Here is a 144,179-nt window from a genome sequence, read left to right as displayed (position 1 = left end):
TATTTTCTTTATTCTAGCAAAATGAAAATAAAGAGTAGATTATGATTAGACCCTGTATTCCGAGAATTTAAAGAAAGTTACTCGCCAGCTTTCTTTTCCCCCATCATATTTACAGGGTGTGGAAGGGTAGGGGATAGAGGGTGCTTTATGCTCTGAGATACAACTGTTTACTTAGGTTTATGTTACACCAGTAAATGAAACAGCAGCACTTCCTTTTCCCATCTTGCCAGAATTCCCAATGTCCAGATCGCTTAGCTCACTCTCAATCTGAAGATGTTGCCTCAAATTCATCCTCCTGATCTCTGCCCCTTTTCAGTGCCCTTTAATAAACCCTCAACCCTAGGGAAGGAAGCAAAGGCTAGCAACTAGTTTCCCCTTTTTTCCCTTGTCAAATGGCTTCAAAATTCTCACTTTGAAAAGAAAAGGCTTTGCAGAGGTGGTGGCTTCTTTCTCTTTGTGTTAATGACAGCTAAAGAAATTTGTCCCTCCTACCACCACACTCAGTATGACCACGGTGTGCGCCCACGGCAGTTTCACCAGCCAGTACTGTGCCCACTGTTTTCCAACCCAGCCTCTGATGATAGGCCAATAGCTCACATCTGGCTCAACTGGAACCACATTTCTGTTGGTTTCCTAAATCACAATCCTCAGTAAGAATTACACTTTTCTGATCAGTTACAGAATGACTGAATTTAATCGTCACTCCACAGATCCATCTGTAACAAGTATTTTTTTGTTCGGGCTGAAACAGAGGAAGCAGGCAATATCCATCTTTTTGAACCACTCACATGCACAGGGGCTGAGGAGTTGCTAAGAAAAAACACTAAACACTTTCTATAGTTTGAGTCCAGACATGTCTGATAGACGAAGGGCAATGGAAACCAAATTAATAGTTCTGAGGATGACAAGAGAATCTCTCTATAAGGGAGGAAGGAGACTTGCAAGATAAGCCACACCCATCAACAGCACCCAAGCAACATTTATTTCAATATTTAATTCAATAAATGTTTATTGGATACCTACCATGTGCCCGACCCTGCACCAAGTATCAAACTTAATTTTGCATGTTTTATCATCTGTGACCCATTTGGCGGTTCCTACATGTGCTTTTGGTAGTCAGGACAATTATACTATTGTGACTTTAATAACCTTGGCACTTTTAGAGAAATGATTAATTTTGGTAACTGCTGATATTCAAATTGAGTTACATTTTAAATATTAACTAATGTTGCCTAAGATACTGGAATAAGAACCCTAGAAATGTTAAAATATTTCAAAAAATTTATCAATGTAATCTAATAATTTTCATGTGAAATACTATTATTTCAACAAAAATTGGACAGTCCATTTTATACGATTTTATACGATTACCTGACAGTGGTAACTTCCCATCTTTTTTCGTCAGATGCTTGATTAGATATGTCTGAATCCCCAAATGCATTAAACAAATTAACATGCTCTATATAATTTCACGTTCATGTGCTGTGTATAACTGTGTTGGCACGTCTGTCTTGCCATCTCATCTCGAACAAAGGCACCAAACACTCAGAATGTGGAATGAAAACACTGGTGGGTTTGAAGTGAGGTGGAAACTCATGAATCTTGAGTTTTTGCCCTACCCAAAATTTGCTCATCTGACTTTGATTCTCAGGATAAACCCTGAAATGATGTGGCAGTTACTGTGTTGCTGGTGATAGTGTAAATGCAATGTCACTGGAATTTGTATCAACTTCTGCTCCTGGGCTTATTTTACCAGAGGAACGGTGTGTGGTGGAAAAGAGGTACAAGAGAGTTGAGATGTACCCAGTTTGCATTTCAAGACATACGTGATCCCAGACGGCAAAGTTGTAAGGGCACTGGTGAGCACAGACCACTCAAGCTATTCTGCTCATGTTAAATGAAGAAATATTATGGAAGCTATCAAGAATCTAGGTAACCTTTCCCAAACAGCTGGACATTCCACCTCCTCTGTGGCTTTTGGAGCGAATCCATCTGTTGCTGAAAGTTTTTCACTATAGGGAATAGGCAAAGAACCATATAAATAGGCACATAGATATAAAGAAGACCTGAACAAACTTCCAGCTATAAGAGGAATAAGGTCTGAGAATCTAAGGTAAAACATGGTGACCGTATTTGATAACACTGTATTGTATAACTGAAATTTGCTAAGAGAGTAGAACTTATTTTTTTTAATTGAAGTGTAGTTGATTTACAATGTTGTGTTAGTTTCAGGTGTACAGCACCTGAAAGTGTTTCAGTTATACATATATATGTGTATATATATATATTCTTTTTCAGATTCCTTTCCATTATAGTTTATTACAAGATATTGAATATAAGTTCCCTGTGCTCTACAGTAGGTCCTTGTTGTTTAATCTGTTTTATATATAGTAGTGTGTATATATTAATCCCAAACTCCTAATTTATCCCGCCCCCCACGTTCCCCCTTTGGTAACCATAAGTTTGTTTTCTATGTCTGTGGGTCTATTTCTGTTTTGTATATTAGTTCATTTGTATCGTTTTTTTAGATTCTACATATAAGTGATATCATATGATATTAGAACTTAAATGGGCTCACCAAATAAATAAATAAATAAATAAAGTAATGGATGTATTAATTAACTAGATGAGGGGGATTCTTTAATCATGTATATGTATATTAAATCACCACTATGTACCCTTTAAATATCTTAAAACTTAATAGGTCAATTATACCTCAACAGAGCTGAAATTTAGGGACTTCCCTGGCAGTCCAGTGGTTAAGTCTCCATGCTTCAACTGCAGGGGACACTGGTTCGATCCCTGGTTGGGGAAGTAAGATCCTGCATGCCACACAGCATGGCCAAATAAATAAATAAATAAATGCTTTAAGAGGAATAAATAAATAAAGCTGAAATTTAAAAAAATACCTACACATAGTGAACCTCATTTATTGCTGTAATGTGTAATGTTATAACTCCTGATGACACAAACTGTCAGAAGACAGGAATTTCCCTTCATAAGATTCTGGGTATAAAGATGAGACTATCTTCTCATCTTCATAGTTGAAGTTCAATGTATCAAAGTAACTTAGCAGATTATGGGGCAGCAGTGTAAGGATGGAAACTTCAAAACCACTCACCACTTCCCACTTCCCTGCATCTAAAAATATTTCTAAGCCCATGTCCTGAGACTGAGATACATGCCTCCAGCCTTGGAGTTTGTTACAGTTGCTTATGTGGTATCAACTTCTGCTGCTTTCCCAACTGTCACATCATGCTAGGGGAAGCCCGACTTTCCCTGAGGATAACATAAGTGGATTGGGCTTCCAGATTGCTGCCAATAAATTTCCACTATTGTTTGCCTAACACATGAGGGACCACTACCAACCATATTATATAGCAATAATAGATACTACTAATAATACCTAAGAAAAGTAGCATTGGCGATTCTGGTAGCTGGTGTCATCAAGTCATCCAAGGCTACAGGAATTGTCAGCCCTAAGAAGCAAGAAGCAGGTAACTGAAGCTCTAGGACAGTTGCCACTGTGAGAGAAATATCCACATTGGGACACAAATATCAATTCCAATGATTACTGAGTACAACGGCTGACGACACAGGATGCCAAAGAATGAAGTGTCCTGGAGATTCAGTTACACTCACTTTGTAGCAATGCACAGGAGAAACAACAACAACAAAACTGTATAGTTTACAACAGACTAAAACTCTTCAAAGTTTGGGGAAAATCAATAAAGTAACGAGGGATCTCATTTAATGCCATTTTACATTTTCCTAATCATGCAATATTTTAAAGATATTTTGCCAGTTTGTCAGGTAGCATATCAACCTTCAACTCTTAATGACTCATAGTCAACATCTGAGGTGATGCGGATTCTCCTGTCACATTCCAGCTCATTTATTTCTCTACCCACGTTAATCACATGGTCCAGTATAATACTCCCTCTGGACACCCTCCTGGCTTTTCTGATGCTCTGTAAAGTTTTCACATCAAGCCTTTCAGCAAATTGCCACAAAGTATACATATTCCAACTACCCCTTATTTGAAAGCAAGTTTGTAGCATTTTATAGGTACTGGAATTATTTTGACTATTTTTTGGGGCGACAATTTCAATTTCTTCAAACTTTAAGCATTTTTAGAGTTTTCTTTTTTTGGCCAGTTCTTCAAATGACATATCGGCATTAATTGTGTATGTTTTATCATCAGTAACTAAAACTGAGTATTCCTTTTCAAATATTAAAACCATTTTTGCTAAATCAGTAATTTTTGGCAAATTGGTCATTCAGTTAACTGAATTTTGTCTTTCAAAGTATTGATTTTGGGTGAGTTGATCTACAAGGGTTGGAGGTTCTAAACTAGCTCCTTGCTTACATTGAACAACTTCTAGAGAATATAAATATACATTAACATTTTTGAAGTATTTTGGCTAGATGGAAAGCATATACATTAGAACACATCGTGTATGATGTAAATGATTAATAAAAGGACAAGTCTTTGAGAGATTTAGGCTCCAGAAATTGAGAATTATCTTTACCACAATCCCAAACAGACTTTATAAATAACCTGGAAGGCCCAGGACTCTGTTTATAGATATTACATTTCATCCCTCATCAGGGAACATTGCTAAACACTGCTGGGCCTGTTGTGTGCTTATTTATTCATGATACCTTATAGGAACTTTTGTTTCACTGTTTCGGCCATGAAGTTCTCACTTGTTAAAAGTTGTAATAATAATTATTGTTTGCATGATAATATATTGCTTATAAAATGTTTTACATACCACTATCTCTGTTAATAGGGCCAGTTACCTCACAGTGCATTTTTTAATAAAGAGGGAGAATTTTGTAGAGTAGTATAGAAGAATATTTCAATTCTTCAGTTAAAATTTAATCTCATGACACATTCACATGTAGAAATTTCAGTTGAGTCAGGATTCTGTGAACAATCACCTTAACACTCAGAAAGCCAAGCTCCTTTTCCCTAAGCTGGTTTAGCATGGACTTATGCCTTCATCACTACTATGCTTCAACTCTAATGTAGCTTCTTGTAAGACTGAAGATAACACCTTCAAGAAGAATTTATTTAGCTGAGGCTAACACTAGGATGGAGATTATTAGAATGGCTTTTTGATAAAGTCAGGAATCAAACTGACAGCACCAATGAAAACTGGGATATCTTTGGCTTCATTGATAAGACAAAAAACCCAAGAAGCAATGTTTGGCTACAAAACTGAATAACAGCAAATGTGCCCATACCAAAATTTTTTCCTACTATTCATGAAGTAAAGCTACTGTCCCTACATTTCCCCCAGCCAGGCCTGCCCCCACCAGGCTCTATTCCAATCTATCCCTGAAAATAGTACAATCACTGACCAATCTTGAGCTGTATTCATATTGGTGACTGGCAGGGACTAATATCCTCTCTGAATTTCAGTAAATTCCTCTGAATAAAACCCATGCACAAAAACCCCACTCTGATTACAACATATAAGTACGGTATAAAATTAAGGAGCAAAATCTCTGGACACTGAAAACCAAAATAGCTTCTTAACTGTTTTTCCTAAAATAGGTTATATGAAACCTCCTTTTATAAAGAGATAATTAACTACCATAAATAGTATAATGAAAGCAGTCTCTTGTTTCTGCTGCAAAAATTGAAATATATTCATGACAAAAGAGAACACTCTTGAGTTTTAACCTTGATTTTTAATACAGGAGTCATTTTGCAAAAATATGTGATGTGTTATTTTATATAGTTGTTAAGCTAGCTAAGACTTTTCTATCAAATGGTTACCTGCTTGGGTACTGTTAAATGACTTAATTTCCAACATATTTCTTCACTTAATAATTAGGGCCATTAGTCACACTTTAGCCCATATAATTTATAAATGATTGATATGATTAAAACTTAACTCATGATCTAATTATGGGAATATGCCTATGTATAAAGCAGAGGTTGCAGTGTGAGAGCATATTTTTAAGGTTGTAAAATAACAGTTTGACCAGCTGAATCCTAAGTCTGAGAAGTTTTATAAATTAAGGACAATAATGCTATCAAAATAGCAAACACTATCAAAAGTGTCCTTCCTGCCCTGTGTTTTGAGATCGTCTCTACCGTGTCATTGGAAGGCCAGTTCAGAATCCAGTTCCATTTTATGCTGTTAGTGTAGAGCTCTCGCCAAACGAGGAGTGATCAAAGGCATGATGATGGCAACTGGAAAGATATGAAAAGCTGCTTCTGTGAGGGTGGGTGCTGTTACAATGTAAGGCAATAGAAGGCAAAAGAATTTTGTGATTAGCTTTCACCATGGCCCGTGCCCACCCCCCACCACCCGCCGTCGGGGATGGTGGTGGCAAGAACTACCCAGTGGTCTGCAATGGGCTTGGCTACAGGCTACGGGCCATAAGAAAAAGCCCGTGGTCATCTGCCCATAAATGAACCAATCAGCTCCAGAGGTCAAAACCAATCATCAATTGAGAAGCCCCATCTTAATCTTCAAACAGTCTGCTTCAAACAGTGTGGCCAATAGTCACATATAGCTTGGCATTGAATTGATGAAAAAGAGTGAAGGAAATCATGTCCTATAACTCTGTCTTACTATGATAAAAAAAAATAGAAAATCAATGGATGGTATGGTCCAAAGAGGGGGTCAGTACCATTTGACATATGCTAAGAAAGACAGGCAATCATGATAATTACAATAACAGTTACATTTGAATGCTCACTTCATGCCAGGCTAAGCATTTTATATACTTATCTCTCCAAGCTGCAAGATAAATGGTATTATTACCTCATTTAATAGATAAGGAAACTAAAGTTTAAAGAGATTAAGTAAATTGCCCAAAGACACAGGATAGTAAGTGTTATTAGAATTCGCACTCAAACCTGTACCATAGACACCAAAGCTCTATTGTCTTCCCAGGACAAATGGGAAGGGACAGCCCTTGGGTCTCCCCTCAAAAGCTGAAAACCTTGGGGGTGGGGAAAGAGGTGAGTTGCATTTTTAAAAAATGGAATTCTCCTCCAGATTTTGAACTCTGGCTATGAGGCCCCTATTTGGCAGATGAGGTTCTTGGAGGTTGAGTAATTTGCTCAGTCACAAAATTATTGAGTAGCACAACCCAAATCTTGCCATCCTGAGATGAATAATAATATGTTTGTAATGGGTTAAGGCTGAACCTCCATGTTTGAGAAGCTTGTGAGTATTAACCTTGGAAATTAAAGTTCTGATCAAAACAGAACATGTTTTCCCCAGAAAAGGACTCTGCTATTAACTGAATTAACAAACCAGATGGAGTGCCTCCGGAAGGTACTTTTTCTTTTCTTTCCTTTTTTTTGTTTTTTTAACTTTTTAAAAAAAATTTTATTTATCTTTGGCTGTGTTGGGTCGTCGTTGCTGCACGCGGGCTTTCTCTAGTTGTGGCGAGCCGGGGCTACTCTTCGTTGCCGTGCACGGGCTTCTCATTGCGGTGGCTTCTCTTGTTGCGGAGCACGAGCTCTAGGCACGTGGGCTTCAGTAGTTGCAGCACGCAGGCTCAGTAGTTGTGGCTCACGGGCTTAGTTGCTCTGCAGCATGTGGAATCTTCCCAGACCAGGGATCGAACCCGTGTCCCCTGCATTGGCAGGTGGATTCTTAACCATTGTGCCACCAGGGAAGTCCTCAGAAGGTACTTTTTCCTCAGGGTTCCTCAGGGTACAGAGACAAGCCTGTAAGATCAGGCTTGGTCTCTTACAAAATTGTGTGGAATAGCAATTGGCAATGTGGAGAAATATTTGGAAGAATAGATCATATTGACCCAGAATCACTCAAGAACTAAAAAACAAAAAGGGATTTACCATGTAGTAACAGCCCAAAGGGATGATTACTGAAAAATGACCAGTCTCAGTTCAGTGGAATTGAACTAGGGTTCGAACATTGTTTGGTAGTTACAAGATTTAGGTTTGTAAATTTTATACTATGTATTGATGCTAATTGATAGATTCAGGTTTAAAACACATTTAAAATACAGAAAAGGACATTCATAGTATATGTCTAAGGTAGTGATAAGAAAATTAAAAAGGTAATAGAGACTAACAATGTAGGTAACTGTTGTACTCTAGTTGTAACTGTGCCTTAATGGCCCTATATAAAGTTTCTTCTGTTCCCCTAACAGATATTCTTTGTGATTTCACTTCCACAGAGCTGTGCTGAGGAGTTCAGGAATGAAAAAATATTCTAATAGGACAATAATCTATTCTCTGTAGTTCTCAAACTTTAGAGCGCTTCGAACAAATTTCAGTGCCCCAACCCCAGGGTTTCTGACTCAGCAGGATGTGGGTGGGGCCTGAGACTTTGCATCTCTAACTTGCTCTCAGCTGATGCTGATGGTGTTGGTCCAGGGAAGTCACTTTGATAAACTCTGATCTAACTGTATGGGCAGATCTGTTGCCTTAGATGAGAGACACCCGGGAAAGTCATTTTTTCTCCCCATGTTTCTAGCAAGGACCAGTTTCACATGCATGACAAGGTTAGAGTAGAGGTTTAGAAATGAAAAAAATGTTGGCATCTCTATTCCAACCCAAACACAGAAGCCAACAAAATGCTGTAAGATGAACCTAAAATCAAAGCCCCAAAAGAGAAACTCCCCAAAGTCCCCAAAAGGCCAATCTAACTTTCTGTAAGATTTTGCTGTGTTATATGGACACATTGTATTATGATTTATTTGGTGAAGACAGAGCAGTAACTCTCAATAAAATCATGTGAGAAAAGCACTATTTCTTCATTTAGCAGTTAACAAGAATGCAGACTTGAATGGCAGTAAATAATTCACCCATTGCGGCAGACTAAAGGAATGGTAAAAGAAATGAAAACAGAAGAAAGTCACAGAAAGAGAAAAATTATCAACTTTTCTATTTTCCTTTGCATGTAAAGTACACATATCACACTTGTATTGATATGAGTAGGAAAGATTCCTGATGGTCCTGTTTGCCTATCATAGGATCATAGAATGTGAGAGCAAAAGGGGATTTCATTTTACAGAAAAGGAAACTGAGGCTCAGAGATCAAGCAATCATTGCAAGTTTCTCTGGCTGGCAAGGAGAGACTTACTGGAAGTCCTGGGGCTCTGATCCAGTACGCTCTCTACCACCCAAGTTACACCAGTTCTAAAGACAAAAGACTCTCTGGTTGAAACAGAAAGAGCACTCCGCTAGAGGCTGAGTTCTGGCTGTCCTCTGTGGACCTGTTATAAGAATCGATCTGATTTCAGTTTCTTCAATTCTCAAGTAGGAATAACAATTCCTGGTCCATAGGGTTGTTCTGGGGCTCCGTGATGTCACATTTCTTAAACTGAAAAGCACTGCATAGATCGCTAATACTCTGGTGATACATCTGGTGTGACTGATGGGCCTGTTGGCAATTTAGAGCTAAATGTAAGGTTATAGACAGAAAGGGGCAAGGTCTTAAACAAAAAAAATATCCAAAATAAAGAGCCAATAACAAGTAATTCCAAAAGACTTCTTGTTCACATTTCTGCTGCTGAATGGCATATGCTTTTGAAAAAAATAGAAAGTCAAAAAAAAGAAAAGAAAGAAAAGATTTAACCAAGTCACATCCTATAATACCCAGGTTATCCTCTAGGCTAGCACTGGCTGGGAGAACTGAGTAAATCACACTATAAGTCTTTTGTATTAGTGACATATTCCATAGAGCCCTTGGGCTAACTCTAGCTATTCATGCCAAGTTGTCTGTCTTCCTGCTTCAGCTGGGGAAGTTCTAGGTCAGTAATACCCAGACCTCAACTTTCAAATGGCTTATGGCTCTTGTAATTACCAAGAGACTCCCAAACTTCTGGTTTTTGTCTTAGAATATCCGTGAGACGATTTAACAACACTGTGGCTCATCCAATTAATGGTGATTGTAGCTGTGAGGCTCCAGAATCCCAGGGCTGCAGATACTACTGGCCTGGGTATTAACTTTGAAGCACTAGAAGTGATATGGTGACCTCTGTGGAAGGACCCAAAATAACCAAGGCCAAGCTGAGATGAAATAAGGAAAACTGAGCCTGAATTAGCACCCATGATATACAGCAAGAAAAACAGGGATTGCTTGTCTCCACAGTCTATGTTTAGCAGAATGTGCTCCTTCGAAAGCTGGAAATGTGTGGCTGTTATTTATAGAAAGCACCGTAAGCATGTCCAGGACCTTTCTGTGGTATAAAAAAGCAAACTATGGTGAGCCACAGAGAGGAATTTATTGTCAATGTTGATAAATCGAAACCGCAGTGATGGGGATGTGATTATGCGACTCACTGGGGCTACTTCCCCCATCGGCCATGTGTTCCACGAGGATCAGGGCAGCTATGAGGGTAGAGATGGAGGAGGGAAACATTGATAGTAAGAAAAAAAAATTTTTTAAGTTAAAATAAGTGTTTACTCTTCTGGTATCCCTATGTGACAAGAGAAGGGATACAATAGGATTGTCATCAATGCTCATGCTGTTGAGTAGAGTGGACCAAAAAAAAAACAAAAGACAAAAACAGCTATAAGGAAGAAATAAGCCATGAAAAGAAATGAGAACATGTCATTTGCTTTCACTTTCCTTTTGGCATATTATCAAGAAAACCATTACCTTTCTTCTTCGATAAGGTGTTCATTTAGTTTAATAAGCACTTATTGGGCATTTATGTGCTTAACTTTTATAGGGAAAATGTTACTTTTGTCATTATTTATCTGTTTTGTGTTTCAGAAGAATGCATCTTTCTTTCAAAAGAGTTTTAGGCCCCAGGCAGGTTTGCTTTGTTTTCAGTAGGGCCGCTGCTGGCCTACATGGTGCCATTGAAGGCATGCAGGCAGCCTCATGGGCACATGGCTTAGGGTGAGAAGTGAGGGCTAGATTTCAGCTCCCACTTGTGCTCCAAGCTAGGCGCCATTGCGCAGTGCACAAACTACATACCCGTACTCAGCAGCCTAGCTTCATGTAATAATATGTTTTTTAATGAGTTGTGTGTGAATTAAATGTATGTGGACTCACTATGATCTTTGGTTTCCACATAAGAGGAGATTTTGTAAATTGTCAGGGCAGTGTTTTATACTCTGAAACCAAATATTTGCAGCAATTCCATGATGCATTGTTTGTTAAGATGAAGCATTATCTCACAATTTACCCATGATACAAATCAATAAGTAATAGTAATATTATACCAATTATTTAATTATTGTAGAATAATTTAATGAGGAATTAAATTAAGCTCAGCTCACTTCCTCATGTCCAGGGTGGCAAAGAACCTCTATTTATGTGTCCCAGAGTTCTTCAGAATAAAAACTTTATTACCAGCTATTATGTAGAAATATGTGATACTATAAAAATTTATTTCTCACTGTCTGATGGTCAGGAAAGTCTCCTTGCAATATAAAATTCTTGACAGTCAGCAAGGAATATACAAAAACAGGAGTGCTACTGGTGGAATTCCAAAAATTTGTTTCTCTGCTCTGTCAACCCTTACCACTACCCTCCCATCTACAGCTGCAGAGTCTAAGTTTAGCGATAAGGAAGTGTATGCCATCTCCAGACACAAAAGACAAAAAATATTTTCCCCTTTCTCTCAGTATAAACATGAACTTAATGTGTTAGTGAGAATTTTTATAAACACGGCGTCTTGGTCAAAACTATTTTGGTTGGAAGTGACTAAACCCAACTAGTTGGCAAGGGGATGTAAGGAAAAGAGTGGAGATGGGACCTGAGAACAACATGATACCAGGTCTCAAACTCTGCCATTCTTACTATGTCTCCTTCTCTCCTCATGGTTTCTATCTCTCAATTTCTCAGTTTCTGACTACAGAAATATATATATATATATTTACATATACATTATATATATGTAAATATATATATATATATTTACATACAATATACATTAGGTCTGGGAATATAAAGGTCAGCTTTATATTCCCAGACCTAATGTAGAAACACCAGCTGCTCTCATGCCAGACTTCTCCTAGCTTCACCACCAGAGGGAGACTGAGACTAAGGTCCCAGCTGCGAGATCAGAGGGGAGGATTCTAATTGGCCGAGCTTGTGTTCACCCAGCTGGGCCCAAACCTGTTCCAGTCATCTCTAAGCAGGGCCACCTGAGCCAAACAGAGGAGGCACGAGAGAGTGGGATGGGAAAGTGAAGGGCAGCTCCTCTTTGCACACGGGTAAAGTAGGGGAAGGAGCATTTCCCAGAAGAAAGATGTGCGGTTGTAGGCAAACAATGGTTACTGTGCCCGTTCTTACACCAACAGGCGAGAGTTTAGCTAACAGGCTCTTTCATGTTTGTTCCACACGTATTTATTGAACTCCTCCTTAAGTTCCAGGTAGGAAGCTTGGAGTTGGAAGACGTAGTTAACGGGTGTATTCCAGAGCCCAGTGCAATGAATGGCCTTTAGGGGAAGGATGCTTAGTGATTAAGAACTTGGGCTCTGAGATGACAGACAGGAGCTCAAAGCTCAGCTTTACTATTTACTTGGGGTGTGATCTTGGGCAAGTTTTTTTTTAACTTCCTTCAAATCAATTCTCATTATACTCAAAGCACTTTACCAAAGAGCATGGCATAAACTAAGCACTCAATAAGTGACAGCTATTATTATTTAAAAATCATACGGAGAGGGTCTTATTGTCTCCATTGTGTTAGTAAAATGGTGGACTGTCTTCATGAAAACCAAACAGACTTTGGATAAATCTATTTTGTCTTCTTTCGATGGGTGGTGGGGGATGCTTAGGTACCTCACCAGAGCAGTCCCTGTTCTGGCGCAGAATATAGAGAACCCCTGTGCAAACTAGACCTTACCGCAGAATAACTTTCTTATTATGGTGGCACCTGGTCCTAAGTTCCTTGTGTGTCTGGATTTTGTGCGTTTTCCCTGCCCCTTCTCTAATACCTCCTGCCTCTCAGTCTGTGCTGTGATTCTCAGGTTCCTGACATCCTTGTGGTTTCTGACTTTCTCTACTTTTACCTTCGTGGCAGGTGTTCCTGACTCTCCAGACAATTGAGGCCTCCATACTTTCATACCATTGCTGCTGTAACTCATACTGTACAGAGAATCAGGAACACACTGGGATATCAGCACGGCACAGGAAGAGCAAATGGAAAACAGGGAAGGGTTGGCGAATATATTGGAGGAGAGAGGGATAGAGTGTAAGTGGACCACCAAATCCCTTATAAGAAGAGAAGGATACGTCCCAAGGATCAGCCAGTAGCTAAATTTGAGTGGAGCGTTGCCATAAGGCAGTCTATGGGCTGGTCCAAAAGAGACTGGGAAAGAGCAAGGCAAGGAAAATGAAACACTGCAAAAAAACACCCTCAGGTAGAAGGATTATCAGGGAGCCACAAAATTGCCAGAAGGTGGAACTATCTGAGTTGGAAATGGGCAGGCACCAGGGCAGCTCTGGAAGAACAAGAAGGAAGAACCCTAGCAAGGTCTCCTGACAGGTCAGGGTACCACCTATGAAATGCATCAAGCCCCTGTGTTCCTTCGTTATGTCCCTCACTCCAGATTCAGAGACCATGTGATTGAAGGAGCAAAGCCCTTGCTGTCCTGGGGCTTTGAGAGGAAAGATCAGGTCATTTCAGCTCCTGCGGAGGGAAGTCCCTGGATTCACCATCCACCAGCATTACAGTCAGTGGGAAAGAGGTAATTCCCCAAAAGGAAATCAGGCTGCTGCTAGGAAAAGGGAGTATATCCCAGGCAAATATCCTCGACACATTCCTGAAACATGATATTTTGGTTATTTCAATGCAGAAAAATGATTTGCTTCGATTGGAAAAAAAAATAAATGTCTCCACGATTCCATCATTCAGGGATTTAAAAATTTTTTCCCCTCAGAATTCATTTTTTTATTGTAAATTTTATGTAGAAATCCAAATGTAAAACATAAAAAGCAAAACTCCTGGGGTAGGAAGGGGAAAGAACCCTCCCCACACACACACTCAGCCCCAATTTTGGCAGCCCTGAGGTACCACCATGGAAAACCTGTGGCTTTGAGAAACACATTTTGAAAACCTCTGCAGAAAATCTCTAATGGTGGCTATATTTAAAAAAAAAAAAACTTCAACCACATATTAAAAGGCAATTCTCACATTAGAGTTTTTAGAGGAGGAAAATATATGAACCAGTGTATTTATATCCTAGTTCTTGTCCTTCCTTCCTGTCAACCAAAGGTTAAATCATGGTTGCTAAGAAATTCAGATGCAATGGTGATAGACTGCCCATAAAAATGTTTCTTTGCTTTTTTAGATATTTGTCCCATGTTGCTGTGTCCTTTCAAGCTGTTCCTTGAAAGGCTAGAAAATTTATTCTTCATCATTAACATATTGCACTTGGGAACTGAAAAGGATGAGACTGAATGCTGTGTGATTGTTAGAAACACTGGTACAGCCAGCAGACACTGATCTCTACACAAGTAGCTTCAATGGAGAAGAAACTAACGTCTGGAGGGCATGAACTGTACAATTGCAGAGTATTCTCTCCAGCTCAGAATGAAAGTGCATTGACTGGACAGAAAAGCAAATTGCTAGCACTAAGCCCCCTGGCATGAATAAGGGAGTCAGAGGTATCTGCATTACTGAACAGGCACGGTTCAACAGCAACAAAATTTATAGTCACCTTTTTTTTTTCCAGTTTAAAATGGTTTCCAGCATCTTCAAAGAGCAACTTGTATAAAATTTGTGAATATGTGCTTGGTTCAAGTTCTTAGTCTTTACACTTAAAACACTTACTCCCAAACTTCCCTTTGCTTAATTGCAAAATTAACCATGCCTACCTGAAATGATAAACTTTAGCAGCTTGTTCTTCTCACAATTAGAAAAAGAGAACAAAAAATGATGAATATCACTGTTTAACATTTAGGGTCAGAGAGAGGAAATTCAGGAATGGAAAGAAGTACTTATTATTGTTGTTGTTGTTGTTATTATTGAAAAGTAGACTCATAATATCCAGCACAAGTTGTACTAAACCTGCTGACTTTCATTTCAAATGAGAAGCTAAATATGGGTGAGAGAAAATCAGTAGTGTGGGGAATTTCAGAGAAATCTCACATTCTAATCCTTCCTTTCACAATTTGAGATATTGTTCAATATGCTTTTACGGGAGAGTTGGGGGAAATGCTAACATTAATTAGCCCTTGAGGGGAAAAGAAAATTAAATGTATTTCTGAACAACTCATTTATATATAGGAATTAATTTTATCCTCAGGGAATTCATTGTTGTGCCTGTGAGCCAGAATTACTGGGGCTGAATTCTTATATTTAGCCCAAGCTAGAATCATACAATGACATTTATAGGACATTTATAAGCCTTATGTGACTTCTGACTTTTCATTCCTGATGTACCACCTACATAGACTGTTGATAATTGCTTTAGGTACCTAATGATGATGATGATGATGATAATAATAATAATAAATAGCCTTCTACAGTTGGGAATTTATAATCTAGTTGGGCAAGTAGCACATGAAAAGCCATATAAGAAAGTAAGTCAGTACTTATTTAAGGTCCAAATAGGGTAACAGTGCTCTAGGAGTTAGGAGAAGAGAGAAGTCACCATGAGCTGTAATGGTCATCAAAAAGTTTGTGGATCGGGTAAGATTCCAGGTGGGTTTCTACACATTGGTAGGATTTTGATTAGAAAAAATGGAGGGAAGAGAGTATACACTTTAGGTAAGAGAATTCCCATGCACGAGACTGAGGGCTGCATTAGGGTAAATGGCACTCACTGTTATAACAATCTTCAAGTCTCAGTGGCTTAACAAAATAAACCTTAGTTATTCATTTACATCCCAATCTAATGTGATGGGGGTGGCAGTGTGGGGAGAATAAAGGATTCATCTCCACCCAACCATTCAGAGACCTAAGCTCATCTATCTTTTGATGTCATCATCTTCCATGTGTGATTCCCAAGGTTACCACAGAAGAAGAGGAGATGGAGGATTGGGGATGGAAGAGTTTTATGGGCCAAGGCTCACAGTGGTGTAAATCGCTCTGCTTACATCCCACTGTCCAGACACAGTCAGATGGCTCCAACCTGACTGCAAGGAGATTGGGAAATGTAGTTTGTCTGTGTACTCAAGAGTAAACTTCAGTTATTGAACCAGGCATTGTTTTTGCTGCAGGAGGTCATGTGAAAGACAGTAAGAAAAGCATATCATGGTGGCAAACTTTAATGGCAATCGCTGGTCACCTCCTTAGTCCCCTTTCCTCCTCTTAATATTACCCCAATTTTGGTACCCTATGTACTCCTTCACTTCAAGGGATATTGACACTGAGTTTAAGTACAGCTGGAGAAGAGAAGTTCAGACTAGACATCAAAGATAGTAAATTGGAAGCCACTGTTGGTTCCTTTTTAGAGAACTGACACGGCAATAAATGGTGCTAGTAGACAATGGTATCAAGATATTGAAAAGAGGGGAGAGACCTGAAAAAGCATAATATCTTTGTAATCTTTTAAACCATATTTTTCTTATTTTTCTTTTTTTCTCCCTACAATCTCTTACTATTACTAGACCAGGAGATTCTGGACTTTTGTCCTAGGGAAGAGGAAAGCAGATGCTGTCCTAGGGAAGGTAAAAGAAGCTAGGGTGATATTTAAGTATCTGAGAACTTAAATGGTCTCTGGGGGGAAGTGCAGGAGGAGAGGGGGGGGAAGAATCCAGAACTGGCCAAGCTTAAATGCTAAAGGACTGACCCTATAATAATCTAAAGAGACTTTTTTAACCGACAGATGCTGAGTTACCTCGGACCAAATAAGTACTCCCCCACCCCAATTACAAAGTAGAAGTGGAAACTTCATTATTGCAAATACAAAAAAAGTATATTTCTACCCGTTATATTTAGTAATGAAAACAGTGTATCTGTTATAGACCAGTTAGGAGGCTGGCTTAGCCTGGGTGCTCCCAGAAAGTGGAGCCCTGAGGCGTAGCTTGCGTGCAGGTAGTTCATTGTGAGAAGTGATCTTGAAGAACAAGAGTGGGGAACTGGGTAGTGGGAAACAGGGAGGGAGGAGAGCCAACACAAGGGCGTGTTGTCTGGTTGGTTGCCACCGTGGGCAGCTGGGGCTTCCTGCCAATGGCACCACCTGTGGGACCATGTAGAAATGCCTCAGATCTATCCACCCAAGGGATGAAAGAGAAGGGAATTTGGTTACCCCGCCTCCAAGCACAGACACTTTCGGGCCACCGGTGTGAGTCCCGTAGGTCCCACGGGCATCCCACGTTGAGGCGTGTGAGGAGCCCCACGGTATTAGGTGAGAGGAGCTCGGAGCACCTTGCGCCCGGCGCTGCAGGGTTCTCCTCTGCGGAGCTGGGTGGCTCAGTAAAGCCTGGACCAGTGGGTGGGCTGAGGTGATGGGAGGTGTCTGAAGCAGATGCAGCGTTCCAGCCCCAGGACGATGCGGGCACAGCTTAGAGTACTGAAAGCTGAGGAAAGGAAAAGATGCCACGTTGCCCTGCCCTTCAGCGGCAGGTCTCCTCTGTCCTTTTAAAAAGAGCAGCACTCCCAGCCTTCGTAAGAAAGCAAGATTTTACTCATGGGCTTCAGTAGAACATGCTACTTAAGGGAGTCTCTAAAAAATGGAGAAAGGGGAAAAGGCTACCAATTTCCCTTTCTAAAAAAATCCTACTGATAAAGAAAGCCAGACCAATTTGAGTGCCATGGCCCCTCAGTGTCATTACTTAGTCTGCTGTAAATTGTGGTTTCCCATAGGTCACTGGTTAATGCATTTCACTTACTTTTCCTATAGAATTCTGTGATACTTGCCATGACACAGAAAAAGCAGCTAAAATAGTTATGTCTGGCACTGGCCTCCTCTATGGTGCCCACTGTAAATGAAATGTTTTTGGCTTATACCCACAGTCCGACAAATGTTTTTACCAGATAATGGTCTCTGGGCACTGGATTCCTTCCTTTAGAGAGTTTCTCATACGGAAACATTCCATTTTCCATGCTCCTTCACCCCTGCTGGTTTTCACAGTTCAGCGTTTTTGACATTGTCCTTAAGTTGATAGCAGCAGGCGGTAATGTCATAATTAATAGAGTCAAAACTTTACTGCAGGTTCCAAAACAAGGAGATTTGACACGAAAATGATGATAAAGAAATGTCTCAGTGGGATTTTTCTGTTAATCACTGTACTCTCTTACATTTTTCTAAGCACAAGAATCCATTTAGCTTGTGTCACCTCTTTTAAATGATTACAACTTCAGTTATTCAGACTGAAAAAATTTCCATGCTGAGTATGTGAGACAGAAAATTACAAGCAAGCTGTGCTTCTATAATATATTGCTAATGTAGTCATTTTAAAAAACTGTGCAAATAGGGGGATCTTTTAAGTCAGTGTTAATACATTTATTCACTCAATGCTTATTAAGGAGCTGTTACATACTAGGTGCAGGGATTCAAATGTGAGGAAGCCCCTACCCTCAGGGAGTGCACAGTCTAGTGGGGGAGAAAAAAAAGTAATTAATGATACTCCCTGTGGGAAATGCTGTAAGAGGAGCATGCATAATGTGTCAGTGGGTCGGAGAGAACCCTAACTTTCTCTGGGTGTGTGGGGTGTGGTGATAGGATGGGAGAAGATGGGGAGGAAGGCTGTGAAGAGGACGCTGCTCTGGTACTGAATGTTGACGGTTGGGTGAAAAATCGTCAGAAGAACAGAGGGGAAGGGCACGTGCAAAGGTGTGGCTTTGACCGTGGCTTACTTGAAGAGCTGCGAGGCAGAGAGTCAAGTTGGACTGCGGGGTGCAACCGGAGAAGCTCCAAGAGGGAAAAACTGATTGTGAAGGGGTCTGCTGAGCTTCAACTCTACACTTTATCCAGGCATTGGGAAGGCAGTCTGGGGGTTTAAGCTGGAGAGTGACATGACCACATTTGCATCTTAGAAAGAAAACCGAGGTGTGGGAAATGGACGGATGGGTTGATGCAATACCTAGGCAAGAGGCAATGAGTGCCTGAAGGAAAGCAGTGGTGATGGAGTGGAAAAAAAGAGTGTACTTGAGAAACATCCAGAGTGTTAAGACTGGTTGGTTCCATAGCCAACAGAGGAGAGGATATTGCGAGGGAGAGGGTAGGGTCTGGGTTGACTGTGTTTGCTCTTCTGTCTTTCCTCACTGGCACCAGTGGCTCCTTGCTACAGTTGCTGCCTGCTGTCCTGCCACTAATTCTCCCCACATAAGTTACAGAGTAAAAGTGGTGTCTCATTTGAATGTACTGGTTATAGTCTTATCTTCTGGCATTTGACCTTTGACGCAGAAGATGAGCTGCTTTTAAATATCTGGGGGACAATCGTGTTTGCACTCGAATTTTAAAATAACTCTGCAGTTTACAAAGCAGTTTTCCATTCGTCATGTCACTTGAGACTCATGTCAGTGCTCTGGTGGGTAAAGCAAGGGCTATGACTATTCCCATGTTGCCAATGGGCAGCTGTGAGTGAGGGAGGTTAGGAGACTTGCCCAAACCCGCACAGCTTCTGAGGAGCTGACCCAGGAATCCCATAACACCCTTCTCCATAACTTTACGGTACCCCACATCAGCTGAGACTTTTGGTTTTTAGTTTGGAATGTCATATATTGCTTTTTATTTCCATTTTAATGCTTTTTTATCTAACTTGATTATGATTTTCATAAGGCTAGGAACTAGGTATTAGACTTCTTCTTCCTTCCACACATACTAACTACATAATCGGTAACCACTACTGATAAGAGTGATTTCTTTTAAAACTAAAAAGATCTAGGAATTTGGGGCAGCATTTAAAGGCATCACTTAATTATTTCTGCTAAGGGAAAGGAGTGTGGATCAAAGAGTGCGAATCAGTACTGTGGAGCTGATAGGGACCCTGGAAAGGTAGTATAAGTTGCTGGTTAAAAACATGGGCTTTTGTGTCATGCAGATCTATGTTCTCAGTTTAGCTTCAGCATTTAGGACCCAAGGCAAGTTATTTAACATTTCTATGCTTCGATTTCTTCATCTCAAACAGGGAAAGTGATTAAAACCATGTAGGATTGTTGCAAAGAATGTACAAGAGAGCACAAGTAAACTCTTAGTCCAAGGTCTGGTACATAGTAAATCTCTCAATACATGTTGGTAATCATTAGTATGTTAGTAACCCCAATGTCAACTCAAGCCACCATCCCATTCCCTCCTTGGAATTTCTGTGCCAACCTTGGGCTCTATTTGTGACTCTGTGAGTTCCTGCCCTATGGAGCTCTCAGTCTCATTTAAGTCTTGCCTCCACTTCTTCGAGTCACACTACCTTAGATGTGGAACTTAGGCTGTTCTTCCTTGAATTCTAACCACACCCTCCCCCTCAAAAAATTAATGTACAGCAAATTATTACTGATGATTCCAAGGAATGGCAAGAAGGTTACATCACAGATTTCTAAGACAGACGACTTTAAATATAATGCTAGGCTTCCTTCTTTGTTTCACTAACTCTAGCTTCCCACCAGGTTGCCCAGCTGTGGCTCTGCCTCCCTCTTTGGCTGCCACAAATGACTGAAACAACAACAATAACAATGGTTCTTCCTACAGTTGACAGGGTGGGAGCGAACTCTGCAGCTCTCTCCAACATCTATCCTCCAACTCAGTACCAAGCCCCTCATAAATGGCCAAAGACTATGAACGATGGGTCCCTGCTCCAGGTCTCACTCTCCTCTCCCCTCCTCCAAAGTCTCTGTGAGGAGGAAGGAGCCATATAGAGATTTATAGAAATTGAATTCTCCACTGAAATGAATTATGCCACCTCTTCCTTATAAGGAAGAACAGGCCACAGCCAGTTTTAGTTTCAGATACATGCTTTTCTCTTAGTAACATATTATTATTGTACATTCTGGTGATGGATGCAGCCTGCTTAACAAGATATTAAAAGATGATATTGAACGGCTTGGGATTTTTTTTAGATAGCTCTTCGTTTGATCAACACCTTCACTCCCATCCGAGGACTTGCCATCTGCACTGACTGTAACATTGCACAACTCCTCAGGTGATAGCTTAAAAAGGAGTTGGGTTTGCATGAGATGCAAGAAACTCCTTGCAAAGCAATGCCATAATTTTGACTCAGATAAACCACCACTTAAATAGCTAATTTTTCCTCAGTCTGTGGAATAACAATGTGTCTTACAATTACATAGTATCTATAAATTACGGCAATGTTTCCAAGTTACCTCTACCATTTGAAATAAAGGACGTCTTGTTATTCTGGGATAAGGAACTAATGTGTTTGTCTTTGTGCCAATGAAAATGAGGCAATCTCAAATTCATGCAGGTCTAGAGATCGGGTTCTTAAAAAGGTGAATCCCTGAACTCACAATAAATAAAAAGTTCAGTTAGAAATTTGAAGTATGCCTTTCATTTCATAGGAACTCTTTTTAGATTTTTTCCAGTAACTCAGCTCATTCACTATCTTGTGACTGGAAGATTTTAATACAAGCTGTTTAAGAGGAAAGGATGATACACGCTGTTACTTTCCAATACATGAAGTCAGCTCCCTAACTAAACTGTCTTTTCTGACAAGCAGTCAGAAATGTTGATATGAACCCAATCAAGTTATGTGACTTTACATCCGGGCTTTTTAACTGACACTTTGATGGAGCATAATAGACAGTTCCACTCAAGAATCTTGCTTTGTTATCTCTAATCTGTCATCATTTTGATTTGGAAATATATATAATGTCTCTGGTTTCAATTTCATTCCTCTTTCAATTTACATTTGAAGATTAGACATGTGTGAATTCACAAATCCCTTCAATTTAGAAAGAGAATGAGTCTTTAGAATGATTAGACAGAAGACTAAAATTTTCACTCAATTCTCCAAACTTAACGGTATATTCAGAAAAAAATCTTAACTTCTAAATAAATTAGTGCTGAATTCAGAATTCTTTATTTTGACTTCTGAATAACATTTGTTTTCCCCTGCAATACTTGCTAGTAATAGAATAACATTTCAGCACTAATTTGTTGTACAATAGTAACATAGGCAACTTGGTTTTGCCTGCCTAGAATCTTTTCCCTCATCTTCTTAGACAAAACCCACGTTCTCCTTCAGAAACCACCCCTCCCACACTCTCAGTCTAGGTGACTGGGGTAGGTGAACTCCTCTTGGTGCCAGTGCAGGGTATGTGAGGAGACCCTCCCAATCAGAGCACTGTATCTCTCAAGGATGGGCAGAGCCAAGAGATGCAGAAAGAAAGAGCATTAATTATGTGAGCCTAGATCCAGCTGGGCCAGAATTCAGTCTGATTATGTAAGCTAAGTCAGCTTCATTTAGGTTTCCTGTTACTTAAAATAGACAAAGTCCTGACTATAAGGAATAGCTTCCGATTATATTTGGTAACATCTCGAGAAAGATGTCCCTTTAGTTTATCTCTATTTTGCCAATAAGTAAGTTCTTGAAGTTAGTTATAAGTCACTTACAGTGGTAATTTCAAAGGTGACACAAAAAAGCACGTTCGAGGATTTATTGTTTCTGCTTCTGGAGTGGTAGGTGGCTTTTACTCACATGTTGCCCTCAGGAGATCTTATACATAAATAAAAGTTTCTATTACCAAAACTGTTTCTGAAATCTGGGTTTGCATTTCATTTATTTTCTGAGACTTTGCTTCCTGTTTCTAAACTTTCTATGTATTGTTTCAACATCTCACAAGAGAGAGAGAAACTGGACAGTATGAGATGGGTCTCTTCAGTGGGGAAGCAACACCTTCAAGAAATCTTGTCCTTCTGTGCTGCATCACAATTTACATTTCTGTCTAATATTTTCTGTTCTCGTTTTTATGTAAGAATTTACTTTTATGTAAGAATTTCTTTGATTACTAAGACATACAAATGGAGCTGCTTTTAGCTATAAGAGGAAAACTCCAACTCAAACAGCTTAATTTAAAAACAAATTTATTATTTTACATAGCAAGAAGCCTAAGCAGGAATGGCTTCATAGCTAGTTAATTCAACAGCCAACTGGTGGATTCCTTCTCTCCTTTCACTTTGCCATCTTCAGTAGTGCTCCTCATTTAGCAGGATGGCTACGGCAATGCTGGGCATTCTTGCACAGATAATAATGTCTAGGGAAAGAAGACCTGTTTCCTCTCCTGTGTCTCTTTTCACCAAAAATGAAATCAGATCTCACTGGCCGGAAGTGTATCATATGATCAGGCCTAAACCAATTTCTGACAAAGGAAATGGAGATATACTATTGGCTTATTCCTCTCCCCTGGATTTGAGGTTGGGACAAGCCTCCCCCTACCTAAAAGGATGGCCATGTGAAAGCAAAGGAATATCTGAGGATGGCATTGGGAAGTAACTAAAGAGTTCTGCCCAGGGTCAGTGTCATGAATGTATATCTTGGACAGCAGCACAGAGACCAGCCCCAGAAGGGCCCTGTTCTTAGTTTAATGCTCTGCTGTCATGAATTTCTTGATACATTTTGAACAAGGGGCCCTGAAAATTATGTAGCATGTTTTAGCTGTGGTAAATCAAATAGCTATGCCAGGGGCTTGGTGGAGTGTCTTCTTCATCTTTTTCTTTTCCTTCCCTCCTTGGAGGAATGTGAAATAAAATTTTGCTGTGTAGAGGTGAAGCAAAATTAGGCAAAAGAAGGTGGAAGACAGTAGCTATGAATGTAAGGAGGAAGCTGTCAGTAGAGATGTGAGCAATCAGAAAGAGTAAAGAAGGGATGGAAGATGGAATGTAGAATACAGGAAAAGACGAGAAAGAAGTATACCCTAAGAATGGGCCGGAACAGGTCAACACAGCTCATTCTCAGGGGGCTTATTACCAAGGGAGGGTGCGTTCTGCAGGAATTGGTCAAGGCAAAATGTTGTGATTAACTTTATAGCTTTTTAATGATCCTCATATTTGTTTATAATTATTTGTTTGTTTATTTTAAATCTCTCTTTTAATGTTTGCTTTCTTTTTCATGCTATTCCTTTTTCTTTCTGTCTCTCAGTTTTTCTGCTAGAGGGCTGCTTCCCTCACATCAGTTATTGTCTCCTTCCCCTTTACAAGAACAGTTTCTGCTGTTCGGTAAAAAGGGGCCTGCCTCCCCTGCATGTGCAAAGGCCTGGTGAGAACGTGGGACTTGAGCTAATAAAACCCTCTGAGCTAACACAGGAATGCAGCACATGTATCCATGTAGCTGTTCGGTGGTTGACTCCCACTCCCAACCCCACCTTTAGGAGTGGGTCCGTGGTGTAAGCCTGGCCTATTGGTAAAGCCCAGTCCCCTGGACTCAGAGGTTTTTTTCAGGAATGGACACTTTATTTCACCACTGTGTTAAATAAAACGTAGCTCCAGGATATCTGCCAGAACAATTGGGAAAGAGGTGCCCACTATTTGCTGGAGTTCATGGACTGATACGATGTAAGCCTAGAGCTGCTGGCTGCCACTTTTCTCATGACTTGGTCAGAAACTGGGAGTGAAGTTATTAGCGTAGAGATAAGCAGAGCTGAGAAGTGGAGGGAGACAGATTTCTAATGACAGTATTTGAGCATTCGGGTTCAGATGAGCTTGAACTCTCACCAACACTTTCAATTATGAGGGCCAGCAAATTCCCTTTTTGGTTTAATTCAGTTTGGTTTAATCCAGTCACTTTTAATCTAAAGAGATCTGACTCATACATATTGCTACCCCAGAACATATAACTGTGTAAATATTTTCAGCCACTTTTAAGGAAGAGATGTGTTTTGAAGGAAATTTCATTTACTATCTTTCCAACTGTTTAATATCTATTTAGAAAAATACGGGACAGTAAGTGTGACCTGCCCTTGCACACGTGCCCTCTGACTGGCTAGGTGCAATCAGGCCAGTGGATTCAGCCAATCAGAACTGAGCAGGACGTGGGTGTCAGCTGCCGAGAGCAGAGGACTGTTTGCTTTCACACCTCACAGAGACAGTGCATTGGAAATTTATGTGCCCCTAGGTAAATAACATAGATCAATTGAAAGGTGACTAAGTCCAAAGTCCTTAGCTTATACCCATGGCAGAAATGTCTTCAAGCCATGGGAAAAATGAAAAAGACAGATTTTAAATCAGATTATGAAAAAATATAGATAGATAGATAGATAGATGAGGAGGCAACATTAGAAAACAGCGTTACTCCCTATAGGGCTTTCACACGGCCCTCAATTTCACCCGCTCTGGAGTTCCATTACCTTTCTTCTTCTTCTTATCTTCTTGTTCTTATTATAGTAGAAATAAGAATAAAAAGACAGACATAAAAATTGTTGTTGTTGTTAATCATCATTGAGACTAAAGTCTGTTTTCTGGTAATTAGCCCCACTTGCTACAGAGTTTTTGAAGAATAAATGTACTTATAAATTGTGTCTATTACGTTAACATCACCAAAACCTCAAAAATTCATTATTTCAAATTATAGTGACTCCTAAATTTAAGAAGCAAAGCATCTTTGCGCATTTTAAACACTAAAATCCAGTGTATAAAAACTTTCATTCTTTTTCCTTCCTTTCATAGACAAACTCCTCAAAAGTTGCTCTACACTTAGTCACCATTTCTTCACTTTACTGCCCTGCTTCTAGCCTGCTTATACACATGAACATATCAAGAAGATACGGCAGAAGTGAAGTAAAGAGGATGTTGGACTTACCTATTAAGCCTTTTTTCTCCTGGGTAATAGGTGCCATTGAATGGCTGACAGTAAAGGGCTACTGTGATAGGATTAAACATACTCTACACACACACACACACACACACACACACACACACACACACACACACACACACACACACACACACACACCCCAGACCATAAAGAAGAATTAGAACCACTCGCCCCCAGCCCAGAAGCTCCCAGCTTCTCTCCCTGGGCTGCAATCTTCTTTCCCTCTAACCCTGTCTACCCAGCCTCACACCCTTGGTCTGCAGTCCCAACTTGAACCCCTTAGAACTTGGCTTCTCCAGGGCTCAAAACTTGGCTTTTCTCAAACAACTAGAATCTGATTCCCTTTACCCTACCACCTCCCCTACACATGAGCTCTTTTTCTGCTTTGAGGAGAAAATTCTGCCCTTAAACTTTAGGGTAAAGAACCCACTCCAGACAACACAAAAAACAGGGTGGGGTGAGTCAGGGAGTATCTGGAGACGGCTAATGGTGAGGGGGGAGGATTTGAATCTCACTTTGAATTGACTTCTCCAGCACTCTGGCAAAGGCCACAAGGCCTTCTACTTGTCAAATCCAGTGAAAATCTTTCAGAACTTAATCATACTGGATTTCTCTGGACCTTCTGACATTGCTGACAATCCTTCCTTCCTAAAACGTTCTTCTCCTTCGGCACTCTTCCCCCTTAGGCCTCTAAGACACACCTTCTTTTGCTGAGCTTTCTTTTCCTCCAGCCATTCTTTCCTATCCATACTCCTCTTCTCTTTGTTTCACTGATCCTCAGGAGTCATCTTATCCATTCCCATGGCTTTGACCTACAACCTACATGCCAATGGTGTTCAAACCTTTATCTCCACCCTGTTCTTCCTCCTGAGTTCCAGTCCTATGTATCCAACACCTATACTGAACAACCTTACCTAGGTAGTCACAGATAGCTCCAGGATGTCAAAGACAGAATTCATCATCTTTACTCCTTAATTCCATTCCACTTCCTCTGCAGCCAAGCTACCCCACATCCTGCATTCCTTATTTTAGTAAATGGCACCGCGATTCATCAAGAGTGCAAAACAAGAAACTGTGAGTCTCACTAAAGTCTATGTTCTATCAACTCAACCTCCCAAATAACTCTCCATCTCTTCCCCCATGTTAGGCTCTCATTTTCCTTGCCTTAACTACTATAATTACTCTGTAGTGGGATTCCATGTCTCTAGTCACTTTTCCCTCTAATTCTTCACCTGATGGCTCTCAGTGTTATCTTAATAAAACAAAATCTTATCACATTACTCCCCTCCTGCAAGCCCTGTGATGACACCCTATCAATCACCCACAAGAAAAAATGTTTTAATAGGAAAGTTCAGCACCATCTTTATTTCACTTCTGCCATATCTCCTTGATAACCTTCTCATTTAGACACAGTTGGTCTTAGAGACTATTTCTTCCCTAGTTCTCTTCTTTTATTCAAGACTTTAAGACTACATACCCTAAAAGAAATTAATTTGTGTTTGATTTCTCAATATTGTCATTTCATTTCCCTTCTACAGATTAATGCATACTTCCCTTTGTACATCACCATATGTTGTGGCATGAGGGATACAAAGATACCTCACAGAATACCCCTAGCAGGACCCTGTATTATAACAGTGCTGGTCAGGCAATGGTTAGCATGTAACTTATTATTTCATACAAGTAATAAAACATAATTATCTTCAGAATTATAAAACTTCATCTCCTCCTACTCCTCCCCTTCACTCTATGCTTTCCAAAATAATTCACCTCAGTTTTTTTTTTTAATATAAAGACCCCTTACCATAATTGACTATGATTTGATTTATAGAAATCTAATATGTTCATAACTTTTAGGGAAAATATTTGTGTAAAGCTGAGTATACTGCACAAATATGTATTAACTTTTAGATTTCTCCTTGCAAAGGACTATATGTTCTGCAAGCAGAAAGAATATAAAAGTTTTGTGTTTAAGATTAGCCCACTATGCTAACTAAAAAAAATTAGAGCCAATAAAGTTGCCCATTGGAAAGTAACTAAAGAGAGCTTAAGGAGGGCTTCCTGAAGGGGTTTCCTGGGCTCTCTTTGCAGAAGAAATCATTGCCTGTTCTCCCCACGGACAATAGAACAGAGACATCTGTGTCCAAGTCAAAGAGTGAGGAGCATTTCCTAAGACAAGCCCAATATCATGTCTAATATGATCCACATCCTTCTGAGACTCTGAATGGAGAGAAGACAGAGATGACAAGGAAGTTTTCACCCCCTGAACTGTAATCCAAATGGCATCTCCATCCACAGAGAGGCACTCACACAAACAGACATGTTTATAGTTCATTCCATTCCATCCACTGGCACAGAATAGAGCACATAATGCAGTGGTTTTATCAAAAGGTTCTAATGAAAGAAATTACATGCTGAACATCCCTGAATTCCTGTGAATGGAGTAATGGCTCCAATGAATAAGAAGTCTCTAGAATTATAATAAATGGTGAAAGACTGAGACATTCTGCAAATGAGAACATATGTAAATTTTAAAAGATACTTAAACTAAGGTATCTTGATTTTCAAAATTTGAAGGGGAGCATTGTTTGTCCAAACATAGAAGTAATGTGCTGTATATCCAAGTGATTTTGGCAATTAACTTGTAAAATCTGGTCTAATTATTCTTCTCCTTTTCTTGGATTAAGGTGGGCTTTTAATTTGTTCTCTTTTTAAAAGAATATGCTACAGAAGAGACATTATTTTTCATATAAAATAGCCTATTTTTTATTTGTGGGTTATTGGGATTGAATCAAAGTTGATGTTTTAGTGAAAAACTTGAATATATTCATTAATTCATTTAAAGTGATATTGTTCAATTTATAGTGGTAACTATTAAAATATGGCAGTTATGTTTTATTGAAAGAAAAAAATAACAACAATAAAAAATAAACAAGGCAATCTTTGAGAGTCATAAGTGCCCTAAAGCAAATAAATAAGATGGTATGAAAATATATACTAATAGTTAACATTTATTGAATACTTATTATGTGCCAGCATATTACATTCTTTACATGTAATCCCGTAATGTAGGTACTATTATTATCCCTATTTTATGGATGAAGAAACTGAGGTACATGGAGCTTAAATGATTTATTCAAAGTCACACAGCTACAAAGTAACAGAGTAAGGATTTGAAGTGAAGCAGATTCCTGTGTAATGGTAGGCTATGATATTTGAATCAATTGTCCTGCTGAAAACAACCAAAACACTTAAAAGAAACCTCTTCTTAACGTCATTAAAAAGAAAAGACAGTTTTTAAAAAGGCCAAAAGTGAAGGGAAAATGAGAACTCTGGAAGGTAATGGATACAGAAGGGAAGTAGGCATTGAAACTGTTTTTTGACTTAAAGGCATTTCCCAATCTGGGTAGATCAGAAGCTTTGTTTTGATGACCTTGTTGGACAAGGGAGATGACCTGGTGGAGAATCTAGTAGAAGACCCTCCTTTCAATAGACTGAGAATCTCCTCCAAAGGGCTGCACGTTCAGGATAGGCATGAATAAAAAGGAAAACAGCCCAGAAGATAAGTTAAAGCCTCTGATTTAATTGCTATCTTGAGACTTAGACTTATGGTTTAAGGTAGTAATGCCCCAGAATCCTAGCAAAAACAGGAAAAAAAAAATTCTCTCTGGAATTGAGTACCTTCATCTGTGGGTCTCAAATTGTTTCCACAAATAATTTTCAAATACAGTGTTCTGCACACAAAGAAAACCAGGAATATAAGGAAACTAGACTTGCGACCCCAAAAGACTTCAGAGGGAGACAGTAAAAGAACTATGCTGACTTTGTTGAAACAAATAAGAGATAAGCTTGAAGATATTAGTAGGAAATAGAAAACTATAAAGTGGCTGCTTTGTAAAGGAGGAATTTAAGATGGAAAATGATAGAGACAACAATTAAAAGGCCAGCGTAATAGTTTGCACAAGGGATATTATTTAAAGAATATTAATGTATAAATAGGTATCAACCAGAAAAATGGATTTGTCTTGGCCACATCTCAACACTATATTCAAAGTATAGATAAAGTTATAAAAATGTCTATCAAATCTGTGGATAATGTGCAGTTAGGAACAAAGGAGACTACTTTAGGTGATAAATTAGTACCCAGGAAGACATCAACTTCTTGGTGTGAACAAATAAAATAAACTGAAATTAAGCAGGGTAAACATAACATAGGAATGACAGGACTTAGTATAGCTCATATAAGGGAAAAAAACAGAGATTTTCTCTGACAGTGAGCCCAAGATGAGTGAACAGTGATTTCAACAGTGGGCTCATTAATTACTCTAAATGATAGTACCGCATTTCTTTGTACTACTTAAAACAAACCTTAAAGTTAAGGTCATTTATGGGCACCTTGCTAAGAAAAGGGGGACAAAGATGATGAGAGAGGGCACAAAACCACATCATATTAGGAATTTTGGAAGAACTGGTAATATTTAACATTGATAATTCAATTTTATTTCACTAATATTTGTTGAACATTTCCTTTATGCCAGAGATTGTTATAGGCACAGGAAATACAGAAATATACATGACTGGTTCCCAGTCTCAGAATGTTCATAGTTTCATTACAATGTAAACAAGAATAGAAGATTAGAAATAAAAATAATAACTGTCTTAAAATAATTTAAGGTTTATGATGTGGAATAAAAAATGGCTATGACACCTAGGTAAGATTCAGGACCTGTGAATAAAATATAACCTATTAAAGTGAACTATTTCCTAAAAATTGTAATTTCCTGAAGATGGAATGGACTACTTTTCCATCTTTACTACCTTTTAGAGTAGTGAGTTTTATGCCATCTACACCATTTAAACATAAGCTAGACATGTACTTGGGGGAGATTCACATTAGACTGTTGGACTGTGTGTATATACACACTACTCTATATAGAATAGATAACTAATAAGAACCTACTGAATAGCACAGGGAACTCTATTCAGTGTTCTGTAATAATCCATATGGGAATCTAAAAAAGAATCTAGAAAAGAGATTTTTTAGAATCTAAAAAAGAGTGGATATATGTGTATGTATAACTGACTCACTTTGCTGTGTGGCAGAAACTAACACAACATTGTAAATCAAGTATACGCCAATAAAATAATTAATTAAAAAAAGAAGGGGAGGGGCTTCCCTGGTGGCGCAGTGGTTGAGAATCTGCCTGCCAATGCAGGGGACACGGGTTCGAGCCCTGGTCTGGGAAGATCCCACATGCCGCGGAGCAATTAGGCCCGTGAGCCACAACTACTGAGCCTGCGCGTCTGGAGCCTGTGCTCCGCAACAAGAGAGGCCGCGACAGTGAGAGGCCCGCGCACTGCGATGAAGAGTGGCCCCCGCTCGCCGCAACTAGAGAAAGCCCTCGCACAGAAACGAACACCCAACACAGCCATAAATAAATAAATAAATAGCGTTCCCTTTAAAAAAAAAAAAAATTCTTTAATAAATGTTTTAAAGTGTTAGAAGAACAGTAGCTAGTATGGTAGATTGGTCACCTGACAGTCCCCATTAACAGCCTCCTGGTATTCATGCCTTTTTAATGTGAGTTTGCCTCTCCTCCCATCAAGAAGTAGAGTCTGTCTCCCACGTCTTGAACTTAAGTTGGCCTTATTACTTACTTATTACTTACTTAGGCTAACAGAATATGGCAGAAGTGAACCTGTGTCAGTTTCAAGCCTAGTCCCCAAGAACCCTAGCATGCTTCCACTTTCTGTCTTGGAAAGAAAATAGCACAGACTCTGGCTAGCCTTCTGCAGGATGAGAAATCATGTGGGGCAGAGGGAAGAGGTACCAGCCAAGCCTTGGAAGCAGAGTTACCTTGCCATCAAATGGTTGCATGCAGACACATAAGGGAGCACAGGTGATACCAGCCTAAATTACCAACTTGACTTGCAGGATCATGAACTAAATAAATGGTTGTTCGAAATCATTGTTTTGAGGTTGTTTGTTATGCAACAATAGCAACTGATACAGCTAGCAAGTCCATGAAAATCCTCAATTGATTTTCTTGGTTTTGGAAATGATAATGTCTGGCTACTTCATCCCTCCATTCAAAAGAATGGAAGGAAGGAAGAAGGCAGGGAGGAAAGGATGGAGAGAGAAGAAGGGAGTTCAGGTTACATCCAATTCACTATTAAATTTCTGTATGGTGACAACGGGAAACGTAATGAAGTGATTAATCTGTATGAATAAGAGCTTTTATCATTGATTTTTAGATCAGACCTAGGATAGTGATACTTGGCTCCTCATCTTATGATGAAATTATTTCTAAGAATGCCTTGATGCATTTAAAGGAGAATTGGTTTGGATGAGAATTTTAGCTAGGTTATGCCTTTTTCCCTTACTCAAAGCTTGAAATGCAGATTCATGATTATTACTCAGGCTTCTTATTCATGTTTTGCTTTTGCCAAGATGATTACTATAAGCTACAACACTTCAAATCACAGTGGAGACATAGAATTTCTAAAGGCATAATATTACCTTTATGTTTTGGTTCAAAATACATCTACTTTTCAACATGTTCTTATGGCAGTTGAGCACTTTACCCCCTTGTTGGGCAATTAAAATGGAGTCCTTATATTTCCATTTCCTTTTGGAAAATTTCCAGCAAATTATGGAGTTGGAAGGATGGTTTGGGGGACACTATCTCCGTACTACTCAATGCTTTTCATTTTTATTACATGTTACTAATTGCTCTGCATTAAATACCACTACTTTTCCTTTTATGGTGCTCTGCAGGATTGGCTACAATGTAAAATATAACTCAGATATTCAAGGTTATCTTTTGAGGATAGCTAGTCATTCTATTATGTGCCATAAAAATTAGATCTCTAGTTTAGATTACACAAAGCAATGTAAATCTGAGAGGATAAATAGTCTGTTAAACAGCCAAAGTCATGATTAAGTAATCATTGGGAGCTCTAGACAATTCTTGAGGAAGAAGTGATGGGCCTTGGGGATTCTTCATAATTCCCCATGATGTCCTTGAATCCAAGATAAAAAGTGAAGGATATGAGTAATTTAAGTCTGTTTAGAGTCTCTAGAACTGAGATTTCCCTCTAAACTTAATCCCAACTCTTGAGTCAAATCTTATAAATGAGTGAACCAAATAGTCCTCAGGAGTAAACAGCCTTTCCTCTTTGTTTTTTTTCTCTGAAGATCTATTACCTGAGTGTAAGAGGGCTCTCCTGGCATAAAAGCTTTAAAATTCTATCACTGCTTAGTATTCCTCCCATCTCAGGTCTTCTCTTTTTGCTACAATCTTGTCCTGCTATTTCCCTTATAGATATTTATGGAGCAACTAGCATGATTATGGCACTAAGCCCTATGATAAAGAGGTTATGGTCTTCCCTCAGGAAGAGAGATATTGAAGTTATTCTTTGAAAGACACTACTTTAAAAGGTATTGTTACCGCTATCATCATCAAGAAAGCTTTTCGGCATCCTTTCCTTAAGGAGTGCATTCACAATTCCCCCCCTTTAATAATTAAGAGAATTATGCTTTGGCATCAAGTTCCAACCTCACTTTTCCAGCTTAGAAAATGAATGCACTCTAGCCAATAAACTAAATTCTGATTAAAAAAATACATCCTTAATTGCTTGGCAATCAGTGACTGAGCTCTGGCAGGTTCAGATAGTGAGTTGGGAGGACAGTGAAGGTGCAAAAGAGCTCTAAACACACTTATCTTTCCATTGCCATCACTGGAACGCACAATTGTGCTTGGTCAAAAGCAGTACTACTGTTAACCCCATGGAATAGAGGAGTCTCCTTCAGGCAAATTCTTTTCACATCTATCACCTCATCACTTTGTTTTTTGTTTGTTTCATTTTGTTATAAATATACTCCCAAAATAGCCTGCAAATTGGGAATCATTTCACTAGCAAGATGGTTGTGTGGAAAATGTAACATGGGGTGAAAAAGTTATCAACCTCTGGGACTAGATTTTGTGACAATGATCCAGTTCCTCTTGATCATGCAACACTCACACCCAATCAGATATCAACTCCTGTCAAGCTCACCTCCATAAGTTCTCCCATTTCTCTACAGTCTACAACCACAACCCTAATTCACTTCCTTTCCTCTGTTCTTTTGCTTTGGGCTCTAATTTGGTCTCCTCAATTCCTGTCTTTCCCTTCCCTGTCCATTCTGATTTTAATCATCTTGAGGCCCACTCCAATTTTATCACTGACATGTTTAAAATTCTTTGCTTGTTCTCCATTACCTACAGGATAAAATTCATACCTGTTCTGAGGTATTCACAACACTCCTCCGTCTTGACATAACTCCTCTTTCCCACTCTCCACAGCTCTCCCCACCCTCACACACTCTGCTTCTCTCCTATGGCAGAGTCAAATTGATCTCCTCACTCTGTCCTATACCCACTCTTCTCTTTCCTGCCCTTCTGCCTCTGCACTTTCAGTTCCCTTTAACTGAAATATCTTCCTTAATATCACTTCTAGTGTAAATGCTATCTTTCCTTCTCAGGTCAAATCAGATGCTGCCTTATTCACAAAATCTCCCTAATATCCCCATGTAAATGGAACTGATCTATCCCACTTCCCCAGCTTGAATGGAAGAAAGAACTATTTTTCCTTTCATTTTCAGCATAAATCACTCTGAGGCTCTATCTTACAGAATATCTTTCCCATTGGACCATTGTCCCTTCATGGTAACTCCAGTACCCCCAGGCATGCTTTCTCAGTCCCCGTGGGCAATATTAATTACTCTCATCTCCAGCGGGGCAGAAAAACAGAAAACCTATTCCATCAGCCAAGAGGCCCTTTCCTGTCACTCTTGTTGCTCTCATTATCACACTACATTGTTGGGAAAACACCAAGAATCTGGTTATACCTGTGCCACACTTCATGTCCATTATTTGAGAATCCTTTGTCATCTTGGACATGTACTACCACCAAAATCTGGCAACCAGTCAGCTGGTACAATCCCTGTCCTCTGAAGAAATTCCCTTGGGCCACCTAGGATTACACGACTTTGTTGCTTTGACCATCATTTCCTCCAAATGAGGGGCAGAAGGAAAAGCCTCTCTACTTGCAGGCACACACAGCTGCCTTCATCCCCTACCACTCAGAATGTTGCTGTACTTTGGTTACTTGGTTCCTCAAGTCTACAACATTGTACCCCTAGAGCCTTTGCCCAGGGTAATGTGGGCAGTGCCAGAACAGCTTGTTCTTGAGGCATTTCCATCTCAGCCCCACGATCTAGCTGGAGTCCTCCATCCCATACCACCCCGTGCTTTGCCGCCTGACTTGCATCTCATTACCACGACCAAAGCTTCACAACACTGTCCATTCAGGTACATGTGCCTTTCAGGTAAGCATCCAAGTCTTTAGGAGATATGTTGGCTAAAAATGCCCTTAGTTTTAAGGGTCAAAAAACCTGAAAATGAACAAACAAGAAAAACCTCAAACTGGATTAAACAATAATGAGATTTGCTGATTGACATATCTGGAAACTTAGAGGTAGAATAGACTCAAGGATGATTTAATCCTGTAGATAGCCCTATTTCCTTGTGACTCTTGGCACTGTCTTCCTCATTGTATTGACGTCATCCTCGAGCCTGGTGATGGGGTATCCTTAGAGGTCTGAGTTTCACACCTACACACGACAGTACATCCAGAAAAAGAGTTAAGGGGTCACTTCTGCAAACGTTCCTGGAGTAGTGGGCAAAAAATTTCCCAGGATCCCCAGGAAACCTCTCTTCAAGTCTCATTGGTCAAAATGGGGACTCACATTCCTCAGCCAATCACTGACAAGGAGGAGCAAGATTACCAACCAGGCTCACCACCCCCCCATGAATCACATGGGTTGCATGTGGCACAGGAACAAAAGTGGGTTCTGTAAAGAATGACAGTAAATAAAATTGGAACGATACAGAGAAGATTAGCATGGCCCCTGCGCAAGGATGACACGCAAATTCGTGAAGCGTTCCATATTTTTGACAGTTTGGTACTGGCACAAAAACAGAAATATAGATCAATGGAACAGGATAGAAAGCCCAGAGATAAACCCACGCACATATGGTCACCTTATCTTTGATAAAGGAGGCAAGCATATACAATGGAGAAAAGACAGTCTCTTCAATAAGTGGTGCTGGGAAAATTGGACAGGTACATGTAAAAGTATGAAACTAGAACACTCCCTGACACCATACACAAAAATAAACTCAAAATGGATTAAAGACCTAAATTTTAAGCCAGACACTATCAAACTCTTAGAGGAAAACATAGGCAGAACACTCTATGACATAAATCGCAGCAAGATCCTTTTTGACCCAGCTCCTAGAGAAATGGAAATAAAAACACAAATAAACAAATGGGACCTAATGAAACTTAAAAGCTTTTGCACAGCAAAGGAAACCATAAACAAGACCAAAAGACAACCCTCAGAATGGGAGAAAATATTTGCAAATGAAGCAACTGACAAAGGATTAATCTCCAAGATTTACAAGCACCTCATGCAGCTCAATAACAAAAAAACAAACAACCCAATCCAAAAATGGGCAGAAGACCTAAACAGACATTTCTCCAAAGAAGATATACAGATGGCCAACAGACACATGAAAGAATGCTCAACATCCTTAATCATTAGAGAAATGCAAATCAAAACTACAATGAGGTATCATCTCACACCGGTCAGAATGGCCATCATCAAAAAATCTAGAAACAATAAATGCTGGAGAGGGTGTGGAGAAAAGGGAACACTCTTGCACTGTTGGTGGGAATGTAAATTGCTACAGCCACTATGGAGAACAGTATGGAGGTTCCTTAAAAAACTAAAAATAGAACTACCATACGACCCAGCAATCCCACTACTGGGCATATACCCTGAGAAAACCATAATTCAAAAAGAGTCATGTACCACAATGTTCATTGCAGCTCTATTTACAATAGCCAGGACATGGAAGCAACCAAAGTGTCCATCATCGGATGAATGGATAAAGAAGATGTGGCACATATATACAATGGAATATTACTCAGCCATAAAAAGAAATGAAATGGAGGTATTTGTAATGAGGTGGATGGAGTTAGAGTCTGTCATACAGAGTGAAGTAAGTCAGAAAGAGAAAAACAAATACAGTATGCTAACACATATATATGGAATCTAAGGAGAAAAAAAAAAAAGGACATGAAGAACGTAGTGGCAAGATGGGAATAAAGACACAGACCTACTAAAGAATGGACTTGAGGATATGGGGAGGGGGAGGGGTGAGATGTGACAGGGTGAGAGAGTGGCATGGACATATATACACTACCAAATGTAAAATAGATAGCTAGTGGGAAGCAGCCGCATAGCACAGGGAGATCAGCTCAGTGCTTTGTGACCACCTAGAGGGGTGGGATAGGGAGGGTGGGAGGGAGGGAGATGCAAGAGGGAAGAGATATGGGAACATATGTATATGTATAACTGATTCACTTTGTTTTAAAGCAGAAACTAACACACCATTGTAAAGCAATTATACTTCAATAAAGATGTTAAAAAAAAAAAAAAAGAATGACAGTAAAGAATGCTGAGCAGGCATCCTCTAGAGAGAAATTTCATGCATGCCTCTTAATAGCTGCCTTCTTTCTGAACTGGTGATATGGAAAACATTTCATATACATTGATTAAAATCTTAGATACTGCAATATTACTTATTTTTTTTTAAAAAAAGCTTTTAGACTCTTACAAACATAATATTGAGAGAAAGAAGATAGACACAAAAGAGAATACGTACTGTATGATTCCATTTATATAAAGTTCAGGCAACAGTCTTTTGTGTTAGCAATAAGAGAGGCAAAGACTGTAAAGGGGCATGAAGAGTTATTCTAGGGATAATGTTCCTTTTCTTGATTTATGCTAGTTATAGCATGACTTTCATTTGTGAAAATTCATCCAGCTGTGCATATGTGATTTATGTACTTTTTGAGATGCATGTTTTACTTCAGTTAAAAAAGTAAATGTTTAAAAATGAAATTATAGCGTAAAGTGTTGTGCAGGTATTACAGATATTGAGATAAAGTCTCTTCAAGATTCAAGGACTTCATAGCTGAGTGGAGGATTCATATATGCCCATAACCCATTATTATACCATGTTAGGATACTTTCTATGATATGCGGCATCAAATCCAAGGTCGGGAAAGGCTTTCCAAAAAGGATGACATGTCAGTTGAAACAAACACAATGTGCGGGTAGGAATTTGCCCGGTGAAGGATGAAGGGTTGCTGTGAATGCAGAGGTAACAGACTACCCGAGACCAGGTCAGCATGACTGGATCTGAGTGTTTAAGGGGAAGAGCACACGTAAAGGCTGGAGAGGTCAGCAGAGGCCTTCTAGGTTATGTTAAGGAGATGGACTTTATCCTGAGGGCAAAGGAAAGTCATAGAAGGGAACTGCCCTCATCTGTCATCAGCCAAGAGCACACTCAGCACCCTTAGTGAAGGGACGTTTACTTGTATGTCTAAGAGATTGGAAGAAACCTCCATCAAGAGGTTGACAGTCCTCAGAGCTTGGCTGAAACGAATGAGTAGGAAACTAACTGGTCTGCAAGCCAGATGATCTAGATTCTTACCCCAGTTTTCCTACAGCCTTGATCTGCACCCTTAAACAAGGGGGAACAGGGAAGAGAAAGAGACTTACTGAATAGATCCACTACTTAGGCACTAGGCGTAAAAGGCAGAACTTCTCCAGGCAGAAAAGAGCGTAAGCATTCTCGAGAGTAGAGGAGGATGAGCATGAAGGCTATGGCACTAGCAAAGGCATCTAGGCACTAGGTGTGGTCACGCAAAGTGACCAGGCTCAGAAGCGGGAGTGTGGTGAGAGAAGGATGCTGAATGGGTGAGAAGGAGCAGGATAGGAACTGCAAAGGTGACTTCAGGCTGAGTTCAATCCCGGTAGGATGGCAGGCTGGATACTCTGAACAGCTCTCCAAACTGCCAATTCCTTAATGCAGTTTTAAAAGCATGCTTTTAAGAGAATTGCTCAGCTCACAAGAAATCAAGAGAAGTAGCTTAAGGCCGACTTATTCAAGTGACTGGGAGGATAATGAAGGGAGGTGCAGGTTTACAAGGGAACTGGCCAGCTGAGTGACCTTCAGGAAGCCAGCTGGCTTCTTTATGTCTCATTCTCCTCACGTGTGACATGATGGTTTCAGGCAAGGAGATGAAGATCCCAGCCCTAATGTTCTCACTGTCTGGAGGCAGGGTGCTTTTCCTCCCAAGCCCTTCAATTCTCACTATTACATCTACCGCTCAGATCTCCCTGAGGCTGAGAGGACCCTTGGAAAGATCATAGAGTTTCCTTTTTTCTATTCTTGTTGTCTTCCAGAAATTTAGAGCCTAATAAATTACTCAGAACTTTTAAATTTCAGGTAAAAATATAACATCAAGAATATTCAGCTTGGCCAAAAGCAGCAGAGAAAAAAGCAACTGTTATTTCCTTTTTTAAAAATCCTAAATTTACTTCATATGAAGTGAATAATGTAAACAGTGACTTCTGGGGGGTGGGGAGAAATCACTTACTCAGGAGAATGTTTATCTCTATTCCATCAGTAATTTTATAAGCAGAATTTCTAGCTTCAGGTATAGAAAAGTACACAGTGAATATTATCTTGGGAAAATGATAATGTAGTCACTTAAATGAACAATTTGTGTTTTAACAGGCTTATAGTTATGCAAGAGTGAGTGCAATGTTAAGAAGTCATTCTTTAAAAAAGATTTCAATTTCAGAGAAACAATGTTCCAGTATTATGGGAAAACAGTAATCTAAAAAATTTTTACACGGAATACATTACTTGAAAAAAGCATTCACTTGGTTATGTTTACTTTAATTCAGATAAATTATTTTTAGGTTTTAAAGGAGCTGTTAAAAAGTTCTGTTACAGTAAGGAGGCTACTGTTGTTTTCCTTTGGGCTACCGTATTTGCTTTGTTCCCAGACAAAACGATTTATAAACTTTGAAATCTAATTTCAAACATGTGTATATAAATTATTGGAAGAAAATAAGATGGAAGGAGGGAAGGAAGGAGGAACCCATAATAAGGAGGAAAAAATAAATTTTCATTAGATAAATATAATTCACAAGTGCTACTGGAAACTATTTATCCCTGCATCTTTCTCACTTACCAGGCATGAAGAAATGTCATTAAGACCCTGCTATCACTTTAATCGTATCAGTTTTTAAATTTATCCTATACTTAAGTCCCCTCTGGGGTGAAATACACATCCTCACGCAGGGTTTTGAAAATCACTCTGGAAGGAAATCTGTGAAAATCTATATAATGTAACAGAAGGATATGATTCAACAATTACTTGTCTTACCTACCCCATAGGTAACATTTAGTGAAATTTAAACCAACATTTTCCGTTATTATAGGTAACAACATTAATTTCCTTTCTGTACTAAGTAATGTATTTCTTTACAGTGGAATTAGCTTCTCTGAATGACAATAATTCATTCCCAGTCTTTCCCATTGGAAGAATTAACAAACATGGTTTGTTAATTACTGAGGGAGGAAAACAACCAAGGTTAGGGTCCTTATTTGAAATACATTTAGGGTCCCTCAGTTCAACCCTCTTTATTTTACCACTTCACTGACTGACAGTGCAGAATCGTGCTTTGGTACTAGTACATTGCTACATACTTCTCAAGAAACAGGCATTGACTAAATGACGAATTAACTTACCGTACTCTCCCTTCTTTAGCTGGGAAAATATGTCAAGAGCTACAGAGCAAAAATATATGACTATTTTTTCTCCCGCATCTTTTAATCCACACCAGAAAATAAGGAAGGAAGAAAGTTTTACGTGCTATATCTAAATTGAAATGTCAGACAAAGGGTAGAGACTGAAATGACAACTGTATATTGCAAAGTTCTCAGGTGTCACTGAGTGGCTTGCAGTCAAAAAACTAGGAGGTTCCAGAATTGTGCTTTGCTAAATGCCACTGAAATTGAACTCAAGAACAGGATTATTCACAAATGATGAGGTCATCAATGAAACACAACTAGGCTTATGTACCAATAAGAAAGAGAAAAGCAAGGGTTGGTTAGATTCATGGTGAGTCAGATTAAACACAGGAATGTTAAGCAGAGAATTGATTCTCCTCATAGCAATAATTATCAATATAATTAATCAAATGTGCTTATCCTCTTTCTATTCCTGGCTTGACTTGTTATTTAAACCTTATTGATTTTTTAACATTTTCTATTTTTACATCCAATCCTTCTAAAACACGGCTGGAAGCTCCTAGACTGCAGGAAAAATTGTCTTTTAAAAATACCTTCCTGGGATTCCCTGGTGGCACAGTGGTTACGAATCCACCTGCCAATGCAGGGGACACGGGTTTGAACCCTGGTCTGGGAAGATCCCACATGCTGTGGAGCAACTAAGCCCGTAAGCCACAACTACTGAGCCTGCGCTCTAGAGCCCGCGAGCCACAACTACTGAGCCCGTGTGCCACAGCTACTGAAGTCCGCGTGCCTAGAGCCTGTGCTCCACGACAAGAGAAGTCACTGCAATGAGAAGCCTGCGCACCGCAACAAAGAGTAGTCCCCGCTCACCGCAACTAAAGCCTGCATGCAGCAACAAAGACCCAATGCAGCCAAAAATAAATAAATTAAAAAAAAAAAATCTTCCTACAATGTCTTGCACTAGGTTGGTGTTCAATAAATATTGATTTGGATAGTGAAATTAAAACAAAAACTGATTCTAATTTGAGGAATTCATTTAAAATTTTTTTCTACTTAGAAATAACACATGGTCAGTGGAGAAATTTTGAAAAACACAGAAAAGCTAAAGGAAAACTTAAAAGTCATCACAAGTCCTAAATACCCTGTCAACCTTAAATATAAAATAACCAGTTATTTTACTAGCAAAATGAGTTTGTTTGGAAATGGAAGAGGAATTGCAATTCAGGACATGCTAACTACGGCAAACTGTAGGCAAGTTCAGAGAAAGAAGGAGAGGAATGTTACTTTACAGAGAAAAAGGGGAAGTTGGGAGTGGCTGCTTTGAACTGAAATCTATTGGAGGAAAGTGAGAGTTCAGGGTGGTAATGGTTACTCATTGGCTGAGTACTTGCAGTTCTCATTGGCTGGGTTGTTACTGGGCAAGGAAAAAAATCTTCCTTCTTCCTGCTAGGGTAGTAAAGTAACCTTCTTCCTGCCCAGGAATGCATAGTAAGCTGCGACAGATGGAGCCTGACAGCACCCCGTTCAGGGCTTCCCAACTTCATTTTAAATGAGGTTTCCCTTTATTAATTTTCACAACCTTTTCCCTACTCCTCTTCTGCCCCTGGAAATAGGTGAAAATTCTTATAATCTTTTTGCTGTGTTGGTTTGTAGGGGAAAAAAGGTATAAAGCTACATATAAAGTTCAATGGCCGACAATTTTTACTTAATGTATTACATGAACTTTTTCCCATGACAATAAATATCCTTCTACAATATGACTTTTGTGCCAGTATAGTATTCTATTGCATGGGAGCACCCTAATTACTTTGCCAAAATCTTACTGTTTCTAATTTTTTCCATTATAAATTATTCTACTGTGATTATCCATGTTCATATCATATCAAATACACATAGCAATTAATAATTAATCAAGTAATTGATTAATAAGCTCTGATAGGCAGGATGTTTAATTAAAAAGAGACAAAGAATGGAATTAAATAGGTTTGTATAATCATGTATTACATATTTTACATTTTCATATAGAAAAATTACTAATCTCTTGAGTTTTGAAGTGTGACTAAGAAATAAAATACTAAAATTTTACAGATAAAAATGTATGCCTTGATAAAGTGACTAATTTCTTTTTTTAGAGTGTAAAGTGCCTATAGATAATCAAAGCCTTAAATCAGTTAACAATAGAACAAACAAAAGGCTTCGCATTTATTTTCTGCACCATTTTTCATATCTCAGTGAGTTACGAAAAATAAATATGGGAAGAATTCTTGCTAATTCAGGAAAGTTTGAAGACAAATGCACTCTATATAAATTATATAAATGCTGAATGAATTGATACATGATTGTTGTTCAATTTCAATCTTGACTTGTGTAAAGTAAAAATCTTTACTTTAAAGATGTAAAAATCTATGTGGCTTTTTTAAAAAGCCTAAAATTCTGGATTATAATTACATATTTATTTAATTCTAAGTATAATGAGACCATCTATCACAGGCCAACATCAGGTTTTTTTTTTTTTAATAATTCTATCACCAACACGGATGAAAAAAACTCAAAAATATCTCAGAATATGCCATTTAAAGGAATCAGTGCATGGACTATTTATTTCTACTTCCTTTCATTGGTTAGCCCTCCTGATAGCTGGTGACCTTTTTTTTTTAATCCAAAAATTTTAATAGGAGATAAAACATCAAATTATTAATAAAAAAGGCTTTAAGGGAAAGGATTATTACTAAGATTATCAGTCTTTTATCCAATTTGATCCCTTGCACCCAAAATAGCTTTATACCTTAAATATGGGCCAACAAATAAAATGGTAATGAAAGAAAGTAGCAAGAGGAAAAGAAACAAAATGGAATTAGGCCATGGGATGGAGAAATTCACAAGGAATCTAGGACTTCTGCACTGAAGAATTCACAATATTCTCAGAATTAAAATTTTAAATCTAGCTCTGTAAATGCAACCAGTTATTGCTTAATAAGGACATAAAGACTATCAAAGTTCTGAGAGGATGATGTTTAGATAAAATACATTTAGGAAGTGCCTAGACCCACATCACCACCATCACTCCCATCCCCACCACCATCTTTATCAGTTTACATCGTTACCTTTAACAAAGGAATGTTCTGGTCAAAAATGATTTCCCGAGCATTTATTGAGTGATAGGTTGCTAGAACTCAAGAATGAATAAACATAGTCCTTATCCTCAAGAGTAACATCCTGAAGGGAGAACAATTTGTAAAAACAGTAGTGGTTGCTCATAAATAACGCATACTTAAATGTCTGTTTTTCCTCACCTTATAGAGTTAATCCATATTGCTACCTCTCCTCCACACAGGACATGACTCTTCACATGTTTCTACTTGCCTCCATCCTCCACTGCCTTCCATGTTGTGATGGTCAGACAGCCTAAGAGCCCACTTGACATCTGTAGTCTTTTTTTTTTTTTTCAGAGAAGCCCAGGCTCTGAATTTTTTTTTTAATTACTTAATTAATTAATTAATTAATTATTTTGGCTGTGTTGGGTCCTCGTTTCTGTGCGAGGGCTTTCTCTAGTTGCGGCAAGCGGGGGCCACTCTTCATCGCGGTGCGCGGGCCTCTCACTATCACGGCCTCTCTTGTTGCGGAGCACAGGCTCCAGACGCGCAGGCTCAGTAGTTGTGGCTCACGGGCCCAGTTGCTCCGCGGCATGTGGGATCTTCCTGGACCAGGGCTCGAACCCGTGTCCCCTGCATTGGCAGGCAGATTCTCAACCACTGCGCCACCAAGGAAGCCCAACATCTGTGGTCTTGATTTAAGGTGATTCAATAAGCAGGACTGTGTTTTCCTGCAGGCTCATTCAGCTGTACAAGTACAAGTAGAGGCATGGCCATAGCAGATTAGTTTTGCCAAGTGACTAGGAGGAAGGGAAGGGGGCAAGGGAGTTGAAGGCATTATGTGGGGAATGGTAATAATTATAGTTGTGGAGTTTCAGTTGGGTAAGGGGGCATGTGGAATAGAGGAAAAAGGGTAGGATTAATGAATTAAAGATTGTGGAAAGATTGAAGTATTGCTAGAGTTGTGCTACTAGAAAGAATAAATGGCAACTATAGGGGGTGGTAAGGCCAGACAGTGAGGTGCATGAAATTGCGAGGATGGAGGGATTTGAGGGACGGTTATGACAACTTCTAGGAGTAGAATTTGAGAGTAATAGCTGAGGTAGAGTGTAGGATAAGACAGAGGAAAGGAGCTCAAGAAACTGAGAGAAATATCATCTATATATCCTGAAGCTTCAAAAATTAATATAGGAAAAGTGCTGGGGAGAGTGACAGAGAGTCAGGAGCTAAAATCATAGAGAAATTAGGAGTGGCTCGGGCATAGGAAGATGCTCCCACCAGTGAGGTTAATCAGTGATATCTTCTGATGACGTCAGAGTCAAGTTACAGAGAAATCTACCCTGATTCTGGGTCTATAAATACAAAGGGTGTGGAAAACAGCCCGCTTGTGAAGACTGCAGGGGAAGATGCGTCCTCAGAAGGACAGCCAGCTTTTCTGTAAAGCAAGAAGGTAAAGGAAACTTTCAGAAAGGAGGTTGAAGACAGCAGATTTTGCTGAGGATGGATCTTGAATTCCAGAAGGAAGAGTGGAAGGGATTCAGGAATTTGGTGAAGGGTGGGTAGGAGACAGGGTTAGAAGCAGAAATGGGCATAGCTGATGAGAGAGAAGGGGTGACCTGGAATATGGAGTTTCTTATGGTGAGTGACATAAACATATAGACAAAGGGCATCATGAAGATAGTCCTGGTAGACTCAAGGCAGACAGTGAGGTCATGGGAAGGCTGTGTCTGTTAGGAGCAGGGAAAGAAGATATTCAGTATATTCAGGGCTCCTTCATGACCTCAGGAGTTAGAGATAAGGAGCCAGAGAAGCCCTATCTCAGAGGCTTCTTGACACCTGTTGATGAGGGTGTGTGACCTGGTAGATGTGTCTTACTCAATGTGTACTAGATGCACCCTTGACATTGCTGGTCAAGATTGCAGATGGGAATTTAATTGTTTACAGACTCTTTATAGGGCAATTCCTTAGTACCTAAGTAAACAAGAAGTGAATATATACTTTGACTCAAAAATTTTAGGAATTTTCCTGCAAAATATTGTCATGTAGCAATCAACCTAGAAACAAACTAAATATTCAATGGTTAAGTAGCATATAGTAAATTCGTATTATAAAATAAGGTAGATAGTTAGCAAAGTTAAAGGTTGCAGAACAGCAAGTATAGTATAATTTCCTTTATATATTTTTAAAAGCATCATAAAAACCTATACTTGCATAACATATAGAGCAAACACTTTAAAGAATGTACTATGTGCAGGACACTGTTCTAGGTGCTTTATGTATTAACTCAGTCAGCTATGTACTATTATTATTATTATTATTGCTATTCTATAGATAAGGAAACTGAGACACAGAGAGTATAAGTAATTTGCCCAAGAACCCCAAAATGTTAAGAGGTAGAGCTTGAATCTTCTCCCAAACAGCCTGTCTCCAGGTCTGTGGTTTTTTTTTTTTTTTAATTTATTTATTTTTATATATATATATATATTTTATGGCTGTGTTGGGTCTTCGTTTCTGTGCGAGGGCTTTCTCTAGTTGCGGCGAGTGGGGGCCACCCTTCATCGCGGTGCGCGGGCCTCTCACTATCACGGCCTCTCTTGTTGCGGAGCACAGGCTCCAGATGCGCAGGCTCAGTAGTTGTGGCTCACGGGCCCAGCTGCTCCATGGCATGTGGGATCTTCCCAGACCAGGGCTCGAACCCGTGTGCCCTGCATTGGCAGGCAGATTCTCAACCACTGCGCCACCAGGGAAGCCCAAGGTCTGTGTTTTTAAGTACACTAAATTGCCTATCGGGTATATAAGTATATAGAAAAAAGCCTGAAAAAATACGTCCCTTACTCTTAACTGTGGTTATTTCTGAAAAGGAGAAAACTTTTAACAATTGGAATACTGAAAACTTTTAACAATTGGCATACATTCACTTGTGTAATTTTTTTTCACTTCCTTGAAAAAACAAAACGTTGCTGTATGGTTCCACAAGGGCTGTGTACAAGGTACAGTGGTGGCATTATTTAAAAGGGTAAGAGGATGGTTATTAACTTGCTTTGAGGAAGGAAACTTCGAGGAGGAGGAGATTTTTGAGTTCTGAAAGTTGAAGAGTTTGCCAGGCAGACATTTAAGGAAGGGCATATAATTGGGGCTCAATAACTTTTTTTGAATGGATGTATTCTAGGCAGAGGGAACACATATACAAAGTCTCAAAGAGAAGGTAGCAGGAGATAAGGCCAGAAAGATAGGCAAGGGCCAGATTACCAAAAGTCTTAAGTGTTAGGTAAAGGACATTATCTGGAGGCAATCAGGAGACTCTGAAGGGTTTTAAGTGGTGGACATCTCACTATTCTTTGATTGTGGGTTTAATTTAGGCTCATCATTCTATATAGGCTCACTCCACATTAAACAGAAAGGAATAGTAGGAAAGGGTAGTTGTTGCTGCTGATGTGAGATTCTGGGATATAAAGTCATGGACTCTGAACATGACTGTCTCCTATGATACACCCGTCCTATGTTTTTTGTATGTAAGATCATTTCGTTCATGGCCACACTGACACCTTGGGATTTTTCATTTCCTTAGGTACTGGTGATTTTTTCCTGCTTTGTACTCAATTTTATATTTTGCATTTATATAAAAGTAGCTTCTGAAACAAATCAAAACTCATGAATAAGATCTTATATGTTCTCACAGAAAGGCATTCTAATTAAACTATTCCATTTTGTTCCCTTAACAGTACTATAAATCCTTAATGTACTCTTGTTAGCTTATGAGCTTTTATTATTCCTCCTGAAATCAATTCATTTGTGGATATTGGGCTTTTCCTGAATTATCTCCAAAGTTGTCTTTGTTGATGTTCTAATGCATTTGGCTACAGTACGCATACTATTTCTAGCCAAGAAAAAGCTGATTCTTTTTAAGTAAGGTATTATTGGTAGCATAAGCCTATCAATGCATTTTTGGTAAAAATCCACCTGTGATTCACTAAGCTGGTTTTATAAGAAAATTGAAGCCATTTATGGTTTGGGAGCCTGCCATCTTCTTTTGGATGTGTGAGAAGCCTCTCTCTCCCTTGGGATTTCAGAATTTGAAGCTGCTGGCTAAACAGTTGAGTAGAGAAAAAAAGTCCTCATGAAACAGAACATCCTATAGAAACGATTTCTTTTTGTGGTTCAGTAGCCGAGACTAACGTCTAACTTTTATGAGGAAGACTTGTGTGTGCAGGAATTGTTTGTTTGATACAGATACCAGCTCTTTTGTTATTGTGGCTGGGCTCTGCAGCAAGTAGCACCTTCACAGGATCCCAACAAAGTCCCTTGCACGAAGCTCCTTTTCCAGGATAAATTAAATTCAAGCCAAGATTCAAAGCTTCCACTTTCAAATTATATTTTAGACCATTCCCTCCTGTTTTGTAGTCAAACTGAAATCTATTGTATGCAAAAAATCTATAATCTGTCTCCTTTTTGGTTTATAATAATGCAGATCCTTGTAATTGCTCTCCATTCCCACCTCCAACTCATAATCCTAAGAAGTTCTGATTGGGTTGTATCCAAGGCTCAAATTTTAAAAGCCCCAACTTTCAACGGAGACTCAGCTGTCCCCATTTGATTTGTACATGTCCAATTGGACTTTTCCAGTCCTTGTAGATTTAGATGGTGTTGAACATCAGTGCTTCCCAGGAACCCTCATAGGCATCACTTAAAGTTCCCCTTTGAACAATTATTCCATCGCAAAGAGATTCAACGACCTTCCTTATAAAGGCAATTATTCACAGATTGGACTCACTGATTAAGATGTAGTCCACACAATTAATTTTTTCCCCAGCATTTGAAACTCTTCTAAGAAAGGATTTATTGAACTAAAAAAGAATCTACAGTGGCATGTGGATGGTGTTTTTTAAAACTGTTGACATTATAAAAATATTAACATATATGTTCGAACATTTAGCCAGGACAGTGCAGAGGGATTCAAGCATTATAATGAGATCAGACTAGATGTCCTTTAAGATACATTTCAAATCCACATAGTTCATGATTTTTTAGACAGTATAATCTCTTCCCTTTTTCTTTATCCCTAAAGTCCTTAAAGACATTCTACTGATTATAATATCATGTCAAAAGTGTTAATAATTGAGCTGTATGTTTTATGTGGCTGTGTGACTATCTTGTAATTTTAATTTTTAATCAAAGTTTGCATTAAAATTAGACCACTGAGCATCCCATGTATGTGGATATTTCCTACGTATTTAAGATAATTTATTCCAGGTGAATATAGGGAGGGAAAAGCAGAAAACATTGTCTTCTCTCCCATTTCTCTTTCCTTTTGTATTCTCTTAACTCTTTGCCTAAATTGAGTTACAAGATAAAGGAGTTACATTTGAAGATTAGGGATAGCTAATTGGGGTCTGGGGAGGAAGGGCATGGTTTAAAGCAATGGGGAAACATTGTCCTTTATATATCCAGAATGTTTAAGTGAGGCCCACTTTCCCTTCCCTAAATCCATACCTAGTTAGACCTGATTAGGCGTCAGAAAGTCAAGTCTCTCTTCATCCACTGGTGGTGAGTAGATATTTATGTTTTTAAACAAACAAAGGAAGCTAAACTGCTAATATGGAGACTAACAACTTAATTCTATTACTGAACAATTCAGACCTTAGAATGGGATTGCATTTGCAACCTGTAAGTCATGTGCATGTAGCACAGAGTAAATTTGACATTAAAGAGCTATATGAGTAGGAAAAGGAAAGAGAATTGCACTTTAGTTTTTATCACCATTATTAATGTGTTCTAAGGATTCACCCTGCACAAAAATAATATGAATAAGAAATGACTTTAGCTCATTTCACTAATGGTGAATATACTATGATCGGAAAACTTGAACTACTCTATTTTCTCAAACTCCCTTTCTGACAGGTGACTTACATAGACACATTTCTGCCAGTTTTCCATTTGTAAGTGATCAGTACTTTTTCCTCCCTCAAGGAAGGACAAATATAACTTTGAGGAACATGTCTTTAAATAGGTTTTGGAAGAGGGTAGGCAGGGATCATAGGGATTAGGATGAAGCAGAGTTGTTTTTGCCCACGCCAAAAATAGAGGCTGGACAGATTTGATTTCTGTATGTACGTGCAGACAGAGGTCGAGGAAGTGAAAGCTAAATATTCACCCTCACCTCTCCTCAAGTCTCCAAACACAACAGCAGTCGAAGCCTTGAGTAGCAGTGTTGGCTGAGTAGCAATGTCAAGCCACTCCTCAGATTGTCAACACAAAACTATTAGCACTCATAAAGTCTGTATCTTAAGAAGTAGAGGATATTGGGGCTTCCCTGGAGGTCTAGTGGTTAAGACTTCTCCTTCCAATGCAGGGGGTGAGGGTTCGATCCCTGGTGGGGAGCTAAGATCCCACATGCCTCGCGGCCAAAAAAACAAAACATAAAACAGAAGCAATATTGTAACAAATTCAATAAAGACTTTAAAAAAATGGTCCACATCAAAAAAAATCTTATAAAAAATTTTTTTTTAAAGTAGAGGGTACTGATTTCCTTTGGTACTGATTTCACATATAAAATCATTAGCAAATATTGAAAAATTAATTAATAAATTAATACATTTATTCTCGTGGGAAAGTTAATACAACCCCTCTCAGAACCTAATATACTCTTGGAGATTTCTGCTCTGGGGAGAGCTGTGAGTTTTTTCACCTGTAAAATATAATAATTGTCAAGCACTCTGAGATTTTACACTCTTTGCAAGCTAACAAGTTGGTCAGTCACAGTTTCGTGGATGCTGGCAAAAGGCACAAAACTCCCAGACCAGAAACAAAGGACAGTTTTTTACTCACAGCCATAGCAGTAGCTAGAGGGTCAGCATTTGTGCTAGTTCCCTGAGTCCCAACTCCTACAAAGTAACAGGAAGGGGGCCAGATGATCCCTGTACATGCAGTGGGTTGCATTACAAGAGAGGAACCCCACGCTTAGGTAACTGAATCTTTTATAAGGATCAGTAAGCCTCCCTGCCCTTTGCCCAGTGGGAGCACCATCTTTATTATACTGGACAGTAAACAAACCTAGTCTTTGCTCCAGAGAGGGACACTCCCTCTGCCTTCCTAAGCTGTTAGCCTTACAAACACCCTTGGAAAGATATTCCAGAACAAAGGCAGACTCTCTCTGCTTGCAAGATGTATAGAAATGGGAGGCACTCATGGAGAATTGTCTTCCAAAAATAATACACTTATGTTCCTATTTTCTCAAGATTGAGACTACACATAAAGTCTCTAGCTCTGCCTCTTAGCCCTTTTTCCACTCCCTCCTCAAACTGCGCCCTTTCTTGACAGTGCCATGGGCAGATGCTGATGAGGGGGCTGAGGGGGTGAACGTAAGATGTTTGGGAATGGTAACTTTAGTAACAGGGAAGATAAAAGTCAGAAACCCTGTAGGAAAGTTCCTCCTCGGCCAGCTTGCTACTTGGCAGTTCCTCACCCCTCCCCACCCCTGTAAAAAGTATCTTCCTTTCACTTCACTTTAATACACAGCTAGTAACTCCACTAAATGGATATTCACTGCAGTTTTTGAAAAACGTAAATCTCTCAGAGCATTAAGGACTCTTAGATGTTCACACACATTCGTGTGAATTTGAGTAAGACCCTTTCCCTTTAATAGCTAGCTGAGGTTGGTTGCCCTGAAGGAAGAGCAATTTTGACTGGCAGGAGATAGAAGGGTGATTGTAAAGCATGGGGCACTTTTTGGGTTCAGCAGGCCAGAGAGATAACATTGTGGGAGAGTTCAAGCAACATGAAGTCACTGAGTCCATAGGTGCCAGGGAAGGCAGGCACCATAAGGTGGGAAAAGATGTGAGAGAAAGAGTAGAAAGATACCAGAGAGGAATTTTGCCCATTCCCAGATTTTGTTTGAAGTTGGCACTGTGCCCAAAGCAGAGGAAGTTCTCTCCTTCCTTCTCCTCGTACCTGGATTTTCATTCCATAAATATTTATCGAGCATCTGCTATTGCAACTACCACTGCTACTATTACTAGTTACCACTTACTGAACACTTGCTGTTTTCAGGTTTATGATTACACAGTGTGACAGTGTCAGATACGACACTGTCCCTGCCTTCAATAGAGCTTACCGTCCAGTGGGGGAGACAGACAAATAAGTCAACAGTTATGCAGTTTAGTAAATGCTATTTACTAAATACAATTATACAATTTAGTAAATGCTTTTATATGGAGGGGCATCTAAACCAGACATGGCAGCTCCCTGCCTTAGGACCCAGACTTCAGACTTCTATTGTAAGTTCTATAGTTTACAATAGTGAACTAATAATAGATAATTTTTACCAGTACCTATTAGGTGCAAGGCACAGTTTTCCATTCCGTTAACACCTAGAATCTTTATAGCAGCCTTATGAAATAGGTACTATGATTATATCTTCATTTTACGGAGGAAGAAACTGAAGCTCAGAGAGGTTAGGTAGCTTCCCTAAAGTCACAGAGCAGCAGAGGTGGGACTGGACTCCAGGCCTCTGGCCTAGAGTATATGTTCTTACCTACCTCGCTATACTGTCACTGAAACAAGTTTAAGTTAAGTAAGCTTTTGTGAGCTGTCCAAGAACTATACCCGTCACTTACAACTTATTTCTGTGATAAAGTAAATGTGGAGTTCTAAACTTGTGACCCATGAACAAATTTTCAAAACAAACGTTTTAAGGTAGGAAACTACCTGAGACCTCCTGGGCCTATAAGAGAGCTGCAAGCATTAGTGAGACCCTGTTAATAGAACCCTGCCAATTCCGTGTAAAAAGCACTAGAGTACTAATTACCACATCATACATTCAGGGATCCTCCTTTTTCAGGTTCAATTATCCCGATATGCAGCATTCCCCATCTTACTAGTTTATGTTGCTAAGAAAAATTAATGACTTATGTTTCCTTTAAAAAGCAAAAAATCAAGAGCATGAGAAAACAAGCCACAGACTGGGAGAAAATACACTAGTTTCCCTTATCCTCAAGGGATATGTTCCAGGACCCCTAGTGGATGCCTGAAACCGCAGATAGTATCCAACCCTACATATACACTAAGTCTTTTCTTATACATGCATACCTATGGTAAAGTTTAATTTATAAACGAGGCACAGTAAGAGATTACCAACAATAACTAATAAAACAGAACAATTACAACAACATTCTTTGAGAAAAGTTATGTAAATGTGGTCTGTCTCTCTCAAAATATTGTACAAATTTAATGCCTTTTCCATCTTAACTGAGCACTTATCATGCACTGTGGCTATAACTTCTGCAGTTTGAAGTGTGACAGCAAAACTAGCACAAATTTCTTTTTCCTTCCTCAAAATTTCATGAATAGAAGACTCATTCTTACTGTAGATCTTAGCAAACGCAGCATACGAGTTCTTTTTTTTTTCTTTCCTTAAATCAAGAACTTTCACCTTTTCACCTAAAGGAAGCATTTTATGGCTTCTCTTTGGCATATTCAAATTGCCAGAACCACTGCTCTTGTGCTTTGGGGCCATTATCAAGTAAAATAAGGTTTACTTGAGCACAGGCACTGCAATACCACAACAGTGGATCTGATAACTGAGGTGGCTACTAAGTGACTAACAGATACCTTACGTCCTGAGTAACGATAATTCACGTCCTGAGTGGGATCGAGCGAGATTTCATCATGCTACTCAGAAAAGCGTGCAGTTTAAAACTTATGAATTGTTTGTTTTCTGGAATTTTCCGTTTAATATTTTTGAACCATGGAACATGAAACTGCAGATAAGCGGGGGCTACTGTATTTGCAAAAGACATATCTGATAAAAGGCTGTTATCCAAAATTTACAAAGAACTCTTAAAACTCAACTATTAGAAAACAAACAACCAGATTAAAAATGGGCCAAAGATCTTAACAGACGCCTCACCAAAGAAGATATACAGATGGCAAATAAGCATATGAAAAGATGCTCCATACCATACCTCATCAGGGAAATTCAAATTAAAACAACGAGATACCACTACATACCTATTAGACGGCCAAAATCCAGAACAGTGACACCACCAAACGCTGGCAAGAATGTGGAGCAACAGGAACTTTCATTCAGCACTGGTGGAAATGCAAAATGGTGCAGTCATTTTGAGAGACCGGTTGGAGGTTTCTTATAGAACTAAACATACTTTTACCATATCCAATAACTGTGCTCCTTGATGTGTACCCAAAGGAGTTGAAAACTTATGTCTACACAAAAACCTGCACACAGATGTTTATAGCAGCTTTGTTCATTATTGCCAAAATTTTGAAGCAACCAAGATGTCCTTCAGTAGGGAAATGGATAAAGAAACTGTGGTGCATTCAGTTAATGAAATATTATTCAGTGCTGAAAAGAAATGAACTATCAAGCTATGAAAAGACATGATAGAAACTTAAATACATCTCACTAAGTGGGAAAAAAAGCCAATCTGAAAAGGCTACATACTGTATAATTCCAACTATATAACATTTTGGAAAAGGCAAAACTATAGAGACAATAAAAAGATCAGTGGTTGCCAGAGACGGGGGGAAGGGTGGGATGAATAGGCAAAGCACAGAGGATTTTTAGGGCAGTGAAACTACTCTGTGTGATAGATATATGTCATTATAAATTCGTCCAAACCCATAGCATGTTCAAGACAAAAAGTGAACTCTAATGTAAACTATGGGCTCTGGGTGATAAAAATGTGTCAATGAAGGTTCATCAGTGGTAGCAAATGTACGGTCCTGGTGGCAGGTGTTGGTATTGGGGGAGGCTGTGTGTGTCAGGGTAGGGGGTCTATGGGAACTCTCTGTACCTTACACTCATTTTTGCTGTGAATCTAAAACTGCTCTAAAAAATAAAGTTTATTTTTTTTAAAGCAAAGCAAAATCCACTTGGAAGAGAACTTCTATTCTTAAGGAGGAAAAAAATGTGCACTGGGGCTCCCCTGGTGGCGCAGTGGTTAAGAATCCACCTGCCAATGCAGGGGACACGGGTTCGAGCCCTGGTCCAGGAAGATCCCACATGCCGCGGAGCAACGAAGCCTGTGCACCACAACTACTGAGCCTGCGCTCTAGAGCCCACGAGCCACAACTACTGAAGCCCGCGCGCCTATAGCCCGTGCTCCGAGACAAGAGAAGACACCCCAATGAGAAGCCCAGGCACCTCAATGAAGAGTAGCCCCTGCTCGCCACAACTAGAGAAAGCCCGCACGCAGCAATGAAGACCCAACGCAGCCAAAAATAAATGATAATAAATTAAAATTTTTTTAAAAATGTGCACTGTTTGGAACATTATACCTGTTTCCATGCTCTTGCTCCCTTGAGAAAACTGCTAAGTCTAAACTTCATCCTGGGGTGCAAGAATTACTGCTCAACAGTGTCTTCTTATTAGGTGTGTTACAGACAACCCTGGAAGAAAGGAGGGGGAGAGAGAGGAGACAGAGAGACAGAGAACAGAGCCTTCCACAGTGTGTGAAACAGATTTTAAAGAAGGTATAGCATTTCTTAGAGATTCAGGGGGAAAACTGGAATCCATCTTCTGCTACCAGGTTTTAAAAATTTGCTTTTATTTAATTTGGACTTATCATGAAAGTTATGCTTCTCTTCTGCCTCAGTGACCACCTCTACTTGAAAATAACCAGCCTCAACAGTTGATTTTCTGAATACTGAATACTGGTTTTGTTGTTGTCGTTCTCCAAAGGAGTAATGGATTTTGAATGCATGTTAGGCACTTATTTCATGAGTACACAGACAGCCAACAACATAGATACAGTGATAGACCCTCTTTTACAAAAGAAGAAAACCAAAAAGACAAAGCTGGCTTATGCCAAGGAGGTCCCTATTTCCTCTCTCTTCTAAGAACCTACTTTCTTTAGATTTCCTCTCCTCTGGGTTTTCGTTAATCTCATGAATGCACTTCTTAAGAATAAAAATGTTAGCAGACTCTGGATGAAACAGTTCCCTCAGCCCAGGAGAGTCAGTTTGTGTTATGGGCTGAATTGTGCCCCTGTCCCTCATTTACATGTTGAAGTCCTAACCACCAGTACCTAAGAATGTGACTGTATTTGGAGATAGGGTCTTTAAAGAGGTAATTAAGCTAAAAGTGAGGTCATTACAGTGGGCCCTAATCCAATCTGACTTGTGTTGTTATAAGAAGAGGAGATTAGAACACAGACACAGAGGGAAGACCATGTGAAGACTCAGGGAGAACGCAGTCAAGAGAGAGGCTTTGGAAGAAACCAACCCTATCAACATCTTGATCTCAGACCTGCAGCCTCCAGAATTATCAGAAAACAAATTTCTATTGTTTAAACCACCCAGCCTGTGATACTTCGTTAGGGCAGCCCTAGGAAACTAACACCGTATGTACGAGTAAACCCTCGTGAGTCCAGCATTCCCACAGTGCTTCTATCCAGAGCCCCATAAAAGCAGTTCACGCAGTTGTTAACATAATTATAAAGAACCTGTAGACTTCCTGAATTCATTCAACACTTATTGAGCTTCTCCTGCACATCAGGTACTGAGCTAAATGCAAAGACAAAAAGATAAACTCTCAAGAAGCTCAAGGTAAATAAGATCCCAAACCATCCTCAAGGAATTCAGGCTTTAAAGAGACAGGAATATAAGGAGTTAATTTCAATGTGCTATGACTACTGGTAAGACTGTAGTATGCACAGAGTGCCATGGGTGAGGACCATGAGCTGTGGGAACTTACTGGGAGGCAGGAGGGATATCAGATTGGATGCCGTACCTAATCTAGGTCTTTAAGGAAAGTAAAAGTGTGCCAGGTGGCTGAGGGGAGAGAGATGTTTCAGTGACAGGAATACCACAGACAAAGGCAGGGAAACAGGAAAGTGGCTAGAATGTAGGGTGATGAATGAGAAGTTCAGCGTAACTGGAGTTAGGATGTACATGAAGGAGGATGGGAGGAGAGACTGAAGAATTAAGGTCAGACCACAAAGGGCTGGGCATGCCAAATTTGGATTTTAACCTGAAAGCAGTGGGAAGCCACCAGAGATTTTTACAGTGAAAAGTCATGATCAGACTTGCTCTGAGCATGGTCTCTCTAGCAGCATGGAGAATGAAATGGTGTGGGAAGAGGTGGGCTGCAGAAAGACTAGATGGCAGGGAGGATGATGGGAGCCTTCACTGAAGCAGTGGTTTAGGGGTATGGAAAGCAGTCCTGCTTTAGAGATAGTTCAGAGATGGAATTGAAGGGGTCTGGAAACTTGCATTGTGAGGATTTTGACACTTCTACTTCTATATGTGCTGGTATGGGAAGGGTGCTTCCAACTGTAAAACACCAGACATTATTTGTTTTTTCTGTACCAGATGTATAAATAAACATCATTGCTTCCTAAAACATAGACATTATCATCTTAATAAAACACACAATATATTATTTACTTTTTAAGACTATAGTTCAAAAGAGCTAAATTTCCTTGTGCTTTGTTTAAATTTGAGAAGAATTGCTCTTCAAAAAAATACAGTATAATTGGACAATGGTAAGAATGAGTATCTTATTTCATAGTAGCGTACTTGGTATTTTTGTGATTCTTCCAAGATGGACTTGCTGGAAAGCTGTTTATTTGAGGCAATAGAAAGCTTTAGAAAATACACTTGCCTAGGTCTCATCTGAGTTTTCTATTACCTACCTTGAGTAGTTTACTCAGTCTCTCTAGGCCTCAGTTTTCTTATTTCTAAAACGAGGGATAAATTCCTTGATCCCTAAAACTCCTTCTGACGAAAATTCCACAAGTCTTTTCTCCCAGAAGAAATACTGCTCTTGAATTTTAAAATGCAATTTTTAAATTTTAAAAAGAATACTTTAAATTTTGCTGGAAAATATTTCTTGGAAAGTATATAAATCTTGTTAGATGTTTTGAGATTCATTTTAAAAAAACCCTGAAGCATCATGCACGATTAAAACATTACCATTCTTGGCACTCAGAGAAATGTACTTAAACCTCTGTAGGTTCGACGAAGTCTTAGAGTAAGTAACACAACGAACCAATGGTGCTTGTTGAAACAAATATAAAGTTGAACAGGGTAAATACAACTGCAGGAAAATTAACAAGCCAGACGACTTCCTTTTCCCTTCCTTGGGAAACTTGTATCTCTGAAAGGAGAAAGGCTGTTTTGGAAGAGAAAGGGGAAATTGTGGAGGGAAGTTTCTCTGATTTCCTTACTCCCTACCTGCTGGTCTGTCTGATTTCCTCTCGAGCTCTCACTATCTGATAAGGAATTGATTCTTCCCCTCTTCTCCCTCCCTCCCTCCTCCCTCCCCCCCTCTCTCCCTCCCTTCCTCCCTCCCTCTCTCTCCTTCACCCTGAGTAACTGTACTGTCCTAGCAAGTGATGCTGTCGGAGACAGGAGACGGGTACGGAGGAGGCATCGCCGTCGCCGCCGCCGCGGGGCGGGAGAGCGTTTCCCAGCACCAGCGGCCCGCTCGGCCCCGGGCTTCCTCCTCACAGCCACGGGCGTGGCGGCTGCCCCCACGGTTGGATGGTGGGCGGCGGCGGCGGCGGCGACAGGGCTTTGGTTCCCGCCTCTAACTGCTCGGTCTCGGGCCGCGCCGTTCTCTCTTCCTGCCTCCCCGCCCGGGGCTGCCCGGGACTGCTGGAGCCGCGGGAGGTAGGGAAGGGGCGCCGCGGGGAGACCGCGCGGCGGCGGCGGTGGAGAAGGAGGCCGCCGGCCGGCATCCCCGCGCTCGGACCGCGGCCGGCGCGATGTCCACCAAGGTCAGCAAGTGCAAGGAGCAAGCGAGGGTGACCTTCCCCGCGCCGGAGGAGGAGGAGGAGGAGGGCGAGGACGAAGGCGCGGAGCCGCAGCGCCGCCGACGGGGCTGGAGGGGCGTCAACGGGGGGCTCGAGCCGCGCTTGGCGCCCTGGCAGCGGGAACCGCACGACTACTGCCTGCCGCCCTTCCCGCCGGGGCCCGACATGTGAGTACCCGGCCGGCCCGCGGCCCGCGCCTCGGCAGGACGGCGCCTGGCGGGGGGCGGGAAGGCGCGCCCACGGCCGCCTCGCCATTTGCCCCGGACCCTCAAAGCCCACCCCCCACGGCAGTCCTATGCGTGGCGGCTCGGGTGTACGGTGGACCTGGGGCGGGGTCTCGCACCCTTGGTGCTGCTCGGTAGAGGGACTTGGGGGGCGCTGAAGGCGTGGCCGGGGTGGCCGTCCCGGCTCGAGCGCACGGAACAACCCCGCGGACTGACACAGCGGACGCCAGGCACGCTTTCCAGTAAGCAGACGCCTGCTCTCCTGCAACCGAGGACCGGCGTGCCCCTGCCCGTGGTCAGGGGACCCCGGGGTCCCGGCGCTTACCCCGGGAGGGCAAAGAAGGGGAAGGTGTGCTTAGACCCCGGCGCGAGCTCGAACCCCGGCCTCCTCCCGGCGTCCAGCGTGGAGCCACCCTGGGAGCCTCAGCCCCCTCCGACGCTCCCGGCCGTCGGGCGTGGGGAGAAGGGAGGGGGCGGTGTGCGATACAGAGTGTGGGGTGAAGGTTTGCCCTGTCACCTCTTCTCCCGACGGTCCAGTCACAGTCTGGGGGTAAACTGGAGCCGAAGCCCCAGCGGGTCTCCCTGGGAGAGAGCGGGCGCGGGGCGGCCGCCGGCACCGCTTTGAGGTACTTGGTTGTGGTTCCCAGGCGGCTCAGGGTCAGTAGCTGTTTCTTTTTCAAAGAAAGGTAGAGGCCCGCGCTTTAACGTGTGAGAAAGAACAACTTTTCTTAATTGCTAAATCATGGAAACAGCCTTTAACCAGCTGCGAGACGCAGAGAGGATGAAGAAGAGAGTGGTTCGTTTTTTAGGGCGCGTGCTCTCTGTTTCTTTTGTCACGTACCTTGGGCGTCTGTCTTTTTTAGGAGGTAGAGAACTTGGGGCCAGTCGTGACGGGCTGTACTAACCGCCTGGGCCGGGGAAGGGGTTCTCCCGGGAAGGGACGGAGGTTCCGCAGCGCCCCCTGCTGCCCGCAAGCTGCGCACAGGCGGGGTGCGAGGTCTCTGGGGCGACCTCGAACCGGTCGGGTCGAGCACTGCTCGGCTGGTCAGAGCCCGCACCTGGCTCGGCCGGACTTGCCTATTAAAAACGCAAATCATTGGCTGGGAGTAGATCGTCTAGGGAAGGTTTCTGATTTAAAACGAGCGACGCTTCCCAATGTGGTTCACTTATTGCTGAAGATTAGCCTGGATTGGAAATGGCCCAGGAAATGGAGGGAAGGTAGGTCCTTTCGGATTAAAGCGCGGCCAGCTCGCTTCCCCGCCTCCCTAAGGTTTTAAGACATTGTCCATTTTTCCTTTTGCCAATTTGGTTTTTATAACCCAGCTCAACTTATTGATTCTTTATTTTTTTTTCTTTTATCGTAAATCCACAATAAATGGGACACCAGAGCACTCTTATCTGAGAAAGTAGGGCGGAGCAGAGATTACACACTGCTTTTTGAAGCTTGAGGTCAATTACACAAAGCACTGGGACAAATTCTAATGTAGTCTCGATGTCTAACTCGTAAGAGAACATCTTTCCTATCTGTCTTCTGACTTTACATAATTCAACAGGTAAATGTTGTAGTGTACTTATTTTGTAAAGTAAATGCAGCTGGCTGAAAAGACCCAGTCATTTGAAGGAGATATCCATTAATAAAGGTTCCTTCTAGAGGTAGAGCAGCAAGCTCTTCTTGTTTCTTTGAGGGCTGTCACTTAGTAACGGCAGAGACTAACTTGATATCTGTAGCAGAGATTAGCTCTATTCCACCTTTGAGTAGAATATGGCCACAGTTTAATAGCTCAGAAAGTGAACGTACAGCCTCAGGATGGAATTGGAGAAGGATACCCAGTCTACCAAAGCCCCAGGGTCATTTTCAGTAGGCAGAATAGAATAGCCGAATTTAACATCCAGCAGAATGCCCAGGGTAGAATCCCACTTTTACCAAAAGGATTCCTTAGCATAACCCTGTTGCTCATTTCACTGCTCCATGCTCCAGTATTCCATCTGGGAATTTGAAACAGACTGACTTAGGAGGAAAAGTGTCATTTACTATATCACTAAGAAGACTTTTTTTTTTATCCTTTGATAGAACTCTTTATCCAACCATTGATTCAAAACAAGACTTCTTTTTTCCCAATTGTTTGCAAATCTAGGACCAAGTAGTATGTCACTGGCAAGATTAACGCATTCTCGAAGTTTTTAGTTATTAAATATGTCTGATGAACTCCAAAAGCCTTTGAAGGCAGTTCTTATGAGTTTTAATTCAAAGGCATTTCTTAAGCATTTACATGTGCAAAGTGAAGACTAGGTACAGTAAGCCACAAAGATGAGTATGACAACTTTACTGCACTCAAGGAGTTTAAAATCTCATAAGGGAGATGTGGAAATGAAACTACGTATGAACAATTATGCTATAAGTTAGAGTAAAATAAGTGCTTAAATACATACACACAGGATAGAGCTCTGATGAGTCAAGGGCAGAGAAGAAATAGACAACACAAGGTTGTGGAGAAATCAAAAAAACCTTTATGAGCCTTAAAAAGTAAATAGGATAGGAGGCAGAGACAGGGTGGGCAATTAATTCAAGCCCTGTCACTTCCAAAATGCCAGGCATGTCCAAGGAATATTAATTGAGTTTTACTGAAACATAGCTTATTTGGGGCATTAATGTATAGGATCTTGTATGTCAAGGGGAGGCAATAGGGAGCCATTGATTGTTTCAAAGCAGCAACAGTTTGATCAAAGCCGCTCTGAGAACAGGATGGATTGAAGTGGCAATTGGCAGAATGTGAATAAATAAATCTGGGGGCTATTGTAGCTTTCCCGGCTGAGATTAGGATCTGTAATAGTGTAGGACTGGTGGGATGGAATGGGGAGAGATAGGAAAAGAGAATACACAAAGAATCTATGGGAATTTGCAGCTAACTGTCCATCAGGGGTTTAAAGAGAAAGCAGGGTCAGAGATGACTTGGTGATTTTGATGTAGATGACTAAGATTGTGATGTCATTGTTGAAAAGAAAAGAACAAACAGAGTAGAATCTGATTTTTCAGATAATTTTGATAGAAGTATCAAGCAGGAAGATGGAAATGCAAGTTTAAAGCTTGGGAGAACTTGAGCGTCTACTGTCTAATGGGAATTGTTATAGAGTTGTGTGAGTTCATGATATTACCCAAGGAAGGAGTGCGAAGAGAGGAACAAAGGGAGCCTGAGCTAGTTTTCTGAGGGGAACTTTTTTGTTTAGAGGGGCAGAAAGAAAGAGTAGCAAGCAGAAGACATGGAAAATGATGAAGGAGCAGGTGGTACTAAGACAAGGCTGCCTAGAGAGAAGAGGTTCAAGAAAAGGGAAGAATTGACCCATAGTTGGCAAATACTTGGTAAATAAAGAGAAAAACTTTGTGTTTTGCCTTACTTTTAGTAAGAAGACTCAGTCCTTACTCATTAACATACATGCAAGAAATCATTAGATTTCTCAGCAGTGTTATCTTGAAGAGAGAAAGGCTTCTAGAAGAGAGGATTCTGGGGAATTCCCTGGTGGTCCAGTGGTTAGGACTCGGCGCTTTCACTGCCGTGGCCCGGCTTCAGTCCCTGGTCTGGGGAACTAAGATCCTGCAAGCCTCTCGGCCAAAAAAAAAATTATAATAAACATACTTAAAAAAAAAAAAAGAGAGGATTCTGTTTAGTTTTTCTTGAGGAAGTGCTGCCAAAAATTTGTCATAATTAAAGCAGTAATTTGTGTTTATATAATACCTCTTGCTGTCATTTAAATGAATTAACGTGAATCACACCTCTTTAAAGCAGGTTTTCTCATTGGGCAAGTGAGGAAATTGATACACAGTGAAGTTAAGTCAATTGCTAAAGATTATTTAGTAAATCAATAATAGAACTTCTGTATTCAATACAGTATTATTAACTATAGTCCCCATACTCTACATTAGATCTCTAGACTTATTCATCCTACATAACTGCAACTTTGTACCCTTTGACCAACATCTCCCCAATTTCCCCACCTCCCAGCCCCTGGTAACTACAGTTCTACTCTCTCCTTCTATGTATTTGACTTTTTTAGATTCCACTTATAAGTGAGATCATGCAGTTTTTTTCTTTCTGTGTCTGGCTTATTTCATTTAGCCTAATGTCTTCCAGGTTCGTCCATGTTGTCACAAATCGCAGGATCTCCTTTGTAGAGGCTGAATAATATTGATATTACATTGTGTATATATATATATATATATATATATATATATATATATATATATATACACACCACAGTTTCTTTTAACATTCATGGGTCTATGACACTTAGGTTGTTTCCATATTTGGGCTATTTGCTAAGAGGGTAGATTTCAGGTTTCTTCATCACACACACACAAAAGGTAACTATGTGAGGAGCTGGATATATTAATTACCTTGCCTGTAGTAATCACTTCACTATGTACAGCTGACTCTTGAATAACCCAGAGGTTAGGGGTGCCGACTCCCCGCACAGTCTAAAATCCATGTATAACTTTTGACTCCTCCTAGAACTTAACTACTAATAGCCTACTGTTGACCAGAGCCTTGCCGACAACATAAACAGTTGATTAACACAGATTTTGTATTTTATATGTACATATTATATAATTGTATTCTTCAATAGAGTAAGAGCAAGAAAATGTTATTAAGAAAAGCATAATTATGGAAGAGAAAATACATTTACAGTATTGTACTGTATTTATTGATACCATGCTTATGTCATCTGTTTACAAAATGAATCATCTGTCAGTACCTACAACGATATTGTCTTATATGGTACAAAACACTGCAGACGTTATATGTATTATTGATACTAACACTAGACATCAAAAATGAAAAAATTATGTGAAAAAGAAATTCATATTTATTTGCAGGTATAATGATTCATGCATTGATAACGAAGAAGCAGCAATATGATTGCTTTATGGTAGCCTAGTGTAATCGATATGGCTGTTTCACAGTAGCCTATAAACTAACAAATGAACCGTTATAAAATTCTTGTGGCATATGGTATTATTACCATGCCATATTCATAATACAGTATTGGAAACATGCTTATGTTTTTTTAAAACAACTTACCTGTGATGATAGGCTGACACACATCTTCTCCAATTGAAAGAAAGAGAGAGAGAGAAGCATACTATATGGTAATGTAATTCTTTGAAAGCAAAGTTATAAAGCAGTAAGAAAACTAACATTATTGCTATTATTAAATATATTTAAAGTATATTATTTAATTATTTAAACATTATAATTAAATGTCTCTCACCTTATGCCTATGTAAGGATAGGCTAGTATCTACATATATCTTAGGCATTCATGACATACCTAACTTTTTCTTAGTTTTTTCAATATTTCCAGGCTACAGAGTTTGCCTGTGAGTTTTTTCAAATTGTCACAAATCTCCAAAACTTCTTCCAATATGCTTGTTAAAAAAATGTGTACAAATGGACTTGCACAGTTCAAACCCGTGTTGTTCAAGGGTCAACTGTATATGTATATCGAATCATCATATTATATACCATAAATATATACAATTTTTATTTTGAAAGTTATATAAAATAAAGCCACAGAGTGATTAGAAGATTTAAAAGAATAATAGAGCTTCTGATGCTCAACTTTCTATGATAGGGGATCTGAAGATGAGTACACAATGCCTCGTAACCCAGATTGTCTACTTGGATGTTAGTTTCTGTGGTACCGGCCTGTGAAAACGTTCCAGTACAGGTTTAGCTTGGCTGTGGGATTGAGAACAGTGTTGTGCATGTTGGCTTGTGTTTCAGACTGGAAGCAGCACTTCCCTTCCACCGCTGGCATGGAAATCAGAGATTTGCCAAGTCACTGTTGAATCTCCAGGGATAGGAATTTGGACTTTAAGGACTGAAGTCAAACTAGCATTATTAAGGAAGGGGCAGGTTCTCCATAGTTAATAATTTTCAAGAATAGTACAGCACGGCATTAGACTTGAGACCTTTAATAATCTGAAACTTTGAATTATATTTTTAGTTTATCCCGTAGAGTAGTAATTTCACTATGTACAGTAGAGAGTTGTCATTTTTGTTGGTTTGTTGTAAATTATTTTATATAGTATCAAAGTAATGCAAGAATACAGTTTTAAAACTTAATGCTAAAAATAGTGGCTTATAAGAACAACAGCAAACCCATGGCAGTTCCCTGGTTTTCTCCTTTTTTCTTCTTGTCCCCTCCATTTCATTCCACTTACAACTCCTTCAGGTATAGCTATCTTATTATTCATGTTTTTAGATGTCATCAGTATTCTCAGGCAACAATTTTCACTCACTTATACCTTTTATTCTCCCCCATCCTCCATCACATGGTTTGGTACAATTTGTGGTTAATATCTTACTTAAAGTCTTCGTTATTATGATCATGTAACTATTATTCACTGCTGAGTCAAGTAGTATAGTATGATTGCATTTCTTTTCTTTTATAATTAGTTGTTTTTCATGGAGTAAATATTTGTTCCATCTTGTTCTTGCCTCTTTAGCAAAATCTTTTACAGTCTCTTACTGTGTGTGTTTTCCTGAAGACATCCCTTCCAAAACCCTCTGACTTCCTTTGTTTGTGGTTTTTAATTTTTTTTTTCTTCAGGAAGCTTTTAGAATGATCTCATCATTAGTGTTGTTCTGAAATGTCTAGATGATATGCCTTGATATGGGTCTTTTTTTCATTCGGTGAACTGGATACTTGGTGAACCCTTTCAGTATTTGGAGATTATGCCCTTTGGTTCTGGGAAGTTTTCTTGTATTATTTCTTTTATTATTTCCTACCTGTTATTTTCATATTTCTTCTTTCTTTCTGGAATCCTATTATTTGGACTTTGGATCTCCTGGGCTGATCCCCTAGTTTTTATATCTCTTCTTTTCTGTTTGCCAGTGATTGTCTTTTCTGTTCTTTCTGAGATATTTCCTCGACTATATTTCCCAACTCTTTCACTGAATTTTTTTCCATTTTATCTATTATATTTTTAATCTCTAAGAGCTCTTTTTGTCTTATGAGTATTCCTTTGTTATAGCATTCTTTCTTATTTCAGAGATGCAGTATCTTTTTTTTTTTAATGTCACAGGGGAGAAGGGGTTGAGAGATAATAAACCTGGCTGCTAGTATTCTGGAACTGGCCAGGGTTCCCCCCATTCTTAGTCCCTCCCCTCCCCTGGGCCTGGTATCCCCACATTTAGAGAATCTCTGTTTCTATTTCTCCAGAGATTTCGTATCCTATATTTCTTATAGGGATGTGGGAGGGTTGTCACTTGATCATATCAGTTGGAGGTTAGCAATCTAGGGGGAGGGTTACTACACACCACTTACACAAAATTTCAGCTGATTCCTCCATTTTAGGCTCCTGCCTTGTCTCTGCTTTCTGAGATTTCTTTTGCCTTTAGTTTCCAAGTCTTTTCTGGTATTGGGTAGATCAGCTTATTTTTTGTTACAGGCACTCTGGTTAGACCTTCCTTTTCTCTGTTAAATCATTCACCATTCTTCCAACTTATCTCCTTTTCATATATTGTGGTGTGCGGTTACAAATACTTCTGGTTTCATGGAAGATGAAATTTGTGTTCTTTGTTTTCTGTGTTGTTTAGGGGGTAATTTTTGAGAGGTGAAGGGGTGAGAAAGGCCTTTATTCCATCATCTTGAAACCAAACATCCTTACGATTGTGTTTTAGGTATTCATTTAAGCCCAAATGAAGACAGTATTATTAACAGAACCAAGGTTGCAGAAGGAAGACTATTCTTAATTATGACTGATCTTATTAGGCAAATGAAGTAGATAGTAATCTATACAGTGTGATTTGAGGATCATCTGAAGTCCCCCAACTAAAATCATCTTAGAATCACACTTCCTAAATTTAACTAATGTAGAATATGATGAAGAATAGAATGTTTGAGTCGAAAAGGATTTCATCTAGTCCAGTTGAGAAACTGAAGCTGAAGGTTGACATTGAATTCACAGAAGCCCCAGGCCTTGTGAAATCTCCAGTTTCCTTTGACTGTAATGTTTACACTGTGGCCGAGTTTGGGTTAAGCATTTCTCTCTTCCTCAAAGAAATTTTAGATGCATTTACTCCTAGGAGGAGCAACACAGGAAACTAATAATTAGTATTAACTCATTTATGAAATTCAATTAATTCATCATTTCAATTTGACTACTGATGGCAGATCAACTTGAGAAAGTTTGTAAACTAAGTAGGAGGATTAAGAATTGGGCGGGGGTGGGTGGGTGGAGATAAGAATATCTCAAGGAACAACTGACCCCCGCCAAATATCATTTATGGTTTTCTCTTTTCTTAATATCAAAGAGGTAAAAGGATCCTGGACAACATCTGAAGAGTAGGTTAGAACTTTAGGAATTTTTCATTACTGTGCTAGGATAGCAGACGTCTGTCTGTTCATGTTTTCTCCTTATAAAACTTCAGAGGAAATGTAATGGGAGGAAGACAACTGTTTTTGCAGAGCTCTCTGCTCTCCATAGGAAGGAATACTTTCAACTTCCTGGCTCAGGATTGAGATAGCCCCCTTCAGGCAATCAACACTACGTAGCTATCAGTCTGGCAGGGAAGCCAGAAGAGTGACCTGTGCAGGGTGTACACAGAGGAATCTGGCCCCAGATAGAAGGTCTGGAGTTGGGAACTATGGGTGCCAAATTCACACTTGTGCATAAGGGGCTCAGCAGTGACTTTATGAGAATAATTAGGATTGTTATAGCATTTTGTCTTTAATTTAGTATCTAAGTCAGGGGTATTTGTCTACACTTATCTAGTCAGAAAATTTCCCCTATTCAAAAGAAAACTCCCCTCTTTTCTTTGCACTATTCAAATAATAGGTGACTCTATGAATTTGGCCCTAGACCTTTTTTTAAAAATGAGATTTAAATGTCCACAAGTGCATGACGTGTTAAGGAAAGAGCATGACATTACTAAATATTTTACACCAGTTTTGCATTTCTAAATACATTTTGTCAAATAGGACTGATGCATATGGATTCTCTGTTAAAAAATAGGTCGCAGGGTGATGAGATGGGAACAAGAATCTAAAAACCTCAGACTTTTGACTTCAGATATGGATGACAATGATAGAAAACCAGATCCTTTTGCTTTTAATAACATTAGAAGTTAATATATATCTAATTGATAGTGACTAATATGTTTAAATAGCCGAATATGAACTTCTCTTGGGTCAGTAGAGGTTTTTGATTTTATTATTGAGTTCATTTTATCTCAAGTTCTTGATCAATTATAGACTGAATTTTTATTTCATTTCTAATTTCATTGTCACTAATCTTCCTGAAATAATAAAAATTTGTTTTAGAAAGTACTGAGTTTAATAAGTGAGTTTGTTTTTGAAGATAAGCTTAATTATTAACTATAAAAGCTTATTAATTCTAAGATGTATCCTCTGTTTGCCCTCAGATTATCCTGACAAAATGTAACTTTATGTAAGATCAAAATCACAAGCTGTAAGATTCGTCAGTTATTTTGTGGTGTAACTAAGAATTGAATGTGATTAAGCAGAAATCTGTTTTGAAAGAAGAATGATTGTTTACATTACTTTAATTCCTGATAATTAATTTATATTAATGTATTCATGACATTCTTTTTTATAGAAGAATGACTCCAAATTCCCCTCCACCGCTACTTCCTCACATTATTTTATGTGGCCAAGGGTATGCTTGAATCTGAAGGGGAAAAGTGTCTGTTCCCTAGGTCTTCAGTCTTAACGCTTTAAGCACACACACATCTGTGCCTCCGATAGATATTCATCAGCCGTGTACTAACAGCCAGGCATATAGAGATATAGAGAGACAGTCTCTGCTCTTAAGTATGTTACAGTATTGTTGAGGAGACTGGCATGAAAGCAGATAATCACAAAGCAATACAATAGTCAGTTCAATGGAGTTACACACAAAATGCAGTTCCTGGAAACAGAAACATGTAAGTTCTAGAAGGCATTTACCTAAACGCTTTTCTGGGCACATACGTTTAAGAAGCATCACCAAGAACTCATGCAGGCAGTGGTTAGGGGTCCTCACCTCTGCTCCCAGTGGACTTTTAGAGGGAACAACACACTCTTAAAAGCTTTTTGCTTTTCTGGTCTTAGCTGCTAAAGGGTCTGGCAGAACTTTCCTGAGAGGGATGACGGGGAAAGCGATGAAGAGCAGAGACAGGAGCTTCTCTCCAACAACAGCTTCTCGTCTCCGGCTGAGTCATTAGGGCATATACCAAAATTAGCAGATTTATTAAAATGATGCATGGAGAATTCTGAATATAACACTGGCCAACAGAAACTCTCAGGAAATTAATGACTGTGGAGATCCAAATCTCTCTCCAGACTTGGAAGTTCTGGAATCTCCACATTCTAACCGTTTTCTGGGGTGGGACTCTTTAGGCATGAAAGTGACGCGTTCCTGTTTCTGGAGCGGAGTGCCTTGTCTTGCTGCTTTGGCCGCGGTCGTGACAGCATGTTGTCGGACTGTACGTGGTGACGGTAGAGGCAGGCTCAGCAGCAGGTGGTGTGGAAAGCGGCGCTACCCGTAGCGCAGTCCCCGCTACACCAGACAGTCGGGCTGATTGGGCTGCCTCTCTCTAGCCTTGCGCGCTGGTGCTCGTCGGGGCTACTCAAGTTCAGAGTGCCCCGCCACTCTACTGCTTCCCCTCCACGAATACACATATAAGAGATTTTTCAAAACGTGACATTACCGAGGCTGTCAGATGCCCTCTCCTCGTTCCGAGCACACTCACACGTAGACGTAGCGTGTAGCTGTCAGATGTCTCCAGAGGCGACCACATTGACTGACAGGTGCCTGCTTCCCTGGGGGACTGTGGGGTTTGTCTCTTTTGTGACTTTTCATCTCTGACTTTCTTGTCCTCCGTCGGGTGCCTGCTGCTTCCCACCTTCATTACCACTTCCAATTATCACCATCCCTAATACGGTAGCTAACATGGTGGTGGCTCTCTGACACTTTTTCCCCCTCCTCTGTGCTTTTCTCACTACTTATCTTCCGTGGCTCCTCCTGCTTTTCTTGCCCTTCACAGAAGGACAGACCGGATCCTAGCCGGTGGGCACATTTGCCTCCTTCAGTGTGGTGAACTGATTAGTCAAAACAATTTGACTGTTATTCTTATTGCTTTGGCTCACGTTGTTGGTGGTGTTTACTTTGCTTGGTTGCTGGCTGGCTTGCTAGATAGATTGAGTAGCTCCTTAATTCTTCACCTCACTTAAATAAAAGATTTGAGGGGACTTCTTTAATAATGTCCATTTGTTGCTGAGTGCTAAAGAGCTTGTGATTCAACCCAAAGAGCCATTTTAGAAACTGTTTTTATAGAACCAAAGTATTCCAATACATAAGTTCAGCCTATATATATTTTAATAGTGCTATTTTGATTTGCAACTTGTTATTCATTTTTCTTGTTCCCTAGAGACAGCATGGTAAAGTAGACAGACCCTAGGAGAGAACCTCTGAGCTTTCATTTTCTAATTCTCTTCCTTTCAGTGACCTTAAGGATGTTAACATTCTGACTGAGTCACTTTATCTGTAGAATTAGCATCAATTGACAAGTATTTTTGAACATATACTACACTATATTAGGCACTATAGAGGTGGCTAAGAAGTATGAAAAATAAGATAGGAAGCATGGGGCATTTATTCTCAACCAGACTTAGGGGACATGAATATCATAGGAGAAAATAATCAAGGAGACAGAATCAAGGAGAGGGAAAAAAAAGTGTATAGATTTATGGACAGACTAGCAATATTGCAAAAGGTCAGGCTGAAGTGGTCAGAAATGGTTTCAGAAAGGTTCAGAAGACAACATTTCAGAATGAACGGAACCTTGCAGGTCTTCTAGTTATTACCGTGTGAAGCCTTACCCTCTGTTTCCAGAGGTGTTATGTAAGCTGGACCACAGAAGGTAGGAAGGATTTGAATTGGCACAGGGCAAGAATAAGAGTATGCCCAGGGATAGAAACAAAAGGAACATCCCAGAGGCAGGTGTAGCAGGAACAAGAAACCAGAACAACTTGTATGGGCAGCATGTAGCTCGCATAACAGGCCTTTCCCCTGAGCCTCCTACCTGCTGACTAGTGGGTAAAAAAATTGACCAAATGTTCAATCTGTGGTTTAAATTAGTTTTTAAAATTCTGTTTTGTTTTTTGCTTGCTAAACAGACATTCATTCTCATTCAACAAGTGAATTAAGCAATCAATAAATTAAGCAATTAAGTTAATTAAGCAATTAAGCAATTATGTGGGTTAATAAGATGGGAATCCTTGACCTACATTATCGCAGGGATCTAGTCAACTAGGGCAGTGTCTCCCTGTGCTGCGAGCCGGTGTCTAAGGGACCTTTGCTTACTGATTCCTCCCTGCAATCTCCATAAGGGGTTGGAGTCTCTTTCTGGTCCACATGTCCACCCCCGGTTCAGGGCACTCTGGAGGGATGCTGTGAGGCCAATTTCACTGCTCTTAGTTTGATAATATAAAGTAAGTTTCCTTTTTAAGAAATGCTGTCTCACTTGGATAAAATTGCTCAGGCTCTTGGAAAGCGGCTCCTTCTCTTCTCTGTAGCATCTGGGCATTGGGGGAGGGGAGTTTATGTGTCCCCTGGAGGGAGGAAAGGGTGCTATTCTCTGACTCTTCCGGTCTCTGGGCAGTGTTCATTGTCTGCTGGGTGCTGCTTGTCAGTGGCAGTAACTTGATCTTGGCTGACTTGACTTTGTCACCCAGATGTGCTCTCTGGCATATGTGGTTTCAGCTCAGCTCCTGGGGGCTACAAAGCTGGGTGCCTGCAACATCCTCTGTCCAGCTCACAGCCCCAGCGGTCGTCCTTAGTCTTGGTGCAGGCGCCCTGGCTCTCAGCGCAGGGTCCACACTACATGGAAGCTGAGGGTGGCTTGAGAAAGCCCAGACCATTCCCTACTTAACCAGGCAGGACTGTTCCAGATCTCCAAATCAAACAAGCGGGGCAAGAATCCCCCTACCCTCAGTGGTTCCTCACCTTACTAAATCCACATCTTGACTTTTACTTCCTTTCTGTTATTTCTTTCTTCTCCCAGGACAGTAAGCATCATGGCTTTGTTGTCAAAAGTGGGAGAATTATCTTGTCTGCGTGATGAGAGCACTCAGTGATCAGGTTCTTTTGGAATTAATTAGAGAAATAAAGGAACTAAGCAAATTCTTCCTCAAGACAAGTTCCCTTTTCCCAAATTCTGCTTACAAAACCCCATTTTTCTTGCCAAAAAAAAAAAAAAAAGACTAAAAATTACCTTGATCTCTCTATGTGCACTCCTCCTCTAAAATTTATCTTATTTCCCCCTAAACTCATGCAACTCTATACTGCATCCCTCCCCCACCCCAAGACTGAAGCAAAATGTCCCCGAGTTAACCAGGGTCAAGATCTTGTATTTGGAAAGGCAAAATTGAAAAGAACCTTGCTAATTTTTCAAAAAAATATCCTTGATGGTGTAGGATATTTTATACCTGTACCCTTTACAGTACAGAAATAAGAAGAATAATATGTTTATAAGACAGTGAAGAATGAATCTGAGGAGCAAGGAGAAGAAGGTTGGTTAGGGAGGGTGGGGCAGGCTGTCAGCATCCCTGAAAATCAGCTGGAGGACCTAGTTTGTTTTTGTTTTTGTTTTGTTTTGTTTTGAAGAGAAGCGTGACAGTAAAAGCAGAAGTTAAGAAGTGCAAGCTGCTGGGGATGTCTGTGGGGATACAAAGAGGAAATCAGGAGCAGCACAAAGTGCCAGGAAGAATAGGAGTCAGACAGACCCTAGGTTGAATCCCAGTTCTGCATTTTACTCTGTGTATTACTTTGGGCAATTTCCTTTGAGCTCAGTTTTCTTATTTATGAAACAGAAAATAATACCTGCTTCCTAGCAATGTTACGAGAATTAAATATGAGAGTGCGTGAGAAACAGACACATATACCAGGAACTCAGTAAAGTTTCGTTGCCTTCCCTTGTGGCATCTCTGCCGGAAAGCTGTTCCAATAATCCAGCCACGACGAGTTAAAGATCTGGAGGATAGCGTTGGCATTGAGAATTGGAAGGAAAGGTCCGGTACAGGAAACATTCCAAAGGAGAAGCTTCAGAACTTTGTGACTGACAGGATCAAGACAGTGAGTCACAGATGACCTTGAAATTGCTAAGCCTGAATAACTAGCCTGAGATGCAAATGTTAGGAGGGGGAGCTGGTTTAAGGGAGAACGTGAGTTGGGGCATTTTAGAGTGACCAGAGGACAGATAGTTGTACATGTGGGAGGTGAAGTCAAGTGAGAAGATAGGGCCCAGGAAGAGATTTGAATACTCAGTTGAATAGATATTTATTGAGTATCTACTCCCTGTGGGGCATTGGGTAATGACAAATAAAGCATAGCCTTACCATCCAGGAATGTGGGCAGGAGTGGCCCATATGAGGGGGTATTTATTAATACTCTGTTTTTCAAAAAAGAATTTAGATAACCATAAAATAGGTTTAAGACACATGGAATACAGGATAACTGATTTAAAATCTATGTCAGAAATCATTTAGGAGAAGGGGAAAGACTGTGCCAGAAACCTAGGTTAGGATACTGATGGTAATTGAGCATTTTTAGATCTAAGCTAAATTCCTGGGTACCCTGGGCCACAAAAAAAGACACGGGTATACAGTTCATATTATTAGATTAAGGGAAGCAAACTCATCTGGAGAGACAGGCTTCTTGATACACAATTCTAGGATGATTTTAGCACTTGAATTCTCATAAAAGGTACAATAGATACTGTAATGGAAAACCTCTTTAACCCTTTAAAGGCAGTTTTGAAGGAAACATAGTAACCCTTTAAAAATATCAATCCTTGATAGAAGAAAGAGCATGACATTAAATGGTCACTGGTGAAGGCATTTTACAGGCTTCTTATTTACTGTAATTCAGGTGAATAGCTTCCTGAAGATCAAATTTTAAGTGGTAATAAAGGGTAGGGAACCTAAATGAATGTAAGGCTGCTTGTCCCTTAGCCTGCACTGCTCAAACATGTTATTCCAACTTTGCTTTTGGCAGGGCCAGTGTGACAAGTGTTTACAGGCCTCCTAGCCTGGGGTCATTGATCCAGGATATCTCCATTGTTTTTATACTGGAGGTTTCCAACCTTCAGTGTGTGTAGGAATTGCAAAGGATGCTCATTTAAAATATATATTCCAGGGCCCCACCCCCGAGAGTGATTTAGTTCATCTAGAATGGGGCCCAGAAGTCTGAATTTTAACAGGTATTCCAAGTGATCTTGAGGCAGGTGGGCCTCAAGTCACACTGTTAGAAGTCAGATGAGTGGATGGCAAAGTTACGAAAACTGAGGAGTGTTGCTTATATTTTTGCCTCTGAATAGAATGGAGCAAAGGATTGCCTTTGGGTGCACACAAATATTTCTCAGGAAGAACTTTTTATCTGCTTAAGTGTTTGGACAAGTAGTAGGAATCCAGAGTTTGTTTCATAAAGCATGAAAAAATTTTTTTGCCTTAAGATGTATGGTCAGTGTCTTACTCAGCTTGGGCTGTCATGCCTAAGTACCACAGACTGGATGGCTTAAACAACAGAAACATATTTTCTCACAGTTCTGGAAGCCAGAAGTCTGAGATCATGGTACCAGTATGGTCAGGTTCTGGTGAGTGCTCCCTTCCTGGCTTGCATATGGCTGCCATCTCACTGTGTCCTCACAAGGAGGGGGTGGTGGGAGGGTAGGGAGAGCAAGCTCTCTGTTTTCTTCTCTTACAAGGGCACTGATTCCACCATGAGGGCTCTACACTCATAACCTTATCTAACCCTGACTACCTCCCAAAGACCTCATCTCCACATACCATATTGGAGATTAGGGCTTCAACATATGGATTTGTGGTGGTACAGAGTTCAGTCCATAGCAGTCAGCTATTACCAGCCATCCATATCAGCCAGGAAGGAGCTTGCACACGGTGCTTGTAGGGCAACTGATTTAGGTCAGTGGTTCTCCAATGCTTTTACCCGAAAGAAGGCCCTGTCCAATGCACCCTTGCAGTGCTGAATGAGTTGACCCACTGGGTGAGGATCTAAAGGTAAGAAAATGTCTGGCAAAATGATTTTAGTGTTAGCATTACTAAGGTTAGGCATCCTCTCCCATTCACCCTCACTCTTTCCTTATTTCTCATGCCAGAGGAGATGCATTGTCAAGACCAGCCGAGATTGAGGCCATGCTAATGCATTGTGGATGAACTGATTGTGACTCATACCATTTTATCAGTCCAGATTAATGAAGCTTATCTTAATAGAGTAAGGAAAGTTAAAAAAAAAAAAAAAAGACACTTCTTACGTGGATTCACCATGAAGACAAGTAGCACCAAGTCAGTACTTTTATTTTGAAAGAGCAGTATAACTTGTTCTAACTGAAAAATCTTAATTCACACTTAACTCAGTGTTAGAATCTTTTAAAGCCAAAATCAAAATGGCTCATGTGACTTGTGTTGTATAGTACTAAAACCCCACATTTCAGCTCAAATACACAAAACGGAGGTATAGGTTCCAAAAGAAGAAGAAATACTAAGGAAAAAAAAATTTAAAATACTAAGAAATGCAAAGAAAAAATTTATGAAAGAATCATTTTCTGGTATTTTCAGATCACTCTCTTTTGGGAGAAAAGGTAGCGTTTTTATGAGTGATTTTCTTTGTAGGTAGCAATCATTAGATAAAAAGCCCTATTCCATTAAGATGTGACACTTGAGTAATGAGTTTATTTCCCCAAAGATAACCCATCTGAGATAGACTGGAATTCTGCAGACTTACATATTCTGCATATATATTCTGTAGTCATAAATAATGTCAATATATTATCAATGGTAGGCACAAAATTCATCATTTATACAATATGGAAGTTCTAGCCATTTGAAGAGTACTGGTTTGTAGCTTAATAGTAATATTTAATCTAATGAAGTCAGTACTACTGATGTAATAAGTATGTCAACTTATTACAATGACAGTATTTTTAAGATTTTTAAAGACCCTTGTCATAGAGTTTGATCTTGAAGCAAAGGTCTCTTCTATGCAGTTCAGTGAATGCTATTTCCCAGTTCTTGTTCACCTAAAAAATCATCATTCTACAAACAAAGACACACACACACAACACAAAAAAACACACACAAAACACACACCCCCAACCAGCCTTGCACCTCCTTGTTTCCCACACACACACCACACACTTTACACACCTCACTCCACACACTATTCTACACACCACACCTACTAATAATAGTCAAACATATGGCATTTATTTAGCTTCAGAAAGATTATAGTGTAATGGTTATGTATAATGTAATATGTACCTATATTTAAAAAATTTTTGTCAACTAAGGGATTAAGATCTTTTTTAATTTAAACATAAATTTTATTTTTAATAAAAATATTCAAACTATGGTTAAAACTATTCAAAATGTGTAAAAGCTGTAAGTGAAAAGTAAGAATTTCCCTTCCCCTGTGGCTCCTCAGTTCCATTCCCCAGAGCCCCAGGTATAAATACAATGAAAGGCTTCTTGTATTGCTTTCTAGAAATTCCTACACATAGATACATGTGTGTGTACATATGTGTATATATAAGTATATTCATATAAATGTGTGTGTATATATAAATACTACATTAAATTTTTTAAAGTTGATCACCTGACACTAGTTGAGCTGTTAGAATGGGGGGCCAGTCACAGCACCCTCTGCCCTTGGACAAGTTTACAAGCTTGTCAGGGGACTTCTTTGGTTTCCTTACCTCTGTAGGTTTGCCTGGCCACATTTCCTTGGTCTCTATCTGGGAAACCTCTGCCAGTGGCTTCAGTGCTCCTTTCTTAATTTGGGGCCCACAGAGCTGAGAACTGAGAGGACACTGCTTCCCGCCTCTGAGTTCACCTGCTGGAGATGCTCCCTAATGCCAACCTCCAGGCCCCCTGCGGAGGACAATGCCTCTCTAGTTAGTTTTCAGCCCCTGACTATGTGACTGCTATTTTGTCAGCGGTAGTTGCTTTATTCATAAAGTAATACTAGTGATTTTTAAACCGTAAATCATACCATATCCTTTTAGTTCAAAGAGGTAACTATATAATATTGGTAATTAAACAACTCATTACAAAGGCACAGTTATTTTCAAAAAAATAAATCTAGATTGATATTCTCATTTTATAATTGCTAAATCTTGTCTGTGTTATTGCAAAAAATGAATCTTGTAAGTTTTTTGGAGGGGTGGGGGAGTGGAGTGGGATATCCTTAAGAGAAAAAAATAGCAAATCTAAGATCCTGAAAGATAATAATTGGCCTAAATACTGGGCTTTGTGTGTGTGTGTGTGTGTCAATGATTTTATTTAGTTAAAAATATGCAGTGACTTGAGAGGATTGTTCTGGCCTAATTCTTGAAAATTTTCATTTCTTTAGCCTTCAAGCCTAGTGCTTTGGTACCAGGTACCTGCTCGCCCCTATTTTCAAGACTTTTAAAAGCAGTAATAAGGTTATTTCCACAAGGTATGATGAGTCCCATCTTTACCAGGGTCGCAAGGGAGACGCGGGGTGTCTGGCAATCGTTTATATTATTATTCCTTGTGAGTGTCATTTTCTACGGAACAGGAACTCTTGTTCTGAAGGGCTTCCGGCCCCTCTCTGGGTTCTAGCAGCCCGTGTTAGGTACAGGTGTAAATTTCAGGCGGGTGTCAGCAACGGACCTGGCTGTCCTCGGGCCACAGATGTGCGCGGTGGATGCTGTGTACTCCAGAAATGGCCCGACATCTGGGAGGAAGCAATATGCCCTAATATTATACATCTGGGTTTGTTTGTTTGTTTGTTTTTTTCTTATTGCTGTTGCTGATTAGGTCAATGGAGGAAAGCCCTTCCCTGAGGCGCAAGACGGTGATGCGCGAGAAGGGCCGGCGCCAGGCTGTGCGGGGCCCGGCCTTCATGTTCAACGATCGGGGCACCAGCCTCACCGCCGAGGAGGAGCGCTTCCTCGACGCCGCCGAGTACGGCAACATCCCGGTGGTGCGCAAGATGCTGGAGGAGTCCAGGACGCTGAACGTCAACTGCGTGGACTACATGGGCCAGAACGCGCTGCAGCTGGCGGTGGGCAATGAGCACCTGGAGGTGACCGAGCTGCTGCTCAAGAAGGAGAACCTGGCGCGCATCGGCGACGCCCTGCTGCTCGCCATCAGCAAGGGCTACGTGCGCATCGTGGAGGCCATCCTCAACCACCCGGGTTTCGCGGCCAGCAAGCGCCTCACCCTGAGCCCCTGTGAGCAGGAGTTGCAGGACGACGACTTCTACGCCTACGACGAGGACGGCACGCGCTTCTCCCCCGACATCACCCCCATCATCCTGGCGGCGCACTGCCAGAAGTACGAGGTGGTGCACATGCTGCTGATGAAGGGCGCCAGGATCGAGCGGCCGCACGACTATTTCTGCAAGTGCGGGGACTGCACGGAGAAGCAGAGGCACGACTCCTTCAGCCACTCGCGCTCGAGGATCAATGCCTACAAGGGGCTGGCCAGCCCAGCGTATCTGTCCTTGTCCAGCGAGGACCCCGTGCTCACCGCCCTGGAGCTCAGCAACGAGCTGGCCAAGCTGGCGAACATAGAGAAGGAGTTCAAGGTAAGCTGTGCGCTCCCCCCCGGCTGCCCTGCGCGCTCTTCCCCTTCCGGGCTGCCGCCAGGCGCCTTCCGTAGTTTGCTCCCGAATCAGTTTCGCCCAGTGGATTTAAAACCGCGAGGGACTGGGAGCGTCGTTCACAAACGACCTGCTGATTTTCCTTTCTCACCACGGAGCTGTGATAAATTCGCTCTGAGGATGGGTATATGCTAGATCAGAGAGCTGTAATTACGGTGCTGCTCTGTGTTCTGGATAAGCGTTAAGTCGTACACGAGACTTCTCTTTTGTTGAAGGAGGGATGTGGTGCGATCGTCTCCCTTCCAAATTCTTCCTCTTTTGTAGTTGATTGTATGGTGGCACCCAATACAGAAATAGTATTAGTTTTACATGCACTGTTTATTGGGCCAAACATTTGTATATCTTTTTTGAAAATTTATTTTATTTTTGGCTGCATTGGGTCTTTGTTGCCATGCGTGGGCTTTTCTCTAGTTGCGGCGAGCGGGGGCTACTCTTCGTTGTGGTGCGCGGGCTTCTCATTGTGGTGGCTTCTCTTGTTGCGGAGCACGGGCTCTAGGCACACGGGCTCCAGTAGTTGTGGCTCGCAGGCTCTAGAGCGCAGGTCAGTAGTTGTGGCACACGGGCTTGGTTGCTCCGCAGCATGTGGGAGCTTCCCGGACCAGGGCTCAAACCCGTGTCTCCTGCATTGGCAGCCGGATTCTTAACCACTGCACCACCAGGGAAGCCCTTTGTATATCTCTTTAGACTGAAAGTCAAAAGGCTAATATAAAATTTTAAGTGAATGACTAAAGTCATTTTATTTGTGACAAAAATGGCTGTACCTGAAATCCACAAGTGAAATCCACAATATTCAAAATGGTGAGCCATAGACATGAGGTCAACCCAGAAATATAAGGACAGCAGATTGATTTGCTTTAATAGATTTTTTTGTTTTTTTATGAGTGAACTTTTTTTCTGGACATCAACTCCAGTCAAGCAGAATTATTTATTTTTATAAAAAACTATACATTAATAGCGGAACATTTTTTAAATTTAATTGTTACAGCCTGCTGTGCATTTTGGATGGTTCTACCTATTAAATCTGGGGCAAAAGGAGATTTCGTAGATCAGGTGAAAGTCAGACTGTTTTTCAGCAAGTTCTTGCCTCCCGTTGTCCACCTAAGAGAATGATTCTAGGCATAAATTCCTTGAATTATTTTCTGTATGTTGAGTTAATCTTTTTAATTTAGTGTTGTGGTATCAGATCACAGAAAAAGTGATGATTCTGCTTTTCAGATATTATTGCAGTCTTTCACACTTAAGTGTTACACAAATGCAACTAGCAGTATAATTCAAGGGAAGTAGTTGAAAGAAAATGGTAGGAAAGTTTTGTGGGGGGTTTTTCCCTTCTGTATGCACCAAATTCCCTCGACATCCATCAACACTCATCTTGTCCTTCTGGAGATCTGGCCTTAGATAACAAATAATTTTATTTGTTATTCCATTGCATTCTTTTCTAATATAAAAGCTACACATATTTATTGTAAAAAAATTGAAAAATGTGGGAAAATAAAAAGAAGAAAATAAATATCACCTATATCTACTCCCGTTGAAAAGATTCATTATGTGGTATTTGAAAAGATTTATTTCCTTGTACCTAAAATGAATTATCATTTTTTTGACAGAATTCAGGTAGAGCAAATTTTAAACTTCAAATTCTGTTTGAAGAGAATAGAAAAGTGTTCAAAGTCTAAATGTCACTTTATTTCAACTTAGTAATAAAAAGTATAATTCTAAATTTGTTAATTCACTATTCCAAGTGTCACTCAAACCTTGTTTTTAAGCGTTTTGCTTGATATATACTGAAAGTCTGTAGAAGAGGTTCTACAAAAGGGAATGTTCTAGATTATGTTTTTTGTTTTTTAATATATATTTATTGGAGTATAATTGCTTCACAATACTTTGTTAGTTTCTGTTGCACAACAAAGCGAATCAGCCATATGCATACACATGTCGCCATGTCCCCTCCCTCTTGAGCCTCCCTCCCATCCTCCCTATCCCACCCCTCTAGGTCATTGCAAAGCACCAAGCCTATCTCCCTATGCTATGCTGCTGCTTCCCACCAGCCAACTATTTTACATTCGGTAGTGTATATATGTTGAGGCTACTCTCACTTCGCCCCAACTTCGCTCTCCCACCCCACGTCCTCAAGCCCATTCTCTTTGTCTACCTCTTTATTCCTGCCCTGCAACCTTTTTTTTTTTTTTTTTTAGATTCCATACATATGCATTAGCGTACGGTATTTGTTTTTCTCTTTCTGACTTCCTTCACTCTGTATGACAGACTCTAGGTCCATCCACCTCACTACAAATAACTCAATTTCGTTTCTTTTTATGGCTGAGTAATATTCCATTGTATATATGTGCCACATCTTCTTTATCCATGCATCTGTCGATGAACATTTAGGTTGGTTCCATGTCCTGGCTATTGTAAATAGTGCTGCAGTGAACATTGTGGTGCATGTCTCTTTTTGAATTACGGTTTTCTCAGGGTATATGCCCAGTAGTGGGATTGCTGGGTCATATGGTAGTTCTATTTTTAGTTTTTTAAGGAACCTCCCTACTGTTTTCCATAGTGGTTGTATCAATTTACATTCCCACCAACAGTGTAGGAGGGGTCCCTTTTTACCACACCCTTTCCAGCATTTATTGTTTCTAGATTTTTTGATAATGGCCATTCTGACCGGTGTGAGTTGATACTACATTGTAGTTTTGATTTGCATTTCTCTAATAATTAGTGATGTTGAGCATCTTTTCACGTGTCTCTTGGACATCTGTATGTCTTCCTTGGTGAAATGTCTATGTAGGTCTTCTGCCCGTTTTTTAACTGGATTGTTTGGGTTTTTTTTGTTATTGAGCTCCATGAGCTGTTTGTGTATTTTGGAGATTAATCCTTTGTCTGTTGTTTCATTTGCAAATATTTTCTCCCATTCTGAGGGGTTGTCCTTTTGTCTTGTTTATGGTTTCCTTTGCTGTGCAAAAGCTTTTAAGTTTCATTAGGTCCCATTTGTTTGTTTTCATTTTTATTTCTGTTACTCTAGGAGGTGGATCAAAAAAGATCTTGCTGTGGTTTATGTCAAAGAGTGTTTTTCCTATGTTTTCCGCTAAAAGTTTTATAGTGTCTGGTCTTACATTTAAGTCTTTAATCCATTTGGAGTTTATTTTTGTGTATGGTGTTAGGGAGTGTTCTAATTTCATTCTTTTACATGTAGCTGTCCAGTTTTCCCAGCACCACTTATTGAAGAGGCTGTCTTTTCTCCATGTATGTTCTTGCCTCCTTTGTTGTAAATTACGTGCCCATATGTGCGTGGGTTTATCTCTGGGCTTTCTATCCTGTACCATTGATCTCTATTTCTGTTTCTGTGCCAGTACCATACTGTCTTGATTACTGTAGCTTTGTGGTTAGATTATGTTTTAATAATTTCCGAAAGATGGTGATGTATGCAATTCTGTCCAGAGAAGTAGTCTCAGTGAAGCAATGTTAAGAAAATTTGTTATTCATAGTTTTCCCCTTGAAGACAGCTAAACCCATATTGATAATACTTGGAATCTCCTTTACCCTGACATAAAGAGTCACCTCTGATAACCTTTCAAAGGTGGGAAACTATTATAAGTGAAGAGGCAAAAAGAGGAGAAAACACAACTGAGTTTAAGAAGGCATCCATAAAGCTGCCAAATATCTAAGGTTATGCAAAAATCATCTAAATCTCACAGTTCCTTTTTCTGAATTATATGGAAAGCAGTCGTGTAGCATAACCATCTCTGAGCCAAAATACAGACACTTCTTTGGAAGTTACAGTCTCTAAGGACTACAGGTCTCTCTCCCCTGACTAAATGTTCCTTTTCTTTCCCATTCTCACTTGTCCTTGTTATTCTTTTCTTATCTGCCTTCCTTTCACCTCTTTGCCTTCTCATCCCACACTCATGTCCACCTGTCAGGGCTTTAGACAGACAGAGAAAATAGTGCTTTCACAGCACTGACCCAGAGACTCAGAGCTCTGAAAGGGCAGGAAGTGAAGCTTATTTCTGTGGCAGGGTCACTTAATTTGCCCTATTCCATGGTGTTCACTATATTCTTTCCATAGAGGCTTTGAGCTCAAAGTACTGGCCTTGAAATGAAAAAAAAAAAAAGACAACGTGTTCCCTAGTGAAAAAGACGTGATTTTTTTTCCGTTTCAGACACATATGACTATTTTATCTTATCAATGGCCTGTAAGATCCAGTTTCTCATCCCTCAAACTGCCATCACTTAGGTGCTTCACGGAAGGTTCTCAGCCACTGTGCAGTTTTCAAAGTTCCTTGAAGAGTGCAGGAGGCATGGTGCCGAAAACATGTGAAGGTCATTACCCCAAGGGTTGAACATTCTAGGATATAGATATAGATAGATTAATGGAGGACAGCTTGGTGACAGGTTATTAAAGAAGTATTTTTGATGTGCAAATGCTATCTGAAGCTATTTTGAGAAACAGAATATTGGACAGGATGGATTCCATGTCTAATCCTTCAAATGTCAGTGGCAAGGAAGCTGGTCATTTATTAAACTGAAATTTACTAATTTCCTAATTCTGAATCAATGATGCACTTTTTTTTTGCAAAAAAAAAAAAAAAACCATTTGTTTTCTCCATGCCTCAAATTTCCCCTCTTTAAAGCAGAAAAACAATTTCAACCTAAATCACAGTAGGACTGTAAGGAAGAGGAAAATGAATGTAATCCAAAAGCAAGATAGCATTTCATAGCAGGAAAATACTCTAGGAATCATCTGACTATACACACCTCTCATTTTACAAATGAGAAAACAAAGACTGTAGCCAAGGTCCCATCTGCTAAGCCTAGATTTGGGTGCCTTGGGTCCCAGTCCTAGCTATTCTATGTAACATGCTGTACCTGGTAACACTGAAGCAATTCTATAGTATTTGATGTGTACCAAGCACACTCAAAGCATTTAATCCTCATAGTAGCAATATTAGATAGGCTCATTCTCATCAGAGAGGCTAAGTAACTTCTATAAGATCACACAGTGGTAGAAGCAGTAAGTGGTAGAAGCAGTGTTTGAACCTAGGAAGTCTGGTTTCAGATTTATCCTTTTAATCACTGCACTATCCTGCCTCTTTTATTATTAGGGAAAGGATCTGACAGGACCACGCCTGCTTAGAGCTGAATTTCAGTTTTCCTGTTAAGGATAAAAAGGGATTAGAATGATGATTAAACCATACACATTAAAAACCCGCTGAAGCCTGTAGACAGGTTGTGATGAGGCCCGAGCTTCGTTGTTCTTCCTCTGGCTTGAGCACGTCTTCCAGGTTTTGAGTTCCTGCTCTGTAAAGTGGGCTGCAGATCCATCTGGTAACTTTGTGGAGGGCCATGGTAATGGAAAAGCGGCACAGTGAAGATGATCAAGCAAAACGAAATTAAGACAGTGTCATTAGAAAATTCAGACCAGATAAACGGTCTGAGTTGTGAAGCAACATGAGACAGGACCTCATGGTAGAACTGACAGAGTCGGCTCATGTTGCAATTCAGACTTTAGATAGTTCCTTTTGCAACTGAGGAAAGGCCATCTTTAGTGGTGCTCTCCATCTTTCCCTGAGAGCTCTGCATATATTGGCAAATGGTATCCCACAACCCCAGTAGAAGAAATCGCTATTACCTCCAGCTCTGATTATTTTCTGTACTTGGATAGCAGACTTCTTCCAGCAGGAAATGTTTAAATTGTTATGAAAACAGTGTTGTCCTTAAAACTTGGTTACCTGTTTTTTGCTTTTTGACTGATCTTTTAGTGGATATGAAAAAGCCACAAAGCTTTCCTTAAGATCGGATAATTTTACAGATTATAATTTTTAAAAATAATGAGTTATTATTCAGGTATTACTGCAAAATTGGTTTCCTATGTTTTCTTCAAGAATAGAAAATAGTCTCTTTTATTTCTGATCAATGGAGAATTGGCCATCCTGTGTTGTACCAAATCTTACAGAACAGTCTGAACTGACGAGTAACATGAGGAAATTTCATCTAAAAAATTGTATTAAAAGGGGAGCTTTATATGGAAACAGACATGGATAACACTTCTTCTGGATGCTATAATAAAATATTTCATTAGTCTTTCAGGAGTGGAAGGCAGATGGATATTTAACTGACACTCTGCATAGAAACCAGAGACTGAACATTTTATTAATTTTATCAGTTGCATGGTACCAACTTGAATGGAAACCAAAGATTGAAGTTTTTATTCATTTTATCTGTTCCCTTATGAGGGGAAAAGGATTAACTGCAACTGTTCTTTATCTGGATTTCTGATATCTGAAATGGAAACTATTCTAGTCTGTGTAGCCTTTAAACCGTCTCTCCTCTTCTTGTTTATTTTAGTTGGTGACATGATTTTTGCCCATCAAATCAAGTTAATTAATCATTTAAGGGGAAAAAAATTAAAATTCTTCATGTCATTTTTAAAGTATGATTTTTGGAAGCCCAGAAATTCTGCTGTGCTAAATGTTACTCAGTTATTAGACATATACAGTATCTCAGGACATGTCGGAATGAGGGATTCTATTTTCCTCAAGTGCACCAAATTAGATTATCATCTGATTAATTTTCTTAATGGGCTAAAATTTTAGTGAAAGCCGTAGAAGTGGAGCTGGGGGTTGCAAAAGTAAGGCCCTTTCCCAAGAGATGGTCATTGACACCTAGACTGGAATCAATGGGCTAGAAATAGAGCTCCATTCAGTAGGTAACAGGGAATGCTGACAGCTGACTTCCTCATACCAGTCCATGGCACTATATAAATATGCTAATGAAATTAAAGATTCACGGATTATTTTTAGCAAGGTGTTAGTTCCAGTAGCCTGAAAATTTTTCTCTCAGGTATTGATATTCTGCAACCCTTGAGAATTCAATTACATATAATCAGACATTTCTCTCTCTCTAGAAGCTCTGCAGGACATTATAATGTGCCCTTCAGACAAACAAGAAAAAATACCCTCCACATTGGTACCTATCCTTCTCTTTGCCTTCACTATGAACCATCATTCTCAAACACAAATGTGTATCAGAAACACCTGGAGAGTGTGTTAACACAGATGCGGGCCCTCATTGTCAGTTTCTAATCAGGACACCTGGGGTGGGATCTGAGCATTTACACTCCTAACACATGTCCAGGTGCTACTGAGGCTGCTGGTCCGAGGACTACAGTTTGAGAAGCACTGTCTCCAATGAGGCAATGGATAGTAAACCAGACAGGCCATTTTCATACATAGTCAATCTTCTATGCCAAGTTGCCACTTAATTTAAAGAACTTTCACTGTAGAAATGGTTTTGTTTGAGTTTTAAGAAAACTATTGTTCATCTGTACAAGAAAGATTCTTTCAATCTTTGGCCTTTCAGCATTAGCATTTAGCCAACCTCTCTTTATATAAATCAGTCACTGACATGCACACCATTTTCAGAACTGTCTCACATGGTTGTACAGGTTGTAGAAGGTGCTGGCTAAGGGGGTAGGTGGGAGCAAATCCAGCCGGTATCGAACTGAACAAAACTAGCATCCACCTGGGGGCTGCAACTTCCTACCCAGAGGTAGGGAGACTTTTTCTAATTCACAAAACCCCTAAACACTTTCCATTGAATTAAAGCACATTCTCTGTATTAAACTCTAAACCTCTTGGTCTTAGAATGACTATCGCAAGCTCTCCATGCAATGCAAAGACTTCGTAGTGGGTGTGCTGGATCTTTGCCGAGACTCGGAAGAGGTAGAAGCCATTCTGAATGGAGATCTGGAATCGGCAGAGCCTCTGGAGATGCACAGGCATAAAGCTTCACTGAGTCGTGTCAAACTTGCCATTAAGTATGAAGTCAAAAAGGTGAGTGGCCTACTTTCGTCCAGCTCCATATTAGAATAAACATGTAATATCAACTATGCCATAATCCCAGGAAAGATTTTAAAATAATAGCAGTAATAGACGTTATTGATAAGAAGATTTATTTTACTTCATGAAAGAGATTAAATGAAGTATCATGGTAAAGTTGTGAGTCAAGTATCTAGCTCCGATCCTTTCCTCTTTTTATCCATTTTTGGACCTTGGATTAGTCGTAAAACTTCTTTAAATTTCATTTTCCTCATATAAAAGGAGAATAATACCTCTTATCTGTCTCAGGGTCTTGGTGGGATTTCAGTGGATTAAGATATGCAAAAGAACTTTGTAAACTGCTCATTAAAATGCGGTTAATGATAATAAAATCTGTTACTTGTAAACATCTTTGTAAGGCACTGTTACTTACATTCGCATGTTAATCTTGCAATAAGCCTTTGTTATTATCCATTTCACATATAAAATAGGTGTTCGATGATGAGATTTCTATTCTATAAGGAAACCGAGGTTCACCAAGCTTAAATGACGTGTCTAAGATCACACAGCTATGGAATTTTATGCAGTTGCCAAAAAAAAAAAAAATTATGATTACTTTTTTACTCTGGTTACTGCAGATAGAACAGTTATGTATTATGTGTTTGCTACTTGTATGGGCCTTTGAAATAATTCATGTAAATTGTAGTTAGGACGTTTCACTTATAATAAAAATCTCAGTTATCCAGAATCTAATCGCGTATACATATTTTATATAACTTAAATTTTTGTGCTTTAAATCACGAAGAAGTAAGCCGTTGTCGGGAATAGATCTGGTTTCGTGAACTGGTCAATCTATGGAATCTTCTGTCCTTCCTGCAGTGTGACATGGTGCACAAGAGGGCAGGCCCTGGAGCCAACTTGCAAGAGTGCAAGTCCTGACTTGTCTTCTCTGTGTGACAGGGCAAGTCACTTGATCAGTCTAAACTTCGTTCTGCTTGTTGGTAGTGAGGACAACTACTGTTGCAGTTGTTTTAAGGATTACATGAGCTAATGCAAGTAAAGTAATTAGCACAGGCATAGTACATGGTGATTGCTCAATAAGTATTAGCTAATCACATTTCTGCATTTGAAAATTCATTCTCAGAATGATGGCTCTTAAACAAGTTCAGTTCTTAGTCATCAAAGACATTTCATGTGTATTGTGCTGGTTCTCGTTCTTAGTGGTAGACCATAGCCAATTTAAACAGAAAAAAATTTAGTTAAGGATATTAGGAGGCTCACAGAATCATTAGGAGAGGTGGAGGAACAAGCTTATCTAAGCTGTGCTTGCAGAAAGCTTGCCCAGAACCAGGCCCAGAACTGACCTGGTAAGGGAGTTTCTGTGGCCCAAACAGAACAATTCTGCCTCTGCTGCAGATGGCCAGCTCCCCACTAGCAGAAAGGATGCCCTGAGTGTTGCCTGTTATAAAAGGCCCCTTCCAAGTCAGAGGTCTGCCCATGTGCCTCTGACCAGTGGAACCTAGGCCAAAGTTGGTACCCTAGTAGCAAATGAGGACGGGGGAGTCTCTCTCTCTCTCTCTCTCTCTCTCTCTCCCCCTCTCTCTCTCTCTCTCTGTGTTTCTATGTGTGTACACACACACATACACAGTTCTACCACAATGTAGAGAACTTCCACATTGTCGTGTTCACAAGATTATAGCCAGCCATTAATGACAGATCTCCCCTCTACTTAATAAGATAGTGAAATGTGAAGATTCTCCGTAAATCTTGAAGTAAAATAACTTTTCAAGGAATTGTCAGTTACAAGGTGAATGAATTGGCTTAACTGCCCTCCTCTCAGAGCATTCTTGCTAGTTGAAGTTCTGCTGTATTGGAAGAAAAAGATAGTTTTGCATAAGATTGATGTTAAACTGTTTTTAGAAAACTGTCTGGACATTTATTCACAGATCTTACACAACAGGCATCTCTCCTCTTTAGCACCTGAGCGGAGAGAATTGATTTCGGTTGTCACTGGTTCTTTATCATTGCGTTGAAAGTGTCATATTAGCAGAGATAGCTCATCTACAGATGTGCTTCTGTTAACCAAACTGTCTTGCAGAGTGAATGTCTTCTTGCATGTTGATTTTAAATAAATGGATGTGTAGGTTACAATGTATGAGGTGTCAATTAATAATAAATTTGCTATCAGTCAACTACCAGGAAACAGCAACAACAAAAATGTATTCGGAACTGAAAGGAGATATAGGACTTTGCAGGTATTTCTGGTTTTGTCTGTTTTATGCTATAAAAGGAATATTAGTTAAAATCTTTGATTTGGAATCTTCACCCAATAAATGTATATAAGAACTTTATTCTGGAATGCCCCCCCAAAAGCCCCAGTTCCTCTTTCTTTCTCTCCAAGGCTTCCTTCATTCTTCACTCAACACTCACCCATCTCCATCTAGCAAGGAGCAAAAATACCCCCACCCACTTCTGCTGCTTCCTTTTTCCATCATCTCGTTTCTAGTCCCCAGGTAAAATAACCTCTTGGGTTATAATGATTCATGAACCCTACCCACTGTGGCACTGAAGTAACCCATAGCTATATGCATGGCATTGGGATTTCAAAATACTGTATATGTAATGGAATTTTCCCCCCCCTGATAATATAATAAACTTGTATATGTTCAAATCAACCCATAATTCCACCAAGGAAACCAGTTTGATTAATGTTCATTTGTTTAGGTCCCATAAGAGACTCAGGATGTCTCTTCTGCCATCTGCCCAAGATCTACCCTCAACTCTGATTCTGAGTCTGTTGGGTTCTTTCTGGGCTCAGGTCTTCCCTAGGAATAACCATGAGTTCACCTTAGGCCTTAGAGACTCAATGACAGTTAATGAAGAAAATGAAAATATAAAAGATCTGAATAGGAGAAGTCTGAACATGAATTTAATGTTTATGTGGGAAAGGATTTTTTAATATAAAAGCAGTAGAAGAGATAAAAAACAAAAATATAAATTGTTTGACAACATGCAACTTAAAACCTCTGTACATCAAAAAGATCATAAACAAAAAAGGTGAAGGGCAAACTGGGAAAAATTTTTTCTATACTATAACTTACAGAGGATTGATATTCTTAATATCCAAAGTATGCAAACAAATTTATAGGGAAAATTTCCAGAGCCCTGTAGAAAAATAAGCAAAAGGCTTGGATAGGTAATTCACAGAAAAGAAAATTCAAATGGCTAACAAACATATTTTAAAATTTCAAACCCTCTAGTAATAAAAGAAATGCATGCTAACATACAGATACCATCTCCTCTCGCTCAAATTATTAAAGAATTAAAAATTACAATTCTCAGTGCTGTTGGTGAAATGAGCAATCATACGCTACTAGTGGGGAACAAACAATAATGTATCTTCTATCAGGGAGTGGATGTTGAAGCTTATTCATCCCAGATTCACTTCTGAGGGGTCTTTAAGGTAAATAATAAAACTGGAAAGATAGTAAATGTTGTTACCGTTTGTAGAGTTACCCACATTATTCTACAAAAGAGAATGGAATAGAGTGGAGGGTGAAATTTGGTTTTTTTGAAAATAAGTACAAGAAAATTAAATTTTAGGCAAACCATTCATTATTTTCCAATTAGAATAATGGACTATTTGCCCTCCAAAAAGTCCTGAGCTCTATTTATGAATGTACCTCTATCTTCTCTGACTTGCGGATATCAATCCACTCCCCCCATAGAAATAACGGGAGTCCTACCTATCTCAAGTGAGCTTTTGTCTATTGTAAGAAAGCCCTTGACAAAGATAAAAGATACTAGCACTGGATAGATCATCGAATCTGGAAAACCAAGCTCTTGAGAAAGAGGAAATCCTTTCCTGAGTTCTTCCTCCTTGCTCTATTTCCTCCAGAGAGAGATTAGGTTTAACCGTAGCAAGATCATCTAGAAACGAGACATGCAGCAACATAGACACAAAAAATTATCCACTGTATATGCAGAAAGTGTGAAAAGAAAGCCCAGAAAGTGAGCAGTACAATGAAAGAGTGGTAAATCCACTGCAGAGTCTTTGGCGTGCATGTGGCAGCCGGCACGGGAAGGGGTCCTGCACTGCAGGGCTTCTGCCATGTTTGTGCTCAGGCACCTGAGAGGCAACAGTGGGTTAGCTCTTGGTAACAGCATTTTGCACTCAGTGGGTTTGAAATCCAGAAAACGTGTACAATGCAAGTTTTCAGGGGCTTTAAAAAAATTTTTTTTTTACTGAAATAGAGTTGATTTACAATGCTGTGCCAGTCTCTGCTGTGCAGCACAGTGGAGTTTTCAGTTTATATTTCACAATTCAAAGAACTTTATAAAGAAGATGAATGATCTAGTTTTTATTCACAAGAATATTTTCTTTTAAATATTGTAAACTGTGGCTCCAGCAATGTCATTAAAAACAAAGACAGAGTGTTCCTACCATGTTTTTGTACAACAGTATTCCCATGAAGATAGCTCTTGGAAAAGCTAATTTGATAAAAAGACAGTGTAATTTTTTTAGGTTGAAATTTATCAGCTGCCCTGATTGGTGGTTCAGTTTACAATCTGTCAGTCATTTGGCAGGGAATAAAATTGTTCTCTATGCTCCAGTAGTTTTGTTCCATTGAAAGACTGAGACTTTCTTGTGTGTCAAGCATTTTCCCTTTATATCAGAAAACCTCAAATAAGGGTATTATTTCTGTAATGGTTTCAATTTGTTGGTCCACTGAAGTTAAGAAACAGCATACAAATTTTATCCAGCTAGCTGTGACTGGTGTGGCAGCATAAGGACATTTTTTAGGAGGTAATACAGTTTTAAGAGATAAAGGTTACTGCCCTATTTTGAGGTCATTGAAAAGAGCAAAACTCATCTGCTAGAAGGATTAGCTCTTTTGCCCTCACTTGCTACTATTATACTGGTTTTATTTTCTTTTTTAAAATGTTCCTTGTGTACTTGTATTAGGATTTTAAATCATTGGAGGAAAATATCTATTTGTGTTTGCTTTCCGTGGATTAAATGCCATATGGTGCTGTATTATGATCTCAGTTAAGAAGAGGGTAGAATTAATAGTATAGGAAATATACCTGTTAGGTTGAATTTTAAAGTATAACAAGTGAAGTGCAAACACCATGATTTTGGCTAGTATTTAACATATATTAAGTGTCTGCACTGTATTGTACAAGTCACACCAGGTCAAAGATTGATCATTGCATAATGCCATATGGAAAGGATTGATTTCCACCAAGTCTTTGAGGGCTTTGTAAACTTTATACAGTATAATTAATGCCATAAAGCATTTAAAGATTCAAATTTAAAGATTAGCTCAAGGAGGAAGAGCAAGAAGAGGGAGCCATACTACAACATTAATATTTCTGTACTCAAGAGTTTAAAACCTAAGAAAGAAAGGCTGGACAGCCACAGAAGGGAAATTTGTCCATCAATTTCACAGGGACACGTGTCCAAGTGTCTCTTAACTTCATGTGGATTTTCTGTTTTACAGAAACCCTTGGCCTATAAACAAGTGCATGTTGACTTCCCAAGTGGTAATCTGATCTGATGACATTGTATGCTCTACCTGTAGATTTCTCTGAATGCACCATTCCCATTCCTAAGCTGAGCTTAGCTGGAGTCACAGGACTGCCTTTTAGTTACATCTCTCCAACTTCCCACAAATGCAGATCCTCCAAACACCAAGACATTTGGACCAACATTCAGATTAAGACTATTTTAAATGCTGATTATTTATCTTGGCAAGCCTATGGAATCCAAGTCTCCATTATAATAACTTCTTCACGTTTATGTAGAGCTTACTGCGTGCTCTGCAACAGGGACCACTTATCACTTACTGCAATACCGATGTTCCCGTTTTGGTCTTCTTGTACCAAATACCTAACACCTGCCTGGCGTGTAGGAGGGGCTTATGACATTTTGAAGAATGAATGAATGAATGAGACAGACATTTAAGAACCGTAGAAGGGGGACTGCCCCGGTGGTGCAGTGGATAAGAATCCGCCTGCCAATGTGGGGGACATAGGTTGGATCCCTGGTCCGGGAAGATCCCACATGCCGTGGAGCAACTAAGCCTGTGTGCCACAACTACTGAGCCTGTGCTCTAGAGCCCGTGAGCCACAACTACTGAGCCTGCGTGCTGCAACTACTGAAGCCTGCATGCCTAGAGACCGAGCATCGCAACAGAGTAGCCCCTGCTACCTGCAACTAGAGAAAGCCCACATGCAGCAATGAAGATCCAGTGCAGCCAAAAATAAATAAAATTAAATCTTAAAAAAATAAAAAAGAAGAAGAACCGTAGAGGGGATGAAGATTCTTAACACAAAAGGAGGGGTGAAGCAGGAAGGTAATGATCCAATATAGTACAGGGGCAGAAGTGGAAGTTTGGAGAAATTCTCAGTAAGACTCCTAGGAAATTGTTACATAGACCCCAGGAAGCCTTCAACCTTGATTTTATTTCATCATGAGTTCAAGTAATGACTGCATTGATCTTGAAATACTGTTTTCAAAAATCAGAACTTTGGAAGAGTGACAGAATCTTGAATTTGGAAAGAAGATCTAATATATACTTAGCCGCTAGCAATGACCCATGAGCCTCAGGGCCTGGGATTTTTATAACTAAATTAAGAGGAACTTACAAGATAAAATATGCTTTTTCACATTGAACTCATCAAGCAAGAAAAAAATAGCATCTTCCTTTTAGTACTTTCAATCTCCCAAATCCTGCTGTTCATTTCCTTTGTATTATTGGAAAAAAATTCAGTTAAGTATTTCAAACCTGATATTTGTAAACTCATCCTCACCACCTCTGTCAATGGATTGTCAAGTTTTCCTTCTGCATAGTGGTGGCAGCTGTCATAGCAAAGTCAGTGGACTTCCCAGAGGGCGGGTGCACACTGGGGGAAAGAGTGGGAATTTGAGGAAAGTTGTGCCTCTACCGCCCAACCTGGGAGATGAGGTTTTATTTTTGTTTTTTCTTTTCTTTTTTTTTTTTTAATTAGAACAGCTGATGGGAAACTCTACACCACTAAGTGGAATCCTGTTCATTTCCTTGTAGGTATGCTATTGATAAATAGCCAGGTAACTTGAGGAATTGCCTAGAGTTACTAAGAAGCATTCAGATCATTAACTAGAACTTGATTAGTTAGTTAGTGGGAACTGCGGCTGCTTCCTTTGCCTCTCAGAATTTGCAAAAACATTTCATGGGTACTTCCTAACAGGTTCTTTGTTGTTTGTTGCATTTTATAGAAGACAGTTATACCTTGATTTTTGTGTTGCTAAGCACTCTTTTTTAAAAATATGTTGACACTCGTAGCTGATTTGTGAATGACCCTGAATAATTCCCAAGCTTGGGCAAAGTGCAGATGGCCGTTCAAAGAAAGGCATATCCAGCTGCAGATAGGCACCTTTTGATGTAGGGACCTTTTCACATGGGCCTGACTACAAATATATTCTGCTACCTGAATGAAGACAGGACCTTAATGAAATCCCAGTTCTTCTATATAGATGTAGGCAGATGACTTAGCAAAATCAGATGGCAAAAATAAAATAAAATAATAAAATAAAACAAAATAATAAAATAAAATAGCAGGGCTAAAATAAGTATAATTTGCTCATGTTTTTCCTGATTAGAGCTGTAATTATAAAAGAATTGATAGAGATAAATGTTTGTGGTTTTTTTGACCTGTGATAGAGGAAGCAACAAAAAGAGTACAGATTACTAAAATAGGATGGATGTGATATTTGATGCCAATTCCTGGAAGCAGAGCAAATGTGGATCAAGCATAACACTTGGAGGTTCACTGAGTTTTTGCAAATCTTTTGCATATTTGCTACGGTAGGGCATACATACACATAGGACGTATCATGTATGTATTTTTCATAGATGTATCATTTTAGGAGTTGCTCATGAAACAGTAACACATTTCTCCTTTAGCTATAGTAGCCAGTAAACCAAATAACTATTTTCTTTTCCATTTTGAACTGAATGCAAGTAAGCTGGCAGACAGCAACATGGGACACGTTTCCGCAAAGGAAAGCATACGTCACCCAGATTCCATAGAGGAGTCTGCAAGTACAGAGAGAAAGAATTATGATTAAGGACAACGTCAGTTTTACCCTCATGTTTCCACTTTAGTTCTTGTAATAGTTCTGGAGCAATTTTGAAAAACAAAGGGAAGGTAAAGAATATTACCAGAAACCTTCCAGTGCCTATATCTGGAAACAAAATGTGCATTAATATCTTTAGGATGCACATGCATTCGGTAGCCGAACTGTCGACAATGGCATGGTAACCTACTTCTCTTTCTCCCTCTCTCTCTGTCCCGACCAACAGTTTGTGGCTCACCCCAATTGCCAGCAGCAGCTCTTGACAATCTGGTACGAGAACCTCTCAGGCCTGCGGGAACAGACGATAGCTATCAAGTGTCTGGTGGTTCTGGTCGTGGCCTTGGGCCTTCCGTTCCTTGCCATCGGCTACTGGATTGCACCTTGCAGCAGGGTACCGGCTTTTTCACCTCTGTTTCCTCTGTGGTTGGTGTACTATGTCCTTTGAGGATGAAAAAGGAAAAAGCTTCCTACTTAAGGCTCTTATCAGTTTTACCCTGAATGTTAATTGACTCAAGAACACGAATTCTGCTTTTTAATGACTGGATTAGTTCAAATAAGGGATGAAAAGGATTTGGTACTAGTGGGATAGATCATATTTGCAGGCATATAATACTTAGGCTTTTAAGATAAAATCCCCATGGTAAGCAGGAGGAAAAGCTGCTTAAGTGAAGTAGCAATTGTACGGATTCTATTGCCAGCTTAATAAATAGTCTACCAGACTGGCCTGTGGAAGAGGAAGAGCCCTCCTGCAGTGGTTCCAAGAAACAGTTAACCTGAGAACTGAAAAGGCAGCTCGGTTGAACCTGTCAAAAAGATCTGGGGCTGGGTGTATTAAGCTCGGTTCTGAACAGTGGTATTATCCAAAGTCTTCAAGAAAGCACATGTCAGGTTCCCCTAGCCCTTTGTTCCTTCAGGAGATTCTAAAAAATGTTGAATTTGGGTTTGGGGGGCTTTGGATTTTTTAGATTGTTCATCTATTTAGTTTTGTTTGAATCATTTTGTTCACTACCTTTATCCCTCTCTCAACTTTGCCAGTATACAGTCAATTTAATTGTGCCTAAGAGATCCTCTAAACAAGATGTGGAAAGGAATAGGAGTCATGCTAACAGAATCTGTATTAGGTTAATAAAGGACACTGCCAGGGAGAATAAACAGTTCTGAGATCCTTTAGTCCTATTTTTATATTCTAAAATCTGGTTTTGTTAAAATCAGAGGCAGTTTCAGGCAAAATGAGTCAAGGCCACTCACAAATGACCCTGGAAATCTGTCATCTCTCTGGCGCATCTGTCTCCTCCTGCGGAGTCCTGCTCTGCAGGCCCATATACGCGTAAGAATATTCATCCATCTCACTTCGTCGTTGAGCTGCCCGTGAAGTTTAAGGCAGAAATGTTGTCATTTTGATCAATTTTGATGACTCAACTAAGTTCCTTTGTTACATATCATGGACAAATACCTTACGATTCTGCTAATACATAAACACTAAAGACTAAAAACTATAAATAGGGAGAGAGCATGCATTAAAGCAAAAATCATATCCCACCCAAATAATTTCCCTTCCTGGGGGAAATGAATTGGAATGTTCAGATTTATACGTGTTTGTCTCTTAGGGCAGCTTACCCAGTTAAAACATATTGAGTTTGAAGTAGGCATCTTGAAGTCTATTCTTTTTTCTCTTCACTTGTAAAAGTGCAGCTAATGATGTGGTGAACTCTGCCCAGCAGAGAAGGGAAAGGAGGGAACTGAGTTGTTTCTGGAGCCCACATTTATACCTGCCATATACCACTTATCCTGTGGTGAAAGGACAATATAGTAAGAATTCTCCACCTGTATCCCACTTTTAGGATAAGCATGTTGCTTTTTTTTTTTTTTTTTCATGTTATTTAACATTTTCAAAGATCAACCTTTAGGAGAAACAGACTTGGCGACTCCCCCCAAATCACTATGTGCTGTGGATGAACTACCCCAGTGTGTCCTCTCGGCAGCTGTGGGACAGCACAGTGATATGTAAATGAGTGGTTTATTTTTCTGTGTCTAATATGGAAAATGTGACATTTGTCTGTGTGCATTCATGTCCAATCCCAGAAATGTTTGACATTCTTTGGTTATTTGTTGACATCAAATTAAGTTTCTGGACATACAAAAACATTTGTTTGAAGTTACAGTCTTTTAAACGTGAACCTTGGTACTTTTCAAGGTCACAGACTGAGTTTGAAAGTAGGGTCTGAGTATGCAGAATAGAGAACTTATCTGATAAATCTACCAAATATACCTAATTCTTAGACTGCAGCAGCTCTTGGGACAGAAGGAATTGTTTTTCATTTCTACTAGAACATATGGCTTTTAAGGACATTATATCACATGGGATTTTAAAAGAGTTACCTTAAAATCATTATAAACTGAACTTTAAAAATGCTTTTGTACTATTTATATGATTTTCCAAACTCAGGGATGACTTTTCATTAAGTTAACCTACTTACAGGTTTTAATTATTGTGTATCTCTCTGCTCTTATTGGATAGTAACAGATAAAATATTTATGTTTATTATAACGTTTTCTGCCTTTTTATATCATACAAAGTACAAATTGATTTTGGAATACGTAGAAGTGAGAACAAAAATTTACTTCTGTAGTAGTAAGTTTCTTTTAATCTTCAAAGGGTTTGTAATGTGCTACAAAAACATCATAACATTTCAATTATAAATGAATGAGTCTACAAACTCATCATAACATTTCAATTATAAAGAATTACATATTACAAGTTTGGAGTTTCTTTTCCTAGACTCTAAAATCCTGCCACTGCATAATCTTTCATGTAAAAATAAGAATAACCAGTATATGCCTTGTAATTTCCAGAAATGCATCTGTGAATGAAGTCTATCCTAAGACAAATTGGATATTTAGAAACAATGAAGTTTGAAGACCTCTTAAATTATTCTTAGAGGAAGCATCCCCTAAAAGGAGTAATTTTTACAATGTATAACTCTTCAGAGACAAAAGCAGAATTTTGAGAGTGTTCTCATTTTATCTGTTTTTTTTTTTTTTTAATCCTGTATAGTAGTTTTCATAAGTGGAAGCCAGATTTCCTCAAGTAAAAGGTTTTGCTGTTTTTTGTTTTTGTCTGTCTGTTTGTTTGCCTTCTCACAGCTGGGGAAAATCCTGCGAAGCCCTTTTATGAAGTTTGTGGCACACGCTGCTTCTTTCATCATCTTCCTGGGCCTGCTTGTGTTCAATGCCTCAGACAGATTCGAAGGGATCACCACGTTGCCCAATATCACTGTTACTGACTATCCCAGACAGATCTTCAGGGTGAAGACCACCCGGTTCACATGGACTGAAATGCTAATTATGGTCTGGGTTCTTGGTAAGCCTTTTATTTCAAGTATTCTAATTTCTCCCAAAATAACATCTATATAATGATTGCCATGTTCTATGTAAAATGCTGTGGTACATTATATGGTGACAACAGCCCCACTGGAAGATAAGCAGAATAGCAAATACTGGAATAATGTGGCAGCTTGATAATGCTGCAAGGTATCCCTTAACACTAAACAAAATTTTTATGAGTAACATAAGCTTAATTATCAATATACCATGTTTCAGAAATCCAACTTCAATTACTGAATAAAATGCCATTTTTATATATACACTACCAACTGTAAAATAGATAGCTAGTGGGAAGCAACCGCATAGCACAGGGAGATCAGCTGGGTGCTTTGTGACCACCTAGAGGGGTGGGATAGGAAGGGTGAGAGGGAGATGCAAGAGGGAGGAGATATGGGGATATATGTATATGTATAGCTGATTCACTTTGTTATAAAGCAGAAACTAGCACACCATTGTAAAGCAATTATACTCCAATAAAGACATTAAAAAGATAAATTAATTTAAAAAAATAAAATGTGACTCATTGTGATGATCAAATATTTAATTGAAATAGTTCTGAAATAACCTAGTGGCTATTAACTGATGATTAAAGAACATTTATTGCTTCCGTTTCAGAGGTTTTTTTAAGGAGAGTTTCCATTTTCAGAATGTTTGTTACTTCACCTCACAATAGCTCGTTTTGAATAACTATGTTAAAGTAAACATTTTAAGCAATATGAGAAAAAAAATAAAGATTGGAACCAGTTTATCTATTGATCACTAATCCAAAGTCATTTTTGTATATTCTATTTCACACAGAATGTTTCTTATTATCTTCTCAGTTCCCAAATTAATGGGTTGGTTCTCCTCCTCATTCACTCCTGTGGCCTTAACCTGGGTCAATTAATTATTTTATGAATTTTATTTTGAGCCACTACATGTCTTTTAAAAGCGCTGCAATATTTTCCCCTTACATAGTCAGGACTAGTTGTTAAACTGGCATATTTTGTCTTCTCCCAGAACGACATTTTCTGCTTTCAGTTTCTTCATAATGTCCTAGGGCCTCCTGCTTAAGGGTTTCTTCTTTTTCCAATGACATTCCTCACCTTCTCAGCATGAAGCTGAAATGAGGAGAGAGGGTAGGGGAATGAGGTAAGTGTTCCTGGATGACTGGAAGACTGTTCTTGTTAAAAGTGTAGAGTACGGTTCTCAATTAGGGGCTTATTTCTCTAATAATCACCATGATTTGACAACCATTGTCATTTTATAAAGATGAATTTTCTCCTCTCCTCCAAGTGTTTCATGGGCCAAAATCATTTGCTGTGAAGAGCCTTCCTTGCTTATTTCCTTCCCTCCCTCCTGCCCTGCCCCCATAAGAGTAGCACCATTTCTTGTGCCACATGTAGAATTATGTTTCACCAAAATCTAACTTGATGGAGTGCATCATTCCTTCAGTCGAAGCTTCTTCTTTCATTTAACTCTGCCCAGCACCTCCCTTCCCGAGCTGTCGTCCATCAGTGCTTTACGGTGCCTAGTGGCATGCTTTACACTGGGGCGTTTTATAGGTGGGGACTGATGGTGGACGAGATAGTAGCTTCCCGATCCAAGCAGTAAACTCTTGTCTGTAACCTGTGCGTCTTGTGACAGGAATGATGTGGTCTGAGTGTAAGGAGCTCTGGCTGGAAGGACCCAGGGAATACATTTTGCAGTTGTGGAATGTCCTAGACTTCGGGATGCTCTCCATCTTCATTGCTGCTTTCACAGCCAGATTCCTGGCTTTCCTTCAGGCAACAAAAGCACAACAGTATGTGGACAGTTATGTCCAAGAGAGCGACCTCAGTGAAGTTACACTTCCACCAGAGATACAGTATTTCACTTATGGTAAGTTATCGGCTGCAGAATCCTCTTTTGTCTCAGGAAGGGTATTACAAGCACATTTTGGAAGGGAGTGCCAGTAAAGAGTATGTTTAGTATGAGATGCGTGCTGAATGTGTAGAGATGGTAGAAACAACCTGAGCTTTAGAGCTGTATAAAACTAGATTCATATCAAGGCACTGACTCTCCCTAGCTGTGTGACTTTGTTCAAATTAGTTTACTTCTCTGTGCCTCAGTTTTCACATCTGTAAAAAGGAGGTATTGCAAGGTGGGAGAAAATGACCTGTAAGCCTAACATCATGATTATGCTTATATATTCTTAGGACATGAAATTGTCTTTAATTGGGGGGAAAAATAGCTTGCTAAATTGTTTGATGTGGAAGATGAGTCCCTGAGAGGCTGGGTTAGAGGAGATAAAATAATAAAAGGTGCTAAACTGCTGTACAGGGAAGTGAACAAAAATTCAGCAGAGGCAGGAAATAGGAGCTAAAGTGACAGTGAGAATGTAAGCTTTGCAGAACCAGCAGGAATGCTGGGAAGGATGTTGTGCTCCTACGACGTGGGATGGAGAAGCCAGGCTTCTCTAGATCATGAGAGCAGGAGACCCCAGTGACATCAGAGGTGCATGGATACCGATGCCTTCCTTGCCCACTGCAAACCGATATTAAGTAATGTTAGCTTCCCTTCCCTTAAGGCGAAATTGGGAAGCCACAATTAACAAATTTTCATATAGTTGCAAAATCTTAAACCTGGAAAAGATTTTAGCAATTATTGTCTAACCCTCATTTTACAGATAAGGAAACTCAGGCACAGAGTTTAAATGCGTTCTGATTGTGAGGAATAACTCTTTATAAGTACATTGTGATACGTACCAGCAGCATGTTAACATTATTGAAGAAGGCTGAGTACATGCTCTAAAATGAAGGTGTATGTTTTACACATTGTGAAATTTAAACACATTATCTCTTACTGTCAGCAAACAAAGATTTTTATACACCAAGGAGGCCAGATCAAATGAGCAAGTGATTACCACTTATAATTAAGGAAATAGCTTAGATTGTATTTGTGTGTAACATATATCTTGACTATTTCAGTACCTTCTTATTTAAATTTACTTGTGTGTGTCTAATGACTATCATCTGGAGGAATGGAAATCTGTGAATTTAGGCTTCACTCCTTACTGTGATTTTCATCAAGTTTTTAACCTTTCTAAGTCTTGGTTTCTGCATCTTTGAGAAGAGAATAATAACCTCAGATCCATAGAGTCATTGAAAGCGCAATGTCTGGTACATATTAAACATTCAATAAATGTTCATTTTTGTTGTTGTTGGAAATGTCTGCAGTGTACCATCCTTCTGGGAGTGACCCAGTTCTCACAGAATTAACCACATAGTGTTTCGCTGATCTTCCAGGGAAATGAGTATCCAATAGTCTGCTGTGAACTTACTAAAGTAACCTTGAAAGGGGTGTTGGGGGTCCTCATTTAGAATCTGTTGCCAAGATTTTTGCACCTCAGTAGCATTTTATACTTTCCAGGAACCAGCTGTGTTGCTCAGACATCACATTGACAGCACCACTGTGATTCAGTGACATTCTCACTTCTTATAATATGACATTTTACTTGCATAAACTGTTAGATGAACTAGTTTTCCCATGAAATAGGGAAAAGCAGATTTGTGCCAACTGAGCCTATAGGATGATAAAATAGCCGGTCAATAAATCTGGTAACTGAGGGGACAAATCAGTCAGGTCAGCTGTTTTGTCATCCTGGACACAGTCTGTATCTAATGAAGCATTTTCACCTCTTTTTTCATCCCTTGTACTTTATTCTGTTTCTGCTCAATGTGAAGTCAGCTTTGTATCTTTATAATAGTGTTTCCTCCATTAAAAGAAACCATATGAATGTAGAATTCATATGTTTCTGGTTTAACATGAAAAGTAGTGCCTGGAGGGTTCATTAAATGTAGAGTAGTTTCAATTGAGATAATAACCACCTACCTACAAGGTAGTTCCTCTTTAAGGTATTCCACATAGTTAGCAATGAATAGAAAGTTCCATCTTTGGGCTTCCCTGGTGGCGCAGTGGTTGGGAATCTGCCTGCCAGTGCAGGGCACACGGGTTCGAGCCCTGGTCTGGGAAGATCCCACATGCCGCAGAGCAACTGGGCCCATGAGCCACAACTGCTGAGCCTGCGCGTCTGGAGCCTGTGCTCCGCAACAAGAGACGCCGCGACACTGAGAGGCCCGCGCACCACGATGAAGAGTGGCCCCCGTACGCCGCAAGTCGAAAAAGCCCTCGCACAGAAACGAACACCCAATGCAGCCAAAAATAAAATAATTAATTAATTAATTAAAAGAAAAAAAATTTAAAAAAAAGAAAGTTCCGTCTTTAATCGCTCTCTCTCTTTTCTTGTAGCCAGAGATAAATGGCTCCCTTCGGACCCTCAGATCATATCTGAAGGTCTCTATGCCATCGCTGTCGTGCTCAGCTTTTCTCGGATCGCCTACATCCTCCCTGCGAATGAGAGCTTCGGCCCCTTACAGATCTCTCTTGGAAGGACTGTGAAGGACATATTTAAGTTCATGGTCCTCTTTATTATGGTGTTTCTTGCTTTTATGATTGGCATGTTCATACTTTATTCTTACTACCTTGGGGCTAAAGTAAATGCTGCTTTTACCACGTAAGTAAAACATTTTACAAAAAAAGGTAGGATGAAGGGAAATTCTAACAAGTCTAGATGAAGCAAAAAAAAATTTTTCAATGATTGTAATAAAGATGTTTTTAAGAGCAGGAAAAAAATCCAGTAAACATAGTTAGTGCCTCAAAGAACAAATGTTAGCGAGTATGTGGAGAAAAGGGAGCCCTCGTACACTGTTGGTGGGAATGTAAACTGGTGCTGCCACTGTGGAAAACAGTATGGAAGTTTCTCAAAAAACTCAAAATAGAACTATCATATGATCCAGCAATGCCATTCCTGGGTATATATAAGAAAAAAAAAAAAAACACTAATTCAAAAAGAGACATGCACCCCAATGTTCATAGCAGCTTTATTTACAATTGCCAGGGTATGGAAACAAACTTAAGTGTTCATCAGCAGGGGAATGGATAAAGAAGATGTGGATGGACTTGGAGTGCACTAACTGAAATAAGTCAGACAGAGAAAGACAAACCGTGTGATATCACTTATATGTGGAATCTAAAAAAATACAACAAACTAGTGAATATAACAAAAAAGAAACAGACTCAGAGATGTAGAGAACAAACGAGTAGTTACCAGTGGGGGGTGTAATAATCGGGTGGGGGACTAGGAGACACACACTATTGGGTATAAGATAGGCTCAAGGATATACTGTACAGTGCAGGGAATACAGCCAATATTTCGTCACAACTGTAAGTGGAATATAACCTTTAAAAATTGTGAGTCACTGTGTTGTACACCTGAAACTTATGTAATATCGTACATCAGATATACCGCAAAAAGAAAAAAAGGAAAGGGATGGGGAAAACCTAAGAAAACAAAAAACAGAAACAGTGCTTGTGTGCGATTACATTGCTCCAAAGGCTCATCTCTTTGAGTTTAGTGAGTGACCACAGAATGGATCAAAACTCAGTGAAATCCTAGATAAAACTAGCTATTTTAAGAGAATTGGGTAGCAAATTTTTAATACTGGATATCTCTTACATTATGTATGATGTTAAATGTAGTTTCATTATTTTGTAGCCATTACTATTATTTCAAAAAGAAGCATTGGCTTTCTTTTTTTTTTTTTGACTGCATTGGGGCTTTGTTGCTGCATGCGGGCTTTCTCTAGTTGCAGCGAGTGGGGACTACTCCTCGTTGTGGTGTGCGGGCTTCTCTTGTTGTGGAGCACAGGCTCTAGGTGCACGGGCTTCAGTAGTTGCAGCATGCAGACTCAGTAGTTGTGGCACAAGAGCGCGAGAGCGCAGGCTCAGTAGTTGTGGCATTCGGGGTTAGTTGCTCCATGGCATGTGGGATCTTCCTGGGCCAGGGATCGAACCCGTGTCCCCTGCATTGGCAGGTGAATTCTTAACCACTGCACCACCAGGGAAGTCCCGGAGCATTGGCTTTTATGTTAATGTATCATTAATCAGTACAGGGAGTTGAAGAAGAAGAAATTATAGCTAAACGTTGTACCGTCCACTGTACAGTAGTACCACTTCCTTCCTTTGATCATACTGGCGTCTGCACTGGAGGCTTACCTTCCACGTCTTCCTTGAATAAGCTTTCTTAGTCATTGTCCCTTTAAGTCCCCTCAGCGTAGAGGAGTCCACATTGCCAGATCCTCTGTCACCCATTGCTGTTTAGTGGTCAGGGAGGCGGGCCCTCCGTCTGTACTGTGGTCCTTCCAGGTGAGGAGATCAGAAGGTCCTCCGTGCCTCCCTTTGTACCCTCTGTGCCCTGTAATGCCACAGCTGAAAACAAACTAGACCTTCAGTAAGTTCCCTGTGGACTAAAATAGAATATCAAGCCCTTCCAGGGATCTAAATTGTTTTGAAATCAATTTTTCCAAGTAGTTAATATAGAGCAGATCGTAGGGGTGAAAGAGAACTGAAACTCACTTTATTGTAATGAAAAAAAAAAGATTCTGTTTGAACCCGGGAGGGAAGGACAGAGAGATCCTGCACACACTAGTACCCCTTTGACCTCTATGAGAACTCATCTTATACACTACATTTCATCACTGCTTTGTGTGAGGACCTGACAACATGATATAGTGGAAAGATCATAGGCTGGAAAATCAGGCAGACCTGGCTGTGAATGCAACGTCTGCTCTTTTCTAGCTGTGGTCTTTGGTTAAGTATCTTAACATTTCTCTGTATTAGTTTCTTGTTTTTAAAATAAGTGTTATAGGGGCTTCCCTGGTGGTCCAGTGGTTAAGATTCCGCGCTTCCACTGCAAGGGGTGCGGGTTCAATCCCTGGTTGGGGAACTAAGACTCCCCCATGCCCCGCGGTGAGGCCAAAAGAAAAAAAGCACAATAAGGTTTGAATCAGGTCATTGTAAGGATATGGAAGGTAATTTATATAAAGCCTCTTGCCCATAGTAGGAGCTCAGAAACTGCCAGTGTCCTGTCCTTTTCCCTCTCCCCCTCTCCCCACACATATGGATTCTCGGGAATCTATATTCCCAGCGTTAGAGGCGGGAAGGTTTGCAAAGGAGCAAGAGGAGGGAGTGGGGGCATTTTGTGATTCTGTTAAATTCACAGCAGGAACAAAGAGGCTAATAGTCTTTCTTATTCTTCCTTTAGCATCTATGCTATAACATCACATCATCAAATGTTTCATAATCAAGAGTAACTCTACAGGAACAAGAACCTTTCTATTCAACCCTCTATCCCCAGGGTCTAGCACAATTTCTATAACATAATAGGTGCTCCATCAATATTTGTTGAATGATTGAATTAAACTAGTACTAAAACCTACAAATCTATAAAATTGTTGTTTAGAATCTGTTGTAACAAACCAAAAAAAGTACTATTTCCATACATTTTTCTTTGGAAAAAAAAAAGGGGCTTACTTTTGAACCCTCCTTTTTACTGGAATTCTACATGTGTAACTGTTTAAGGATTATTCTCATGGTTCACAGATCAGTGATTACCACTCGGTTGTATGACAAAACCAGCCAGATTCAGTTGGCATAGTTCATTTAAGGGATACAAGTAGGTAATTAGTCTGGTGAGGACTTAAGTGCTAACTGCTGTGATGGAAGAATCAGGAAGTAGACTATATAAATTAAGGGAAAAGAATAGGAATCTTTAATTCTGTTGCCTTCTCTTCACTTCCACTTAAGTAAAACTTTTAGGTAGGTAATATATTCTTGTGGCGAAAAATACATGTAGAGCAGTATCTACAGTGAAGAGCCTGTCCCCTTCCTCAGCCTTGGACCCCAGTCTCTTAGTTCTCCTTAGGTACAGAGGCAATGGTTTCTTTTGGATACTTTCAGAGATGTTTTTTGCATAAACAAGAATATAAGAATTTGTATACCCCTCTTTGTTATTAAAACAGTAGACTATTTCACACTTGCTACATCTCATTTTTTCTCTAATAATATATCTTGGATATCATTTTATATAAACACATGAAGGCAGATCTGTCTCATTTTTTCCCAGTGGCTGCGTAGATTTATAGATGTACTAGAATTATTTACCCACTCCTCTATTGATGGGTATTTTGGTAGTTTTCATTCTTCCCTGCTGCCATGCTGCAAGGAGTAAGTTTGTACATACTTTTTTTTGAAGTGGGTATATAATTTTAATCCTAATCTTGTTCTACTCCAGAAAGCTTGACCTAAATTCCTAAACCACCTGCAAAATCAAACCCCAAACTTCCATCCTTCTAGGAAAAAGGAATGGGTATTGGGACATGACTTCAGCTTTCCCCTGCCAAGCTCAGAAAATTTTCACTTGATGATAACTTAAAGAAAAACTAGGCATCGGCACCATTCAATCACCAGTTCCTAAAAACCTGAGAGAAAATGTTCTATTAAATATAACAAAATTTTTATGATCGGGGTATTATGATGATAGTTTAATACAATAGCATTTTACATCTGTGCAGTATTCAGACCTTAACTTGTTTTTACTTTTGACTTTTTCGTACTGAAAACTGTTTATTTATTGACTCTCTGCCTTATTCTTTCAACAGTGTAGAAGAAAGTTTCAAGACTTTGTTTTGGTCAATATTTGGGTTGTCTGAAGTGACTTCCGTTGTGCTCAAATATGATCACAAATTCATAGAGAATATTGGATACGTTCTTTATGGAATATACAATGTAACTATGGTGGTGGTTCTACTCAACATGCTCATTGCTATGATTAATAGCTCATATCAAGAGATTGAGGTAAATCCGCTTCCTACCCACTGTGTCTGTCCTTGCCATTTCGTTCTAACAGCACACTGCGTCTGCTTTTGTGCCCTGTACCGGAGCGCCTGCTCTTGTCAACAAAGAGGCCTAGACCACAGCAGGGCCTTTCTCTGTGTTTTCCATCTGGATAGGTGGTAATACACCTTCTAGTATCTTCTAGGAGCACAGCAGGGGTCCTCATGCATTTACCATCACTCTGCCTTCTCTCAGGGTATATTGCTGAATTAGTGTCTAGAAGAAGTATTGGCCACAGGGAAATTATTCTCTCCTACGTTGGCCAGCCAACCATCTGAAAGATCCCAGTAGAGGAATTACTAGATGCCTGGTAAACTTTGATGACGTTCTTTATCTAGTCAGAATTTTTAGTATTCTAGAAATCACTTTATTTTTGTTTGGGATTGGGCTCGATTTGGTGCCTTTCTTCATCACTGTATATATATTTTCTTATGTACTCCAGTTTAGTGTGGTGTATCTCTTTAGCGCTTTACTGTTTGTTAAGTCCATCGAGTCTCTGTCTGTGTTTTAGAAACACATTAAGATAGTGTTCTCAAAGCAGAAGTTAGGTCCTCCAGAGATGAAAACTGGTACTCTGAACACCTGCTTGGGTGTAGTAATGGCAGACTGGGCAGCGTGAAATGACTGAGCCAACTTCTTCGAATCATGGACCGGCTCCGTTTCTTCTCTCCATTCTTCCTACCAGATAGAATGTTTATGCCCACCACCAGGGGGCAGCACTGAGGATAAAAGGAGATTAAGACAGAAATAGGCCACTGAGGGCCTTATGTGACATTTGAGTACATATGGCAGACACAGAACCTCCAAAGTGCAATTCATCTGAATGCTGCTGTCTTTTTCCTTTGCCCTTTATAATATGCTGTGTCAACAACCTGGCTTGGATGGGTGTAGATGAGGAGGGGAACGGAGAACTATTGTTGAATACGCAGAATTGGAGGGAGTGGGGAGGGAGGGAGGAATTAACCTTTTCATCCTTCCTCGACCCTGAATTTTTCTTGTGCTTATGCTTTGTTTTTTGGATAGGGGACAGGAAATTCTGGTTAAATTTCAGTGGGTACAGACAGAGGCATATGGAAGAGGAAAATTTTTAAATATCATGAAAATGATATTACTTAGAATATTATATAGCCCAATAGAGATTATATGCAGATAAATGTATATATGCCACTTTTGTATTTCAAAAGCATAATGTATGTTCATTGTAAGATCAATTACTAGAATATTTAGTTTTTAAAATCAGTTGTTATATTTTTTCTATTTTTGTGACACAGGATGACAGTGACGTAGAATGGAAGTTTGCTCGCTCAAAACTTTGGTTATCGTATTTTGATGATGGAAAAACATTACCTCCACCCTTCAGTCTAGTTCCTAGTCCAAAGTCATTCGTTTATTTCATCATGCGGATCATTAACTTTTCCAAATGCAGAAGGAGAAGGCTACAGAAGGATATAGAAATGGGAATGGGTAACTCAAAGTCCAGGGTAGGTATCAAAAGCTTACTGAGACCTGAAGATAAATGTTTTGTCTTTCTCCTTGTCTTTTGACGTTTGTTCAATAATTTTTATGTGTGAACTTAGAAGATGTTGAAAGTAACTGTCCATTCCATAGTCTTTCATAGACTAATACTTAATATCTGCATAATATATCAAGAAGTCACTTAGTCTATGCCTTGTTTTAGGTCAGAATTTCATATAAACTACCAAATTAAAAACAAACAAACAAAAAACTTCTTTAACTTGTTAAAAGTAAACAGAAAAGTTATTGCTAGAAAACACTTTGTTTTTTTATGTGTGTTCCATGCTTCTCAATTGTTATTCTGAAGTTAAATAGTTCTAACATCACATTTTTCTCTTGGTTGTATATATAGTTCACCACCAACATATTATTCTTATTTGTAGAAACCCTTTATTGGGCTAAATAATCTTTTTTCCTTTAATATCATAAACTTGATACAGGCTTAAGAACACCCCCAAATATTAACCATAAATACTCCCTTTTATAAATAATCAAGAATGGTTTGTTCTTGAGTCATACTAATTGAGTCATACTTTGATTTTAACAAAGATGAGTTCCATGCTAGCACTTTAGTATCAGGAACTTAATTTGCAGAGGTAGAATTGGTATAGGATACAGAAGGATATTGGCAGAACCTCAAATAATAGGGAGTGAAGCAGACAGGAGCAAAATTAAAATATAATTTTGCCTAAAAGTTGTGAAAATGGAGCCCACAAGATAGCAATGTTACCTCCATAAAGTGCATATTTTTTCTCAGTTGATGCTGGGGAAAAAGACAGGATTAGTGCAATTTAATTTCTCACTTTTTAAAAGAGGTGTGCATTTCCAAGATTTGTAATACTCTACATCTTACTCTTTCAGAAGGTAGCCTTTTAAACCTTCTTTGTTTGACCTGAATATGGGCTCTTAAGGCTCTTAGGTTGCAAGACAGTGATTGGCTATGATTTCAAATAATATCTCACTGTATACAGTGAGAAGCAGCATAATGTAAGGAAGAGAGCCTTGGTATTAGACCTGGGTTTCAATTCTGGCTTAAGGCTTAGTAGAAAGTAACATGGATACATCACTTCATTACCCTAAGCCATAATTGTCTCACCTGAAAGAGAGAAAACTTCACAGGGTTATTGTGAGGAGGATATGAGAGGCACAAAATTCCAGCCTCAACAAATATCAGTGCCCTTCCTCATACACAGTTTACAAAGTGCTTTGCCGTACATTTGAACCTCATGCAACGCTGTGAGGTAGGTATTATTATTCCCATTTTATAGATAAGACCACTGAAGCCATTAAAACAACTCACCTATGCAAGGTCACAAGAGCTAGCCAGTGTGGGGTAGTCGTGGAATTGGCGTTTTCCGGCCTCAGAGGTCTAACTCTTTCTGCTGCACCTGGCTGCCTCCTGCCCAGCAGCTGCGGCTCTGGCTTGGTTACTGCCCCACCTCCTCCCCACCGGCTGTGCCTTTAGCTGCCGCTTAGCTGGTGTCTTAAATGGGTTGGGTTCTAATTGCCATCCTAGGCAACTCCTGCTACTGCTGAGACGGACTTTGTTTGGAAGGCAATTTGTTTCTCTGGGAATTGATTATTATTCTCTGAGGCTTTATTATTTAAAAGGGAAGCTGTTCAAGCATGGGAACGCACAGCTCCAGCACTTCACACCCTCAAGTTTTCTTTCTGTAGGCAAATGGTTTCACTGACATTTGACTTCATTCCTGATACTGTCATAATGTAGAAGGGGAGAAATACTAACAGGTTAAGAAGAGCACATTCAAGTTGGCTGTGGCTACCTAGACCCCTGTTTTTTTTTTTTAAAAAAACAGCTTGCTCACAGGGATGTGAGGGCGGCAGATGTGCTCTGTTTAGGGGGTCCTCTCCTGCCTGTATTGCAACAGCGGCAGGAAGAACAGCTTTCTTCAGAGACGTTGCTGGAAACAGAAGAAGGTTGAGCACTGATCTTTCAGGAGCCATGCTGCTTGGCTTCCTAGTCTCCCCATATCTGGTTAAAAACTGCCATCTTGGGACTTCCCTGGTGGTCCAGTGGCTAGGACTCCGTGCTCCCATTGCAGCGGGCACAGGTTTGATCCCTGGTCAGGGAACTAAGATCCCGCATGTGGCATGGTGCGGCCAGAAAAAAACCCTGCCGTTTTGATTTTATTTCTTAAATTGTTCAGGAAGCTGTTTTTATCTCTTTAATCTTATTAATCTTTATAGATACTCTCTGTGTCCTGAATTTAGTAAACATTTGGAGAAATTATGTTTCTGCTTTTCTTTTTTAGAGGACAGGAAGGAACCGCAAGAAATCAATCTAAACGTTTACCTCTAACCTCAGTCAACAGTCAGAGACTGACCTCTAGTGGCAAATAGGAGAATTAACTTTGTTAGCTGAGGTTTTCTCCTGCCACAATCGAAAGAGGGCAAAACCAGGAGGATCCTTACCTATAAGTGCCACTTCCTTCCCTTCTAGTATCCCACCGCTTCCTAAGTTATGATGGTGGGAAGACAGGTGGTGGAGTGAATACATTTTTTTGGATAAAGGGCCCTGCCTTTGAATCACACTGTATAGGTAGCAGCTTATCTGCAAATAAGATGCAGGCCCTGTTGACATACGTAAAGGGTAGACAGTAACGACAGTCTTCTCTTGCTTTCTGTTCCTACCCACTCAAAAGTTAAACCTTAAAAAGAAAGAGAAAAGAAAAGAAAGCCAAAATACTTTAGTCCAATTCTCTCCAAAGTGTTGAACCTGGCACAGGGTACTTCCAAGATCTTTAGGAAGACGTTTCGTTTTGGCTCATGTTTTAGGATTACAAAATACCAAATGATACCCTGTACCCTCTGAACTTGTAGTGTGTTATCTGTTCAAGTGTAGGAGAGGAGCACAGGCTCAGGAGCAGATAGAGTTGCTTCTGTGCAATTTCTCCTTCTAGATGCCATGAAGACATTTTGATAAAGTGTACAAGGACCCCAGGAACAATTATGTTTAACATGAGCCAACTTTTAAAAATATTTTTTCAGGTAAACAGTTCTATTACAGTACATCTGTCCAACATTTTGATAAATGTGAGCGTGTAGCTCACATTAATTTTTGCCTTTGGAAATATATGAAGTCATTCATAAAACTCAGCTTCCACAGAATGTCCCTCGGAAATGTTGACTCCAGAAATGTTATCAGGGAGAATAAAGTAGATTATATTTATGATTTCCAAATAAATGTATTCTAATTTACTAGGTTAATTGTATTTTTTCCTAGTTAAACCTCTTCACTCAGTCTAACTCAAGAGTTTTTGAATCACACAGTTTTAACAGCATTCTCAATCAGCCAACACGTTATCAGGTAAGCATTCATTAGACAAATCTCTTTATCTGTATGTAGTTCCATATATGTCTCTGTGTTCATGTGTGTGTGTGTGCGTGTGTGTGTGTGTGTGAGAGAGAAAAGTGAGTAGAATTATTTCTTCAGTTCTTCAGATGTGCTATGAGGGTAGAACAGAACAGAGAAAATGGTATGTTAGAGGGCACTTTAGAAATCAGACTCCAAGTTCCTCCTCTCCTTCTCCTTCTTCTTCTTCTTGCTGTTGTTTTGTTTGTTTGGTTGGTTGATTGAGGAAGAAGAGTTCCTTTGTGATACTGAAAGCAAAGTGTTGCCACAATTTCCAAAGGTCACTTTCATACACCTTGAGCTGGAGAAAGCAGTGGGAGATGTGGTATATTAGGAAAATAATGTTCTCACAGTACAAAAAAACCTGGTACATTTCTCCAGATAATCTGTTTTTCAAATGGAATCTTAGGCTATACTGTTGCATCAGTACTACTTTAAAATGTCTGTTGCGCTTTGATCTTGGATGTGACATTTCAACACTATTTTCCAACTCAGAAGAGGGTATAGTCCTTCCCATCTGGTTGATCACTTTGACTACCAAATCTTTAGATTTCTGTTGACTACAAGATGACAAGAATGAGGATCAAAGAATTTATAATGAACGGTAATGTCAATTAATGGGTATACTCCTGTTCATATGGTTTTCTTGGAAGCAGCACATTCTGCAAAAGTGCTTAGCACACTGACTGTCAAAGTCTTACTTTGTAATGGTTACGTATTTAATTTATCAGCCTTCTATTGATGGAAATGGAGGGTGTTGCCAATATTTAGCTATTACAGGCAATACAAGTAAGTAACCTTGTATACATGATATTTGAAACTTGCAAGCCTATAGAATTGTCTGGTTAAAGTATATGTGCATTTTAATTTTTTAACTATTATCAAACTGATTTTGATGGAGCTTGTACCAATTTATGTTCTTTTTTTTTTAACATCTTTATTGGAGTATAACTGCTTTACAATGGTGTGTTAGTTTCTGCTGTATAACAAAGAAAATTAGCTATATGTATGTGTGTGTGTATATATATATATATATATATATATATATATATATATATATATATCCGCATATCCCCTCCCTCTTGCGTCTCCCTCCCACCCTCCCTATCCCACCCCTCTAGGTGGTCACAAAGCACCGAGCTGATCTCCCTGTGCTATGTGACTGCTTCCTACTAGCTATCTATTTTACATTTGGTAGTGTATATATGTCAAGGCTACTCTCTCACTTCGTCCCATCTTACCCTTCCCCCTCCCCGTGTCCTCAAGTCCCTTCTCTACGTCTGCGTCTTTATTCCTGTCCTCCCCCTAGAACCATTTTTTAGAATGATTTTTAGAACCTTTTTTTTTTAGAGTCCATATATATGTGTTAGCATACGGTATTTGTTTTTCTCTTTCTGACTTACTTCACTCTGTATGACAGTCTCTAGGTCCATCCACCTCACTAAAAATAACTCATTTTCTTTTCTTTTTATGGCTGAGTCATATTCCATTGTATATATGTGCCACATCTTCTTTATCCATTCATCTGTCGATGGACACTTAGGTTGCTTCCATGTCCTAGCTATTGTAAATAGAGTTGTAATGAACATTTTGGTACATGACTCTTTTTGAATTATGGTTTTCTCAGGGTATATGCCCAGTAGTGGAATTGCTGGGTCATATGGTAGTTCTACTTTTAGTATTTTAAGGACCCTCCATACTGTTCTCCATAGTAGCTGTATCAATTTACATTCCCACCAACAGTGCAAGAGGGTTCCCATTTCTCCACACTCTCTCCAGCATTTATTGTTTGGAGATTTTTTGATGATGGACATTCTGACTGGTGTGAGGTGATACCTCATTGCAGTTTTGATTTGCATTTCTCTAATGATTAGTGATGTTGAGCATCCTTTCATGTGTTTGTTGGCAATCTGTATGTCTTCTTTGGAGAAATGTCTATTTAGGTCTTCTGCCCATTTTTGGATTGGGTTGTTTGTTTTTTTGATATGGAGCTGCATGAACTGCTTGTATATTTTGGAGATTACTCCTTTGTCAGTTGCTTCATTTGCAAATATTCTCTCCCATTCTACGGGTTGTCTTTTCGTCTTGTTTATGGTTTTCTTTGCTGTGCAAAAGCTTTTAAGTTTCATTAGGTCCCATTTGTTTATTTTTGTTTTTATTTCCATTTCTCTAAGAGGTGGGTCAAAAGGATCTTGCTGTGATTTATGTCAAAGAGTGTTCTTCCTATGTTTTCCTCTAAGAGTTTTATAGTGTCTGGCCTTACATTTAGGTCTTTAATCCATTTTGAGTTTATTTTTGTGTATGGTGTTAGGGAGTGTTCTAATTTCATTCTTTTACATGTAGCTGTCCAGTTTTCCCAGCACCACTTATTGAAGAGGCTGTCTTTTCTCCATTGTATATTCTTGCCTCCTTTATCAAAGATAAGGTGACCATATGTGCATGGGTTTATCTCTGGGCTTTCTATAGTGTTCCATTGATCTATATTTCTGTTTTTGTGCCAGTACCATACTGGCTTGATTACTGTAACTTTGTAGTATAGTCTGAAGTCAGGGAGCCTGATTCCTCCACCTCCATTCTTCTTTCTCAAGATTGCTTTGCCTATTTGGGGTCTTTTGTGTTTCCATACAAATTGTGAAATTTTTTCTTATAGTTCTGTGAAAAATGCCATTCGTAGTTTGATAGGGGTTGCATTAAATCTGTAGATTGCTTTGGGTAGTATAGTCATTTTCACACTGTTGATTCTTCCAATCCAAGAACATAGTGTATCTCTCCATCTGTTTGTATCATCTTTAATTTCTTTCATCAGTGTCTTATAGTTTTCTGCATATAGGTCTTTTGTCTCCTTAGGTAGATTTATTCCTAGGTATTTTATTCTTTGTGTTGCAATGGTAAATGAGAGTGTTTCCTTAATTTCTCTTTCAGATTTTTCATCATTAGTGTATAGGAATGCAAGAGATTTCTGTGCATTAATTTTGTATCCTGCTACTTTACCAAATTCATCAATTAGCTCTAGTAGTTTTCTGATAGCATCTTTTTTTTTTCAAACATCTTTATTGGAGTATAGTTGCTTTACAATGGTGTGTTAGTTTCTGCTTTATAACAAAGTGAATCAGCTATACATATACATATATCCCCATATCTCCTCCCTCTTGCGTCTCCCTCCCATCCTCCCTATCCCACCCCTCTAGGTGTTCACAAAGCACTGAGCTGATCTCCCTGTGCCTTGTGGCTGCTTCCCACTAGCTATCTATTTTACATTTGATAGTACCACTCTCTCACTTCGTCCCAGCTTACCCTTCCCCCTCCTCGTGTCCTCAAGTCCATTCTCTACATCTGCGTTTTTATTCCTGTCCTGCCCCAAGTTCTTCAGAACCTTTTTTTTTTTCTTAGATTCCATATATATGTGTTAGCATATGGTATTTGTTTTTCTCTTTCTGACTTACGTCACTCTGTATGACACACTCTAGGTCCATCCACCTCACTACATATAACTCAATTTCGTTTCTTTTTATGGCTGAGTAATATTCCATTGTATATATATGTGCCACATCTTCTTTATCCATTCATCTGTCTCTGGACACTTAGGTTGCTTCCATGTCCTGGCTAGTAAATTAAATAGAGCTGCAATGAACATTGTGGTACAAGACTCATATATTTATTTATTTATTTATTTATTTATTTATTTATTTATTTATTTATTTATTTATTTATGGCTGTGTTGGGTCTTTGCTGCTGAGCGCGGGCTTTCTCTAGTTGCGGTGAGCAGGGGCTACTCTTCGTTGCGGTGCGCAGGCTTCTTATTGTCATGGCTTCTCTTGTTGCGGAGCATGGGCTCTAGGAGCTCAGGCTTCAGTAGTTGTGGCACGTGGTCTCAGTAGTTGTGGCTTGCCGGCTCTAGAGCTCAGGCTCAGTAGTTGTGGCAAGCGGGCTTAGTTGCTCTGTGGCATGTGGGATCATCTTCCTCGGCCAAGGCTCGAACCCGTGTCCCTTGCATTGGCAGGCCGATTCTTAACCACTGCGCCACCAGGGAAGCCCACATGACTCTTTTTGAATTATGGTTTACTCAAGGGCATATGCCCAGTAGTGGGATTGCTGGGTCGTATGGTAGTTCTATTTTGTTTTTTAAGGAACCTCCATACTGTTCTCCATAGTGGTTGTATCAATTTACATTCCCACCAACAGTGCAAGAGGGTTCCCTTTTCTCCACACCCTCTCCAGCATTTATTGTTTGTGGATTTTTTTATGATGGCCATTCTGACTGGTGTGAGGTGATACCTCATTGTAGTTTTGATTTGCTTTTCTCTAATGATTAGTGATGTTCAGCATCCTTTCATGTGTTTGTTGGCAATCTGTATATCTTCTTTGGAGAAATGTCTATTTAGGTCTTCTGCCCATTTTTGGATAGGGTTTTTTGTTATTTTGATATTGGGCTGCATGAGCTGCTTGTAAATTTTGGAGGTTAATCCTTTGTCAATTGCTTCATTTGCAAATATTTTCTCCCATTCTGAGGGTTGTCTTTTCATCTTATTTATGGTTTCCTTTGCTGTGCAAAAGCGTTTAAGTTTCATTAGGTCCCATTTGTTTATTTTTGTTTTTATTTCCATTTCTCTAGGAGGTGGATCAAAAAGGATCTTGCTGTGATTTATGTCATAGAGTGTTCTGCCTATATTTTCCTCTAAGACTGATAGCATCTTTAGGATTCTCTATGTATAGTATCATGTCATCTGCAAACAGTGACAGCTTTACTTCTTCTTTTCTGATTTGGATTCCTTTCATTTCTTTTCCTCTCTGATTGCTGTGGCTAAAACTTCCAAAAGTATGTTGAATAATAGTGATGAGAGCGGGCATCCTTGTTCCTAATTTTAGAGGAAATGGTTTCAGATTTTTCACCATTGAGAATGATGTTGGCTGTGGGTTTGTCATATATGGCCTTTATTATGTTGAGGTAAGTCCCCTCTATCCTACTTTCTGGAGAGTTTTTATCATAAACGGGTGTTGAATTTTGTCGAAAGCTTTCTCTGCATCTATTGAGATGATCATACGGTTTTTCTCCTTCAATTTGTTAATATGGCGTATCACATTGATTGATTTGCATATATTGAAGAATCCTTGCATTCCTGGGATAAACCCAACTTGATCATGGTGTATGATCCTTTTAATGTGCTGTTGAATTCTGTTTTCTAGTATTTTGTTGAGGATTTTTGCATGTGTTCATCAGTGATATTGGTCTGTAGTTTTCTTTTTTTGTGACATCTTTGTCTGGTTTTGGTATCAGGATGATGGTGGCCTTGTAGAATGAGTTTGGGAGTGTTCCTCCCTCTGCTCTATTTTGGAAGAGTTTAAGAAGGATAGGTGTTAGCTCTTCTCTAAATGTTTGATAGAATTCGCCTGTGAAGCCATCTGGTCCTGGGCTTTTGTTTGTTGGAAGATTTTTAATCACAGTTTCCATTTCAATGCTTGTGATTGGACTGTTTATATTTTCTGTTTCTTCCTAGTTCAGTCTCGGAAGGTTGTGCTTTTCTAAGAATGTGTCCATTTCTTCCAGGTTGTCCATTTTATTGGCATATAGTTGCTTGTAGTAATCCCTTATGATTCTTTGTATTTCTGCAGGGTCAGCTGTTACTTCTTCTTTTTCATTTCGAATTCTGTTGATTTGAGTCTTCTCCCCTTTTTTCTTAATGAGTCTGGATAGTGGTTTATCAATTTTGTTTATCTTCTCAAAGAACCAGCTTTTAGTTTTATTCATCTTTGCTATTGTTTCCTTCATTTCTTTTTCATTTATTTCTGATCTGATCTTTATGATTTCTTTCCTTCTGCTAACCTTGGGGGGTTTTTTTGTTCTTGTTTCTCTAATTGCTTTAGGTGTAAGGTTAGGTTGTTTATTTGAGATGTTTCTTGTTTCTTGAGGTAGGATTGTATTGCTATAAACTTCCCTCTTAGAACTCCTTTTGTTTCATCCCATAGGTTTTGGGTCATCGTGTTTTCATTGTCATTTGTTTCTAGGTATTTTTTTATTTCCTCTTTGATTTCTTCAGTGATCTCTTGGTTATTTAGTAGTATATTGTTTAACCTCCATGTGTTTGTATTTTTTACAATTTTTTTTCCTGTGATTGATATCTAGTGTCATAGCGTTATGGTCGGAAAAGATACTTGTTACGATGTCAATTTTCTTAAATTTACCAAGGCCTGATTTTCGACCCAAGGTATGATCTATCCTGGAGAATGTTCCATGAGCACTTGAGAAGAATGTGTATCCTGTTGTTTTTGGATGGAATGTCCTATAAATATCAATTAAGTCCATCTTGTTTAATGTGTCATTTAAAGCTTGTGTTTCCTTATTTATTTTCATTTTGGATGATCTGTCCATTGGTGAAACTGGGGTGTTAAAGTCCCCTGATATTACTGTGTTACTGTCAATTTCCCCTTTTATGGCTGTTGGCATTTGCTTTATGTATTGAGGTGTTCCTATGTTGGGTGCATAAATATTTACAATTGTTATATCTTCTTCTTGGATTGATCCCTTGATCATTATGTAGTATCCATCTTTGTCTCTTATAATAGCCTTTATTTTAAAGTCTGTTTTGTCTGATATGAGAATTGCTACTCCACCTTTCTTTTGATTTCCATTTGCATGGAATATCTTTTTCCATCCCCTCACTTTCAGTCTGTATGTGTCCCTTGGTCTGAAGTGGGTCTCTTGTAGACAGCATATATATGGGTCTCGTTTTTGTATCCTTTCAGCCAGTCTATGTCTTTTGGTGGGAGCATTTAACCCATTTACATTTAAGGTAATTATCGACATGTATGTTCCTATTACCATTTTCTTAATTGTTTCGGGTTTGTTTTTGTAAGTCTTTTCCTTCTCTTGTGTTTCCTGCCTAGAGAAGTTCCTTTAGCCTTTGTTGTAAAGCTGGTTTGGTGGTGCTGGTTTCTCTTAACTTTTGCTTGTCTGTAAAGCTTTTAATTTCTCCATCAAATCTGAATGAGATCCTTGCTGAGTAGAGTAATCTTGGTTGTAGGTTTTTCCCTTTCATCACTTTAAATTTGTCCTGCCACTCCCTTCTGGCTTGCAGAGTTTCTGCTGAAAGATCAGCTGTTAACCTTATGGGGATTCCCTTGTATGTTATTTGTCGCTTTTCCCTTGCTGCTTTTAATATTTTTTCTTTGTATTTAATTTCTGATAGTTTGATTAATATGTGTCTTGGCATGTTTCTCCTTCAATTTATCCTCTATGGAACTCTCTGTGCTTCCTGGACTTGATTGACTATTTCCTTTCCCATATTAGGGAAGTTTTCAACTATAATCTCTTCAAATATTTTCTCAGACCCTTTCTTTTTCTCTTCTTCTGGGACCCCTATAATTCAAGTGTTGGTACGTTTAATTGTTGTCCCAGAGGTCTCTGAGACTGTCCTCAATTCTTTTCATTCTTTTTTCTTTATTCTGCTCTGTGGTAGTTATTTCCACTATTTTATCTTCCAGGTCACTTATCCGTTCTTCTGCCTCAGTTATTCTGCTATTGATTCCTTCTAGAGAATTCTTAATTTCATTTATTGTGTTGTTCATCATTGTTTGTTTGCTCTTTAGTTCTTGTAGGTCCTTGTTAAACGTTTCTTGTATTTTCTCCATTCTATTTCCAAGATTTTGGATCATCTTTACTGTCATTACTCTGAATTCTTTTTCAGGTAGACTGCCTATTTCCTCATCATTTGTTTGGTCTGGTGAGTTTTTACCTTGCTCCTTCATCTGCTGCATATTTCTCTGTCTTCCCATTTTGCTTAACGTACTGTGTTTGGGGTCTCCTTTTCGCAGGCTGCAGGTTCATAGTTCCCATTGTTTTTGGTGTCTGCCCCCAGTGGCTAAGGTTGGTTCCGTGGCTTGTGTAGGCTTCCTGGTGGAGGGGACTAGTGCCTGTGTTCTGGTGGGTGGAGCTGGATCTTGTCTTTCTGGTGGGCAGATCCACGTCCGGTGGTGTGTTTTTGTGCTGTCTGTGAACTTAGTATGAATTTAGGCAGCCTCTCTGCTAATGGGTGGGTTTGTGTTCCTGTCCTGCTAGTTGTTTGGCATGGGGCATCCAGCACTGGAGTTTGCTGGCCGTTCAGTGGAGCTGGGTCTTAGTGTTGAGACGGAGGTCTCTGGGAGAGCTCTCGCCAGTTGATCTTACATGGGGCCGGGAGGTCTCTAGTGGTTCTATGTCCTGAACTCGGCTCTTCCACCTCAGAGGCTCAGGCCTGACACCAGGCCAGAGCACCAAGACCCTCTTGATGTCTGCTTTCCTTCCTGCTACTTTCCTTCTCCTCCTCCCTTAGAATCCTCTTGCTGGCAAAGCTGCTTGGTTTTCTCTGCCAGCCACAAAGAAGCTGTCTTTAACTGTGTCCAAGGTTGGGTGGAAGCACTTGAGTGCTCCTAGACAACCAATTCAGGTTTATTATCCTTCCCCTACACGGTAGCAGTTTCTCATGAGTAAACAATTCTCTATTGATAGTGTGCCTTTTATCATTCTCTTGGGTCTTCAAATGATTGTAATAATTCTCCCGTTTCATACTAGACTGAATGGACTAGGATTCACTTTCCTTTTCATGCATGTTCAACTCTTTTGCTCCTGCCTCATTTTGCCAGGATACCATTTCTTTGGGTACCTGTGCAGGTGAGCTGGGTCCTCTGCTCAGGGCCTCACACAGGAGGCTGCACGGGAGCTGCTGGTCAGGGCTGGAGACTCATTTAAGGCTCCAGGTCCTCTAGCAGGCACATGGTTGTTGTTGGAATTCACTTCCTTTTGGTTGTTGAGCTCAGTCCCTTAGCTGATAGAGACCATCTGCTATTCCCTCACATGTGGGCCCCTCTCCAAAATGGAAGTTCACTCCTCAGGCAGCCGTCCTGTCAAAGAGTCACCTGAGGGCCGGACGTCCTGTTGGGGGCTCCTTTCCTCAGGTCCCAGAGACACCTGAGCGGTGGCCTCTTGTCAGGGGCTTCCCGGTCAGGTGCAGTCACCTGAGGGCCGGGCATGGGGTCTGAGTCATGTGGGGCGCTGGGCACTCGCCTTCTCTGTTCCCGAGTGCACCATCGGGGGCTTCGGCCTGCGTCTGAGCCCAGTTTATATTCTTAACAATAAACGTACAAGAGTGCCCATTTCCTCCTTAATTTACCAATAGTATGTTACCAAAGGTTTTTATCTTGTCCAAATTGATAGGTGAAAATGATACCACAGTGTCACATTTTACTTTGCATTCTTTGTAATGAATGAATTTGACCATCTCTTTAGGCTTAGTTTTCTATATGCTTAAGACCCAATATTTATTTGCTTTTCTTGATGGGCTCTTTGTTATAAATTAGGAAGAATTCTTTTAAGAATTAAGAATTATTTTAAGAAAATTGGCCCTTTACCTGTGGTAGGAGTTGAGAATTCTTCCCCCAGTTTGTTGTGTGTCTTTTTAATATTTGTGGGTATTTTTTCCCAACCTTTTAGAATTGTGTGTAGTCAACTTTACAGATTGTTTATGGCTTCAGATTTTGTGTCCTATTTCAAAAGCTCCTCTCCCATATGATGATATTTAAGAAATTTTTTACCCATATTTTCCTTGGTATGCTAATGGTTTCACTTTTTACATGATAATATTTGATCTGTATAGAATATAGTTTGATGCAATGTGTGGGTGGGGATCCAATTTATTTTTTTTCCAGATGATTACACAACTGGGTGTGTCAAATAATCTGTCTTTTCTATTGATTTGAAATATCACTTTTATCATTTACTAAATTCCCATATCTACTTAGATTTATTTCTGGGCTTTCAATATGCTATAGAACCACATTGTTTTAATTACTATAGTTTAAAACAAAATCAAACAAAATACACAGAAACACATACATATGTCCTTACTTCAAGACTCTTACTTGAAGAGACTCTTACTCAAATTATTTTGCATAATTTTCCTGGTTTTTCTTTCTTGTTTATTTTTCTACTTAAACTTTAGAGTCAGCTTGTATAATTTGCAAAATATTCTGTTGGTATTTTAGGGGTTGTGTTAACTTAAGAAGAATTGACATCTTTATAATGTTGTGTCTTCCTTTTCAAGAATATGACACACCTTTCCATTTGTTCAGATCTTCATTCGTGTACCCAGTATCATTTTAAAGTAGTCCTCAGAGTGTTCATATTAATTAGGATTAAGAGGTGCAAATCACACAGAACCACCAAATACCAACCACTAATAGCTGAAAGAACATAGAAATGTGTTTCTGTCTTCTCTTCAAGAATTCTGGAGGTGGTCATTCCAGGGCTGGTATGGTACCTACCACTGTCAAGGGCCCAGGCTGTTTCTATCATATTACTCGGTCATGATTGACTTTCATTCTAACATGATCTCACAGTCCAAGAAAGCTGCTGGAGCTCCGGCTATTATTTCTGCATTCCAAAATATAGTCAGACAGTGATAGGGAAGAAAGATGCCTCCTTCCTGTAAGGAACTTCTGTAAAGTTACACAAACAACATATCTGCAATGGAGGCTGGGAAATAAGTCTTAATTCCTAGTGGCCATGTGCTGAGCTAAAAAACCAGGGAAGAGAATTGGCAGTCTCTGCCAAAGTGGATTATATTATTTGTCTTGGTGCTTTACACATACTTATATCTGTTATTTGATTTATAAATTTCAAGTTTTATCTTTTGACCCTCCAGCTCTAAAATATGAAAAAATCAGTATATTTATTTTATCTTTCACCATTTTTGCCCTCCTCCTCCCAGCTTTTGCTAGTTAAATCATTAGAATTGTAGAGGTGGAACAAAAAAACCTTTCCTCTACCCATTAGGTTCTGTAGCTGGGGCCTGTGAATTAAACTAACAAAAGGTAGATTAACAGGAAGAAAAAAAAAAAAAGCAGAGTTTGTTTATGCATGCAACGTGCAAACACATGGGAGAATTTGGTGATGAGTAACTCAAAGGGGTAGTTAGAAATTGAGGCTTATATATCATCCTAAAAAGGGCAATGAATTTGTGGAGAAGTGACAAGACAAAGGAAAGAGGATGTCTTTGGGCTCCCAGGGGTGGTAAATTGTGGGAAGGTAAGTATATATGTGGGGAAATTAATGGAAGACTAGGGTTACTGTAGTAAGGTTTGCGTTTGTGTAGACCCATCTCTGAGCCAACTTTCTGTTTCTAGTGATGATGCTTGTTTCTCTTCCTCTTGGTATGGGAGAGGGAAGGGGGAAGATCTTCACACAGGGAAATTTATGTCCTGTTCTTGGGCAGTTTGGAGGAAGGCAGTGAGCTCCTTCTGTGTCTTCTGCTTCTTAATTGCCTTCAGCTCAAAGTAATCCTATGTCAAAGTGATACATTTGGGGGTGATATTTTCTGATCCCCTTCACTACCTTGTAAGATTATAATTCACATTTGTTTTAGTTTTAGTCCCACAGTTACACAGTCAGTACTCACCACCAGTCTTTTTGCCTTAATTTTCCATTAATCTCTTTGTCAGGTAAAGTTTGTCTTCCTCCAGTTTCTTCAAAAAGAGCTCATGGGAACTACGTTCTCTGAGTTATTTCATGTCTTAAACTGTTTCCTATTTTCTATATATTCATATTGACTAGCTGTAAAATTCTTAGATATGACTTTATTTTCTTGATGTATTTGTAAACATTGCTCCACTGCCCCTAGAATGGAATGTTGATATGGAAAAGTTTGAGGCCAGCCTGATTGTTTTTCTCATATAGTTGACCTGAGATTTTGATTTGAATGCCCAAATTTTCTTTGTTTACCTTTTGAATCCAATAACTTGCAATTGATTGTTCTGTAGGTGGATCTACATGAATTTTTCCTGGCATGGAGTACGTCCTTTCAAATTGTACATTCAAGTCTTCTTTTATTTCTGAATAATTTCCTTGAATTATACCTTGAAATATTCTTTCTGTTCCATTATTTGAGGTCTCATCTTCAGGGATACCAATTAGATGCCTGCTGAATCTTTTTTTTCTCTATGCTTTTTGAATTTTTCATCCATTTCTCTCTTTGGCTCCTTTTTTTTCCCATCCTGTCTTTTATTCCTGTCTATCTTCATATGTGCTGCTTCAAATATATCTTTCATTTCTGTGATGATTTAACTTTTTTCTTCCTCCTCTTCTTGAGATTTTCCAACTTATATATCATTTCCTACTTTGACTTACCATATTTTCCGTGTGCTCTTATTCTGAAGACATGATTGGTCCCTATTTTTAAAAGATTATGTTTCAATAATGGCATTATGTGTGTTCATCTTTTCTTTAGCATTTTTCTAGTGAGTGTTCTTTATTTGCTATTTGTTTTTTTCCTTTTTTTCTTGGACTGTCTTAGTATAGATGTTTTGTAGATTCCTTACTGACTATTACTCAGTTTTGAATGAAGTAAGTTCTTCTCGGACCAGCTGCTTTCAGGAGGTTGGAGTGGGGTCAGAGAATTCCAGGGCCCCGTCCCAGGCTAGCAGGAATTTGCCTTTAGGCACAGCATTGTGTATGTGAGTTCAACGTATTCTTTATTATCTCTTGTCAAAAGTAGCACTGCAGGATCGTTCACAAGGCAGACTCTCCCTCTCCACCTCACTCACAAAGTACTTCTAGCAATTACGGCTTTTCTTTATAATTTCTCCTTCAGCCCTATAATTCTAAGCTTCTGTAGCCTTTGTATCAAAAGGTCAAGTGACATTCTCAGCCATGAATGTCTGCTCTTGGCATTTCTCCATATCCCCATTTGACCTTACATATAACCTATCTAAAAAAGAATATGGATTCCTCTGTCTCATTAATGAAGGAGTTAGTGTTTCTGTTTCCTATTCTCCTTATTGCTTTTGAGTGATTTAGAAGAAGTGGAGAAACTTCTGAGTTTATTGTCAAATTGAAAATGGCTGTGCCTCTGCATGAGATGATCCTTGCTAAATGCCTAGAGACTCCAGAATCCTGTGTATTTCGTATTTTCTAAAGAGAAGAATTCCCTGTGCCTGTGGCATAGTCTTCTGTAGCTCCCCAAAAGTGATAGCAGAAAAAGAGAAACTGAGGGAAAAAGTCTCAATCAGCTATATACACACCAAACTTCATATAAATGTCTTGATTATATTTAGATAAAAATCTACCTGTTATGAACTCCATGAGTGATAACAATTGGTTTATTTGTTATGGATTTTTGTTTCATGTAGTGTGAGTATGTGGTTTACCTTAAAGAAATTCCTAATCTTAATCTGCTAAATGGGGATTTTTCCTTCAAAGGGGTGACCTTTGGAATACACTAATTCTAATGGTTTATATCACAGATCAGAATATTTTTGGAATATCTCTAAAGAGTTACTTCTATAATTAGTTTATAAGACATACAAAAGTGCTTTGTTACTTTCTCAGTCCTGAACTCAGCTAATCATTTGGACCTTATTAACAAGACAGTGCCATCTGACTTCACATTTTTTCAAAAATAGTCACATCCTGGGACTTCCCTGGCGGTCCAGTGGTTAAGACTCTGCGCTTCCACTGCAGGGGGCACAGGTTTGATCCCTGGTTGGGGAACTAGGATCCCACGTGCCACAGGGCTCGGTAAAAAAAAAAAAAGTTACATCCACCTTCAAAAAAATATGTGGCCATCACCAATCAGGTCGTCATCTTACATGTTTTACATTCAAATGAATGTTTCCTCTCCATGGCAATTACTTCAAAGACAGAGATTCAGATGTGTCTCACAGGGCAACAAAGGAAAAATTTTTAGGTGCCTTGATCAATGGCAGTATTATTTATATTAACATTAATTATTAAGAGCATGCAGAGGTAATTTTTATGTATATAAAGAATTTTTTGAAAAACTGGGGATGATTTTTCTGGAGAACATAAAGACTTGGAGGGATAACTATGACTGAATTCTGCTCATGAATACCTGTGTTAATTCAAGTTAAAAGTACATAGATATGCTAATATGACCTTGAGAAATGAGAATATATTGTAAGCCTCCACAAAAGCTGGGCTCTAGGTTCTTATCTCTCTGCTCTCTTCTGTGGCAGCTCTGCTTTAACAACCTTCTTTGTCTTGGGAACACCTCTGGCTCAGATAGTGTTAGACTGTCTTCGGCCCACATGACGGTCTCTGATCTAATTCATGTAGGCTTGATTTTACTGGAAGTACACAGTAATATGAGGAATTCACCTTAAGCTTCAGGGCACATTCAGAATATCCTCTGTTATGCATGGTCTTAGGTTGTAAGACTACAAATATACAGTCCATGGCTTCAAGGATCTCTCCACTGGAGTGGAAGGACAGAACGGAGGTAGAGAGGAAGGGAAGGAAAGAAAAAAGTAGGTGAACGTTCATACAACCTTGGGATATGGCTATGTGGTATAAGTGAGATATAAATAAAATGGTATGGGAACCCAGGGAAACCCAGAGGAGGAAAATATTTGAAAGCTGATCAAGTAGAAGAAGGAAATCTATTCTTTGTTTCTCCAAAGAACAAAACTTGGACCAGTAGTTAGAAAGTACAGTGAAGCAGATTTTGGCTCAATACAAAGGAATTTTTTAACAGCTACAATTGTCCAAAAATAGACCAAACCAACTGTCTGGAAAAAGTAGCAGGGTCTGAATCACAGATGTTTATTCAGAGGCTGTGCAATGGTGATCTGTCAAGGTATGTATGTCACAATGAGTGGTATGAAAAAATGAAAAACACATGATTTCCAAGGACCCTTCCCTCCCTACAATTCTGCTCTCTACTTCCAAGTTCTTTGTGTTTGTCCAAATCAATCTTATTACCTTATAGTCACACTTTATAGGTTGCTAAAATTCAGATTATACAATCTACCGATGTCAGTCAAATTTGGCTTCTCTGTAGGAGTAAATGAGGAAATAAATGTAAAAGTATCTGATACATTACTTAACAGTTGTTAGTTGAATTTGAATCAGTAAAAAATAAGCAAGTGAAAAAAGCTTTGATGCTTTTTGGAAAGGCAGGGCATACACACATATGCAACCATCCAAATCTCATTCCTTCTCCCAGTCTTAATGGAGGGCTGAGAAATGAACTTGGATTTGTTTGCAAGAGATAATGCTTGAGGTAACTAGGACCAAGCTTTCCACACCGTGGACAGAGGAAATCCATAGTCCACTCAATAAAATTACAGTGTCTTCCTTAAACAGTGACTCACATGCTCATATCGAGAAATATGGATAATTCCTGGAGGTCTGTGGAATGTGGAAGTTAATTTATAGACTTCTGTTGCATTAGTTAGCAATTTGACCAAGAGGGAAAGAAGATGATTCTGTTATTGATCGATCTAATTTGTGGTACTGGCTTTGATTAAAGAATCCATCATAAATTTAGGTAAAGATAATATTTTAAATGATATTTTTACTTATTACTCACAAGTTTCATGATCTTTGCCTACAATACCAGCATTATTAAGATGGGTTAATCAAAATTTTCTTTATAAAAGAAACATAAATGATAATAAGGAATAAGAGTTACATTAATTGAACACCTTCTATGTAATTAACTTGTATTATCTTTTACAAGATAGATGCTAACATTTCCACTACACAGATTGTCACCAAGATTTGATTGCTTGTAAATAACTCAAAACACACTCAAATCCAAGCTATTTGTCCTTGTATCCCACTTTCTCAACTGCTATACAATACTGCCTTGGGTTCACCAGACAAGCTACCTAATAGAATGAAAATGGCTAAACTTTTCACTTTCTTTGAGCTGCAAATCATTTTGGAATTCACATCAGTTATCTTTCCAACATGAACTAAGGGATAGACTATTACCAGGTAGTGTCATATGTGGGGAAACTGATTTCAGTCCAATAGCAGGTGTCTTCTTGCCTTTTAGAGAGACTCCAACTTAGTGCAGTGGTAGAAAAGTATTTTTAAGTTGTAAATATTAAGATGAACATTTTTATGGGATACATGGAAAGCTTAAAACACATCAAATTTTGAAGGGAAAAATTTAAGCCCATAACTATAATTTTCCCTGCGGGTTAAAGATGAAATGGAGATGAATATGCCTTCTTCTTTTCCCTTCAATGAGGGAATTTAATCTGAATAGTTTTGTTCAGGATATTTCTAGGGAACTTGAACACTATATGAATGTTTAAAATATTTTATTTTCCTGTTATTGTCGCTTCTGGCAGTAAATGTAAGTTTTCATAGACTTTCTAAGTGTGGTTTTGAATAATGTTACAGAAATGTTTTAGAGTATTATACTAGGGAATGTGGGCAGCAGTATCTTAGTCTTCAGACTTTATAAATAATACCAACAAGAGCTGTCCTTTTCCAAGCAGGAACTATGCTTTTTACATGCATTTGGTTATTTAATCTGTACAACTTATTAGTTGAGCTTTGTTACTCCCATTTTATAAATGGGGAAATGGAAGCTTAAAGAGTTTAAGCACCTTTAATTCACTCAGCTAGTAAATAAAGGCCTGCATTCAAATTCATAGATTTTTTACACCAAATGCATTCTGCCTCACTTAAATTTTTAGAAGTTTCATTTTTTGTAGAGATAGTATTTCTAAATAATGCATGTCTGAATGGTACTAAATAAGACCTTTGTAAGCCCTGAGTTATTCTCAGTTTCTTTACAAGATGAAGTTTTTACAGCTTTGTTTGTAAAAGTGGAAAATATTTGTTTATCATGACTGAAGGACTATTGGCTACTGAAGATGGAATGAATGCCCAGGCTAGCGAGGCACATCGATTTGCTAGGCAGCATTAAAAACCTATTTGTAAGAGTATTTTAATTGTTTTTATTTTATTATAGTTAAATTTTGATTATGGACTATTTCAAACACAGAAAGGTATCACAAAATGTCCTGTTAGACATCTATGTCACCACCATCTTACTTTAATAAATATTTTGCCACATTCTTTTTGGATCTCTTTTGTAAGGAAATTTTGATACAACTAAAATACCCCTACTCTATTACATTAGCTTTCATCCCTCCCCAGCGATCTTCACTATCTTGAAGTTCTTGTGTGTTCTTCCCATGTATACTTTATTTATTATTTACATAAGTATATTCATACCATTATGTATTGATGCTAGTTTTATGTGGTTTTGAAATATATATAAATAACATTACATATTCTGTTTTTTTTCACTTATCTTTATATTTTTGAGAATTATCTATGTTGATATACATATATCTTGTTTTTCATTCTAATTGCTCTATAATATCCCATTGTATGAATACACAATTTTTGTTTATTCCTCTGTTGATGAAAATTTAGCTTATTTTCCATTTTTGCCTATTATAAATAATGCTGTATTGAACATTCTAGTAAATGTCTCATTTTGCACACTTGTAAGTGTTTTTCCGGGTTGTATACCTGGGAGTGGTTATATCAATTTCTATTTCCAGTAACAGGGTATAAGAGTTTCCCAGTGTTCTCACAAGAACTTGGTATTATCAGAATTTTTAAATTTTGCCAACTACAAAACAACTTCCCTTTATACTTCAAAAACGTCAGCATCATGAAAGACAAGGAAAGGCCAAGGAGCTGTTCCAGATTAAAGGAGACTGAAGATACATGACATCTAAAAGCAACATGTGATCCTTGACTGGGAAAATGAGACAGAATATAGACTATGTATTAGACAGTTTGATCCATGTTAATTTTTCTAAAATTTGATCATTGTAGCGTGGTTATATAAGAGAACATTCTTAGAAGATACTCATGGAAATATTTAGGGATAAAATGACATGATGTCTGAAAATTATTTTCAAATGCTTTAGCAATATAATAATAATAGACACAGGGAGCAAGATAAAGCAAATGTGGCAAATATCTAACATTGGTGAATCAAGGTGAAAAGTCTTAAGTCACTTTATTTTACTTTCAACTTTTCTGTGGGTTTGAATTTTTTTCAAAAGAAAAAATGTTTGCCAAACGTATATGTGTGAATTGGTATTAATTTTTTAAATGTACTCTTCTCTGATTACCAATGAGATTGAACATCTTTTCATACGTTTGTTGGTCATTCAGTTTTCCTTTCTTGTGAATTTAAATTCTTTTTCCTAATTCTACTTGGCTGTTTGTCTTTACCTTAGTGACTTGTCAAAATCCTATCATGTCCTGGATACTGATTCTTGGTCAGTATGTTTTGCAAGCAGCCTCTGTCTCTCTTTGGTTTGTCTTTTAACTTCATGTAATGGTCCACTAAGGAGTTGCAGCCTGTGAATGTATAAAAGTGACTTTGTTTTCAATAATTTCCCACTAAGTGTTTTATTTTGAACTCTTCTTTTCCACTGAATGGAGGAGCCCTTTACAACACCTTGTTAAGACTCCATAACTTTCCAGTGACTTTGTGTTATTAGAAAGTGTCACGTTTGTAATTAAAGAGATAGTTATGTTTATTTTGAAATTTGAGAATTCCCTGGCAGTCCAGTGGTTAAAACTCGGTGCTTTCACTGCTGAGGGCCCGGGTTCAATTCCTGGTGGGGGAACTAAGATCCTGCAGGCCATGCTGCATGGCCAAAAATAAATAAATAAATAAATAAATAAATAAATATTAGAGAAAGAGAGAAAGAAACAAACAGACAAACTCTCCAAATCAATCTAGCGCTCTTCTCCTCCTCACTCCTAGCACAAGCTAAACCTCTGAAGGTGACTCCAGTGGCTGAAGACTGTGGTCTGCTTTGTCCACACCTCCCCCTGTTAACTCTTCTAGGTGTTCATCCTGTGCTATGTGGAGAGGGAAGGGGAAGAAGCTGAAAGGTAAACATCTTTTCCCTTGAGTTAACTGCAGGTTGCAGTCTTTTCCTTGTTGTTCATCACTAGTGCTGTAACACTGATCAAATTCTGATGTCCTGCTTGTGGCCGTCACCAAAGTGCTGCCTGTCTAACTGGGCGGGGGCATGTTTAAAGGGTTTGAAAAGGCGACGCACAGCTCCCTGATGCAGAGATCTGACTCTCACTTGAGGTGTGGATCTAATTTTCACCTTTCCCATGAGGATAGCCCATTGTCCAAGCCCCATTTATTGAAAAGATTATCGTTTCCCACTGATGTGTATTCTACCCAACATAGTGGAAATTTGTCTCTGTTTGTCAAATATTGAGAGTACAGGTTGACCCAATGGCTGTTCCTCTCTTATCACAGTTCTTTTTCCTTTTTGACTAAATTACCAGGATCAGGCCAGCAAGCCTGCTAGAACAGACATCTAATTGGGAGCAGGATGCCAGTCTCCCTTTCCTACAGGCAACCCTAAACTTTACATTGCCTTGGATTTCCTTCTTCCCTTTGCTTCTAGGAGGCGGGGTGCACCTTCTCCCTTCCACACAGGGAAGGGAGAGAATAACCTCTCTCCCCGCAAAGCCCATGATCCCTCCCATGTCTCACTCTTTTTCCTTATGTGAGGTGAGGAGAAAGTAGTTGTAAGTTCAGTACTGGTCCAGTGAGTCTCAGTAAGCCCTGAGGGGAGGTGGCTGGCTCCAGCTGCAGGGGGCAACATGGTCTTAGACCCTGGTGGCTGACCTGGTACTTAGCATCCTTTTTCATCAGTCTTGGTTTTATCAACAATTCCAGGACAACAGGAAAAATCCCATCTGACATAAGATTGCATGTTATTGATATTCTTCCTTGTATGAAAGTTTTAGATTGTCCTAATATGGTCAGATTTATCAACATTTTCCTTATGGCTTATCCTTTCTGTTAGCTTTCTCAAGAAACATTACCATATTCCTTTCAAAGTTTTTGCTTTTCACATTTAGATTTTTCATCCCTTTGGCTCTTTTCTTTAATATATGGTGTGAGGAAGGTCTAATTTTAACTTTCCCTGTAAGGATAGTCCATTGTCTAGGCCTTATTTGTTGAGCAGTCTTTTCTTTCCCACTGATTTGTATTACTGCCTTTCAAGCTGCTTTTAACTGATAAACACTTCGTTGTTTTTTCTTTCTATAGGAATATGCCTGCATTGTCCCCTAAACTTAATTATATCCCACCCATCACAGTGAATGGTTCCAGTGAGGTTTCGTTGGAGCAGGGATTGTGTTCACTGTTGCATCTCCAATGCCTAGTATGGTACCTGGCACAGAGCTGGCGCTCACTAAAAATATTTGGTGAATGAATGAATGAGTCCTGCCTAAGGTCTGTCCTGATGTCCAGATTCCACACAACTCAACGTGTTTTATACATATTTTACTATGACTGATAAAATGGGCTTTTCCTTTTTGATAACATGGGCTCCCTCTCAATCTGTCAGTATTCTCTGAGGCAGACATTTTGTATTATCCTAGATTTCTCCTTTCTACTTGACCTTGGCATCTAGTGGGTCACTTTGGTTCATAATTCATACTTTCTTAAAACTGAGGTACATTTTCCACCCTCACTATATCTGCATTTCAGTTAGAACTTTTTTTTTCTTTTCTTTACTGTCTTTTTAATGTTTGATATATGCACAAGAATATGTGCAGCACGTCAATTATGAAGTATAATTACATGCATACCTAGGAAGCCACCACTTCCGTGAGAGGGGTAACATTATCTGTCCACCGCCTCTGCATGTGTGTTCCTCCCTAGGCCACACCCTTGCCTCCACCTAAGGGGTAGTCGCTATCTGGAAGTTTGGGTTTCTCATCCTCTGGCTTTGGCTTTCTTTTCAAATACAGGTTTATCACAAATATAGATAGTCCTAAAAATGCATTATGTGGATTTACTTTTACTTAGTAACTTTATAAGGATAGTTTCATACTTTGTGAAGTCTGCAACTTGAATTTGTCATTCAACACTTACGCTTCTAAGATTCATCCATACTGTTGTGTGTGGCCATGGTTCATTAATTGCATTAATTAATTTCATTAGTGAACAGAATGACATTACATTGTGTAACATACCATGATTTGTCTATTCTTCTGTTGGTATTTGTTTGGATTGTTTCCAGGTTTTTTGCTGTCTCAGACAAGATTGCTATAAACCGTGTCTATGTCTGTCTCTTGGTCCACATGTGCTAAGTTTCTCTAGGGCCTATACCAAGGAGTGGCCTTTCTGAGTGAAAGGATATGCAAGTGTTCAACTTTAAAAGATAATGCCAAATTGATAGGGGATTAAGAGGTACAAACTACTATGAATAAAATAAGCTACAAGGATATATTGTACAGCACAGGGAAAGATAGCCATTGTTTTATAATAACTTTAAATGGAGTGTACTCTATAAAAATATTGAATCACTGTGTTGTACACCTGAAACTAATATAATATTGTAAATCAGCTGTACTTCAATTACAAAAAGATAATGCCAACTTGTTTTTCCCAGTGGTCTACTGTACTTGTACTCATGCCAGTGAAGTACAAAAGTCCCATTGATCCATATCCTTTACAACACTTGGCATTATAAGATTTATTAATTTTTCCCTTTTTAGATATAAAATTGTATCACTTTTTTCCTTTTTTCCAGTTTTATTGAGATATAATTAACATACAGCACTGTATAAGTTTAAGGTGTACAGCATAATGATTTGACTTACATACATCATGAAATGATTATCATAATAAGTTCAGTGAACATATGAGTCATCTCATATAGATACAAAATTAAACAAATGGAAAAAAAATTTTTTTCTTGTGATGCGAACACTTTGGATTTACTCTCTTACCAACTTTCATATATAACATAAAACAGTGTTAATTGTATTTATCATGTTGTACATTACATCCCTAGTACTTATTTATCTTATAATGAAGTTTGTACCATTTGACTGCCTTCATCCAATTCCCCTCCCCACCCCCATGTATCTCCTTTTAATTGTAATTTGTATTTCCCCAAGAAAAGATTTTGAGATTGTTTTATATGCATGTTGGCCATTCACAATTCCATTTCAGTGAAGTGCCTGTTTGTCTTTTGCCAATTTTTCTATTGGATTCTTTGAGTTTTTCATATTAAAGTTCTTCATATATCTTGGATCCAAATTCTTTACCAGTTGTAAGTATCATCGATATTTTCTCCCAGTGTGTGGCTTGCCTTTTTACTTTCTTTATGGTATCTTTATAAACAGAAGTTTTAATGAAGTTTTAATTGTAATGAAGTTGAGTTTATAAATCTGAAAAGTAGAAATTATAATAGAATTATAATTATAGTAGAAATACTATAATTAGAATTTTTTATCTTGTTTAAAAAACATCCAGTTGTACACTGAATTTATAAATATATTCTCCTATACTTTCTTTTAAAGGATTTAAAAGCTTTGTCTTTCATATTTAAGATGCATGTGGAGTTCCTTTTTTTGTGCATGGTATGAAGTAGGGCTCCAATTTAATTTTTTCCATATGGATAAACAATTATCTTGTAAGAGCATTTATTTCGTTTGAAATATATTCACAATATATATTGCTATGAGAGGAAAACATATAATGTAACAGAATATATGGTATTTAGACAACATAAAATGTAATACATATAGTAATTAGTATATATACAAAATTTAAAGATATTGGAAAGACATACACTAAAATAACAACAATGATTATCTTTGGACAGTGGGATAATTGATGATTTTCGTTTATTGTTTAGTTCTCTGTATTTTCCAAATTCTCCATATTGAGCATATATTTGTATATTTTTTAAACAGTGAGAAATAAGGTAGTATCTATAGATGATAATTTAGTGTCAATGTGCCTTAAAGAGAAATCATTATTTGAAAGAGAAGCCATGAATTGAAGTCTTTCAGCTTAACTTCTTTTGAAGCTTCTTGCATCCCCGGAGTGGGGTGGCAGTGGGGGTGAAGGCTGGGTCAGGGCAATGTTTGTGGATCATGCAGTAAAACTCAGTACAAGGTGAAAAGGGATTATGTTCTGAAATCTGGGTGAGTCTTCTATAAATAGTTACATACAACTTCTCTCCCCTGAGTTCTTTGCTTTACAGGTATGTAAGGCTCTTTGGGAAATAGGATCCAGATTACTTATGTGTATCATTGGTGATACAATTTTTTTTTTTTTTTTGGCCCAACAGCAGATAATGAAAAGACTTATAAAGCGGTATGTTTTGAAAGCACAAGTAGACAAAGAAAATGATGAAGTTAATGAAGGTAAGCACCTTCAACTTGAGAAACATCCTTTTACAACTAATTTAATGAACTTGGAAAACTTCATATTGAAGGATACTTTAAAAATCCAATATGGGAGAGTAAAAAATGAAAGTAAAAGTCAACCAGAAATAACTATTGTTAGTGCAATTCCTTCTTACCCTGCTTTCAAAAAAGAAAACAAAAAGAAAACAAATTTAAGTTGATTTTGGAGTTGCCTTTTACTTTGACTCATCATACTATATCAAAACAAGACTAAGCCACTTAATCCCAGTAGGAAAGACGGGGGCATTACTGATTTCAGTACAAAACATTTTAATAATAAATTAAAATTAAAACGTGTGAAAAAGGAAAACAAAAAAATCCAATCTCAGGTAACTGTTTGGGTTCCTCCAAGATTGACAGGAGAATCTTATGCTACATTTCTAAAACTCTGTCTTTTTAAAGAAACAGTTATTTAAATTGTCAATCAGAGACAGTTTATCACTACAGAATGCCCTGATTTCTTAGAATGTAAAGTCTGCCATCTTTCTGGGAGTTTCTAATCCCTATTACATAAGTAGTCTGTAGTTTCACTTCCGTTTCAGGGAGTTCACATTGAGTGTTAACATTTTTCCGGTGATGCAGGTAAAATAACGTTGGCTCAAACAGAATCCACATTTCTTCAGAAAAATCTTTACTTTGTTGTCCAGAAAGAAATCTCTAACCCATTTTTCTCATCTGGTGTTTCTCTTTTGCCTTTCACTTTTCTTCTTGGCACCTGTTTTCCAGGCATATCCTAGGCAGCACGTCTGTCTGGACTATAACACTTTTTCATCAAAGGCTGGGGTATAAGCCAAAGTACAGGTCCAGAGATGGAAAGAAATCAACCAGGGAGAAATAAGTTGCCCTAAAAATAGAAACTATAGCTTTCAGCACCAGTGAGATGCTACTAGATATAGCTACGCTGAGAAGAAAAGGCTAAACTAAACTGTTGATGAGCTTTGAAGCCATTACTTGATTAATGCAAGGAATCTCTTACAAATCTGAGTCAATACAATGGTATGTGTTTGTAGAAATCTAAGAATGTGTGATTGGAAACCAGCAAAAATCCAATCATGATGACCTAGAAACAGTCTCAGAGAGACAGGATTGGAATTGAGTTTTAGTTTAGAAAGCAGAAACCTTATTTGTTGTACCATAACCTCCCTTATTTGTTGTACCATAACCTCATAACTAAGTGAAGGGGGCAATGGGCCACCATGACAGCATCAAAAACAAGGAGTCATCTTCCAAGTCCTTTTATACAAAAGAGGAAAATAATTAAAGAAACTTTGGAGTTTTGAACAAAGTTCTAACTAAGAAAGTATATCATATAATTTAACCTGTTCACTGAATAAATGAAGAAGCTGAATTCCAAAGAGGATGAGTAATTTGTGTTTCCTGTATTGGCAGACTAAGTACAACACTTAGTGTGTAGGCTTCCCATAACTCAAAAACAAGGAAGAAGAATGTAGTAGTAGGGAGGTGAAAGGGGGCCCACTGGGCTTATGGTCCAAATATGATATTAAATGCTGTGAGAATCCATTTCTTCCACAAAAGACTGGCCTCGCGATTTCGAATTTGATCAGTTTATTTCCTCTATGTTGCCAAATGCGAAAGGAAAAGCCCCCCCCCCACCTTTTTTTTTTGCCACAAAAAGAATCAAATGTTTTGTGTGTATTCTTGAGGAAGAGTTAGAATTCTTTAAAATAAAAGATTCTGACGTTTATATAATAAAAGAACATAGATTATACTTTAAAGCATCATAAAGATACCAGGAAATATCATGAAAAATATGTTTTACATATGATTCTATTATAGAAAGCTATTAAAGTGCCAATGATTTAAAGAATCATTTCTTGGATTCAAGATAAATTCATGACCCAAGGTTTACCTTTCAAGGTCAATGGCTTATCTACATGACAATTATTTGCAAGAGAATCCAGTTATTAATTGCAATCTACACATGCTCAGAGTATTACCAAGCTAAATTATGGGAATAGTTGTGTTTTAATAGCCAGAAGTTTCCTATGGAGACTTCTATGTATGTAAACATTGCCAGTGGTATCATATCTAAACTCCTTAATTTCACCATTGCTTGTTATTTCCTTATACATCGTCCCCTGTGCCACAGAAACTAATTTGTTTGTTCCTTAGCTCTATGTTCATTGCCATTGCCTTCCCTAAGAAATACCCCTACTCTTTTTCCTTCCTTTCCCTTACTTCATACTTGACCTCAATTTACTTCTTACATGTGAGTATTTGCCTGTTATATAGATTGATTCATTTTTAGAAATGTTTCATTTTGCTAGGATTCCCTTCCAGCCTAGCAATGGGAGATAATCCATATAGGTGTCAACCCTTATGGCTCAGGGAACCAGACAAACTCCCTGAAGATAGAAAGGAGATACTCTGATTATAGACCAGTTAACAGAGAAATCACCCTGTGTTAAAAATTGGCTGAGCCACAGGACAATACTTTAGCTGAGTTTTACTTTTAAAACATAGCTGAACTACTTTTTATGGTTTTTTTTCCAAAGTCAGTACATTTTTAAAGGCAGACATTTCTTAAACATTCTAAAGGAAAACACCTGAAGTAGCTATGTTGGAGATGTTATGAGACAAATGCATTCATGTATAAATTTCACTCTTGTTTTTTTATAAATACGAAGGGCAAATTACCAATTATATGTTTTTTAATACAAATACCGTAGGTGAATTAAAAGAAATCAAGCAAGATATCTCCAGCCTTCGCTATGAACTTTTGGAGGACAAGAGCCAAGCGACTGAGGAATTAGCCATTCTAATTCATAAACTCAGTGAGAAACTGAATCCCAGCGTGCTGAGATGTGAATGACTCAGTAACCTGGAATTATGGCTTTGACTATAGCACAAATGTGGGCAATAATATTTCTAAGTATGAAATACTTGAAAAACTATGATGTAAATTTTTAGTATTAACTACCTTTATCATGTGAATCTTTAAAAGTTAGGTCTTAATGATTTTACTGTTTTATCATATGCAAATGGTCTTCATTTTAATTGTCTGCCTTGACATTACAAACAATGACGTGCCATTGTATTTAAAGGCCCAATATTACTACGTTATTGATATTTTTGTCCATTTTAGAATAAACTCTACGTCTTTGCACTACCTGTTTGCCTCTAAGAGACTGTAAGCTCCTTGGGGACAGGGACCATGTCTTATTCATCTTTGTGTCTCCAGCATCTAGTACAGTGCCTGGTACATAGTAGGTGCTCAATAAATGTTGTCAAAACCGACTGAACTGAACTGCCAACAAAATACAAATAAAAATTAAAAGGCCATCACTATGTAGCATACCTTCCCTTGTCCAAGTGCTAAAGAGATTTTTTTTTTGAAAAATACAAACTGAAAAAATTTTACAAACAGCTATGACTTGGTCAGATTTTCTTAGAATTTTTGACATCACTGATAATCCTAGAACCTTTGAGCCCTGAATGAAGAATTTCACAATGAAATGGGTTAATAGAAAATATAATTACATTACATATGTTTCATAGAATTGTTCCAAACAACACATTAAAGATTTTTCTAAAGTATATACTGTTTGCCTACTGTCTTAGATTTTCATTTGTTGTTTTTCAGTAATGTGAATTTAGTCAGTGGGGTGGTGAATTTTTTAAAGTCGGGGGTTATGCAGGGTTGTTAGTTTGTTATAACCTCCTAATTTCTGCCTCTGATGCTTTAATGCTAAATAAGTTATCAACAACTGACTTCATATCTTGCCTGTTAGCTCCACTCTGAGTTTTGGAGGGTATGCTATGGGGAGGAATAGGAAGGAGCAATGGCTGTGTACCTGGAAAGCCATGTCCAAGCATCACCAGGTGTGTTTCGTTTTCCTTTGAGGCATCTCTTGCCATCATTGCTTACAATGATTGACATCCTTTTCCTTATCAAGACATTTCACTTACACTTGCTACACAGAATAGATTGTGATGTATGTGTATGACTTACTGTGTAACTGAGCTGAACACTGGTAATATCCGCAACGCCTCATGACTTTACTAGGAAAGGGGATACAGACTGGTAAGTTCCCTCCTCTCTTCACAGACCACAAAACGTCGAAGTATTTTTTTTAACCAGCTAGGTTTAAATCTCTCATAGAGTTATGCTTACCGTCCTAATTCTCTTCAGTCTGTTCCTCTCAAATCTTACCAGAACACAAATTATGGTCATAGCTCAAAGATAGTTTTATAGGTTCTAAAAGCCAATTACATACACAATACTTTGAGTCATTACTATCACACAGGAAGGCTTTCTAGACATGAAGACAAAAATGAACATTAAATGGAACTACATAAAGCTCTTTAAAGATTATTTCTTAATTTCTACTTTTGGGGACTTAATTAAATTAAGAAAAGAACTTTATACATTTTTTGCTACCATTGTAGAATATTTCATTAACTTTTGTGCTATGATAATAGTATTTTGTCTTAAACATTTTTCAAACTTTGTGTATTTTATGTTATACCTCAGAACAGAATAAAATACTGAATTTTTCATTGTTATATGTTACTATACTTTATATTAAAACAGTAAAGATATGGAGTTTCCATAATAGACAACACTTTCAGTCTTATACATAGTATTGTCTAGGATTCCAAGTGTGGATATTTTTGCTTACAGCTATGGAGCAGAATAATAAGTAATATTTTTAAGTGGGGTTGGAAAAATGTTGAATGTAAAAGTGTTAAAAGCAGCTAGTTTGGGCTTCCATGGTGGTGCAGTGGTTGAGAATCTGCCTGCTAATGCAGGGGACACGGGTTCGAGCCCTGGTCTGGGAAGATCCCACATTCCGCGGAGCAACTAGGCCCGTGAGCCACAACTACTGAGCCTGCGCGTCTGGAGCCTGTGCTCCGCAACAAGAGAGGCCGCGATAGTGAAGAGGCCCGCGCACCACGATGAAGAGCGGCCCCCGCTCGCCGCAACTAGAGAAAGCCCTCGCACAGAAACGAAGACCCAACACAGCCAAAAATAAATATAAAAATAAATAAATAAAAGTGTGACTGTTCTGTTTAAAAAAAAAACAAGCAGCTAGTTTAGGATTCTTGGAGTCTTGAGTGAAGATAAAACTCATGTCATCTATGCCATGTGAGTACATACATCTTTTCAGTCCATACCTTTCACAACTCTAGAGCTCTCAACATAGGTTTTTGTCTCCTTTATTTACTATGCTTGTGTAAAAATAGTATGTTTTTGATACTTCACATTTTTTCTTTTTTTATAGTTGCTGGGTGGTAGTCAAGAGGAAGATGTGACGCCAAGGTGTGGTAGATGCCACTGATACTATGGATGCCCTACCCAGATCCCCTTTAATGGACCAGGGCATGCACCTCTCAGATCCGGAGTGTTGGCTCCTTAACAGTTCCCAGCTATCCTGTTCCCCAGGGAACTGCCCTCAGCTGAAAGAAAGCAACCCTGTCCTGGTCTGGTCGTTACGACCTCCCCTCCTCACACCAACAAACGACCAACTGGTGTGGACGCACAAAAAGCTGTCCCCTTGTGTCAAGGTAGGGCCAACTCTTTTGGTGCAATTCATGTTTCAGAGCTTTGGATAGGATTAGGCTGCAGCTAGACTCCAGCTGAGACCAAATCTTTTTTTAGCTTCTTCCCTGTTTTATCCTTCTTCCCCCCGCCCCGTCCCTTTCTCCTGAGAGCATTCCCTCAATAAATCACCACATCCAAATCAGACTTTGCGTCTAGGGAACCACCCTAAGACGTAGGTATTACTGTGGTAACTTGAGGGTGAGGTGAAGATTAGTTTAGAGGATTACCGTGAGAATTAATACTTCTTTGAGGTTAATGATAGCCCTGGGCAACCAAGTCCTTGACCCACTTACTATTGTAACAGGCATGTTGGGCTTAAAAGTAAAGCTCAAAGAAGTTGGTGGGGCAACTTGGAGAAGGGAACACTTAAACAGGACCAAAAGCAACTTGTCTAGCAAAAGACATTTAGGTGCTTATGATTAATTACAGGACTATCAAAGTCCAGTATCTCTTACTTTTTGACCTCTTTGCTATGCTTAGTTTTTTCCTCTGTTACAGAGAAGATCAAGGAAAGGAGGCAACACTCAACTGGCTTCTTAGGCTTATTGTTTAAAAAGTTTGGCACTTTGTAAGTGCTTGCTGTATTAAACTTATCGAGGACCCTTGACTTGGTGGAATTCACAATATGTTGAGAAGCTTGGATTCATAGACCTGAAATAAAAGAAGGGACTATGCAAAATAGTATCCAGTGTCTTCAAAAAGTTCTGTGCACCATTGAAACTTAGAAATGACATAAATATGTTGTGACTATTAAAACTAAAGTTAGGGAATTCCCTGGTGGTCCAGTGGTTAGGACTCCACGCTTGCTTTCACTGCTGCGGGCTGGGTTCGATCCCTGGTCAGGGAAATAAGATTCCACAAGCTAAGTTAGTATAATTTAGGATAAGTCTCTTTCCCCATCATGTCCAACATATTTCAATTCAAAAGTGTAAACCAAATGAGAACAGCTTTTGTAAATGGGATGGTAAAGTGTCATATGGCCAATGTCTAAAGGAAACTGAAGCCACATTAATTGTTAATTGTGTGGCCTGAAACAAATCACTTAACTTCTCTGGTCTCATACATTGTCCAGTCAAACAGGGTTATGCTACACCAGGGGCTCCTGGTCTCTGGGCATTGTAGAGGTGTTTCAGAAGGTTAATATCATCTTCCAAGGTGGTAATGATCTCTGTTTCCATATCTTGCTTTTATTTAAAGTCAGTCTAAAAGGGCTATTTATTATTTTTCTTTTTTCTTTTTCAATTGTCTTTTTTTTTTTTCTTTTAAAACAAGAGTTTGAGAGTTTCCAAATTGGTACCACATATTGGTGGAGAGCAAAATGTATACTCATGACTCAGTCACTCAGCCAACCACCTCTAGCTGTGTTGATGGTTTTAACGCAATTAATGAATAACGAATTTAATGCTTCTATTCTTAGTAATGAGTTGTTTAATTTATGCTTACAGTGATTGCTTTAAGACCACAACATAAGGTTATAAGTTACTGAAGTGCATGGTAATTCAGTAAATTTGTCTCATGGCAGTTTTTATCACATCTGAGATGCAATCATCTGCGGTTTTGTTTTGTTGTGTTGTGTTGTGTTTTGGGGTTTTTTTTGCTTTGTTTTGTTTTGGCTTTTGGTTTTTTTTAATGTAGCCCACCAAGATGTCGCTACTACCTTAAGACATGTTTAAAAAGAGAAAATATAGTGGCAATTTTGTCTAACTTTGCATTTCATTTATTGTGAATAAAAACTCCCCACCCTGCTAATTATTTGAGAAGTGCTTAAAATTAGTAGTTTGAAACCTTTGCTCATTATTTTGAAACAGAACACAGTACCTTTTCTAGATGCAGAATGAAAGAATTCCAAGTAACATATCATACAAGCTCTTTTTATTTATTTTTGATAATATGTCATAGCCTCATTTCTATGTTTTAAAAGTTGATCTTCAAAAGAAAACCTCTCATCTTTTACACAATTAACTGAAAGTGAAATAAACAGTGGGCATCACTTGTTAAATGGAAAATAAGCATTGCCAGCCTATGTTTTTATTACAAATATTATAAATATTGTATAAAGATGAATTCTATAATGCCACCTTAATTAAATAGCAATCTAAATACCTTTTCTTTAAAGTTACATTTCTATGCAAAAATTATACAAAATTAATTGCAAAACCACACAGTGAAAAAATTAAGTTATTATTAAAATTCCTAAGGACTTTGAAGGATTATATACTACTATGAAAATAGTTTGTGAATCCAAAAGGGAAAACATTGAATTAATGTTTTCTAAGATTTCACCCAGTCCTGGAATACTATTAACACTTCCCAAGCATCATTTTTAAAAAGTTAATGTCTGTCCACTTCACCAGGTTTTTGACATTTTGATGGTTTGTTTGTTATAATACAAAAACATAACAATATTGATATCGGTACCATTTTCCTTAAATTGTTAACATGAACTGCCAGGACCTAAAAAGGGAAACAAGAAAATAGACGGTGGGAAGATTCGGTACTCACCGTCTTAGAATACCCTTTATCAGAAACTTGCAATCACTGGGACAGTGGATTGTGTACTTTGGAAACTATGCAGAGTTAAACAGATGACTCTTATAAACACTTTATGGAAAACAAAAAAACAGGAGGAGAAGCTCATAATTCTTCAATTTATAACCGACTGAAGTTTTTTTGGTATATTTCTTAACAGTCTTTTCCTATAATTGAAGTCATAGTATACACACAATTTGATATTCTTTTAAAATTATCATCCTGAGCACTTTCCACATTGCTATACAGCCTTCATTATTTTCACTTTCAATGGCTGCATAGTAGCCTGGAAAGTGGAGGGATGCAATACTCCCCTATTATTGGACAGTTAGGGTCCTACTTTAAATAATGCCTCGATCATGGCTTCTAACCTATTTTGTGTTGTTTTCATAGACTAAATATCCAGAATGGGGGTTATAGGTTAAAAATGTCACCCCATAATTTATAGATTTGGATATACATTACTAAGTTGCTTTTGAAAAGGGTTTTATTACTAGTTTGAAGCATCATGGATGATGAGAACATGCTCTCTCTACAGCATATAGTGGTATCATTTAAATTTATTTTCCAATTTGAAAGGCAAAAAAAGGTATCTTGCTTTAATATTATTGATTACAAGTGAAGGTAACAAATTTCTATATGTTTGTTCAGCAGCCACCTTCTTTGTGTATGGTCTGTTCATGTTTTTCTTATTAGAATAATTATATTTCTTTTTTTTAATATTTGTATGAATTGTTTATTAAGATACTAACTGCACATATTTATCCTAAATTTTTTTGTTTTTTGTTTATAAATTTATTTATTTATTTATTTATTTTTTGGCTGCATTGGGTCTTCGTTGCTGTGCGCGGGCTTTCTCTAGTTGCATTGAGCGGGGGCTACTCTTTGTTGCAGTGTGCTGGCTTTTCATTGCAGTGGCTTCTCTTGTTGTGGAGCACAGGCTCTAGGTGTGCAGGCTTCAGTAGTTGTGGCACGTGGGCTCAGTAGTTGTGGTGCACGGGCTTAGTTGCTCCGCGACATGTGCGATCTTCCCGGACCAGGGCTCAAACCCGTGTCCCCTGCATTGGCAGGCGGGTTCTTAACCACTGCGCCACCAGGGAAGTCCTAAATTTTTTTGTTTTAAAATTTTTGTGACATATTGAAATGTCTAATCTTTGTTTTTCATATCTGTTTCTTCTTTGTGGCTTCTTCTATTCTTTTTAAGATGAAACAAATTCCTTTCTGTTATGGGCTGAATTGTGCCTCCCCCCCACCCCCCGGCCCCCACCAAATTCATATGTTGAAATCCTAACCCCCAGTACCTCAGAATGTGACTGTATTTGGAGAAAGGACCTTTAAAGAGATAATTAAGTTAAAGTTAGGTCACTGGGGTGGGCCTTTATCCTGCATGACTGATGGCCTTATTAGAGGAGGAGATTAGGACACAGACAACACAGAAGGAAGACCATGTGAAGAAACAGGGAGAAGATGGCCATCTACATCCCCAGGAAAAATGCCTCAGAGGATTGGTTTGGTTCCCTGCTGACAACTTGATTTTGTAATCCTAGCCTGTGAGATCATATAAGAAAATAAATTTCTGTTGTCTAAGCCACTCAGTTTGTACTACTTTATTATGGTGGCCCTATCTAACTAATACACCTTCCAACCCCCTAAATTCCATAGAATTCTATAACAATTCTATTTTATCTCCTCTATGGCTTTATTTTTTCAATTTACTTCTAAAATTTTTCTGTATTTTTGTTGAGTCTAAATTGATATTTTCTCCAAATTTCTACACATCTATACCATCTTCAGGCATTGTTGTCTATTTCAATACTGAGTTATTTTGGCCTCAGCAAAAGAATTGTCTGGAACATCCTGGGACCTAGGCAAAACCTTCTCAGATCTCTGTGTAGGAAATAATTTCTTTTCTTAAGAACCTCTTCTCAAG

General features: G+C 39.0%; 1 protein-coding gene across 4 annotated transcripts; it reads left to right on the top strand.

Annotated features, from left to right (window-relative positions):
- Positions 1–54,869: 54,869 nt before the first annotated feature.
- Positions 54,870–139,789, top strand: TRPC3 (transient receptor potential cation channel subfamily C member 3). Of its 4 annotated transcripts, XM_082389619.1 has the most exons (12): positions 54,870–58,369; positions 77,287–78,058; positions 85,774–85,962; positions 94,296–94,460; positions 97,214–97,430; positions 99,080–99,313; positions 101,723–101,987; positions 105,973–106,168; positions 107,479–107,688; positions 110,967–111,050; positions 134,037–134,112; positions 136,845–139,789. In XM_082389619.1, exons 1-12 carry the CDS (start codon positions 58,155–58,157, stop codon positions 136,985–136,987), a joined length of 2,766 nt encoding a protein of 921 aa, XP_082245745.1. In that variant the 5' UTR covers positions 54,870–58,154; the 3' UTR covers positions 136,988–139,789. The 4 variants fall into 4 exon arrangements, with proteins under 4 accessions (XP_082245745.1, XP_082245744.1, XP_082245746.1 ...); XM_082389618.1 differs by lacking the exon at positions 136,845–139,789 and having other exon boundaries at positions 134,037–136,837; XM_082389620.1 differs by lacking the exons at positions 54,870–58,369; positions 136,845–139,789 and adding an exon at positions 58,522–58,668 and having other exon boundaries at positions 134,037–136,837.
- The last annotated feature ends 4,390 nt before the right edge of the window (positions 139,790–144,179 follow it).

Source organism: Balaenoptera borealis (genome assembly GCF_965194805.1).
Source record: "Balaenoptera borealis genome assembly, chromosome: 4".
In the NCBI taxonomy this organism is placed as follows: Eukaryota; Metazoa; Chordata; class Mammalia; order Artiodactyla; family Balaenopteridae; genus Balaenoptera; species Balaenoptera borealis.
This window is presented reverse-complemented; position numbering and strand designations above follow the sequence as displayed.

What these genes read in the sequence shown, in the direction of transcription:
- TRPC3 (XM_082389618.1), top strand. Translation starts at nt 58,155, where the DNA reads ATGTCCACCAAGGTCAGCAAGTGCAAGGAGCAAGCGAGGGTGACCTTC. An exon ending in TTAAGTATGAAGTCAAAAAG is followed by an intron (nt 85,963 to 94,295) that starts GTGAGTGGCCTA and finishes CCCGACCAACAG; the next exon opens with TTTGTGGCTCACCCCAATTG. An exon ending in TGGGTAACTCAAAGTCCAGG is followed by an intron (nt 107,689 to 110,966) that starts GTAGGTATCAAA and finishes ATTTTTTCCTAG; the next exon opens with TTAAACCTCTTCACTCAGTC.